General features: G+C 41.4%; 12 protein-coding genes and 1 long non-coding RNA gene across 18 annotated transcripts; 6 read left to right on the forward strand and 7 right to left on the reverse strand.

The window, feature by feature from the left end:
* Positions 1-2,212: 2,212 nt before the first annotated feature.
* LOC140302399 (regulator of G-protein signaling 9-binding protein) lies at positions 2,213-4,521 on the reverse strand. The gene has a single exon (XM_072381227.1). The coding sequence runs from the start codon at positions 3,890-3,892 to the stop codon at positions 3,152-3,154; it is 741 nt and encodes a 246-aa protein (XP_072237328.1). The 5' UTR covers positions 3,893-4,521; the 3' UTR covers positions 2,213-3,151.
* An 11,397-nt stretch (positions 4,522-15,918) lies between these two features.
* Positions 15,919-26,924, forward strand: zdhhc7 (zinc finger DHHC-type palmitoyltransferase 7). The gene is made up of 7 exons (XM_072380311.1): positions 15,919-16,068; positions 19,689-20,039; positions 21,500-21,624; positions 22,799-22,895; positions 23,518-23,599; positions 24,113-24,243; positions 24,362-26,924. The coding sequence occupies exons 2-7, from the start codon at positions 19,695-19,697 to the stop codon at positions 24,542-24,544; spliced, it is 963 nt and encodes a 320-aa protein (XP_072236412.1). The 5' UTR covers positions 15,919-16,068; positions 19,689-19,694; the 3' UTR covers positions 24,545-26,924.
* A 1,580-nt stretch (positions 26,925-28,504) lies between these two features.
* terfa (telomeric repeat binding factor a) lies at positions 28,505-35,777 on the forward strand. The gene is made up of 13 exons (XM_072380312.1): positions 28,505-28,692; positions 29,276-29,371; positions 29,841-29,971; positions 30,098-30,184; positions 30,805-30,945; positions 31,248-31,372; positions 31,554-32,075; positions 32,177-32,296; positions 33,694-33,816; positions 33,914-34,060; positions 34,199-34,281; positions 34,376-34,419; positions 35,517-35,777. The coding sequence occupies exons 1-13, from the start codon at positions 28,533-28,535 to the stop codon at positions 35,673-35,675; spliced, it is 1,938 nt and encodes a 645-aa protein (XP_072236413.1). The 5' UTR covers positions 28,505-28,532; the 3' UTR covers positions 35,676-35,777.
* An 822-nt stretch (positions 35,778-36,599) lies between these two features.
* nip7 (NIP7 nucleolar pre-rRNA processing protein) lies at positions 36,600-38,846 on the reverse strand. The gene is made up of 5 exons (XM_072380330.1): positions 38,619-38,846; positions 38,421-38,507; positions 38,199-38,337; positions 37,286-37,426; positions 36,600-36,721 (listed from the first exon to the last, which is right to left on the reverse strand). Exons 1-5 carry the CDS (start codon positions 38,672-38,674, stop codon positions 36,602-36,604), a joined length of 543 nt encoding a protein of 180 aa, XP_072236431.1. The 5' UTR covers positions 38,675-38,846; the 3' UTR covers positions 36,600-36,601.
* On the forward strand, positions 38,815-42,730 carry cdc42se2 (CDC42 small effector 2). Its single transcript, XM_072380331.1, has 5 exons — positions 38,815-38,894; positions 40,494-40,737; positions 41,374-41,475; positions 41,566-41,644; positions 42,680-42,730. Exons 2-4 carry the CDS (start codon positions 40,684-40,686, stop codon positions 41,638-41,640), a joined length of 231 nt encoding a protein of 76 aa, XP_072236432.1. The 5' UTR covers positions 38,815-38,894; positions 40,494-40,683; the 3' UTR covers positions 41,641-41,644; positions 42,680-42,730.
* A 4,421-nt stretch (positions 42,731-47,151) lies between these two features.
* LOC140301730 (uncharacterized) lies at positions 47,152-55,513 on the reverse strand. The gene is made up of 7 exons (XM_072380329.1): positions 55,280-55,513; positions 55,022-55,121; positions 50,504-50,680; positions 50,248-50,421; positions 50,097-50,149; positions 49,783-49,867; positions 47,152-47,665 (listed from the first exon to the last, which is right to left on the reverse strand). The coding sequence occupies exons 1-7, from the start codon at positions 55,367-55,369 to the stop codon at positions 47,547-47,549; spliced, it is 798 nt and encodes a 265-aa protein (XP_072236430.1). The 5' UTR covers positions 55,370-55,513; the 3' UTR covers positions 47,152-47,546.
* A 1,084-nt stretch (positions 55,514-56,597) lies between these two features.
* On the reverse strand, positions 56,598-62,499 carry LOC140302484 (uncharacterized). The gene is made up of 9 exons (XM_072381303.1): positions 62,390-62,499; positions 62,158-62,281; positions 61,900-62,048; positions 61,672-61,823; positions 61,378-61,540; positions 58,985-59,078; positions 58,790-58,862; positions 58,327-58,400; positions 56,598-58,240 (listed from the first exon to the last, which is right to left on the reverse strand). The coding sequence occupies exons 1-9, from the start codon at positions 62,442-62,444 to the stop codon at positions 57,280-57,282; spliced, it is 1,845 nt and encodes a 614-aa protein (XP_072237404.1). The 5' UTR covers positions 62,445-62,499; the 3' UTR covers positions 56,598-57,279.
* Positions 62,500-65,842: 3,343 nt separating this feature from the next.
* ddias (DNA damage-induced apoptosis suppressor) lies at positions 65,843-69,472 on the forward strand. The gene is made up of 5 exons (XM_072380313.1): positions 65,843-66,154; positions 66,251-66,412; positions 66,644-66,752; positions 67,097-67,410; positions 67,555-69,472. Exons 1-5 carry the CDS (start codon positions 66,033-66,035, stop codon positions 69,131-69,133), a joined length of 2,286 nt encoding a protein of 761 aa, XP_072236414.1. The 5' UTR covers positions 65,843-66,032; the 3' UTR covers positions 69,134-69,472.
* Positions 69,473-70,723: 1,251 nt separating this feature from the next.
* On the forward strand, positions 70,724-79,182 carry LOC140301720 (uncharacterized). Of its 2 annotated transcripts, none has more exons than XM_072380314.1 (3): positions 70,724-71,022; positions 76,331-76,470; positions 76,558-79,182. In XM_072380314.1, the coding sequence occupies exons 1-3, from the start codon at positions 70,912-70,914 to the stop codon at positions 78,989-78,991; spliced, it is 2,685 nt and encodes an 894-aa protein (XP_072236415.1). In that variant the 5' UTR covers positions 70,724-70,911; the 3' UTR covers positions 78,992-79,182. The 2 variants fall into 2 exon arrangements, with proteins under 2 accessions (XP_072236415.1, XP_072236416.1); XM_072380315.1 differs by lacking the exon at positions 70,724-71,022 and adding an exon at positions 74,288-74,877.
* Positions 79,183-80,637: 1,455 nt separating this feature from the next.
* LOC140301721 (uncharacterized) lies at positions 80,638-84,942 on the reverse strand. Of its 2 annotated transcripts, none has more exons than XM_072380317.1 (7): positions 84,834-84,942; positions 83,687-83,809; positions 83,473-83,589; positions 82,368-82,424; positions 81,908-82,036; positions 81,350-81,463; positions 80,638-81,220 (listed from the first exon to the last, which is right to left on the reverse strand). In XM_072380317.1, the coding sequence occupies exons 2-7, from the start codon at positions 83,807-83,809 to the stop codon at positions 81,173-81,175; spliced, it is 588 nt and encodes a 195-aa protein (XP_072236418.1). In that variant the 5' UTR covers positions 84,834-84,942; the 3' UTR covers positions 80,638-81,172. The 2 variants fall into 2 exon arrangements, with proteins under 2 accessions (XP_072236418.1, XP_072236417.1); XM_072380316.1 differs by having other exon boundaries at positions 81,887-82,036.
* A 929-nt stretch (positions 84,943-85,871) lies between these two features.
* Positions 85,872-106,134, reverse strand: lpin1a (lipin 1a). 4 transcript variants are annotated; one of them, XM_072380319.1, is made up of 24 exons: positions 105,942-106,134; positions 102,252-102,452; positions 101,656-101,751; positions 97,617-97,713; positions 97,301-97,526; positions 96,180-96,248; positions 95,958-96,050; positions 95,687-95,792; positions 94,847-95,084; positions 94,123-94,275; positions 93,912-94,005; positions 93,346-93,545; positions 93,031-93,124; positions 92,661-92,730; positions 91,197-91,283; positions 90,702-90,794; positions 90,454-90,518; positions 90,225-90,363; positions 89,664-89,812; positions 89,409-89,495; positions 88,977-89,129; positions 88,688-88,802; positions 88,377-88,480; positions 85,872-88,239 (listed from the first exon to the last, which is right to left on the reverse strand). In XM_072380319.1, the coding sequence occupies exons 2-24, from the start codon at positions 102,441-102,443 to the stop codon at positions 88,068-88,070; spliced, it is 2,892 nt and encodes a 963-aa protein (XP_072236420.1). In that variant the 5' UTR covers positions 102,444-102,452; positions 105,942-106,134; the 3' UTR covers positions 85,872-88,067. The 4 variants fall into 4 exon arrangements, with proteins under 4 accessions (XP_072236420.1, XP_072236419.1, XP_072236422.1 ...); XM_072380318.1 differs by having other exon boundaries at positions 95,687-95,795; XM_072380321.1 differs by lacking the exon at positions 91,197-91,283 and having other exon boundaries at positions 105,942-106,133.
* A 6,599-nt stretch (positions 106,135-112,733) lies between these two features.
* Positions 112,734-127,921, reverse strand: greb1 (growth regulating estrogen receptor binding 1). Its single transcript, XM_072380322.1, has 33 exons — positions 127,768-127,921; positions 127,511-127,618; positions 127,221-127,397; positions 126,921-127,103; positions 125,547-125,660; positions 125,144-125,266; positions 123,641-123,838; positions 123,404-123,526; positions 122,831-123,016; positions 122,474-122,610; positions 122,037-122,304; positions 121,798-121,926; positions 121,513-121,719; positions 121,218-121,415; positions 120,887-121,070; positions 120,575-120,758; positions 120,350-120,486; positions 119,878-120,229; positions 119,580-119,695; positions 119,245-119,450; positions 118,586-119,150; positions 118,093-118,249; positions 117,454-117,556; positions 117,072-117,227; positions 116,799-116,935; positions 116,532-116,693; positions 115,889-116,093; positions 115,631-115,793; positions 115,423-115,541; positions 114,782-115,014; positions 114,432-114,632; positions 114,130-114,268; positions 112,734-113,264 (listed from the first exon to the last, which is right to left on the reverse strand). Exons 1-33 carry the CDS (start codon positions 127,919-127,921, stop codon positions 113,101-113,103), a joined length of 5,988 nt encoding a protein of 1,995 aa, XP_072236423.1. The 3' UTR covers positions 112,734-113,100.
* Positions 113,231-114,226, forward strand: LOC140301725 (uncharacterized). The gene is made up of 3 exons (XR_011914927.1): positions 113,231-113,320; positions 113,692-113,876; positions 114,137-114,226. It is a non-coding gene; the product is annotated as an uncharacterized lncRNA (long non-coding RNA).
* Positions 127,922-140,526: the final 12,605 nt, after the last annotated feature.

Raw genomic sequence — 140,526 nt, forward strand, 5'->3', positions numbered from 1 at the left:
TACAGCGGCAATATCGAAGAAGTGCGCCGCTGCCACTGTGCAGTCTGACAATTAACCGTTGCCGCAGCTGGTGTGGTACTGTTGCAGAATGCTCTCGAGTGTTTTTGGCATCAAATTGCTTCCACAAGGAGTCAGACCAAAAGAGGGTAGCTGTAATTAAATTTGATCCTTTGGGATTACGACATGCAGGCTGCAGCTAAAGCTGACCAGACTTTAAATGCCAGAGGCGTGTTTAACTATTAGTGGAGAACCTCTCCAAGACGAATGAGGTGATTATTTACATCTAATAAGGGCTCATTTGACCAGACCTTTTGTTAGACTCCACGTCAAAGCACTAATTCAACAGATTTGTGTGTAAAATTATGTTAACAACTAGGAGTTGTTGGCCTTCATCCGTGCTGTGCATCACAACAGGCGGGTGGTGTTAAACCTTTTTGTTCCAAGGCCACTCTGCTCTGCTTCTGTCACACTTTACGACTTATTTTTAACATATTTGAAAGGTCACAATGTGAAGCATCTAATTTACCAGAATGTTTGAAAATATGAATCGGTTTTGTCATTCAGTCACAGGTAAATCATACCTGTTGCGACTGTTTTGGGGTTCACAGACACAAAATAAAGCAGAGTAAAACTGCAAATAAAACTGTAGTAGTAACAATTCAGGGTGAAAATCATGACACGTGTGCAGGCTGTTGTTTCGTGTAAGGGAGCCTTTACAGAGCAGGACTGTTATGGCGACGCGTTCATATCAAAATGTGCAAACCTAAAACTCCTAATCCAAACTATGTGCAAGTTTGGGCAAAGTAGAAAGGTCAGACGTAGCTTGTGAGAGCCTAGTGGGGTGAAAGGACTCCGGGCACATCCCAGTCCCCTCCCTGAGTCCTGCTCCAGCTCCAGCATTTCGCTTGGATTTTCTCCCTCTATGTTGTAGATATAAAAGTAGTGTTAATCTCGTCATCCAAATGTCCCCAAGCTGTCCGGTCAAAGGACTGTGATCACCACTCCTTGATCTTCAAAATAAAAGGAGCACTTTATCTCTTAACAACAGAAGGCTAAGGCCAAGGGGAAGATTTGGACCCATTGTGACCAGACTTCTGAAAAAGTTGAGAGAGGCAGGTTTTAATCCCATTATCTGTCATATGAGAGGCAGCATCAAACTGCCATCCACAAACACTCCCTTTTATAAGTGACTGCATTACCAATCTACTGTATGTACACAATAAATGGAGCAAGACGTCACAAAACTTGATCTTAAAGTCGCACGCGGCATTCGGACATCATGTAAATATGGGTGGCTATTGAAATATAGGCCATCACATGAGCTGCGTCCAAGGGAAATGCTCGTCAGAGTTCAGTGGTGAAACTGCAACGTACTGAGCTGTGGACCACGTGTGTGTGTGTTTGTCTGACTGAAAATGCTTTATAATGCCCACAAACCTGGCATCGAATGGATGGAAAGCAAGTCCAACTTCATATAAGGTATCTATAATCTTATATACGTATTTTTCAACCCTTTCTGAGGACCTGATAAAGGAAGGAGAAGAGGTGATCGGCTTTGTTTCTGTTTCTTCCTCTCCTGTCTTTTTTCATTAAATCAACTGCTTTGATAAGTAGGCTACCAACGACAGTCGCTCAGGTTGTTTGAACCATAATCATCCCTCGATAAAGTTAATCATTTGCTGTTTCGCCACGATCTTTGTCTTGAAGCATCTGTTTCTTATCTCATATCAAACAGTTCTGTATTTTTTTTTCTCTTTCAGCCCCCTTCTGTGCTCATGATGGCCCGGGACAAGTGTCCCACCCCCACCTGCCCTCACATTTGCTCCCATCCAAAAATATCTTCCAAAGACTCTTACACCTAATACTCTTAGGGAGCTAATGCACCTGTGTTACTCTTTAACACTATTTTAACACTGAGGTTGTTAAGCCTGAAAATAATCCCTTACTTGAAATACCTCTAAGTAAATCGGATGCATTCATCTCTGGCTGTGCAGTATTTACAAGCCGGGCCTGACTTTTCAATTTCATGATGCTAGATTTTTGTCGACGGCAAGTATGAATTCTTTTCACCGAAAGCCTTTCACATGTCACAAAGGAGACATTAACATGGCGCACGGTCGTCATTCTAGCAGCAACCGCAGAGCTGTCTTCGAACTGCAAGCACATTTTCAAGTGTTTCAAAGTTTTATTATAATAAATATACCTGTTTGTATGTACATTATCTGACACTTCAGCACAGACTGCGCGTACAAACCTTCTATTCACATGTTGCAACGTTTACATTCAATACTGTTTGCAAGAAAACCCTGAAAAAGGTACGAGAACAGGCTTACAGTGATCGGGTGCAGTACCAAAAGACTGTTAATGTCTCTTACAGTAGGTCCCAAAGGCTGTCGTGAAGCACATTGAGATTCGATGCAATGAAATATGAAGCAGGCCTACTACAGTCTGTCTGTACAGATTATTATGGTGCATTAAAACTGTGCTAGCGGGAGTGTAGAACAGTGCAGATTTGATCACATCCAACTAGTGTGGTGGTAAGAGCGAGGATTAACTGTACTGGCTCTTGCCGTTTATTAGTTTCCACGGGCCTCTACCACGGACCTAATTTCCAGAGAAGATGGTCCCCTGCTTCTTTGAACGCATCTTACTTTCCCGGATGGAAATCATACAATTTAAAGCATCAATCTGAAGAGCGTCAACGGGAATACTTAACCGCAGGCTAGATTTACGCTTGAGCTTTTCCTCTAATCCACTTGGATTACGTGTTGTTTATATCATCCTGATGGCCAGACACTGTCACGTAATTTTCGGACATTTTTTTTTCTCCTCGTCCAAAAATACATGACCTATCGCCATCTCAAAATACCTACTAGGCCCCCCTGTCCATTCTCTCCCAATCACTCACACACGGACATACATTGTCTAAACTGTTCTAGTAGGCTACATCTGATCAAGTGCAACTCCTCAACTCCGCCGAATACATTCACAAATCCGAGAGAGATTCGTAACTTTGCATGTCAGGTTTTTCACCGCTTCACGCAACTTCCCTCTCTTATGGAGCTGCCGGCTCTCTCCCACGGTGGTGCTCCCGTGGGCGAGCCGCGCGGTGTGTCCATCAGGGTGGGCTGTTTGTTTGGGGTCATACAGTTCAGGACATGTTGATAACTAAATATCCTAGAACCAGAGCAACTGCAATGATGGCAAAGAAGACAACCACTGCGCCGATCGACGTCGAACCACCTTCCCTGGTGCCTCCACCTTCATCATCTTTGGGCTCCTCTTCGCAGATGGAGATGACGCCCACGGAGGAATTTCCGACGCTCATGTTGGACTTGAGCTCGGCACCCGCTTCCTGCTTCGCCACGACGGCCCACGGCGCCACCTGCACTTTCATCTCCATCTCCTCCATCATCTGGCTCACCTGGGTGATCTCGCTCTGCAGGTCTTTGAGGTCCGCCGTGTCGATGTTGCTGTCCGCCTCATACTTCATGTTCTGCACGCTCATGGCGCGGGCAGCCACCGTGCTCGTGCTGCCGGTCATCCCCGTCTGAATGAGGTGTCTCGTGGGCACCTTGAGGGGGAACTCCTGCGCCATCTCCAGGGACCTTTTCATGTCCACTTCCAGGAGATCCATGCTGCTCGAGAACAGCACCCATAGGCGCTCGTACTCGGCGCGGTCGTCTTTGCTGATGGTTTTGTCTTTGAGCAGCGTGGTCAGTTTAGTCCTGTTGGCCACCGCCAGCTCCTGGGCCTTTTTGCGTGTCTTCTTCAGCTCCTCTCGCAGGTTCTGGGAGTCCGATGTGCTTCCAAGGGCGATGACCAGATGCCTGTAGCAGGCTGTGACTTTGTTCAAAGCGTCCAGCATTGTTTTGCATTCCTCTTTCCCCATGGCTGGTTAAAAAAAACAGATAGCTGTATTCCCGTTAGAAATAGTGAAACAACAAACAAAAGAAGGCTTGGAGAGAAATGGCGAGCTATTACTGGCGGTGCTGTTGTCACTATCCCCAGTTTAGTTTCCACGGGAGCACACCGCCCGTTGCACAAATCCACTCAACACACCAGTCAGAGAAAATTCCTCTCTATCCATGCTCCTTCCAAGCAGACAGAGAGCGGCTTAGAAACTAATGCTTTCGTCACCTAAATAGCACGAGGTTACCTTTGAGCTTCCCCAACAGCAGATCAAACGGCAGCTCCTCTCCTCTCCTGCAGGACGGAAACGAACTGATGTGAAACAATTCAGCCTCCGTTTTTTTATGAGACTGTGATCCCGACTCAGCTACAGGTGCTCCGACATCCGCCTCGCTGTTTGCTCGATGCCTTTAAGCTCAAAACGAGTCCATCAGTGTTGACAAATGACGCGCAGCTGGATGAAGAGGATTTTCATTCTGAGTTTAAAAAAAAAATAAAAATGAAAAAAGAGCGAGGGGGTTGCAAAGCGAAACGAGCCGTGGTGTTTTGGTTTGGTGCTGATTATATGCGTGGGGAGCTCTCCACTTCAGCACCCAGTCGATGATGTTTAAATACCAGTAAGCGCCTTCAGTGGTCACATGTGGGTATAATATAGAGGCAGGCAGGGAAACAAACCTGCTCCACCCCTATTGGTTCGATAACAAAGGCGTCTGCTTTAAATGCGCACTCTCATTGGCTGCTATGTAGCGGGCAGAGCTGCGATGTCCATCAGCAGGAGTCTCGAAACAAGCAGCACTCATCTCTCTGCAGTTATTTGCCATTTGTAATAAGCATTCCTGCATGTTGTCATCTAATTAAATACCACAGAAAAACTGAGCTGTATCTCATGTCTGATAAGGTTTCACAAAGTTGACGGGTTTAGGATACAGGTCTGCAGAATCAGCCTGCCAGCACATATTGTCATGCCAAGGAGGATGCCAAATGTTGCACACATTATTGGTTTGATGCTGTGTTGTTAAGTTGTCTCCTGCTGTGCTAGGAGGTGAGAGACAGATAAAGCTCTCTGGTGTTTGCCTGATTTGCTCTTTTTGCATTATTAAAGCGGATGGGGCCCAACAATCAGTATAAAGCTAATGGAGTGTAGCACAGTTGATGCATGAGGAAGCTAGAAGGAGGCTCACTGCTTGCTGTGAGATGACATCTGTTTTGGTATTTAGCTCTTTTTTCATTCCTAATAGAACAAAAGAAAAATACATTTTACCCTGTCAGTTTTATGCATTCTGTGAAATGTGATGCATATCGGTCATATTTGATGAATTATTTCATATCATATCAAGAGGCGCCCTGAAAAGGTCAGTCCATCACAGGGCCAACTACCATACACACAGTCAATCCAAGGGTGAATTTAGAATCAACGATTAACCTAACAAGCATGATTTTGGATGCTGGGGAGAAGCCGGAGTATCTGGAGAAAACTAATGCATGTACAGTGAGAACATACAAGGTTTAAACAGACAGATCCCAGCTAATATTTTTACCAGGATCCTTCTTGCAGCCCTCAGCAAGCTATACTCAATCCAAAAGATAAAATCGCAGTTTAAATCAATGAGACAAACAAGACCTCTGGTCTATATTCGGTCAATCCTGACTTCATAGCCTTTACGTAGAACTGCTAACAGAATAAAGGTAGAGGTATCTGTCTTGCTGATTTCCTATAATGAGATTGCTGATAAGCTGGTACGTTGCATTCAAGTGTTGAGGATGAGTCAGACACGCTGTAGTCTGATGGCTTTCAGAGCGAACACATAATGGAAAACTCGATTTTTGATTTCCCGTGCAGAGGCTCTCTATGGTGTGCTCCTGTTACAGAGACAAGTAACAAGTCTCACCAGAAGTTAGTAATATTTTTACACTTAATCTAGAAAAGACAAACCATTCCTGTAAATCTCACTATGTTTCCATTAACTTTTTTTCTGACATTTTGTGGCAGCAAAGGGATTTTGTTTGGTGGATGGGATTTGCTTCAATGCAAAAACATACGCAATAATTACGTTTATTCAGATTTTATTACAATGCCTTTGTGTTAGTCATAAAATAGAGGCTAAATTCTAAATCTACCTGCAATACTAAATAGTAATAAGGGGTCACATAGTCATACAATTGCCTGTTGCACAAAAAGTGAAATAAATGTGCTTGCAGAAATAATTCCATGAATAATCTAATCAGTTAACATCAGATAAACTGCAGTAGACTCTAAATAAGCAGCCTCAATTCTCAGTGAGATGCCCAGTTCAAAGGGGAGTGTTAGGTGTGAAGGGAAGTAACAGTTCATCACTTCACATGCAGTTAAACAGCCAAATGTAAATACCTCAGCAGCCTTTTTTTTAGTATTAATTACATTTTGAATTTGCAGTAGCTTCAGGAAATATTTAGACCCATTTTCCCCATCAGTCTGCAAATTAATAGATCATTTTTTGAAGTTATAGAACTTGAACTCTTGTATGTTACTCTACTCTATGTCTGCATGTACAGCTTTGTACAGAATCCTAGTATAATCTGCAGCCTTTGCTCACCTGGTTTTAGGCAGTTTATCCCATTTTCCCTGGCACTTTCTCAGGTTGGATGGAAGCCATGTGTGTACTGTACAGCAATCTGTCTAACGGAGTTATTAGGAGTTTAAGTCCAGTCTTTGGCAAGACCGTTCTATCAAGGATTTGTCCAGTATCATCTTGGCACTATTGTTAAGATTCCCCTGTAACAGGTTACTGTGCAGTTCCAATCACTTTCAGACTCTGCTAATGAGAAGCAATGTCTGACACAGCTCTGGTCAAAGAGTTTAGTCTCAGATGTTTTCTCTTTTTACTCATGCTCCCAGTATTTAATTCTCTATTTTATTCATATGCATTTCACTTGTCTAAGGTTTTACCAACGGCAGGTTCTACCATCTCAGCAGAAGACTTGATTGAACACCTAGAATGGGTGTGTCTCACTGCACCAATCATTCTCCCTTTTTTTAAAGAGGGACTATTCAATACTGACTGGTGGAAATGTGTTGGTTTGCTAGACAGCACCAGTGTCCAAGAATCCAAACAACTGCCTTTTTAAAAGCCTAGAATAAAAAATGGATGCATTAAATGTCCTCTGCTGAGAGCCACGGTTCAGTCTTATGACTATAAATAGGGCAATCCCTTGTCTGTAATATAAGCAAAGATAGAGAAATAAATTAAAAGAGAGGAAAGTAACTTTCTGATACCACAGAATTACACAAACTATAATCCAGATAAGCACATACCTAAAGGTTCTGGGATAAACAGTGTAATGCCCACTAATGTATATTTTAATGGAGGCTGTCACATCGCTTGCATGCACTTTCATCATATGGAGTCAATGTTTTTAGGTAGGAAAAGTAGCCTGCTGGCACTCACAAAACTTCATGTGGGATGTTACTCCAATACAATAACCCAATGCAATACCATTAGAGGGCTCGTAAACAGCCTTGTCAGCCATTTATGATAATCCAAGGAAAAAGCTCCTTCACTACCATCAAAGTTTACTGTCTAAAGTAAATAAGATCCACACAAGCAACATTTTGGTTTTGCATTTATTGTCCGCTGCTACTAAATCTATAAAATTATATTGATTTTATTGTTTAATAAAATACATCCGGATCAAGTCCAGTTATGGAGTGGAAAAGCCCCAGTCAGTCTTAATCAAGTTAGAAACTAATTTCTTTGTGCTGTAAAGCAGTAGCAACAACTAACCAGAGAGCAAATGTGCTGTCAAAATATTGTCTCCCAAAATCCATTAAAACACCTCTTACTTCACTCCTCCAGGTTGAACATCTGAGATATAAATGTCCACAATAGGATTAGCACTCTGTGCAGCCCTAATCTTACATGATCACCGAAAGCTGACTTAATGTGTTGTTACTCATGCAGAGAGGAATCCCTTAAAAGCCAAAGATCACTTGGGCAGACCTCAGATTTAGATTTGGAAGTCCCTTGCAGCTCATTTTAAGTGGTTTGGGAGGCCTGGGTTAGCACAGAGTCTGGTGGATGAGACCAGGGTTGTGGGCTGTTTGTGGGAGTATAAGGAAGATTCAGTCACTTAGAAAGTGAAAGGAAGGGGTGAGATGTGCAGAGAAAAAGGAAGTCTGTCTTTGTTGAATTATTGATAGACCTCATGCACTATGTGGCCTCCTACACGGCACAGCGTGCAGCAACGGGGTGAACCGTGACTCACGCCTCTGCCAAGGTCCAGGCTGTCGAATTAACTTTGACGTACACACCCACGTACACACACAGTTGTGATTGCATTGCAGAGGACACTATGTTGAGATATGCTGATTTCCTCAGTTTTAACCTTGGTTTAAATTTGGTTTTACTTTCACCTTAACCAAAGGTTTAAGTTAAAATGCAATGATTAACTCAGTGGAGGCTTACTTTTTGCCCCACCAAAGAAGGAGAAGTACCTGAAGTAGGACTGCACACAGATCTATGCCCTCTTAATCTGAGTAATGCAGGCACAGCCACACACACACAAAATAGAAGACTTCTCCTTTGTCCCTTTATGAAAAGGAAAGCTAAACTTACCTGAAAAGGCCTCATAGTCTATAAACTTTGCATTGATCACAGAAAATGTGATGCAGCTCTCAGCAAAGCACAGTAGGATGCATGTGGGTGTGGGTGAAAAACACTAAAGGCAGAATATGATCATAAAAATCCATGCTGTCATTCTGCCAGCATAATGTTCCATTATTTTTATTTTTTTCCATTATTTCTTATTTTTATTAAAACTGCATACTGAACTCCACAGGGATTATCTTTACTCTTGGAGTTTTTCACAGTTTCAAGAAGAAGATAGAATATGTTAATTAATGTTCTTAAGGGGCTCTCTGGCTTAGATTTTGGTGCTATTTGACAAAGCTAGGTCCGGATACTCCGTTCCGCTTCAACTCTACATGCTTAGCTGTAGAAATAACATACACACATCAGATTGCTATTCACCTTCTCATCCAAATCTCCATCAGATGGCAAGTCTGAGGCACATTTCCTTTGAAGCTTTTTAAGATCTAACTGTGAGGGGAAAAAAGAGTCTCGATCTCCTTCACCAGTACTTGAAATAAACTGGCTTCCATTAAAGCATGAATATCTCTCTTTTAAGTAGAGTGGAGTAAGCTTCTCTAATGCGCTACAGTACATAGGATGGCCTCCATGCCAAACTGAGATGAGCCACAAAGATCCATGACATCTGTCGGGTCAAGGCTTAGCTCTAATCCTATCACATCAAGGTAAACCACATGAGGTGAGCTTTGGGAAACCCTGGGGGTGTATGGCATGCGTGAAAAGTGATATATATCTGGTGAATAATGACACAGTAGGCTATGTTGCATGCCATTTTCTTTGTGTGCGGAGTTTTTGAATCGGCCTCATATTCATTTGTCATTTTCCACCTTATCCAGTTACATTGCATTTAAAAAAAAAGGAATCTCCTCGAAGCGAATAGTCTGCCAGTCCTGTGGGCTGTGTGTGAAGGAGGTACTTATTTGTTTATTGGTCCTTCTCTCTGAAGCCTTGATGTGATCCATTGTACTTGTGCCTTTTTGCAGAAAATAGAACATCGATGTGAATGGAGGGAACAAGGATATATATATATTACTGTCTTAACAATACTGAGCTGTTGTTGCTTACTTCTGTATAACACTTTTTTTTCTGCATGTGCAAGCAGCAAACATACACTCAAGGAGGGGTCATAGTCAGGAGCGCATAGAGTCTTTGCACTTGCCTGCTTTCCACTCGCACTTTTAGAAAACCCAGCAGATTGCCCTCAGAAAATCCTCACTAAAAGGCTTCTAGGTTTGATTTATGTGGGTGAGGCAATGCAGCAGAAGTAAGCCTGTGTGGTGTCAGAGGTCGTTCCATCTTGGTCAGTCTCCATATCACTGAGGATAACTCTCACTGTGGTCAGGACCTCCGCTCTTTCACTTTAGTTTGTGTGTCAGAAGGAGAGTTTGAGTACATTAATGTCCCTTAGATAGTTGAGAGATGGGTGTGTACAATAACCCTGATGAGATCAGTTGGGCGGGATGTGCATTAGCAGAATCTGAGTTTTAAAAGCGGCAGGTCACATAGAAGTCAGTGGCGCCTGCAAATGCATAAATATAGATTTATAAATGCAATGTATGTATGTAACTAACTAATACCCATCTGAATGGATTCACCCAAAAGGGTTGTCAAACTTAATTTAAGAACAGACAAATATAACATCACAATATTTCATGGGATCTTGTTTATGATTGCTTCGATCGACTTATTCCATGAAGTTTATTTAAAATCTGTGCAGACGAAAACTTTTCAGACACCTTTAGTTTTTCTACATTTAGATTCATCTTAATGGGGTTTTTTTCTCATCAGTTTACACACCTTACTACAAAATAACGAAGCAATGAGATTGTATTGTTTGTTTAATCTATTCGATAGATTGACATGTCAGGGGTCACTCATATGCTTCTACAACTCAGCTGCAGTCTTGTGCCTAATTGAATTCAAAGGATATTTATATACAGAAAAAATTAAAATCCTATTCTTTTTATTGATTTGCACCTTTACTTAGTCCAAAAAATTATTTTTAGAAAACGTCATTTCAAATTCGATGTCAGCAACAAACGCAAACATTTTGAAAGAGATATGTTTACCACACATTACATCAGTTTGCTATGCTTTTTAATAATTTGGGTACAGAACATACACACTGTTGCAGTTTTCATTCTCACTGAGTACAAGATTACAGCTGCAAAACATGATGTAATTGTATTGGTCTTATTCTCATCTTCATCAAGCGCTATACACTGGGAGACACATTTGGACTGTAGATTGGCCAGTCAAGCACACGTGCTGTGAAGCCACACTGCTGTAAGTCTTGCAGAATGAGGTCTGGCATTGGTCTGCTGAAATAATCACTTTCCTTCTGGGAAAAAAAACACAGTCACCTTGATGGTTGCAAATGTCTTTCCACACTTCCAATATACACTTCTGCATCCATTCGGACCTTCATGCAGATGCAAGTCATACATACCCTGAGGACCAATGAACCCCCATTACCATGGGCAGACGCTGTTTTTTGCATCATTTGCATTTAACAGCTTGGATGGTCTTTCTTCTCATTGGTCCGTAGAATCAGATGTTCATTTTTACCAAAAGTAGCTAAAACATGGACTCATCGGACCACAGAACACATATCCACTGCCTTTCTGTCCATCTGAGATGAGCTTCTGTGCAGAGAACTTGGCAGCGTTAGATATATGACTTCCCCCTACTGTAATACAGTTTGAGGTTACATATCTGGATACAGTGGTAGACTCTGTTAAATGAAAATGCTTTTCCAAGGTACTTCCAAGTCCATGTGACTGTAATTATGATGGTGGCATGTCTAATGTAGCAAAACCGAGGGGCTCAAAGGTCAGGTGGATCAAACAGTGTTTTTTACACGATTTCCCGAGACTCCCTGGATCTTTTCACAAAACTTTAATTATGTTGATGTTGTATGTTTTCCATTTAGAAATCTTTTTCCATAACTTTCTTATAATGCTCTCAGAGTTTGGCACTTAGTGATTAGCCATGACCCTTCCTTGCAAAGAAATACTAAACTTTTTGTGGATGCTTCTTTTATACCAATTCCTGACACCCTCATCTCTCAGTAATTAATTTGCTGATTTTGCTGAATCTTTCAGAACGGTGTTTCTTGTGTATAATATAAACTTTTCTGTTTTTTTTTTTTTTTTAGTTCTTCACAACTTTTGTCCCCCTCTGAGTCTGTTACAGGCATCAGATCGAAATTTGTTCATTTTTTCTCGACACGAGGATTGACCACCGAGAACACCTAAAATCCTTTCTCTGGACTTGTTTTTCATAAAGGCAGGTTCAAATGAATAAACAAATCCCAGATTTAAGTTTTTATTGCATTTCCAAACTTTTTGGGGGAATGAGGTTGTTACCTAAGGTCAGTCACAGATCTGGCAAAGCATCCAAAATTCTACTGCACTGAAACTACCCAAAGGGATGATAGCCTTCGTGATTATAAGCTGGAAGAAGTTTGAACCACCAACAGCTTTACTAGATTGGGTTGTGCAGCCAGAGTGAGTCATCAAAAACAACAGGTCTTCATGAGACAGGTAACCAAAACGCTAATAGTCCCTTTGAATGAGTTCCAAAATGTTTTTGTGGAAATGAGTAAACCTTACAGAGGGATAACCTTAAACACAGCCTTTCATGGTAGAGTAACCAGGCAGAAGCCTTTTTTATAACTAAGTTTCACAACAACTGACTGCAAGTTTGCCAAAAGGCACCCATATGATTCTCACATCATTAGAATTAAGATCCCTGCATCCTCAACAACATGTGTACATGAACCCACACAATGACATCTTATACCATCCTTACAGTAAAACATGGTAATGGCGGCATCATTTTGAGTTTTTTTTTTTCATGCAACAGATTCTGGCAGGATAATGAGTGTAGGGGGCATTATGGATGAAACAGAAAAGGTCTCACCCAAGGTTGTCCTATGGATAAAACACAGGACAACCTTGATTGAGACCTTTTCCATGCTCAAGATATGAGGCTGTGAACATGAAGTGCATCGCCAAGAAAACCCAGAGGTGACTTAAGCTAAACTCATTAAAAGTCCTGAAGTGACCCAGCCAGAGTCTGCATCAAAACCCTGAAGAGCTCAAAACGGCTTTGGATTGATTTTCTCCTGTTCGATCTGGTTGAACTGATTTGCCAGGCTAAACGAAAGAAACTGTGAAAAGAAAGATGTGCCAAGCTTGTAGGATCACTCCCAACAAAAACTTGAGGGTGTTTGGGAATACTAAATGTGATCATCCAGTATTTACGTTAAAGGTGTTTTTGCTCAGTCATTTTGCATTTTTGAGTGTTGATTGGTGAGGTAAAAAAAATCATCTGTTTTTGGATGAGTCTGAAGCACAGCAAAGTGTGCGAACCTTGAACTGGTCTGAAAATCCTCTGTGACTCTGTACTTGCATGTAGCATCCCATACCCATTATTTGCTGTCCCCATCAGTATTACATCCACTTTTCTTCTATTCATCCTTTTTTATTCCATCTGCCACAGCTAGATTGCCATCAGATAGCTGTGTTTAACTCAAAACACCAAAGATATTGATTTTTTCTTTCACTCTTTTGAGCTAGAAGTAGTCTTTCACAGTAAACACTGGCGTGACTGTACAGTGTCTCCATATAACACAATTGACCTCTGGAAAGGGAGGATGTGCAAGCACTGTGCAGGTGGAAAAAATGAGTTTGCATGGTTTAGTAAAGGAATAGTTAAGCATTTGAGGGAAAAAATGTTACAGCTCACGACTACGTGGCGAGGTTTAGTACAAAGAGAGGGATCAGGGGTGAACATCCAAACATGGCTTTGCCCAAAATGAACAAAATGTCCTCAGCAACATCTTTTAACATTATAAAAAGAGAAAAAATTAACAAATTCCTGTTGTGTTAAAAACACCAAGAAAAAAAAATCTTACTTTTTCATTCTACTGCATCTGTCACATTTCCAGAAAGTGGGAGTCCTTAGATGGGGCTTTGCTCTCAGGCAAATTTACAAAAAAGCATCAGCGACACTAACATTGGTTCAGAGTTGTGCTATCATGCCATGAGCTCCACTTTCTGTTCTTATTTTACTTGTGTTTTCTTTCTTTCTCTCTCGTTCTCTTTCTTTTTCTGTCATGCCCTCTGATGTAAGCCAAGCCCCACATCAGCTTTCTCACTTTTATTCCAGCAGCAACTCACACACACACAAGCGGACAAGCTGCAGTGACATCACACGCTCGCTCCGAACCACTCTGCTCTCCACTCTGCTTTGCTTCACTTCATTTCACTCCAAAAGCTTGCGTGTCAACAAAAGACAGTGGAGGGGACTGTACCAAAATAATAACGCACACTGAACCCAAGGCCCCCCTGTGGGAGATTTCATTTTTTACATGTGCACTTAGCATTCATTATTTAATCACATACAAGAGTCCTGCTCACGTCAAGAGTTTAATTTAAAAAAAGAAAAAAAAAACCTTCTTAACGGTATATAATGCCTTTTCTGGTAAATCCAGATGTTTTGGGGGATGTATATCAGATAAGGAGAGCCTTTGGGAGGATGCAGCACTCCGTTTATGAGCAGCCACTTTGGCTGCTCCTCTGGCCATCATTCAGATGCTCATCTAGCTGTAATGGAGAGAGAAGCAGCTCTGGAAATGGAAAGGGCTTCAGTCCCCAGATTCAGCCTTTAAGCTGCTTTAGAGGATTGCTGGGTATTTTTTCTCTCACCCCCTCTAAAACAAACAGCTGATACTGACTCTGAACCATAGCAGGGGAGGGCAAAAGCCCTGAGCTTTCACTGCGCAGCTGCAGACAGGGCAGGCAGCGGCCAAGCTGCTTTGTCTTGGCTTTATAATCTACTCTTGAGAGACACGTGATGGCAGAGACTGCTGCCCGACTGCTCCCTGCTGAGGGTGTTGGGGGCGGGGGGGGGCAATTGACCCTCGCCGACCACAACAGAGTCAGACCAACCTAAATGTTTCACCAAAATGTCAGACCATGTGTGTTTCTTCAGCTGCACTTGATGTGTTTCCTAACTATTGTGGCATCACTAACTGGACCAAAAATGCAATGAGCATTAAAGTTTTAGACTTCAGCAAGGTGCGACAGAAAAAGGTTTGTGTTTTGCTGAATTACTTATGCATGGATTTACTGTAGCTGAAGTTCAAGGGAACGATCATGGCAGCAACATCCTGAGAATTCAGTGAGTTTGTTTCAAGGGAGCGCGAGGGTTGCCAAAATACATCCTTAAACGAAATAAAAATGATCAAAAATGACCCAGTTTTCTTCCTCTGCTTGTCCTGATCTTGTAAGAGTTCAGGTGCAGCCTGATGTTAAAAAGTATCCATTCAGTATTCGCTGTGAAAAAATTGATTGTCAATGTGAAGCTTTACACAGTTGAAAAAATGAGAAAGGGGCAAAGGTTGACTGAAATGGTGAAAATAATGCATCCAGAAACCTTCAAATACGACATGCATTGGAAAAATGTTCTTCCCTCATAAAAAGTACATTTAGATATATTTATATGGTCCCTTGACATAATTCAGCTGAGATGAATTATTCACTGAAGGGGTTTATTCAGTTATTTAAAGGCACAAGTCTAATTGAATTTAATTCTCCTTTATAAAGTCTCAGTAGGCTACGTACAGTGGATTAGAAAACCATGTACACACAGGTCCCATTCATGCAGCACATCTATCTATCTATCTATCTATCTATCTATCTATCTATCTATCTATCTATCTATCTATCTATCTATCTATCTATCTATCTATCTATCTATCTATCTATCTATCTATCTATCTATCTATCTATCTATCTATCTATCTATCTATCTATCTATCTATCTATCTATCTATCTATCTATCTATCTATCTATCTATCTATCTATCTATCTGTATGTACGTGACTTCACATATGCAAATGTGGTCAGAAATAGTTCCCTTTAACAAACTATAGATTAGCTCTTTTTTATGCATTGTATTTAATAGGACAAAATAAGAGAGACAGAAACCGAGATACGAAGTGTAGTTGTTGTGTTCCTGTGCCTTCCAGTTGTGTCATAGTATCCCACATCACTTGTGTTTTGCATGTCTTGATAGTTTTTATTTGTCCGAAAAGGTTAGAGGAGTCTTAAAGATTGTTTTTAAACTTTATGGCTGTTCCCACTGAGCCCAGGACGCTCCTGGTTCCTCGGACTGGGCTCCTGGTGCCCAGTAGGCCCGTACAGACGTCCGTTTGTGATTTGGTCAACAGCACCTGCAAGTGGAGAACTCATATATTTCCGCTTTTGGAATATTATCATGGCTGTTGCCATGGGGTGGCGCTATCTAGCCAAATAAAGTTCCCCGGAGAGTCACGAAAGGTAGCGGACAAACCCGAAGTGAACCCCGGAAGCTTGGTCGTTACTGGTCGATGTCAGCCTGTTGTTAGAGCGATGTGTTCTGCCTGCCGATGCTCGGATGGGTTGCCATTAACTTTAATTTTAACAGGGCGTCAAATGTATTGACAAGGAGTTGCCAACGTAAGAAATCGGGAGCAACAAGGTATGTTATTCAGTTGTTACTCCTTAGACTCTGTGTACGCACCCGCAAACACTGCTAACATGCTAACCGTGTTAGCTTCTCTCAGTGGCTAGTTAGCAAGCGAGATTTAGCAGCCAGTTTGGTTGCAAGTGAAGTGTCAGGCTAGCAGCAAGCGGCAGTGCACAGTGCGCGTTGGTATTCAGTTTCTGTCACGACCTATAATTGCAACAGGGTCGAAAGACCCAAACTTATGCTTCCAGCTTGATGTTTCTCGCTAATGGCTCTCCCATAATGGCCAATCACACAGACTGCGGTTGCTATAAGTGGAAAGGGTGATTATATATGATTTGAAGAGCGCTCAAATCTCAGTCATCCCCCAGCCGATCTGATTATGCGATTCAGTCTTTTACTGGTCGAGTTAAATTATTCAAGACAATCAATAGACTGGCTTCAAGGTTATATAGTCTTGTTACTGTCGTCATTTTTTACTATTTTTAAAAACGAGAACAAGACAATCGGATGTCATTTTAATGTCTTGACAACACGGAATTCCTCTAAAACAACGATGACTCTGTTATCACAAGGCGATAAATGGCCATAATGATAGGTGTGTTTCCTGGGAGTAGTTGACAAATTTTAGATGCCACCCAGAGAGGGAAGACTCATTATACAAACGGTGGGGATTTTGAGTGGTTGTTGTTGTTCATGCACTCAGCTGTTCTTTGATTTGGTGAAACTCAACTAGACTCGACTCTGGTTATTCAACAGTTTTGCAATAGACTCTACTCCTGTAAAGGTTACGATAAGATAAGATAAACCTTTTAGTAGTCCCACTGCTGGGAAATATGATGTTAAGAGCATTTGTGAGGCTTTCTAACTCTGAGATTTACCCTGACACACTCATAAGCTTTGATAAAGACTCGCTAATAGAAGCTGTCAGTAGAAAGTAGAACAAGCAATAAGATCTGTCCGTGGAAGCGAGATTTGTTGCAAAGCTGAACGTTGGATCCGTTTCAGTCATTTTCAGGGAATCAACTGACAATCAGGTGTTTGAGTCTTAGTGTAAAACTGAGTGCTGAGTGCTGGTCCAGGAGGTACAAACCACAGTATGCGGTTGTGAAGTTGAAACTTATTACGTATGTTGCCTCTCAACTTGCTTCTTTTCTTTTGTGCAACAGGAAGGGTTGCATTCTTGTTACACTGTGGGCAATGAAATGGTACACCGGGAGACTCTTGATGAGCAGAGTCATGCTGATTAGTTTTTTCACATCACCATCATCATTATTATTATTAATATTATTGACCTTGGAAGGCAAATGTGATTTTGCTTTATCCAAATCACAAGAGAGTCCATCTTGACAGGCTCACCAGGCTGTTTGAGGCTGAGGCGAGTTGTGTGGGAGCAATCGGAGTCCTGTGATGTCAGCTAGAGGCGGGTTGTTGGCAATGGCTGCTCCTGAAGAGGTTTGCATTTACGCTTAGAGCATCAGTTACGTCAGAACCAGAGCGTCTTTCCCCGTCGAGTAACGAGCAAATAAGGCTCGTCTCTGTGGAAAAGATGTTTTTGCTCTTCTACTGACTGGCAAGGGTGGGATTTACCAAGCAGCTCCACTCAAGTAACGTGATGGATGCAAGACAATTTGTGATGGACAGACGGTTCATCCAATCGCCACCACAAACCATCTGGCATGTCAGTTGCTCATTCAGACTTTTCTGTGTAATGGTAGGAATGTAAGGCTTGGATTTTACTTGTTTTTTCAGGAGGAGTCGGACACTCAGCTGTCTTAAGACCTTTAGTGATTCAAAATTTCTCAGTAATGTTTGGATCTCAGCAAAACATTAAAGACACCTCAACTCCTGACATGTACCCGGCGGAGCGATACAGAAGGACGCCCTGGTGTATCCTCCGTGGAGGGAATGTGTGACATGTGGGGGGGGGTCGTCACACATTGATCCGACGTAGTGAATTTCGCTCATCTGACAGCAATCGTAGAAAACCGTGGTTGGTTGTTACGAAAAGAACAGGCAGGTGATATAAAAGCAAGGATATATGATTTTGTCTTATGACTGTTTCCTGGACCCCCCCCCCCACCCCTGTGTGTGCGTGCCTCTTCCTCACAGCCCCCATTGAAAAGTTGAAGGGACTAAGATGAAAGTAGATCGAGGAAAGGAGTCGAGGATGTACAAATTGGTCTGTCTTGCTGTGTTTCCAGTCTCTAAACATTGTTAGGTGGTGCTATTATGAGCAGGTGTCCTTTGTTTAGTTACCATCAGCAATATAAAACAAACTTCTCTACTAATTTGGAAAATAACATTTTAAGCATAAGAACCAAAAGCTAGACGAGAGAAGAGAAGATCCTCCGTATACCGAGTGGCTTATCTCTAAAACAAAAAGGAAAAAAAAAAAATGTCTTTCTTAAAACTAGATCAGGCTCGTGAAAGTCCAGGCCCCTCTCTGCCGTGCTGTATTATTTGTGCAGCATATGTTTGGCTAAGCCATTTTAAGTCACTATCAATTATGTTTTCCATGAAAACATACAGAACTGTGTCACCATCTGCTATAAGCGCATAAGCAACCAGATTTAGGTGCTGCTCTTGGATGACATGCAATATTTGATCAAAAGCAGGACCTTAACCTAGATGGTGCACGGACGACACAGAGCAGAAACATCTTCTTTTTTTTTTCGAATGTAACCAGCACCGTGACTGTTTGGCTTTACATGTGTGTCACCCTCTGAGACAGCCAGCTGGCATGAAATCCCTGTGCTCTGTGGGTCAAAACGGTATTTTGATAGAGATGTTTTCCAGCAGTCAGGGAGACATCTTTGCGGTTTTTGAGATGTCGGCACCGTAGGCTGTAAAACTCCTCTACAATTCCAAGTAGCACCCACTGTCATGGAAAGTTTTTGGATGCAAGCAGACGCAGACATGGTTTGGGCATTTAGTCAGCTAATCACTGACAGCTTAACCCTGCACAGCATCAGTAACCAGTAAGAATTACCACAGCTTGGGTCAACTCGTCACTCGGTAATGAGTAAACAATTCTGGTTGGTAAGGTCCACAGATGACTTAAACATGTGAGCTTTTAGAGACCTCATCTGTGGTATAGGTATAGGCTGATCAACGTTTTAGCTCTGACCTCATGCTAAATTTCAAAGTGGGTTTCTTTCTTTCTTTCTTCTTTTTTTTTTTTTACACCTAAGAAACCCCAAATGCCTTAGCCTATTGGTTTACATTGTCTGTGAATAACAATGGCACCAGATAACTGGGTCTACAGATTATTATTAGCCTGTATGTACCGCAGCTGCAGGATCAGTTTCCCAGAGGGACCGGGAGATATCCATTTATTTATGTTGAAGCTGCCGGACTTCGTCCCTCCAGCTGCTCCCCAACGTTCTCTCACGACCTTGGCGTGAAACGAGAAGGCTAAAACTCCAGTGACTCATGCCTCTTGCAATGACTCGGGCTCAAAGGGCGCTGAGCTTAAGGAGCCGAGTACAAGGTTGAGTCTCGTTGATCAAATTACGTACATTAAAGAAGTCAAATCATGCAAATGGCCACTGAATGTCATTTTTCAAATGTTTAAAATGAAGACGGTAGCCTTAAATCAGCCTTGCTCAAAATGTTTTGATTCTCCCCAGGGCACGATGCAGTCTTCAAACCACCGACTAAGAGATATGGAGCAGCACCACCCGCTGCTGTCGGCTGGTGCAGATGTGGAGGCGGGGAGCCTCGCAGCTGGAGTGATGGTTGGGGGTCCCCACTCGGGCCACACTTCCAGCAACCGTACACTGTGGTTTATTCAGGACAGCTGTGGCATGGTGTGTGCGACCATGACCTGGTTCCTGGTTCTGTACGCGGAGTTTGTGGTGAACTTTGTAATGCTTCTGCCCGCCAAGAGCTTCTGGTATTCGCTCCTGAACGGGGCCACCTTCAACTCGCTGGCTGTGCTTGCCCTGGCCTCGCACCTGCGCACCATGTTGACTGACCCGGTAAGGCGGTTTAACACTCTAGCGACAGCTCAACGGTCTGTAAAGATGAATTATGTAGAAAGCAACGTGAGAGTGGCGTTTTTGGGAGTTGAATACAAGCTATTGTTATTGTTCTGGCAGTCTGAATGGAAGAGTAAATGTTTTGACAGTGCACGCCACAGCGCGAGCAGAAAACCCTGCCCGCCTGACACATAGAGTCACTCGCTGATGTTCTCTGGGACACTGAGCTGAAGGATGGAGTGCCAGAGGATGCTTTGGGTGAAAGCTGCGCAGAGCCGCCCATTAAACTGAGTCTGAATATCTCGTTGGCTGTTAAATTCAACAGCTCCAGCTGAAAATTACTCGCAACTAAGTCGACATAATAACTGATGACGTCAACCTGATGACGGCGACACCACAAGCAGCAGACGGATGCCAACAGTAAACCGACTTCACTGCTGTCGACTGCCACTACTTGTGTTGCCGTAGGTTCGATAAATGTTTTTTAATTACCGTAAATATTAATTCCCCGGTGGTTGGAGACTGACACCCAAACAAAATTAAACAAAACAGAATGGAAATTAAAAACGATTTTAAAAAAAGATGCACTTCAGTATCATTTATTGCATAACTCTGTGTATAGTTATAAATTAACTTTCATCCTAATTCGTATTTCAGAACATTTGATGTATCTTATGCCATAAGAAAACAATAGATTGCCTTTTTAGGTCGAAGCTGTTCCCAGTGACAAAGAAGAGGCTGCTGAGGTTTAAAAGAGGGATATTATGCACCTGATCAATCAGCTTCGGCATATGCCATGTGATCAGTATCAGCAGATCCAGCTCACGCCAATCGGTGATCGGTCCCGAAAACCCTGACCGGAGCACGTCTTATTATCAGAATGTTTCCCAAATTGTAGTTGACGGGCGTTTCCCTCCACTGTCTGATGTGTCGCTCTTAGAAATTTTTCAAGCGACGGATCATTGCTCATTTAAGTGTTCAGTGAAATGGAGACTTTGCCACTGATACTTTGTGACTACACTAAATTTAGCCAATTCATGCTTCAAGAGGTCGTTGGCCAAAAACACTGTCAGCGGTGCCTTTGCAGCGATGACAGAATCTTACTTTGAGACGTCGGACGCCTGATGACAGCTCCACTGGTGCTTTCCTGCAGAACAGCCCAACCCTGAAGGAATGCTCCATTTTAAACTCCTACAGTAATACATGTAGAATTTTTGAGTGTGGTTTAAAGTTCCTAATTTTCTGGAATATGGCATTTTGCAACATAAAACTGTGTATAATCGTATGGGAGTATGAATAGTTTTTTTTTTTTTTTTTTCTTTACTTCTGATTGAACACTTTATATCCAAAAACACAGCAGGATGCCTCTCCCCCTTTGCCACGTGACACTAATATATGGACCTTTATATTTGATAGCAGTATTTTTTTATTTTTTTTCCCCTGTATTTCCTTGTCTTTAGGGTGCCGTTCCTAAGGGCAATGCAACCAAGGAGTACATGGAGAGCTTGCAACTGAAGCCCGGTGAGGTCATTTACAAGTGCCCAAAGTGCTGTAGCATCAAGCCTGAGAGGGCACACCACTGCAGGTCAGTCTTACGTCGTGTCTCCACCGCAGGCATGGCCTGAGCAGCGGCTCCAGTCTTCCCTCTGTGCCCTCACAGGATCTTTCCAGGCACAGAGTCAAGAGTAGATCGCTGCGCCAGCTTGAGCCCTACAAACACTGTTATGTGTGTAAAACACAGTAGACTTGTAGCATGTGTTCAGCTGCATCAGGAGAAGTGCATTTGCTCTGTTAAGATTGGCTTAACACAGACAACCTAAAATACACTGAAACTGTAATTTTTGTGGCCAGATAGCACTTACCGGGCGCTCACACCAAAAGCGTCTTGAGCGGCGCCGCCTCTGCTGCCAAAGAGGTCAAAGCGGCCGAAGCAGCGGGGCTTTCAAATAGCAGGCATATATAATAATCCATCTATACATCCGTTTCTCCTCCATGGCTGTCCTCTCGCTCTGCCCTTTTCCGCCTTCGGGAATCCAGATCGGCTGTGTCGCGCCGCTGCTCAGTTGCATAAAGTTGAGCCTCTCTCAACTTTCAAAGCTCATGAAGCTCACAAGACGCCGCTCACGACACCGGCCGCTCATCAACGCCAGTTAACATTGAAAATGAAAGGCAGCTCATGACGCTTTTGGTGTGAGCGCCCGGTTAGAATCACCAACATTCCAACTCACCCTAAAAAGGGCTAGAGGGGGTCATTTCTTTTCTTCTTTTCATTCTACGGCCAACAACCAACAAAACATGAAGGCAATTCGATCACTGAAAAATTAGTGGCTATTGTCAAAAATATGGAAATGGGGACACACTATTATGAAGAAGGAAACCTGGCCTTCTGCTTGTCGAGACTTGCCTCTTTTCTTCCCTCAGCACAGCAAAGTCGTCAGCCTCAAATCAATACGTGGAATTAGCTCAACTCATTCTCTTGTCTGTCGGTCGCTCCCACCACAGCTTGGTAGCGTTGCAAAAGCTGAGGCAAGGAAAGGGATTGCTGCGTCGTCTTTTCTGTGGGGAAAGAGCTACGCCGTCGCTGTTAAAGGTGGAAATGATCGGAAATACATTTCTCTCCTTTCATTTCGGGTCACAGACATGATAAAGAGGGTCGTGTTAGGAACAATGATGAGCTGGTATATAAATGATAACATTGACTTTGACATCTCTGCTGGTATTCAGTAAGTCATGCATTAACGCATCTCTCCTGCTTGCAGTATTTGTAAACGATGCATCAGAAAGATGGATCATCACTGTCCCTGGGTCAATAACTGTGTGGGAGAAAAGAATCAGAGATTCTTTGTTCTTTTTACTGTAAGTACACTGAAGCTGCTTTGAATGGATGTTTTGTTGAATTTAGCAAGAGGGTTTGACAGAAATTTGGAAACCTTTTTCAGGTCATTATAATGAGACAAAACAAAAACAACATTTTCCCAGGTTTTTAATAATTGTAGTTGCATTGTTTTATTTCCTTTCAAACAGCATTTTGTAATGTAGTGATTTAAAGCTGTGTAAATGTTCCGTCTTTTTGGCGTAGCAGCGCAGCAGGGACGGACCCACATTAAAATGTGCTCTCGAAGCCACCCGCCACTCTCATGATAGCATCGGCATTTTTCCGTGGCTTCACATGCTGGCTGGGATCTTTTTTTTTCTTTTTTTTAAAAAAATGAACCTGAGGCTGAGAAGTGCGAGGCCACTAAAACGTTTAGGTTGCTCCTTTTTCCGACTTAAAAAAGATGGAGAAGTAATCCAGGTCCAGAAAGGGTCTTTAATTAGCGGCTTACAGAGTGTGACTTCATACGTGTAATTCAGAATTCTGCATTAACGTTGGTATACTGGGATTACATTAGGATGGACTAGCTTCTTTTTCTTGGTTTATTGACTACGGGCGTTTCTTATTGTTCACCTCCCTGTTTTTGTTCTCTTCTTTCCGCAGATGTACATAGCCCTGATTTCTGCCCACGCCCTGGGCCTCAGTGCTATGCACTTCTTCACATGTATTAAAGTTCAGTGGAACGGTAAGACCCTGCGACATTTGAATTAAAAACACGGGTTTGAGGTCCTTCAGGAAAAGATCCAGATATTTGTTTAAGTGGTTGAAACTGCTCAGAAAAGCTGTGGGCGGACAGACGGAACAGAGTCTGTGAGAATAGCTGCTCCACTCACACCACTGTAGCAATGAGCCAGTAAATGAAGATACTATTTCACTCTTAGAGGTCATGCTTTTATTTAAGAATAAGCCTATTGTGAGTCATGGCATCATTTGCAGCAGTGAGCGCTGCTGTTTCAGTAAGGAGGGAAAAAAAGAGGGTTATTAACACAGTGAGCGATTATTAGCTGCCAGTTTATTACACTCTAAAACATGGGCACCCACCCTGGCTTTCAAACCCTAAAACTGAACAAATATGAAACATTTGGACCCCTTTTAACATGCGTTGATCATTTATTTATTGCGTTTGGAGTTATTTGTAGGTTTCAGTCAGTTGTTCGGTGTGACCTAACTCGACCTCATTTCTCCTCTCTGTGGTCAGAGTGCGGCACCTTCTCCCCTGGAGTGTCTGTGCTGCTGCTCATCTTCCTCTGTCTGGAAGCCATCCTGTTCCTCACCTTTACAGCTGTTATGTTTGGCACGCAGATCCACTCCATCTGCAACGACGAGACGGTGAGTGTCCACCGCACTCGCCAAGCTGCGTTTCTCTCAGCAAGTCGAATATAAAGGCTACTGAAATAACAAGCATTAGTAATATGTAACTATGTCACCTTGTGTGAATGCCTTGCAGGAGATTGAACGTCTTAAAAATGAAAAGCCAACATGGGAACGCCGCGTGAGGTGGGACGGAATGAGATCTGTTTTCGGGGGTCCGCCATCGCTGCTGTGGTGCAATCCGTTCACCGGCCTGCGTCTGCGGCGCCTGTTGGTGTTGACCCACGGTCGACGGGGCGGGTCGGAGTTTTCTGTCTGACAAACGCAACCAACCCAGGCAGATCACCAACACCTGGCTGTGTCTAAGGCAGGCTGTCTTTGGCTGGGGCTGAGATGGACCTCTTCTCCCGGAGGCTGTCCTTGTTGGGTGGGTGTCGGAGAGAGACCGGCCGGCTGCTCCGGTGGGACCCCAGCGCATCGCGACAAACACTGAAAGTTTGTATTCCAACGCTCACAAAGCAGACATAGACCCAACGTCTTTGGTGTTGTTTTTCCAAGAGTATCCCTCAACAACTGGAATTCTTTTTTTCTTTACATGAGTAGAGTTTTGGTTTGATTGTGTGTTTCTTGGTGAAGCATGTCATCTGTAACTCAAGTGAATCTTTTTTTTTTTTCCTGACCGTCCAAGAAGCTGTTGGAACACTGCTCATGCATCTCTAATTATGCGGCTGGATGAGGTGTTTTTTTTTTTTTTTTTTTTTTTTTTTGTGAGCTGAACACGCGAGATTCAAGAACAGTATTTGAATTTTCTGCAGAGGGCTCAGCAACGTATCTTTTATCATCCCTGGACCCAGACAAGAGGATCTAAGTGGGGAAAGGCTTGAAACTCCTCTGTTAGACCCAGACAATGGAATCAAGGACATGCACTACTTACCAAAAAACACTTGAGAAGAGCCCCAGATATGGAGCACAGTGGACATCGGAGATTGAGCTGTGCTGCCTTTATTTGCATGTACAACAGCCCAATCAGTCAGCATCTCAGCCTGGAAATGGGGCTTTTATCATCTTCAATTTATTGAACAGGCTACTGTGAACAAGAGCCTTATTCTTATTCATGAGAACTGAGTGGATTTTCTTACATTTTCATCCCCTTTATCATGTTTTTCCTTCCTTGAGCTGAAATTGTTGATTTTTTTGGATGACCGTTGGGTGGGGGGGGGAATCAATATTTCTTTTTTGTTTTAATATAACAGCTGCTGAAGTTCAATCACCAAGACCACTCCTCAAAAGCTGAACACATTAAGTCACTGGGATTCTTCTTCTTCTGTTATTCTGAGTCCTCATTTGGTTAAGAAAAGGAAAACGTTGTTTTGTATTCCTCGTCTGTGCTGCTTTCTACTCTGTGATGTTTTTAAAGCGATCGGTGACTGACAGACCACTGACATGCCTCCCTGTCTTTTCACAACACAGTCATTCAGAGTGAAGACCAAATGTTACTGAGGCTGATTCACACGTGTTTCTTTTCCTCCGTCTCAGAAACCGGTGGCTATTTCCATACGTAAAAGGATTCTGTTTACAAGGATATTTAGATGTGACTGCATAGCAGTTAAACCCCCCCGAAGTAAGCAACCTTCGACTGAGACGTGGTCACTTTGCATGCTCCTCGGTAACCACTGTTGAATCTTGAATAGGAGGATTTGGAAACACTAACACAGCTTTGTTTTGCAAAGTGTGAGCTCACATCGCACAGAGCCAAGCTCCTTCGTAAAGTCGGTTTGTAAAAGGCTGAGTTGCCAGGCTAATTATAAAAAGCTTTAAAATCGAACGGTCTCGGAGAGCTCAGCAGACGCTTGCGAGGCCTTTTCCTCCTTTCTTTCTTTCTTTCTTTCTTTTACACAACTTTCAGGCCTGTCACATCTACTGGCAGGGCAACAGCGAGCCCTTTCCTTGTGTCATTGGAGCACTTATCGAAGCCGTTGAAATCGTGGAGTCAAGTGCATCAACTTGAAATATATTGTGACTTTTTGCCATAATTAGGAAGATGCCCATCCTAATTTTATTCTACACAAGTAATGGCCTTGTTAGCACTGAACAGATGTGGCTTTTTGAATTCAAAGTTCTCGATTACTGTCAAATCTAGACTCTTTTTAAGTCTCATTTTCTGTCTCACTGGACGGTACACTGCTGTTTGTGCTTATCTGTGGCTCTAAGGGGAAGAAACCATCTCAACTGTTTACACAAAGTTATGAAATCCGATGCTCTACGGTTGTGGCGTTTTAGGAAACCTGCTGTTACTAGAATGTAAAACCAGTCTCTTCTCAGACCAGGGTTCAGAGCACTGAGCGCTAACTGATATCAGGGGATTTTTTTTCTTTTTTAGATTTTAATGCTGGCCTCTCATTTCTACGTTTATTCTGCTGGATTTTTCAAAAATCTGTATATCAACATTGTCATGCTTTCCTTTTGTTTAGCACAGTCTGTCCCGCAAAAAATCTTTATTCTAACGTGTTCAACAAAAAGTAGTGAAGTTGGTCGGACACGATTGGCTTGAAGGACGTCATGTTCACGGGTGCAACTGAAGGAGAGATCGTTTAAGATTGGAAAGAAAACAGAGAATGAGCATCCACACTGTACAAGATGTCAGTAGAATAGAAGCCAATCCCTTGAACCTGATATAGTTGTATTTGTATTAAATGGGGGGGAAAAAAACCCTTAATTACGAATTGACAAATGCTGTGATGACTGGTTATCGATGTTAGACGTTGACTGGTGTAATATGGACAAGCTTGTTTGATGTATTTGAATATAGGATAGTCCTGTTCCATGACCAACCTCGGATGCAGTAGTTTTTATGTCTTTAACTGAGATTCTGTTACAGGGTGTGTCGTTTTACAATCGTGCTCAGCAGATGAATCTGAATGACGATATTCAAAAGCATTAAACACAGGTCAGCGCATTTTCTCTTCTCTCTGCTGGAGGACTTAAAAGGATTCGGTTACCGTGATGAGATGAGCGTTGGAACATTTTTTCACACACAACGGTGTGTTCGTCTCCTCACACTCGCCTGCGGTTAAAGGGAGATTTACGCAGAATACCGGTAACGAGGAGGCTTTGCTGATGTATATTACAAGATGGATGCTCAATAACAGATTTATCATTAACACAAACCATGGAAAGGTTGGGAAAGATTTGGTTTCCTAATCTCCTGAGAGAATGTTTCTTTAAGAGAAGAAAAAGTCCCTCAGCTTTATAAATGAAATATAAAGGCTACTAAAATAACATATTATTGGAATGTTTTATTTGAGTTGTTTTTTTTTGTTTTTTTAAATTGTGTCGAATCTTATAATGTCTTATCAGTGTCATTCTTTTACATAATAAACTTGAATAAATTAAAGATATATTTTGTGGCCGACTTTCCGTCATGCACTGCTGCCTTTTGACTCTCGAGGGTTTTTCTTTTGGAGGGAAAACAGAAGATGTTGTGAGTTTCGTACGAATATTCAATGCAGTTCTTTTTGAAGCAAAGTGTCAGGGTGTTTGAAGGTGCCGCAGCTGTTGCTTTGACTGTACCGTAAAGTGAAATAAAGCAAACTGCTGTAGAGATTCAACATGGCAAGATCAATTTAAGAGGCCTTGTGATCTCTGTGCATAATGGACAAAAATGCACACTCAATACCTGAGGCTTCCTCAATACCTCTGTGACAACAAACAATACAGGAAGTCCTTCCTTCCCTGTGTAATGACTTGTTTATTTATTCTGAAACACTATGAATTCCCTTTTAGGTTTGATTAGAGTTTCACTCAGTTAAATTCTTCTAATCCAAAACAAAATACGTATTCTGGGATGACTATTTAGAATTCCAACAAAAGGAAAGCATCAGTCTGCTTAAACGAAACTGTGAACACGCTCAAAACCCATACGTTCAAATAAAAAGTTAAAAATAGAGCAACGTGGTAGATCTGTTGCGTTATGAATAAACCAAATTCAAACTCATGTAAAAGTTTGATACATTTTTAATGAAATCTGTTTAAACAAACATCCAAGACAATTGTAAAACACCAACAAAAAAAACTATACACTTTTATTGTAGAAGCAAGGCTTTAGCTCGTCCCGCATATATCCGTAGAAGGCTGAAGATGATAAAAGATGTCACTACTGTGACGAGTTGAAACTGTTTAGCTATGACTGCTTGTTGCGTCCTCCATCCTCAGCAGTTCACGGACCTCTCGGGGGAGGCGCTAGCGCACACTGAAGCGGGTTGTCGGACGCTAATAAAGTCAAAACAGAAAGAGGAGCGAGCGCGAAAATGGCGGCGAAAGTTACAGGCAGCAACGACGAAACTGAATGTTCGCAACATGAGCATGTTGTGAACCGCTGGCTCGTAGATTATTATTCTTTTCTGGCGCTGAACTTCTTCCAAAATGAACGGAACGACGACTTCTGCGCGGTCAGGAATATACTGGACAGTAAGTAACAGCCCTCCTCTGTGTTTATTGCTACTTGCCCGCTAAGCCGGGTTAGGCTTAGCTAGCTCTTAAACACTGTCGGAAATAACTTTGGCGTCACCAGACCAGACTAAGTGTTTACTGAGTTGAGGTTTTCTGTTTTCACTTGTGGGGCCAAATGAAACTGTGCTCAGTATCCGTGACGCGGACATCACAATCTTGAACGCGGCAGGTCGTTTTGTAATTCCGCTAAAAACAATGCAAAGTAGGAGGAACTTCTTGCTTTGTGCCAGAGGAACACACAAAGGTGGACGTCAGATCACGGGGAAATTAATGTAATTGTCGTTGTTTTTCGTCGTCTGGCAAAGTATATATTGTATAGAACCTTTACAATGCAATTTTATCAGCGGGACACACGACAGGATATGGACTTAAAAAGCCTGTCATCCATCAGCTGCGAGAATTTAGTTAGCGTCTTTATTTCTATACCGATGACCTTAGGCTGATAAGCAGCTATCACAAACGCAAGAATATGAAGCCAGTTATGGCCTTGAACTATGAAGCATACTTGTTGGCTGAATTGTCTGCTTTGTTTCTCCTTCAGGTGTTTTGGCACGTCCTTTGGAGTCCACCGATGACATGCCCATAAAGATTCGAGTATTGCAGTTTCTCTCGCGTATAAATGAGGGTGAAAAACTTGGTGAGATTAAACATGAGCATTCTTTCGTTATTACACATCTCGGTAACCTTTTTATAACACTATTCATTGATCTGCATCTTTTTTTCTGTTCTGATATGATTGAATTAAATAAGACAAGCCCTTCGTATAAATGCAGTTGTTGCCACCATAACCTATAACTATGACCTGAGTATCTCATTTTTCTTCTTTGCCTGTTAGAGGTGGCTAGAATGACCATAAAGAATCTTTGTACCTTTTCTTCACACCTTCCATACCTATAGATGAGAAGGGAAAAAAAGCTTGCATTGCATATATTCCATGTCTTGTGTGAAGAAATGACCGTGCATATTTAGCTTGTGTCACACAAGATCTTTTTAACACCAATCCTTTATTTATTTTTTTCTCCTGTAAATAATAAGTTACACGCATCTAATCTCGGTCACACTGTGACGACACAATACAGTGACCGTTGCTCTGCCTCTGCCTGCAGACCTGCTGTTTGAATCTGATCAGTCTTTATCTCCTCTGGAATCGGCCCTCGTGCTGCTGGAAAACATGAATGAGGAATTCAGAATTCCCCAGCAGGATTTTGAAAGTGCCTGCACATCGCTCAAAGAGATGGCGAGTCATCTTAACTGCATTACTTCGAAATCCTTTTGTAACACATGGGTTAATACTTTTTGTATTCTTTGACTTAAAAAAAAAAAAAAACTCTTAGCCAAACAAATGAATTCTGTCTCTCTTTAGATCGTGGTGACCTTTATCAAGAAGGGTGAATTTGATCAAGCAAAGGAGGTGTTAAACAAACACTTTCCCAAAGCAAAGGGCGGAAAGGTAAGTCGATCTCATCTGTACTGAGCCTGTCTTCTCTCCACGGCTGTTATCAAACAGATCCCGACCGTCTAAACTCTTGGTTAGACATGAGTAACAGTTAAAGTAATCAAGCAGATTAAATGTCATTTTGAGATGAAAACTATCATCGGTGCATCTTTAATTGTACAAAGATGTTGGCTCGCTGCTTGTCAGATGGCAGTGAAACTGACATGTAGCAGTTGGGTGGCTCTGAATTTCTGTCAGCTGAATGTCAAGCGACAACAGATGGTGAAGATTCTGTGTTCATTTGCCCACACAGTGATTGGTTCATTCTTCAGATGGTAGCCGCAGCTTCAGTTCTTCCGTTTTAAGATGATGCCTCCGCATCACAGAGAGCAAAAAAAAACCACCCTCATCGAGAAGACCTCCGATTGTAATTTGCAGTTGTCTTCTGTTACCAGTTATCAAATATGAAAAAAGAACCAAGCAAAATGAGCCATAAAACTACAGAGTATGCTAGTTTGTTATACAGTATATTAAAATGTTGACATATTTAAGAAGGTTTTACTTAATTTTGATCTTTGTTTGCATGTCATATATCTCATATTGCTGTTTTTTGTGTGTTTGCTTGTTCTGTGTAGAGAGCTGTTTTCATGGGTCTCATCTGTCGGAAGGGTAAAACACATGAGGTCATCAAGCAAATGAGCTTTCAGAGTTTCAAGGAGGAGATGCTAGCTTTTTGTCAGGGGCTATGCACTTTCAGCATTCCCTTTCTCTACAAGGTACATATTCTTATCGAGATAAAGAGTCTTTTTAGTTTTCTTTTTGTCGATCGGGGATTCAGAATGGAAGACTGTTGAATTGGAACATTTGGATAAGTGAAGTCGTTGCCATTCAAAGCTGATTCACACCACAAATGTTCAGATTAGATTTTTTTTTAAAAAGATGCTCTAGTATATAGTAACACTGATGAGTCATCATATGAAATTGAAACATTTTTTTAATGTAGCACTGTTGATAAAGGTGTGGTGAGTACAACTTTGTTTTCTTTGTGTGTTTTCTTTGTGTGTGTGGTGTGTAAAAGGCTGCCAAGACACTCGTCGATAAAAGACTTGTGGAGCAAGTTGACAAAACGGCTGAAATTGACGAGCAAGACGAGCCCGGTCTGTCCTCCACGCCACAAATGATCACGATCCAGTTTCGACCATGGTACGCTTTCTCTCCCCCTTAATTGAATTGGAAGAACCCAGTCGCTGCTGTTAAAGTAAAAAGTTGCCAGCGTAGAGCAGAGTATGATTGATGCATACAGTCAACACCCTTTGTTTCTGGCTTAAATACCCTGTTCAGCTTTTTATTTATTTATTTTTCTTGTTTCGATGTTACCTTTCAGTACACACTCAATAATCCAGAGGGCCAGACTGCAGGCGGCCTACAAAGCCCTCGCTGCAGGTTTAGATGAGAAAACATTTGCCGAGTTGGAGCAAGAAGTGGAGACAGAGGGCCAGAAAAGAGAGGACCTTTGCCCGCATCATTCATCTAATGGAAACGGGGACGCTAATCTGAACTCGGAGCAGGAAAAGTTATTTCAGAGGAACTCGTGCAGCCCCATGGAAGCTTCCCCCGCAGACCAGCCACCACAAACAGACGCTGGACCTCAAGCACAGGCACGTTCAGTCTCAAAGGCACTTTACACCGTGGCACGGCTGGTGGTGGAACCAGACAGTCAGCCAAGCTCGCAGTGCACGCCAGCTCCAGAGGAATTAGAGAGTGAGGTCGGAACAGAAAAGCCACCACAGACACTGGTTGTATCAAGTGAAAAAGGCTTCAAAGACGTGGAATGCCCAGTTGCAGACAGAGAAATTGCCACTCCCACACGAAAGCGTCCCAGACGAACTACCAGGACAGTCAGCAAGTAAGCATTAAGAAGAAAAAAAGAAGAAAAATAAATGGCCGCTGTTGGTAGACACTCTTACAGCACCTGCACACTGTTAAAGCTTTTTTTTTTTCATACAGAGCTTCAACTAGTGTGGCTGAGCTCTTCACAGACTTTGAGGAAGACTCTCCAGACCCTGTGACCAATGGGAAAATGCAGTGCGAAGACCTCGATGACCAATCGAACATATCACTCAGGAGGTAAGTTGAAACATACATCGCCACACATGCCTGGCTCATGTTAGGATAAAAAAAAATCTCCATTATGGACTCGCAGTTCTGATGAGTAGCTGGGTAAAAAGGACATAAAGCTTCACATCCACACTCTTGCATTGCACGTGTGTTAAAGAGCAATAATAATGATGTATTGAGTATTCCTATGCTTTAGTATTTAAAGTGTTACGGTGTAATTTTGGCTCTGGCATAGGAGCTGTGTCCTTGCTTTTATTGTCCTGAAACGCCCTCCAAAGGGCAACGGTTCAAACGGGATGTTCAGAGTGTGACGGGTCCTTAAGGATGCTGTGAGCTCTTATGAGGTAGCATTATCTGTAAATGTCCTCAAGGGAGGAGAAGGCAGCAAATGTGATGACTTCCTGGTGTGCTTTTCACTGCTGGGGAACAAAGCAGCGCTGCAGTAGCTCTGCACACGTAACATTTCTAGGAAATCACAAGCAGTTTGTCATATGGTTCGTTCTTTTTCAGTATTTTCAGAAAGTGCAGACGCTGCTGTTCCTCCTTTACCAGCACAGCAGTGTTGGTGACATCATCATCCACATGCACACACAAGACCCTTAAATCTGGGCCAGTCTGAATTGATGTGCAGGAGATGTGGATCAATCTTTGCCTTCCTCTAATCTACAATGAGCTTCAGTTTGTTCTGTGAACACCACACCAACAGCCTCTGTATCTCATCTCTATACACACTCATCTTCTCTGGAGATAACACCCTCCAGCATTGTGCCAGATGTTTAGCAGAGTGTAAAACAGCCCTAAGGAGAGCTGATGCTGAGACGGGGAAGGTGGGAGACTTCTCTGACTATCTGGGTGTGGTTTGACAGGAAGTGGGATCCAGTAGCAGATGCATTGCATAAAGGCAGGGATCATGGGGGTGGGACATTTTCTCTGACACCCCATCAGGTCTAGTTGCTTTCCACAAGCTCGCCCCACCCTCAGTGTGCACCCCACCTTATGTTCAGTCAAACAAACAATTGATTCAAGCTCTCTGGAGACAGAACAGTAACATGTGTTTACCCTCTCAACATTATCTTACCCTGGATTGACAACAAAGACCTTGTGTGGGTATTTTAGTTTGTCACTACCTGTCACTTGGGTCCTTTTTCTAATTCTTATCACGGCTGATGTGGATAATGCCGACTGGGCTTTTCAGGAGGATCGAAGCTTCCTTAGCGTCTGTTTTTAAAGGAAATGCATAAATATAAAGAAGCAAGTAGCACCCCATTCGCTATTTAATGGGAACCAATAGCCAGATGCAACTGGATCAGTGATGGAGAACGCCACAATCTGCCTGATGCAACTAAAGATGTTGAGCAAAAAAAGATCTGTGGTTTTTCAGGCTAATGACTTCAGTCTTATCGCAGAAACTCCAGCAAGACGACACAATCATCATCATCAGAGAGCGAAGAAGACACACAGCTCTCCTCTTCTTTCCAAACTCCCATGCAGAGGCCTCATAAATCACCGTCCAGCGGTCCCACCACAAAGCAAGTCCAACTACGATATCATTCATTTGATGGCATTATTTTGGTTGACGGTTTGGCGGATTAACACGAGACAATCTTTCACTTCCTGAATACGCAGCGTTTCAGTCGATTTAGAGGACATCTGTATCAGAGACACTTCATCGGACGGCTCACCCAAACGGTCCCTTCGTCACCCCGTTCCTCAGAAGAGCTCCACTCCTCACAAGGACTCCGCTCAAGGCGAGGATCCGTCCCATTCCAAATGGTTAGTAAAGGATAACACCAGCAGCTTTAGTTTGTTTGGACTGGCTTGCCTGTCGTGAACAAAGGCAAAAAAAAGGTGGTCAGCTCATCTTTTTTAAATGTAGAAAGCCAAGCAATGACAACTTTTTCATGTCCACAGGAAAATGCTGTACAACAACGCAAAGGAGAGTAAGTCCACATGGAGCGATGAGGAGTCGTATTTCGGCTCCAAGCGGAACACCGGTAATCAGTCCATTATCTGCTTCTGATCAATCCTGCGTTCATCTGGCTTTGAAAATACCGCTTGTGATGTCACTTTTTATTTTCTGTCTCAAAGGATCAAATGAGAGCACCGTGTCAAATTCAGGCCACAAGAAGAGGGTGAGCATAACACGGGAGCTGGCATTTCCACTATTCTGAAGTTAAGAAAATGGAAGAAAAAAGAAAGATGTTCACAAAGCTTTAAATTCTGGCAGATATTTTCAGTCTTTTTTTTAAAGCAACACCAGAGATACATTCACACGGTGTTCTGTGACAGCTTACCTGTACCATTAAGCCAGCTGTCCCTTGGCTGAGTTCACATTTAACAAAGATTGGTCGTCATTATATTGCTCAGATAAGTTGGCCCAGAGCAGGTTAACTTAAGGACATTGGACCAAACCCAGCAGAACAGCCACTCTGGTTACAGAACAGAGCTTCTTAGAGCGGCTCCATATTTTATTCGTGCATTTGTCTTTTTTTTGTTGTTTTTTTTTTTGGTTCCTGGTTCCATTCTCAAGATTTTACACTTTTACTTTAATCGCTGAAGCTCCGCAAAACCAGGCAACATTGCGTTGGCAATTTGTACATAAAACCCTTTTTATGAGGAAAACATTGAACCCAGTTAGCATTTTTAATGACAAATGACACTAGTTCAGTTACGGTCATTATTTCAGTTGATAATTACAGTCGTACAGACTCTGGTGTAATTGTGTAGTTATTTGTAATGAAAAGATGAGTTGATGTCAATATTTTTTGCAGCGGCTGCGTTAAAAGTGACTCGTCACCATCTCATTCATGTCTAAGTGTAAAGGCATCGATTTAACTGTCGTCATAGTCATTCAGAATCATTAAAAAAATATATTCATGTTGACTGATCTGAGTGTGAGTAATCATTCTCAGAGAGCTATTAAACATCCACTATAAAACCCAGTGAAAGTCCAGTGGCATCCACTTTGAATTCCAGTTGTTTTTTTAGTTATTATTTTGTAATATTTAACCACATCTTATGTGAACCTGGAAAACCCTGAGAGAGACCAAGCTGAATTTATTTTACAGAACTCAAAAGTTGAAACAGCTGACGAAAGCGCCACGCAGGCAAATTTCTAATTTTAAGTCTGCCGCATCAGCATGCAACCATACTGACTGAAAATAAAGCATTTATCGTCATTTCAGGGCAGCAAAAAGCTAAATAACCTCACATGCTTCTGTTGTTGCAGAGGTGGACTGACAGCGAGACACAAAAACTCCGAGACGGGGTCAAGAAGTTCGGAGAGGGCAACTGGAGTAAGATAAAGGCTTATTACTCCTTCAAAGATCGTACAAATGTCAACCTGAAAGATCGTTGGAGAACACTGAAGAAGGCGAACATGGTCTGAGCTTTTCTTTCTTCTTTCAAACCAGCACTTTTATTTTCGTTTTCTGGATTACTGTCATTTTAATTTTTTTTTTGTTTTCTGGATTACTGTCATTTTAATTTTCTGTTCAAATGTAATTTCTTACTAAAGATTGTTCACAGTTCATTAAATCCAGCATTTGTGGTTCAAAGATGAGTCGTCTCTCTTTTGTAATTAAAACAAAACAAAACAAAACAAAAAAAAAAAAATGCAACCGAAGGGATTTGATTATTCACTGCAGCCTTACATGAATGAAGAGAAGTGACACAGACCAGATGACGCGCTCAGAAACAACTCGGTACCAGTTAGGGGTGTATAATTGCAGATTGAGGAAATACTGTCCCGGCAACAGCTGCTCTGAGTGGATTTCCACAAAAGATACTGAGGAGGATTTTGGTAAAGAGAAGACAGACGGAACATGTTTCAATGTGTTGACGTCAACATTTCCAATGAACCTCGATAGGACTTCTCAAAGTCCTATCAAACGCCGGCACAACTGGTTTATAATCACTCCCAGCTGGTCGAGGACAAAGTTTCATCTCAAGCAGTTTAAAACTCAAACTACTCAAAGACAGATTTATTTGAAAAGTGACTCTTAACATGTGAACAACAGTTGGTTTGGAAGGGGGAGGAGGGGTATTAAGAGGCTCTACATATTGGAACAGTTGCAATATCCAGGTGATTTAAAAAGAAAAAAAAAAAACATTCAGTCTTGGGAAACAAGGATATGGTTTAAGTTGTAACAACGATGCATGTTCCCGTTGAAGAAGGTACTTTGCTCACACCACATCATGATAAAATAGTAGATGGTGAAGCTGAGCAGCTACAAACACCAGCTGGCCCGTGTGTGGACGTCCATTAATAAAAAAAAAAAAATAGAAAAACATTGACAGTCAAGGTGCTGGGTTTTAAGTTAATGTGTCTTCATTCCTAATGAACTCTCCGACGTCAGCCTGGTGGAACACAACAATAGACATGGGGTCCACTCGCCGGCACTCCTGGGTAGACTTGGCTGCCACTCCGAAACCCTGAGAATGAAGACAACTAGTTTACTGCCCCCTCCTTGATTAACAAAAGTCAAAACCTCCCTTTGTTAAACTGATTCCTCTACTTTTCTACAATATACGAATAATGCCTGAAGTGTGGAACCTATGGACAGATAGCTTTTCCTCTGATGAGACGTGTTTTTCCAGACTTTACAGCAGCTCCTTGGTCTGTTTGTGGGTCTTATTGCTCCAAGCACTGCACTTACTTACCTTAAAAAGCTCCAAAGCTAGTTTTGCTAAGCGTTTCGGGTTGTTAATTATTGGTTGCGAAGCCCCAACCACTCGGTTTAACTGCATTTTCTCGATACTGATCAGACCTTACATTTATTTGCACTGAACTGAATTCGGTTACATTCTTTAACAATCAATCAATAAATAAAGATGAAAAGCCATAAAAGCTACAATCCCTTAATCCTTCCTCAAATTGAATGTCAAATTTAAGCCATAGTCATCATACATCACCATTTTCAAATATCTCTGGTCTATAGTTTGTTTTGGAGTGCCAAACAATGAGAGCATCAGACTGAAAAAAAGAGAGAGACTTACCAAAGGAACATCAGCCATGGAGTAAACCACAAGCCCCTGATACTGCATTGTGTTCTCTGTGATTCTGCCAAGGCCAGATTTTAGCACGTGGTTCCCGTACAGGAAAGACTGCTCCGCTCCGGGTTTCACCCAAACCTTGAACTGAAGACAACAGGTTCAATTTATCCATACATGCACGACGACCGAGATGCTGGCTGAGATTAAAAGCTACAGTAAAGATGAGAGTGGAAGTCATATGTTTGAAGCTGGAACACAACAAGTGTCTGTCAGCAGATGTAAAGTTATGTTTTTTTCAGATAACCGGTGCTCAGTATTCTGGGTTACAATCAGCAAAGCTAAATCCAGCCTACAGAACTTAAATTTTGTTCCTATCAAAACACTCTTAAAAATAAGACCGTCATTACAGCAAACACCAAAGTAAAGGAACAGCTGCACCTCTCCTAAAGAGAAATGTGATGCCCTTCTTGATCTGCTTGCATACATTGTGCCTCTTGTATATGTTGTGTTACACTGACAGATACAGAATCACAGTCCACACATTGGATGATAATCCTGGAATGGTTTTATAAACTGCTCTATAACTGTCATAACTGCTGTATTATATATATATATATGTATTGTTCAAACAGGACAATTTGAATCCCCTCCTTCCATCAAGTGCATTAATTTGGAGAAAGGCATCTAGTTGGTCATCTCTAAACGTGACCTGCACATAAAGCCCCTTTGACTTACGAATCACCACTTTTCCTGAAAAGATTTGGAAAGATTTTGTGACAGATTGTGATAACAGGTTCTACTGGAGGGGGTTGTGGTCACTTTCATTCAACCTGTATTGCTTCTTTTTCTAAAACCTGTTACTCCAGCCTCCAACAGTAAGGGATAGGGAAGAGTGCAGAGATACGAGATACACCACCTTCGCATAGGGCGCCAGGAAATCCAGAGCTGTGATGTGCAGGCGAAACTTATTGGTCTTGGTAAACTTTCCAAAGCAGGTTCCCGCAGAGACGAGCTTGTCCCGGGAAAAGTTTGTGGCAAGCTTGAGAATTTTCTCACTGCGGATAGAAAACGACGCCGTGTCAGCTTCTGAACGCACAGGTGGCCACTCTGACACGAATGTATAATAATTCATAAATACCTCATGTAATACACCCGGTCATGGTGTAGTCTGAAGCAGTAAGTGCCATCAGGTCGGTCCACTAGAAGTTTGATGTTTTCTCCGATGCTTTGGCCAGGGGAAAAACATGGGTCACACACAAGCTAGCACGTATGCTAATACAATTTTCTGCAATTTCAGACTTTTCAGGCCAACAACAAGCCATTTAATCCCACTTACTATTTTGACAGCTTTTCAAACATCGTTTTCGTTTCCTCGTCAGTCAACGGCCGCATTTTTAGGATGTGAGGTAGTCTTTTAAAGCTGAAAAAAAGAATAGAATAGCGTATCTTGTGCTCGAAGTGTTGAAAACGTGGGTCAACACGGAAGCGCGTCACACTTTGAAACGGAAGTCGCTTTACGTAAACAGTGAGCGCAGTTCCTGGTTAATTTTTTTGGAGCATTCTTCAGCTTTCGGTCGATCGTACATTTCCCCGGCAAACCGGTCACCCTCTGGTAAGTTTATTTCCGTGAAATGATATTGAAGCACAGTAAAAACATTTACCTCACGACTGTTAAGCCATACGACAGGCCGTCCATTATAAATTTAGTTTTTGTGAAGGCCGGTTGTGTTAACTGCTCGAAAACGGTTTCAGTTAGCTTGGTTTGCTAGCTGTCAGTTGGGGAAAAAAAACCACAGACCTGCGGCAGCTAGCCATTGAACGCTAACTCGGGAGCTCACCCTGACAGCTACCGCCAGTCGCTGCATGCAACAACCCGCTGAAGGTAATCACTTTGAATTGAATTGTGAAATGATGAAATATCGTCGGTGCTTGTGCGAGTTCAGCTCGGACTCGTGTGACGAAATGAGCGTTTGCCGCAGCGGTGCGAAGTTACATAACGCTCATTTGTTTGTAAATACTAATTTCGGTCCTGTAATCTAAACTTGGGGTCCGCGTCGCCGATATTTTAAGAATTTAAGATGCTATTACTACCGACATCAAGCTCTTCTGCGCTTATTCTCTGCCAGCAGACAACATGAGTCCCCTGCACCGAGTGCACATTTTCACCTCAATGTCAGCGATGTGTGCTGTCAGTAGCACAAATTGGGGTGATCGACATAGTCAGCGAGTTTTTTTTTTCCCTTTAGCACAACATTTGATCCTCCTGTCTGACATGAGAAAATGGCCAGTGTTGCCACATCATTACCAAGTTGGACACAAAAGCAGTCATGTGTACCCAATTTCGTGGATTTGTGCCTTTTTATAATGCAGTTCCCTTCATGTTTTTGCTTGAGCTGAGGATAGCCATTAACGCCCATATGCTACAAATCCTTCTTATAGTGTTTTCCCTGTGCAAAAGGGCTCCTTTATTATTTTACTCTCATCATTTGTCTTTAACAGAGGACAAATGTCACCATACACAACCCTGTGCTGAATACGTTTAGATGATCTTGTGTGCAATCAACACTTATTTGGAAGTAGGAACAGCATATTCAGACATTTAGATGGACAGCACATTAGATTTTCTCTTCCTGGCCTTGTAGTGAGATAAGCCTCCAGACGATTTCAGCTCCAGGAGGTGGTTAATTAAAATGGATTTCCTACCAGTGCTGTAGTGCTAATAAAGGCACTCTGAGAACTCAAACGCATGCCGATTATTGACCCAAAGAGTCTACGGTTATATTACAATACTCTGTTGTGACACTAATCAGTTGGACAGCCTGTCTTTACACTGGGGGAACACCTAAGATCCCATATTTTGACACTGTATGTACTGACCTAATTTCTGTTATGTAAGACTTTTGCCGTACTGCAAGGTGTGTGATTATTTGCGCCCATATGTTGTAATTATCTTAAGTTTAAGTTTTTAGCCTCGCAGCCCTTTTAAAAAAAATTTGTACGAGGAAGTCAAAAAGTGTCACAGCAGTTAGCTGTGAAAGCGAAATGGCCCCAGAAAAGTGGGTCAGTCACATGAAAATGTGTTTGCGTCTACTTAGAGACTAAGAGAATAAAACAGAGGGGGATGACAGAAAATAGCAGTATTTATCATTGGAACTTCCAGCCTGTAGTTATTTTGTCTGTTTTTCACAACAGTTTTGGTGTGTATCGACAGGTGTGAGCTGCCTTGTTTCTGGAGAACAGTTCTAGTCCCAACGGTTTACCCCAGAGGAGCCAGCGGCCTGCCTGCCTGTCATCAGCTTCCGGTGGGTGTTTGTGACTGGTAACTCTGAACAGGAAGACAGGCGCAGAGAGACGTCTGAACTTTAAGAGGAAACTGTTGCGGCTTCTTCGTCTGCCTCAGAATGACTGAGTTCTGGGTTTGTTTCAGCTGCTGCATTGCAGAGCAGCCACAACCAGTGAGTATGAAAACGTATAGATCACTAATATCAAAAGGGCCGCACGATGTCAGGAGAAAAACAAGCGTGTAAGGGATTTTTGTTGGAGGGCACCAAAGTAGGAAATGAAAATGATAGAAAACAGAAAACTTTTCACATCAACTTTAACTCTGTACGGTTGGTTTCGGTGCTCTAAACGCCACCGAAAAACCTCTTCCTCTTCCAGTGCCGCTGTCTTCAGAGGGCAAATTTATCTGAGTCTGAGAGAAAATGTTCCCACATTATTGCTCGTATTTATCGACTGAACCGACTTACCTCTTCAGTCTGTTTCTCCATTTTAAGTCGTCACTCTTCTATCTCTTACTTATTTTTCTTAGCACATACAGAGCCTTCATGTCACTCAACAACAACAAACTGTTCTATAACCATTTCAAAGACTTTGTGGCTGAAAAAAGCACACATTTGTTATAGTTAAAAACAAAGTGTCAACCTGTCGCTTTGAGCTGCGCGACGCCGAAGAAGCAAAAAGATTTAGAAATGCGTAGGTTCTGTTTCAGCTGCTTACTTTTCCAACATCGCTGATCAATAATTTATGTATTGGATGTAAAAGAGTGACGAGACTAATGCTGGTCTAAATGTTTACGCCCCTGTTTTCAGAAACGGCGGCGGCGAATCGACCGCTCCATGATCGGGGAGCCGACGAACTTCGTTCACACCACACACGTAGGCTCGGGGGAAATGGGCCTGGGATTGGCATCAGTAGGTTTTCATCTGCTTTTCAGAATGTCCAACCAACAAAATGTGGCAAACGCGGATTTGCGGTCAGTTAACCTTTGCACCCTCTTGCAGGTGGACCTCGTTCAGGCCCAGATGAAATCTAAAGGGGGCTACGCACACGGAGGTTCTGAAGGCTCTCAGTTGTAACGAGGTGAGAAACTTTCTGATATCCCACAGTGGAACTGATATCCAGCCAAAGAGCTTTCACTGCTCCAAAAATCTTACACGACCAGTTTAGACCTGTGGCTATGCGCACGGCTTTTTATGACATGAAGTTTTCTACTTGAGGAAATCTTTGAATAGGCTTACTCGCATATTTAGCAAATAACTGGAGTGTGTGATCATGCGGCGTGTTTCCCGTAACAACACAGTTGCAGCATTCTTTGCGATCACTGATAAGCAACTTGTATCATTATACCAGTTCATTTTCAATGAAGGTTCATAGTTCATCAGTCTTTTACTGCCATGCAAATGTGATTTTAAAAAGTAACTCGTAACCACCGGCGTTGCATAAACCTCACCGTGTTACAGACTCTGGCCTCCAGCTTCCAACTGCTTGGTGACAGAGGAGGCCCTTTAAACTCGTTTACATTGAACGCCTACAATTGAAAGTCTTCCCCTTGACTCTGCCCACACTGTTTCAAAACAAAACGATGACAAATCATGCTTGCACACCACAGCGGGCTCGTCTTCTGCGGCTTTGAGAGGAAATTGGAGCAAACGCCATGCAGCACATATCTATACTGCATGTGGTCGCGTACTGGCAGAGTTCTCTCTCCGTATGAGACGATCGCCATGCTTTTCCTTCTGATAACACGTTTTTTTTCCGATTACCACCTCAGTCTCAGTCTTGTGACGACGACTAAGCTGTCAGTAAAATTGATATTATTTCTTTTATTCACACGCGACTGGCCTGATTATTTCTTTCTTTTGTCCTGTTAACGTTGCACCTTTCTTTGTTTTTAAACTCCCACTTGACGTTGCCATGGTCGCATTTTTAATTTCAGACTGATCCAGACAAACAATGTAAAACGGAAATCATTTGCAGAGGCCAGAGTCAGTATCCTGAAGCCTCTCTCTCTCTCTCTCTCCAGTCTCTAATTTGACCAAACAAGCTAAGATTTAGTGTAAGGAGTGTGTGATTCTGGCCCACATCCTAACATTTCTTCCACCCTTTCTCCCACAGCTCTTCGGCTTTGTGGAAACTACTGTTGTTGATATATGGAAGAATTTTCAAGGAGAAAAAAAAAACAAAGCAGTTCTGTCTATTATGGACCAAAAGACAAAACCACTGCTTTTCCATGATGTTGTATATATTTTTATTTTCCATTTCTTTCTTTTTTTTTTTTTTTTAATAAAAGCACTGCTATCCATTTGCTGCCATACTGTTGCACTGTAAAGAGTAACTGTTGAGAGTAGATAAGAGGGTTTAGAAAGCTCACAATCTCAGTCCGATGTATGCTTGTGTGTGTATGCGTGAGGAAAATGCTTTCAAAATGATTTGCCGCTGTAGCCCGTCGGATGCCTGTATTTATTATTTGATTTGTAAACGGACCTCATGGTGGCTGGGCCACGCTGGAGATTTGGAACGTTCAGTTTCCGTCTTTATTCTCAGAGGTTTTTCAGAGGACAGGTAGAGGTAGCAACGCAACAAACAAACAAACAAAAAAAAGTAAATAAATGTTCATTGTTTTAATCTGAGAAGCGCTCGGGATTCTCTTGAGCCGCTTTCAGGGTTTAAGTTTGCTGTTTTCTATTACACTTGAAATGAGTAGAGTACACTGGACCCTGTGTTGTACATTCACACCTGCTTTGGAGTTTCTCGTTGATTTCAACCAATTTATTTTTTTTGTTTTCTTTTATACTCATTTAGAATGAACGGTATAGAATTTTAATCAACTAAGAACTTCTTAATCTGCCTTCTGAAGTCACGTTCAGTCTTTGTTTTACACACGATTCAGAAGCTTTGTGCTGAAAGTACTGAGCTCAGCATCTTTTTTTCTTCTTCTTCTTCTTCTTCTTCTTCTTCTTCTTCTTCTTCCTTTCAAGGCTCGTACACCAACTGTAGACCAAGAGTTAAACTTGGAAGTAACAAAATCACAAGTGCAAACTCTTCCACCAATGTGGGTTGAATTTAATTCAGTTAGAGTTGGTGTGAGTGTTGTCCACACGCCTGGTTAGTCGTAACTGATTGTATCATTCGCGGGCACAAAGTTAGTTGTCGGTTGTTTGACTGGTAAACTTGACTTGAGTGGAGTCTTGAAGCTGATTCTCATTGGACATCATGCGAGCCCACCTTTGTAGCAGCTGTTGTGATGAAGACGCTTCAGTTTCAGATGACAGTTTCCAACATTTTGTCAACACGTAATGATAATGACCTTATCCTCTGCAGACGTCATCGTATTCTCATTTTGCCACTTTTTCCTGTTTGTGCAGAGAGTTTACCTTTTTTTTTTTTGCTTCCTTCAAACACAAAGAATTTTATGGACAAAACGAAATGAATGCAATTGTTACCGGTTTGTCACTTATGTCAATAGACAGACTGGAGCTGGTGTTAGTCTCGCCCCCCCTTCCCCCTTCAGTATTGTCTTGTGTTTGTTTCTAAACCATGATCCACTGAAAGTAAAAATCAGAGTGGTGAAAAGCCAGCAGACTTTAATCTCCTCACAGCTGATTGTTCGTCACCTTACATCCTATGACTATTTCAAGAACCATATGTGTTGAATGTATAAAGTGCGGCATGTTATTGTCAAACAGTCTATGGTACAAAAACGGTGAAATCTTCTGTGTTTGTACCGGGCGTCAGAAAATACTTTTTTTTTTTCTTTTTGATGGATCGTCACATCTGTAATTTAATTTACCGCCTTAACTTTTCTGCATTGCCCACATTCCTGGGTAGATTTTCAGAAATGAGGTTGGATCAGGTTACTTAAAATGGTGTCACATTGATCTGCTTCTTTTTCAGTGTCTCTGTTGTCATTCCTTTGTAAAAAAAAATAAATAAATTGAAAAAAAGATCCACTTATTTGTAAACCATTTCAGGTTTTATCTCCCCCCAGCTTTCAGCTCAATTCTGTAGTATGCAGTCATACTGGGAGTGCAATATATTGTATGACCAGCAGGCTGTGCTAGTGGACTGCTTGAATGTGACATAAACAAATAGTTTTGGGATATCTGTCATAGGACTTATTTTATGATGATACTGTAAATATGTCGATGTATAAGAGTGATGGATCCATGATTTCTATGTATTCAGATTCATATCTATTTTGCTTACTTTTCTGTCACGTATTACAGGGAGGGTGGAGTTGGCACAATGTTTTCTGTTTTTACTTTTCGATATAGTTCCCACTTTAAAGGGAAGTTCCTCTCTTTTTTTTTTTTTTCCTTCTCCATTTTCAAAGTAAATAAATGTTATCTATTGTCTGATCAAATGTGTCTGGGTTTTTTTTTGTGTGTGTGTGTTTTCACTTCGGAGGGAACGGGCCACGCCGATACACAAAATGCAACATTTCTTTTTTTTTTTTTTTTTTTTTTTTAACCACACGTTCACACTGCAGAAAAAAAGACTTAATTGTTCCAGCTTGAAGAGGTGGCCTTAGCCTCAGCCTGTGTAGAATTGTCAGCGTTTCAGTCCTCTGCTGTCTAAGGCATTCCAAGCTGAATCTTAGTGGTAATATGTTGATAAATGGGAAAGGAAACCAACAGCCTGCTGTAGCAAACCTACATATCATCAAAAAACACATATATAATGTAAAAAAAAAAATCTTTTTTTTGTTATAAATAAAGAAATCCAAAGTCGGATACGTTGGAAAAGGCGTGCTTCAATCCTCCTAAATTATTTAACCTAAAAAGTAACTAACCGTGGTTATTGTTAAACAATTGTAGGAAGTTAATAGCCTGCTTAGATTTTTTTACATGTGTTTCTATCAGCGCTCGAGGCCTGGATCTGACTGGATACCAACAGTTTGTCATGACTGCACCGGCCTGTCTGATCATTTGACTCATGGCTTATGTATGTGGCACACCTCTTTTTGTACACAGGTCTAGTTGATGCTCGACGGCAACAAGTGTTTTCCCAACTGTGGGCCAAAGATGTCTGTGTGCCTGTGCAAATGATTGTAATAAGTTCATTATAGTGTCCATGTGGAGGACGAGCATTCAAAACCGTTCGCATTTGATCAAATCACTGTGGTCAGGAGAAAGCTTCACCCCCACCCCATGGAGAATGTTTATGTCTCCAGGGGCCCACACACAAGGAAGTAGAAGGTATACACCCTTAAGGAAATTAATCATCATTCTCAGAAACAACATTCTACTCCACCACAATCGTTGGCCACATATCTAATGAGGACAACAAGGAGTACAGGGAATTCCCGCAGAACTTTGTGGACTGGTGCTAGTGGGACCGCCTCCAGATCTAAAAGGGGAAAAGTGGAGGTGGATTTCCGCAGGCGATTGTTCTGCCCCCTAACAGCAGGGAACGGACATCGATAAGTTATTTTTGATTAATTTGGGCATTAACTGGCACTCAAGTAGTTACTTTTGTAATACCCGGTGGAGCAATAGTTTCCACTAAAAAGCCATTGTAGAATTATTTGAAATCATGGATAAACAACAACGAACATTGTTAAACAAATGCCGACCCGATTGACACCAGCCAAACATGATGAAACTGTCTGGAATACCAATCACCCACCAAAACCTCGTGCTTTACGCAAAATACGTTTTATTTTAGCGTTTGTGTGTGAACTCAGAAGTGAAAACCACAACATGCTTTTATGAATAAAAACAAGTATGCATACTGTCAATGAAACTCACATTTGAAAGGACATTAGTGGTACTATTTGGAATTCCCTGGAGTGCAGCCAAACAAATGTATTTTCTAAAATACAGACTCAACGAACGACCCAAAAACATGTCTCCTCCTTTCATGAGCCTGAACGCTCTGATTGTCTTTTGTTTCTTCATTTTCTTTCTTTTTTTCTTGAATTGAAATCATCTGCTCCGTCACTGACACATGTGCGGCAACGCATTCCTCTTTAGGACTCTGGGGAGTGACAGTCGTCCCTTTGGTGCATTCATTTACAATGAAAATCAGAACTAGGAGCTCGGAACACTGTGACCCCAGAGTCGAGTACTCCCAGCGCATCCCAGCCTTACAAAAATGCAAAAAAGACACGCAATCGTGCATTAACAGGAGAAGCAGAAGAAATGATCTTGTAGGGGACTATGGTTGAATTCAATCTTATTGAGAAATTTGCGAAAAAACACAGCACAGCTATGAGCTTTCGTCTCGTGATGTTTCAAACTTCTGTACCAGTTTTACTTGTGAGGGACTCATCAACATCAAGAACGTGAATGAAAGAAAGACAAAACTGGAATTCTAATTCTTAGTTTATTCTAATTTCCATCATATATACAAATACAAAGAAATATATTCTAAATCAAATATATTTTAAAGGGATAGATAGGTAGTCTAAAATCACACACACACACAAAAACTATACTGCAGTTTCTCATCTAAAAAACTTTAAGCTTAATTCAAGGCACAATGGTGAAGGAATCACACGGATATGTTTATACTGTTTTATAGCTTAAGCCAGTTTTCTATGACTAAAGATAAAGAGAGATTTGACATCCGTTCAAACGTACATATCCTGCCTCTTTGTTACACACTTCATTAGAAATTAGCTTAACATTCAGAGAAGGTCAAAGAACAAGAGCAGGCGAAATGAGATCTTTTAACACCGCGAGCTGGGGTGAGAGCTTGGTGTCATTTTAGTGATTGATGCACCGAACCACAGTGAACACAAGTGATGACGACAGTGGCAAAGCTTGGCTTGGAACAAGATCTTCATCCCAGCATGCTCAGCAGAGAGGCTGACTGACTGACAGAGCAATAATCTCTGTCTCCCTCTGACTAGCTCTTGTTTCTGCCTTCCTGTGGTCAGCTCAGCAGAAAATCAAGTGAAGCAGCAGAGGGCTTTCTAGACAGCTTCATAGAAAACCAGCCTTGAATAAAATAAGTGGTAAACACAAACGGCGTACAGCTACAGCATCAGTGTTTGCTGATGTGTGGTCCAGTCAGAGAGTTCCTTGATGTAGTTTTGACCAAATACGTCACTGTGGTTGTCAGCGTGGGGCGGGTATGGGTTTTCATCACCAACATCTGAAGAGGACAAAACAACATTTAAACCACCGTGGAAGGCAGAATTAGATGTGAACATAGCAGTCCCTCAAGCATAAACCTCTTCTACTTTTTGGTGTTTTGCCAATTAATCAGATAATTATATAAATTGTTCTTATTCATTTCATGATTAGATTAGGCTTGGTCATCGGCCTAAAAAAAGCAATCTATCCACTTTCTATACCCGCTTAATCCAATTCAGGGTCGCGGTGGGTGGGGATGGAGCCTATCCGAGATGCCATCGAAAGATGCGATACACCAGGTTGCCAGTCAAACAACTAATTCCCACTCAGTTTAGAGTTTAAGGTCAGTTTAGAATCACCTATTAACCTAACATGAATGTTTTTGGACAATGGGAGGAAGCCCGACCTAGAGAGAACCCACACATACACAGAGAGAACACAGAAAGTCCCCGAACAAGAAACCCTCTTGCTGTGAGGCAGTGGTGATAACCACCACACCACTGCTGTACAAGCTGTACATACCAAAGTGAACTTGAACTTTCAAATAATATTTTGCAGCCATAAAACTGATTCAACGTCTATTAGAATCTGGAGTTGAAATTCCTAAAGCTAACCAAGTTGAACTATTTAAACCATATAGTATAGATATATTTCACGTATATAGTTGTTCACTCAAAAATGACTAACGACCTAGTGGAGCACATCAGACGTGGAGCACATCAGTCCAGCTCTGAAGTCTTTACACTGACTGCCTGTCCATCAGAGGATAGATTTTAAAGTTCTGATGCTGGTCTATAAAGCTCTGAATGGTCAAGGACCAAAATACATCAGTGACCTCCTGACCCACTATGAACCTTCCAGACCCCTCAGGTCATCTGGATCCGGTTTTTTATCAGTTCCCAGAGTCAAAACCAGACATGGAAAAGCTGCATTCAGCTTCTATGCTCCACATGTCTGGAACAAACTCCCAGAAAGCCTCAGATCAGCTGAAACACTCAGTGTATTTAAGTCCAGGTTGAAGACACATCTATTTTCAGCTGCATTTGAATAAGCTTGAGTTTCAAAACGGAATCATGTTATAACTATTGATTTTATCTTTCATATATATAATTTTTTCTGATTTTATCTATTGTTCTTATTTCCTTCTTTTGTTTAAATTTTAAATCATGCTTTTTATTTCTTCTGTTTTAATGTCTCTGTGAAGCACTTTGAATCACCTTGTTGTTGAATTGTGCTATACAAATAAACTTGCCTTGCCTTGCCTAGCGAAAGAACGTTGTTTTTTGCCTCTAAAATGAGGAATTGAATTGGTTTTCCTTGTAACATAATTTTTTTGTCAACTCACATTAGAACAAAAGAAAACAATGTGGAGAAAAGTGTTACTTCTTAGTTTTTGTGTATGTGCGTGTGTGTTCACATGACACAAAAATCTATACTGCTCTCACTCACATGCTTTTCGTATCATTTTACTTGAAATAGCAGCCCATCAAGACAATGTGTCAGCTCGCAGTCACTTAAAGTATTTCAAGACGGTCACTCTGCCCTAATAAAATGCTGATTTTATAACCACTGCATCATCTGACAAAAGATGTCCGTCTTTACACTGGCATGAAAATCACAGTGGCTCTGCTGTGCAAAACACATCATTTCATGGAAGATTTTGTGGTTTTGTTGACTTTTCCCTTGGTGTCTCTATGGAGGTATTGTTATGTCTCTATAAAAACTCATCATCCATGTCCAAATAAAAACAATTCAGTTAGCTATTACAAATGAAAATAAAGAAAATAAAACAGAACAAAAAAAAACAAAAACAAAACCAAATCCATACATAAAAATTAAGCACATGTACCACTATCTTATTTACTTTAACCTACATTTCCTTTTAGAATTTCTGTTTTTTTAGGTAGTCTAAACATATATATATATGTATATATATATATACATATATATATATATATATATATATGTGTGTGTGTGTGTGTAGTCAAACTATTAGTTTAGTAGTAGTGTCTGTGTGTTTGCCCTGTAATGGATCCAATCTGTGACCCAATCTGTGTCAGCCAGTTGTGATTGTTAGAAACGAACACAGTCAGTGGCAGTTCTGACACACAAACAACCAAAAATGCAGAGTCTTACATTGGCACTGGTCCCACACAGTTCTCCAACCTCGCTGTTCTCCTGTCTGGTTCCAGAGGTCAGTGCTGCCAAAATGGTCCATCAGCTACAGGAGACAAAATCGTGAGTCGGCCATTGAGGAAACAACAACAACGCCTGCAGAATCCTAAACAGAGCATCTCTAAGCAATAGGAGCGCGATCTCTGATCAGGTAAACTGAATATGGTGCAGATTCACTGCATAACTGCTGCTTTTCCATCTTGTTTGTAGGATTTGATTACTTTGGTTGCAAAAATAAGGTCAATTGCATTTAGTCAGGAAGTGAAAGGCAGTACCTTGAAGACAGCATCACTCTGTTCCTGGTCCTCTGGTTTGGATTCCCAGATCCCTGCACAACAAAGAATAACTGTTATCCGTCTGTAACTGGACAATTTTTTGTCCCCCTCATCCAGAAGAGTAACAAAGTTTAACTGCAACACATCTCACCGTGCCCTTGAATGCTGTTAAAGGTGTTCTGTGCACTAGTCTCCACCTTCTGTGGCGTGCCTGAAATGGTCCTCGTTGTTGCAGGTTGCCAGGTGTGCATGGTGAACGTATCGTCATGTGTACATTCTCCTAAACTGGTCTGTCTTTCTCTGGGTTTGTTTAGGAACTGCAGCCCTGATGGAGCAAAGAGCATGTGCGGTGTGTTGGAGAAGTTGTTTCCATCTGAAAGCGGTATTACATCTGCAGTGTTTCTTACCTCTGCGTCGGCGTCTTTGAGAGCTGGGCAGCATCCTGTAGACTCTGTAGGCATTGCTGCCTCTCTTCCTGCTGTGCTCCCTCAGCTCACAGACATCAGGCAGAGAATTCAAGGCGCAGCGGAAATTTGCTTTCCATGTTTTGGGATCTGGTTCGTCTTTTTCTGGACGATATCGCCCTGAAGTCAACAAACATAGGGACAAATCTTACTTTGTGAGGTTTCTCGGATCTGCAAACACAGGACTGGAGTGTGTCTAAGAATAGATTTTTAAAGGGAAAGAAATACCAAAATTAAATGCAGACATTTTTCTTGAGCCTATTGTACCATCGAGTTACTGAGATTGTTTTGGTATGAGTTGTCAAGTTGTGGAGAGATTGTGGAGTTTCTGCAGAGATAAGTGCAATTTTAATTTCCAGAAGTCCTTACATGGACATGGTTTTCTCTTTGTGACCGAAATCATCAAATGTAAAGTCTCACTCAGAATGTGTCAAAGCCACATTGGTCCAAATCTCAATACGATACTGTCTGACAAAAATTAAGATTACTACACTCCCTCAAAAACTGGTTTCACGCCTGTCTTTTAAAATGGTAGAATGCCCACATTTTCCATGACACAAAAGTGTCACGTATGCTCTAAAACGCAAAAAAAAAATGGCCTAGTGTATTTTAAAGACTCAAAAACATTGCATGCCTGCATTTTTCCTTTGGAAACTGCAACAAGTGTTCAGTTTGTGACATGCTAACATTTGAAATAACATGAGACAGTGATCACGGGACAACTACATGTTCGAAAACACAAGATTTGTAACCTAACTTTGAAAAAAGATGAGTAAAACATGAGTAAAAACACATGGGTTAAGCTTAGATATCAATAGCGGTTGTATGTTTATAGGGTTTACAACATGTCACCTTAACAGTGCCCTATACAAAACAACGTGCAATGTATAACGTAATTATCTCACAATTTCTTTGCCTTTATTGTGACACTGCTATGTTTTAGACATCTAGACAAGCATGCCTGTTACATATCAAATGTCACTGAGTATAAGAGCTGTTAGTTGTATGAAATATATCAAGAGTTAGTTGTATAACGATATATATAATTTCAGATATAAGCCCACTTTATCTCCACAAGATAACAATGCTGGTCTACAAGATGCTCCATGAAAGCAACATTCTTCAAGCATATTTTTTTCGAAGCAGAGCAAATAGATGAAGAACAGCGGAAAATGGATACAGCAGGAGCTGAGTTGAGACATTAGAAAAAAGCCATTATATCAGAGCGGAATGAATGATTAGTGATTTTATAACGCGGGCTAATATTACGGTTCAGCCTAAGAAGGTGTCATGTTTATGTCCATTCATACTGTGATGAGCAGGAGTCTACTGTCAAGCTGAGGAATGGTCCCAAACGACCCTCATTCCTGGTGAAGGTTTCTGAGGTTGGGTGACACCTTTTGAGGGTCCTTTTCCACGAAGAAACCATGGGGTAAAAATAAGTCCATGGGTGGAATTTCAGCCTCCAAGAGGGCCCAGGTTGGAAAGAAGTGTTTTTGAGACTACCCTAAACCTTTTGTGTGGGGTTTGAAATGCTTAACATTTCTGATTGATCAAGTGCCCCCAGCATTTTATTTCCACCTTTCTATCTCAGTAATCTCAGGTTTAATTTACACAAAAGCTCATAAAATTTCATAACCATCCCATCTCATCAAAATAACAGATTTGAAGTCAACTGAGCTGACAACCAATTATTTTTCTTTCTGTTGTGGACTGAGAAATAGCTGAGAAGACCCAGCACAGAACACATGCTGCAGATGATTAATGGAAAAGCACAAACGCCACAGTAATATAAAGCAGGAGCACACTTCCTGGTTTTACTGTAGGCTCAGCATTGCAGCAGCCACACTTGAGCGGCACTGATGGGGTAGAGGGACACTCTGAACCGAACCTCAGACTTCCGTCAAAGCGCAACACACCCAGAGCTAACATAATCTTTTAGCTCCTAGAAAAACAGGTCATCCTCGAAGCAGGCATTAGGCAAATACATCACCTTAAGATGAGTTAAGGGGAAAAAAAGCCTGATCTGCAAATGTGGCATCTCCATACGGGTATCTTCTGTTGAAGAGAATAACTCTCTATGGTGTGAACTTTGGGCTTTGTAACTCTGTAGATCTATCACATGCAGGAAAAGAAGTTAAGATAAACTGCAACAAGCATTGCCTCTGGAAGGAATACTAAAGGCACAAGTCATATTTCTGTTCTGAATCATTCTTGATTCTTGGCAAGCTGGAAACTCGTCTCCAGGCTCAAGCAGCATTAGAATTTCCATGCTTCAAATGAATACTTTTTTTCTGAATAAACACAAATTGTAATAAAACACAGCCCTGTCATGAAGATGTACACCCGCACCTTTAACAAAATCAAATTTTGAAGGACTAGAACCTTTTCTGCTGTGGTTTTCAATAAAATCACGGCCTTTCGTATCCACTGTGGTGTCCATTTGTGTTGGAAAATACTCAGATCCTCAACAGAAGTGTATATTCCCCCCTTTAAATGTTTAACATTACCACGGTGTGCTGCTACCTGAAAATATTGAATATCATCAGCTGGCAGACCATACACCATGAACCTTTCTGCCAAGAGAGTGCACCCTGCGTGTTGAGTCCTTTCTCATATTTAGCACTGCTGTAAGATTTGACTCAGCTAGTCCTGAGACCATAATTACAAACTTTAGTAATAAAACCACATCACTGGAGCTTTAAGATCCACTATGGATAATTTATATCAGGCAAGGGCCAACACGAAAAAAAAAGATGGATACTTGATACAACTTTGGGTTTTCTCTCCAATGGAAGAGCTTATAATGTTTTCTATGTCCTATTGTAATCGAGCAGTTTATTTGTAGAAGCTGCCCCTTTGAAACAGTATTCATTTTTACCTGCCAAGCTTCCAAATCTGTTTTTGTAGATCTTATGGGGAGCGTTAATGTTGTACTTTGACAGCAATACGATCACCCTGCACACAGCAAGTGAACTGGAGCTTTCCCATGATGTGATGCAGCTCTGCAGTCACAAACCATGACTTTCCCAAGGAAAAAGGGACAGAAAGGCGTACTGTGTTTTAGATTGAATGTGCACGTATGTGTGTATCATCATACACACATGCTTGTGAACATGCATTAAATCGTGTTTTCCTGAGGGCCCTCGAAACAGCAGAACTCACTTTCTCTGCATCTTGTGAAACATATTGATAATATTTGACTATCCATCCATCCATTTTCCCGCTTAATCGGTCTATGCCAGCGGTCATCGGGCGACAGGTCGCCAATCCATCACACAGAGACAAACAACCATGCAGGCTCATGCTCACCCCTAAGGAGGATTTTAGAGTCACCAATTAACCTATGTTTTTGGACAGTGGGAGGAAGCCAGAGTACCCGGAGAAAATCCACACATACACAGGGAGAACATGCAAACTCCACACAGAAAGGCTCCAGGGGATAAGACCTGGAACCCTGTCGCTGTGAGGCAACGGTGCTAACCACCACACCACCGTGCATCCCTATTTTATGGATGTAACTAACCTGAAAAAGAAAGTAATAAAAAATTATATAGCAGGTGACTGTAATGTTTTGATTCCTATGAAAGATAATTACTTTGACAGACGACAAACGTATTATACCTGTTTAGAGTTTGGCACTGAGTTTTTTGTATTATTCAATTGGCTTGGACTTGTTTTCTTTCATGTCGGTGTGCAGCTGCCATCAATTAACTGGAAAGGAGTTTAATGTAAGGAATGTGGTAGATCTAGAATGACTGAACTACAAAACCAGGATACCACTTGGTTGGAAATACATATGAAAAGGCAGTTAGGCAAAGCTCATCAGCAAAACACACTTTTGAACTCACTTGTATGAACTTTTTACCTGGAAGTGGAAATTCTACACTTTACCGAAGCTTAACTTTTAATATAATTTATTTTTAATAAATTAATACATTTAAAGCAGGCTTTTTTTTATCTTTGAAGATAATTTTGTAATTTTAACCTCTTTTGACACGCCTCTGATCAAATGTACAGGGACAGTGTGAAAGCATACTGTAAACACCGATGTCATATAAAAGTGGGAAACTTTCATTCATTACTGACACTCAACAGATAATAAAAACACACTCGCTCACTTGTGCACACTTACGATTAAAAAAACTTAGTGGTAGTAGACAGAACAGCTTTAACCATCTCTGAGCAATGATAAAACATTGTTCTGTCGGAAATATTATTTCTATATATTATTGGAATAACATGCTGTAAAATTAGATTGAGCTCCTTACATTTAGGGTTGTTTTATTACATGTTGTCCCCATCCCCATGCAGTCCTAAATGCACTGCTACTGTCACATATTGTAGGATCAGATTGATGGAATAAGTGCAATCATTGTAACAGGTGGAAAAAAAATCATCTGAATGGACAAGAGGACCCACCAGATGGAATAAAGCTCAAAGTTTGTACATGGCTCTTACCAGTATGCATAGCCCAACTCCGGAAGAGCGTAGCATCCCGGTCAATACTCCAGCCATGACGAGCGGCATGTTTCCACGGGATTTGGAAGATGCGGGCTGACTGTCAGATGAAATAAGATAAAAGAAACTTTTGTATGTCATACTGTTTCCAACAAACTTTCATTCTTTTCCTCTTATTTAAAGTTTCATTCACAAGACACAACATGAACTCAGGTGTGTAAGTGTAAGTGGGGATGAGGGTAAGTCGGAGGAGTCTACCTTGTCCAGCCAGTTGACCCCTGGATACCTCCCAGACTGAATCTGCTCCTCCAGCCACGGCCTCAGTCTCAGTCGGCCCGGTTGCTGCATGCTGCTGTCTGAGCTTCAGGTGTGCAGACAGGTGCTCAGTATGGAAGTGTCACCGCACGCACAGAAAAAAAATCCTATGAGCTCAGATTAAATCAGAAGTTACACCTGGACACCCTTCCTACTCAACATCATTCTTCCAATGAAAGAGCCTGCAGTCACGACAAACCTGCTCCTCCTCCTGAAACCTTTTTCAAAGCATTCGAAGGCTCCTCCTGTTACAGGGAGAAACAGAGTTCTGTGTTGTTATCTTCATGGCTGAGGCTGAAGTGGTTGTATCAGGGACCATGGGGATGAATGTCTGAATGTATGGATCTTGATGATATTGCTTGCATTTCCACATGCTGATTATTGGAAATAATAATGATAATGTGAAGTAACCACTTTAACCATGTCTTATAAAAAGAGATTTTAAAATTACACTTAATAAAAAGACTGAATATTAGTGTGCTGTATGTATTTTGGCCTGTATGTGAACAAAACCCAGTGCCAGAATAGTTTAGTTATGTGGTGCATGTGCACCCATTAGAAGACCAGATGAAAGTAGAATGAACTGATATGTGATCTGTGTGACACATGACACTGCTCAACGTGCTGCGACATCTTTCTTTGAATACAGGCGAGAATACTCTTGTCCCGTGGGGTGGGTTGTGATGCGTGGCGTGGTGGAGTTAGGACCCGGATGCAGAGATTTCCAAACAAAAACTTGATTTATTTCAAAAGTAAAACAACACAAAGTGCAGCCAGAATACAAAAAAGTACGTAACTCACCGAATATGTCATCACACCTATCTGTCTTCTTCATTTTAATGATACAAAGGCAATTTTATGAACTAATCCATTGTTTTGGTAAAACTAAAAAGTACTATATAGTTTGTAATTGGTATTCTTTGCATAGGTAGTAAAATCTTTACATATACCATATTCCAACATTTGAGTTTTTCTATTACGAAAGTCATTACTCATACACACACACACACACACACACATATATATATATATAGATATATATATATATATATATATATATATATGTGTGTGTGTGTGTGTATGAGTATGTGAAACATTGCTACTGTGCTAGTTTACACAGTTGAAAAACTACCCAAATTATGTCCTGTCCACATCCAGATTCATCTGAGAATCCATCGATTTAAGAATATTTTTGCTTTCCAGTGCATTCAAAGCAAATGGAAATTGTGTAATACAAAGGAAGACAACACAAACACACCTCAGCAATGTGATCATTTATTTACATTTTAACCATTTTCCTTAAATAAAACATATCCTAATGGCAAAACCTTTATTTTTCCACAGAATTGGAAAATTATCTTTCAGTCGTATAATTCAAGAGGCTTTACTTCTCTAACTGTGGTAAGTGAAATATGCTGGGTGAGGATGACACACACTTCTGTGGAAATGGCCCAACTGCTCCAGAGCACAGCAATGAGGAAGTAATTTCACAATCACAAACAGCACGGGATAAATAGCACCAGCTCTAAGAGACAACTGGTAGTTACGTCTTCTTTTCAGCAGCAGAAGTCACTTAGTTCAAATGTTTTTTCTGCCCTTTGTTAAATTAGCACAAATACCTTTAAGTGGATCTGTTCTTCTTATGGGCTTCTTGGTTTGAGTTGACTTTGGTTTTCATTTTTTTTTATACACCTCAAACTTAAACATGCAGTTCGAATAAGCAGTACAGAATTCAATAAGGCATACATACATATACAACCTAAATCTGTTGCAATAGCATTTTTTTCAAAAAGCTAACAAATAAAGCCATATGTTGCTAATATTAAACAGACAAATATATAGCATGGCATATCAAGCATGGATACAAACCTTGGGGTGACATCGTTTTGCTGCCGTTCAAAATTTCACGGATGAACCCTGAAACCACAGTAAGGGTCAGTAAACTACACACTATGATAACTGCTGTCTGTGACGATTGGCATCGAGTTGTCTGCAGATATCAAGTTCAGACAAGGTGTTTGGAGCCCAAGCTGACTGAGGCCCTGCTGGGCATCACTGCAGCCACTGCAACCTTGAAAAAAAGGGTTTAAGGAGCCTTGAGGGAACTTATTGAATGATTCCTCCTGATACTTGTCCCAGTCTTTCTTTTGATCACCACTTCCCTCCTCTGAACGCAATACATCTGGGGGCGCCATAAAACTTTCAATCGGCCGGTAGTCGTCTTCCACCACAAGGACGCGGTGCGACTCCGATGGCACACAGCCATAGCAGGGATTTTCACTTTCGCCAGTCAGCTTTGTCGAACCACTGAGCAGCTCACCGACTCTGGACTCGAGTTCAGATGTGGCAGATGTAGCGTTCCAACTGGAAAAGGAGGACGAGCTGGTGTCTTCGGAGTATGAAAACCCCTGAGGAGCTGCGCTGCACTGTTGATATGATAAGTCTATCGGCATGGCAGTTGAAAGATCTTGTCGTTCAGGAAACAGACAAGCTGGTACCTGTTGCTCAGGAACTCTCACAGCGCTGCCCGTGCTGGGATGGTATATAAGGTCACAAGGCACTCGAGTCTGCATTTGGACCTCAGACATGCCCGCCACCATCTGATCGATAGAGTTAGGAATAAGCAGGGAATAGCTCCAATTGACTGAGCAACTTGATCCAGAACTCGTTTTATCATTCCTGACAAAACTTCTGTTGAAGGGACTGGAGATAGCTGCGAGTTTGGCGGCTTGCAGAAATTCTGGGCTTATGCTGGGTAAGGCTTTGGAAGGATTGTCCAAAAAAGCAGCTAAAGTGTCGGGAGGCTGTATGTCAGCATAACTAAGATGTGAGGAGCCCGTGCTGATTCCACTGCTGTGCTGAAGGCTCCCACTGCCTTCAGTGTCTGTCCATGAGGATTTCAAGCTGAATACAGAGAAATGGTTACTTACACCAATATAATCACATACAATATATGAAATATGCTGTTATGACACCAATGCAGGACTTACATGTGTTTACTGTCATATGGGATTAGGGGCTTGATGAAGACAGTGGAGGGTGTGGGTTTCTCAGGCACTAACATCTGAAAAAAAGAAATGGTTTGGAATAGATAAACTGTAATGTCCCCAGCAGGCAATTTGGATCAAAACAGTAGTCAGCGTAAAAACACACGCAATCTGATCTTATACACAGGTCCAATGTTGTCGGCGTTAGTGCCAATCATTTCCTGAGAGATGAACAATTTCACAAAGCCTGTTTTTTGTTTTTTTTTGTCTAGCAAATTTATACTTTCTCCATTTTTTTTTTATTTTTTTTTTTAAAAGTCATAGCTTTATGGTGATTTTAATCTTCAATGAGCACCAGTTGTGTTTTAACAGAATGGTTTCCAGTGGTTTCCACATGGACACAACAGAGATGTTTCTATAAAGCATGCAACAGTTATTGCAACATCACATCTACAAGGTGTCTTACCTCTTCCTTGAGACGATTCACTTTGAGAACACTTGGATTTGAATAGTTGCACTTTGTCCACTTTGCTTGAAGACTAAAATCAAATGCACAAATATGTCAGCACAATACAAAAGTATTGAAAATACAACCCTGTGATGCACGCAGCACACTGACAGAGACTTGAGGCAAAGACTTTTTTTCATCTGCAAGACTTACCTCACATAGCAGCAATATATGGCAGTGCTGATGATGACTGCAGCAAAACTGAGGACAAATATGACAGCCAAGAACGGGGAGTTGATAGTGGGAGCTGTAGAGTACCGTGTAAGAAGTCAGTTTAAGAATCACTTTCTCTTCAGATAACACACGTTAGCATGCATGCACATGTGTGAACAAGCTCGTCTCGGTTTCTGTTCATCTTTTGTAAGAACTGCAGCTATTCTATAAAAGGCAATCATATGAGATCTTTTTTTTTTTTTTTTTTGGAGTAACCACATCTCATCACAGTTATTTTTATGTTAACTGTGACCAGGCCCACAAATATGTAAATTTTGTTTGTTCTCCAAAATATCATAGTCACTGCGGTAACTTGTGGTGACAGACAAAAGTAAAACTGTTTGTTGAGGTTAGAGATGTTAAGAGAAAGTCTGTGGGGAAGCATTTCATAAACACACCTATTGAAGTGTCCAGTATATAGTTATTTTTATATCCATCTCATCTTCATTACTCTCTGATTCCTGTGCATATTTCATATATATACATTTGTCATGCTGAGACATTAAGTAGCTTTCTTTAAAATGGCCGCAACCATTATCTTTTGTTTATTCACTTCAAATCCAACTCCTGCACAGATTTGACATAGTGCAGTTTCCTACGAAAAGCTCGGACCAGTTTTTCCTGCCATGCAAAGTCATATAATCCATGAAGAAACTGTCATTTTAGGACAAGCTGTTAATCAACTTTAAAACATAGAGAACAGACAAATTCTGAGTCCGATAAAGTAAGTAAAGGTCCAAAACACAAAGAGTGGCTTTGAATCATGGAAATGCAGCCTCTGTATGGTTTCTTTCTCAATTTTGGATGCCAAGAACTTTTTGGCAGGGAAAAGAAAATAATCCACAGGCACAAACACACACCCTCAGAACCCAAAAGATCCACTGAAGCCTCGTGTTAATGCCCCAGAGCGACACAACATTTGGCGGGTGCATCTAATGTCATAGCTGATCAGTGCGTTTCACGGTTTGGTAATTATGATTGCACATGTCAGTCTGGTGTGGTGCACTTCAACAACTGAAACAGCGATCACTGCCAGACAAAATCATGTACAACAGCTGATGTTTTGCAGACGGACACACGAGTCAAAGAGGTTTTCGTCTGCAGGCCTTACTTTACACAGCAGCCATGTATTGCACTGCTGATGATGACAGATTTCCAATTATGTTCCGTTCAGTCCTCGTACCTCACGGTTTTCAGAGGAATATTTTTTGTTTGTAAAGCCACTTATTGAAATAAAAATTCAAGTAAAAATAAATTAAATTAAAGAAGGCAAAATACATATATAATTTATTTACCCCAAAGGGAAATGATATTGTAGTAGTATTCTATTCAACAATCATTACAAGCTTTCATTATGAAGTTATTGCTGCTGGCAGGAAAGAACTCCTATATCATCTCTGTGTTACAGCAGAGCTGAAAAAGCATCAGAAATGGTCTTCGTTGAAGGGTGGCTGTCAAGACGCCATTCTCAAGGACGAGAAACAGGGAAAAAAGGCTGATTTATGTCAAATGACACAAGAACTGGGCTGAAAATCAACAGCAACAGGTCTGACGGGGTGATGAATGATATTTACTGCTTGTATATTCCACGAGTGCGGACTGAATTGGGGGGAAAAGCGTTCAGTTCGCCACCCCATTAACATGGAACAATCTCCAGGCTGAACTCATTTCCAAATGAACTGATAACAAAAATCAATTGAACGGTGCCTCTGCTTTTGACCATTTTTGCCACCACGACCCCCTTGCTCTTTGCACTTTGTTTTAACTTAAATTGTATCGTGGCTCCATTCATGTAATGTATTTGTATCTTATGGCTGTTTGTTGACAACGTGTGCTGCTGCCTTCTTGGCCAAGTTGCCCTTGAAAATGAGATCTCGATCTCAACTTGACTTTTACCTGGTTAAATAAAGGTTAAATAAATAAAGGACGTCATCTTGGTTCAAGTGAGGTAAGGTGGTAATACTCTGAACGAGTCCAATGGTATCATAACATTATGTGTTGCTGTTTTACGGAAGATTTTTTTTTAAAAAAGGGCTATCTAGACTACAGTATAAATAAATAACCATTTCACTCTTTGAGTTTGAGGGTTTGGAGGCTTCTGGATTTCACAGGGCCCATATAATACCCTGTTCTACAGTCTTTTGTGTGTGTGTTTGTGACTTCTTCATCTTCTTCTCCTTCTGAAAGATTTAGCCATTTTCCACTTTTCTCTTATTATTACGTTGTACATCCCTGAGCTCCAACATCTTTTTTGAGAGTTCTTGACATGACATGAGATGAAGCATACACTATAATAACAGGGGAAAAAAAAGAAGCTACAAGTCAGCACTTACAGGTGTTGAATTCCCACTCTTCGCTGCTGTCGCTGTACCTGGAATTCACCTCCGAGACGCTTCTTACTCTGACCATGTATGTGGTACTTGGCTTCAAGTGTTGACCGCTTATTTCAAAGTATTGCAGTCCATCAACTGTAGCTGGTGTGACAGGTTTCCACACCTGGTATGGAGAAATTTGCATTATGAAAAGCAGGGTTTTGGTAGTCGGAGATATCGGTCAACCTCACACAATCAAATGTTCAGAGGCTAACTATGACTATGTTATAAATATGTATGTGGCGCTGCTCCTACCAGCTCCTCCTTTCTCTTTTTTGTGTCTCTTTTCTCATAATGAGTCACTTCAGCAGTCAACGAAATACTGGAAGCCGTGTCTGTCCTCCACCTGACTTCGAAATTCCCATTCGATTCATTCACTGAGACGATTGTTGGAATTTTGGGCTTAACTGTGTGAAGACGGAAGAAAGAGAAGTGAGATGACTGTTTTAATTCTGCTGCGGACTTAAAGACAAGTCAACATACAGCTTTCTAAGACATCAAAGGTTTTCGACTGCAGGCTCTCCTTTCCTTTCCAGACGGTTGCGTTATGATTCTCCCCAAAGACGAGCTCAGTTTCCACAGAGATGCAACACTGTTGGGTGGTGCACTGCTGGAAAGTGCCCATCTTCGTCCTGCTCGTTACAAGACAGACAACATTAAATTGTGTATCTTTCAGCTTCTCAATGCAATTCGTTTTTTTTTTCTCGAAACATGGAAAAGGCCTAAATAAAAACAACTCACTTCGAAAGGTAGCTATCGACGAGAGTCAAGTTGTATTCAGAGCAGTTCTGAGCCGACAGCTGGCAAAACATAGTCTCATAGTCGTTGGTACAGTCCAAATGAAAGTCCGTTTCACTCTCAACTCCTGCGGGAAATATACATGAAACAAAAAAAGGGGGGTTTACTTTACGATTACTTTATAGATATGATTCTTTCATAAATAAGCAATCCAAAGACTGTCCATTGTACATACCGCCGATGGCTTGTGAGGTCACAAAATGTAGGAAAAGAAACACAAGAAAAGCCATTGTGCCCACCGACTCGAGACTGCCTGGAAAAATACACGTAGAGAATAACTTTCTCTCTATAACGTCACAATATTTGATTAATCACGTAGGGCGGACGGTTTCCTATAAGTAAAAAAAAAAAAACTCCCTAACTCCGCAGTGACCCAACAAATCCTGCTCGTTTCCCTCAGAAACAACAATCCGACTTGCAGTCGGCCATTTCTTGGAGGCAGGAACTTGTTCGCTGCCTTTTAAGTGTGTCTCACGCTCCTCCTGATATGGATGACAAGCTCTTACAAGGAAATATTGCACCATGATTATAGGGAAGTGAGTCCCAGCGATCCCCACCCCTCCCTTCCCTTCCCCTCCGTCAAAGTGCAGAGAATGAAGCTGTTGTCAGCGCTCACGGCACCGACGCTTACTCACGTAGGCAAACGCAGTTTTTTTTTAAATAAAATGAAAATACACCACCCCCCATATGATTGCTGAAACTTTTTTATTATTATTATTGTTTTGTCTGTATCTTTACTTAAAAACTTTTTGTAAAAAATGGTTGATATCATGTGCGACCAGGACTCATTGGAAGAGGAGCTCTTGTGTCTCGAATAAGAACAATAAGAAATAACAATATTAATGATAATGATATCAACACAAAACACGGACTATTTGTGATTTTTCCACATTCGATCTCTCTCAGTCTTTATTTACATAGTACCTTTTCAAGCCGAATGCAACTCAAGTGCTTCACAAAGCAAAAAATGCAAGAAAAAGAGGACACAAGCAAAGAAAATAAACAAAATATAAAGGAAATCAAGAGAATGAACGTCCCGATGAAAAACAATTAACAAGATAGAACAGTGAGATCACGGTTGTGGGTTTATTATCAGAAACCGTGGAGCGAGAGAGCCCAAAAGCAGACAGGCGCCAGGCGGATTGTACTCGAAGAAGTGAGTTATCTTTCAGAGAGGCCAAACATAAATCCCCAAAGTAAATACAAAATCATATTACAAACCAGGGGGGGAAGAAATAGGCAGGAAGACATAAAAAGCAGGAGAATATATACAGAGGGAGGATTACAGGGTGGACGGTAGGCGTGGCAATGAGCAAAGGACAGAACAGGATTACCAAAAATAAGCAGTGAATGGCTTTTCTCATGTTAAGAACATGATAGCAAAAAAAAAACATTCCTTTAATCATCATGAAAGCATTTGTCAGGGACCTGAGACAGCTGTGTTTGTAAATGAAATTCACAACTAGGCTGTATTGAACACAATGTTTGAAATTTTCCAAACTGTTTATTTTCATCCTGACAGTGCTCGTGTCAAACGTCTGTCCATCTTACTGTCTTTAAAACTTTTTTTTGTCAGATTTTATCTGACAGGACATGAACAAAGCTGTTGTGTAACATCCTCTAAATGGGACACACAATCCAACACTGAGCACTTATACTCATCCCTAAGACACTAACTGCAGAGAACAGTGTGACCTTTACTTATTCATTCATTTATTTATCTTACAATTATTTCAGTCTCAGAGAGATCTATAGCTCTTCCCAGGGTGGTCTCACTTTCACCTCCATATTTCTGTCCATTCTTCAACTCCACAGAAGACTGTTTCTGTGGCTAAAAAGTGTGTGACTGACAGCCAATCTTACACAGCAAATGGTTCATGTCAGGACATATCTGCTGGAAGTTTCCAAAACAGATCAGAAATTGAAAGTATTTTTCCCCCCTCCGAAGAGACCACACAAGATGTGCTGTGGCTAAGCATTCGAGGACAGCACATCTACATTCCCATGTCTGTAGTCAGCAAGTTGGTATCCATCATTACAGTGATTTAGTGAGCAGTGAGAGTTTGTGTTTGTTTCAAATCCAACACAAATGAGCCGCTGCCTTTGTTTTTGAGTTCATAAGAATAGATCCTGTTAACTAAATTACACAAGAACAATCCACACTGTCATGCTTTCAGTTGCAGAAGTGGTTCAGTTCATTAAAGATATGGCAGCGGGTACTGTGCTGACATTCAGTGACCTTTGCATGGATATAATCTGCACATATCCATTACTCAGTTTGGTGTGATAGTTCAACCATGCGATGTAGGCTATGTAATGCTGAATTGAACTCAAAGAAATTCATGCAATTTTGAACACAAACATTCTTAGTCTTGCTGTGAAAATGACTCAAATTATGTAATTTTGCTTCACCAAAAGAAGCAACTGTAAAATCCAGCACTATTATGATGAGCTATGCTAAGTTTTTATTTATTTCATGCTGCTGGCACTTTTTATTTTTTTTTATTTTTGAGATTTCTTCCGCTAAGAAGGCATGCAGGTGCCACATTAAGGAGAGAGAAACTTGTTTCATTTGTAGTCAAAATTGTTAATAATGATCTGAACTCAGCAGCAAAATGTACCCTTGGGTACAGCTTCCTGAATTCCCTGACTATCCACAATTTTCAATCTCCAGAAAAGAAATTGTTATAGAAATTGTGATATGTGGGGTCTCAAATATCAATGGAAGATTTTGTGGGGGACACTGATGATACAAGTATTCATGAGGCTACTCATATTAGAGTTTGTTTTTTTGCATGGGAGCTAAGCATGACTTATATGGTTGTAGTTCTTGAGGAGTCTCAAAGCAACAGTCGTAGATTGCTTGTCTTTAAAAATATCAAATGTCATGCAACAGCATGTTGCATGTTAGAAGACATGGGAAATGTGGGGTTGAACATAACGTTTCGGAACATAAGTTGTGAAATGTGCTAGTTGTGGAGAGGAACATATTGCTGATATCAATATACTGCAAGACCAGCAAGCGGTGAGAATGCAGCAGTATAGGGAGATGAATGGACGATAATTCTCACATCTTATATCATTCAGTGAGATGCTATTTGTTTAGCAGCAAGTGGGCGAGAAGAGAAGAAAAACAGGGGATTTGTGCACTAATTAGCTAAAGTAGCTAAAATTGCCTCTAAATTAGGTGATTGGAGGATGTGAAGTGTTTATTAGAGAAGAAACTCAGTATAAAAAGGTGAATGTGATAATAGAGCTTGAGTGTGTGGTGATAGAAAATGTCGAGCTTATGATATGTGGGACAGGTAATCAAGTTACGTAATGAAGGAATTTGAGGCAGGGTGCAATTTTTCTGACACTGTACATGTGGTATCCCACAGGTAGATTATATGTTTGATGTTTTAGGAGAATTTTTTGGAAAACCTGTTTGCATTGTGTTGGATCTCCAGTGTGCTTTCGATGGAATTTAGGCTTGAGCTGAAAAGTGCAGCTTCAGATTATCAGTGACAAAGACAAAATGTGTCCATTTTGCTCAAGATCAACAATGTAGTGACGCATCTTTGACTCTAGGAGGCAGCACTGCAGTTCGTCCTTCTTATGCTCCCGGCCGTAGAGGAAAGAAGAAGTAGAAGAAACGGTTTTCAACAGTCGCAGCACTTTCCCTGACAGAGAGTAGCATGTTGGCACTGAACCAAGTCAAATTCGAAAATGCTGTTTCTTTATTTTGTAACAGCTTTTGCTTCGGTTACATTTAGGTAACAAGAGCACACATGCATTTTGCGGGTGTCGGTTAGCCTGTTAGCTGCTCGGTTGACTAGATGTCTGTTCGGCGATATCTGGTGGACTGCGCTGTGTTGTCTCTGCAAGATGCCCGTGTGTTTTATCCGTGTTGTAAAGGCTGTTTCTCGAGGATCGACGCAGAAGAGCGGGACGCGACGAGGTGAAAACCCACCAAACGACTTGTTTGTTTCAGTTGTGGTTGGGAAGCAGGGGGTCCAGGCGGTGACTTCACTGCGTGTGCTGTGTTGCGTTTCAGATACAGATGCTCCAGGTGCGGTTACAGGTGTCTGAGGGACCAGGTTGCTTATAGATACCGCCTCTCGCTGAGAGTGACCCGGGACAGGCGCATATTTGGTGTGACAGTGTTTGGAAACAATTTGAACCCATTTTTCGGTGTTGACGCAAGTGAATTGCAGAGGTAAGTCCAACAACAGTGTAGATCCCTTCTTCATGGATTGAGATGAACCTGGAGCTTGTTCTTTAAATAGATATTTGAATATATTCTCAACCGTTCCCAGAGGACAACAAAAGCAGAAAGTGGTTGACAAATGATGTTTATAGAGCATCCTGTGAAACACCACATCAGTTCACAGCTCCTTAACTGTCTCCTCCCTCAATGAGCTTTGGATATTTGCTTGTAATTTTGTAGGTTTGTGGAAAACTTCAATGGATCCGTCAAACCATCAACAAGATTCACATTGTTGGTGAAGGCCGTGGAGGACTGTTTCATTGGTAGACATTTCATCTTTGGTTTTAAGGTATGGAACTTCTTATTGGGTGTTAAATATCTCGGGACATGGGGTCGGAGTCACCTTTAGTTTGATCTTGGATCGTGTTTTTTGTCACACCGTGGCTCTGTTGGGAACGGCGTAACAGACAGAAACCTGCTGTGTTGATCTACCAAGTGGTTATTAGCTTTTGCCTTTGATATTGATGCTCAAGTTTCCAAATGTGCAACAGAAAATTTCGACGAAGAAATGGTGTTTGATAATATAAAAAAAGAGCACTTGACGAATATTGAGTTGTCCACAGTGTCTCGGGATAAAATTGGTCTTCAGGATGTTTGATGTTAACCCACCCTTTTCTAATCTGTGTCCTTTAGTTGAGCAGAACAGAAACTGGACCTTGGTTGGAAGGACCTGCTTCGCATGGCTCCGGCAGCAGAGAAACAGCCCAGTTTGTTGCCAGTCAAATGATTCTTCCCATCGGCACGGGCCTGGCTGGCTGCACAGTGCTCAGTTACTATCAGAGTCTTCTACAGAAAGCTTCAGAAGATCAAGTTGGTTCTGCTGATCCTAGCAAAAACCCAAGATTTCCAGCACCAATCCTGCTGCTAATTCCAGATCATTCTCCAACCAGCAGCTATAATAATTCCACTCTGTGTGCCTCTGGTCTTATTTCCCATTCACTCCTAAGGTAATTAAATTCGTTTTTTTTTTACTGTCTGATCATTTTCTGGAAACTAGTTCCCGGTACGAAGGTTAGCGGCCAACCAGTACTTGTAGGTGAATGCTTGACTGTTGCGACATCACTCTATTATTGCTTTTATTTCCATCCCAGATCAGAAGACCAAGACTGCACCCTCACTCCCACCCCTCCATGGCAACAATCACTCGGACTGGTGACTTCATCAGCAGAGCAGGAGGAAGGCTGCAGTGCTCAGGATAGTGGAGATGAGAACAGCAGCGAGACAAACAACACAACACCACGTCCTGCAGCGAGAGGCTGCCTGGAGAGCCATGACGTCACAGAGGAGAGAACGCCACTTCTCCCTTTGGAGCGCAGTTTATATAATAGTCCATCATTTGCCGCATATCCAATCTCATCCATTGGCAAAGTTGTCAGAAGTGGCCTCGGTGACAACACTTGGTGTAGTCCTTCCCCGTCTGGCCCTAGAGGTTACAGCCTCGCGCTGAAAGAGTCGTCTACCAGACAGCACAGCGGGACATTGTTGTCGCACTCATTGGCTTGGGAAGATTTTCCTTTCTCCGAGAGTCTTACAGAATTTTTATGTGAAGCAAACGAGGTTGCGGGTGAAACGGTACCAAATCTGAGTGTGCACTGTTGTAAACAAACAGGAAAAACCCACCTGGAAATCCCCAAACCAGCAGGTGATTCGGCCTCTGCCGGTCAGAGGAATCTGCAGATAAAGGCGACGGAGAATGTCACTAAAACATCTGCACCAGGCAGGGGTGATGGAGGTGGTGGACATGATTTATCTGATCCAGTATGTAAAAATCCTGTTGAACGCTTGAACAGGTGTGAAGCGGAGGGGGGTGATCAGGAGGGGGACGAGGCTCGGCTTTCTTTTGGCAAAGAAGAGCAGCCGGAGGAGGACAGCTACAACTGTTCTGCTGACTTATTTAGTAGCTCACTCCTGATCAGTATGGACGCAGAGGCACTCAGCAAAGAAGCTGAAATCGTGAGGACAGCCACAGAAACTTGTGCCTACCCTTTCAAAACTGACAGGCAGCGCCCGATGAATGAAAACGCTAGCAGCACGCAGTTAACGCCACACAGACGGATGCAAAAAAGGAACAAATGCAACTGCGAAAACGACTTAATCCCACAAGATCAGAAAGATTTGGACTTTGTCCCGCCTTCTCAGTCCACGCCTGTTGTGAAAGTTCATGTTGTGACACAGTCGCATGCCACATGCAGCAGGACATCGCGCAGATGCAGCCACAGACCTAATGAAGAAAGAGGGTTCAGGAAACCACACAAGCGCCTAAAGCTGCAGAGAAGAACTTTAAACTTGGAGTCGGTTAGAAACTTCAGTTGTGAACATGAGTCCAGAGTTAGTGATGTGACTGACTGTGATTTTGAGGACGATGAAGGGATCGTCGCCCCTACTCCTGCTGGAAAAAGACAGCAGAGCATGTCAGAGTGTGTGCAGACTCATAACAGCAGCAGTGTAACGGGTTCGGCCTGGAAGTGGGGTCAGGCAGATGGAGTTGACTGTAAAAGACCTGTCTTCGGTCAAATGCTGACATCATCGCTCGGGAGTGTGACACAAACCAGAAGTAACGGCAGTCGGACAGTTTTCGAAGGGAGTCTTGATGTATCTAATGATTACATCTTCAATGATGAGAACCAGACATGTGATTGGTCTAGAGATCTGTTCTCTGACTCGATTTGATTGGATCTGTTGCGCGCTGACTTCAGGGCTTGATTTATTTAATGTTGGTGACCCGAGTTATGCTCAAGCTTTGGGAATAGTGGCGTATTAACATCAAACACTACAGATAGGAGAGGCTGCCTCACGCCCTTCTCTGCACTCATCTGACACTAATAAAACACAAGTCTGTCTTCCTCATTCACACGTTGTGTCTATTTGTGATCAAAGAGCTTCATAGTGTGAGATCTCTGTGGGAGAGAATCCTGCAGAAAGGCTTTAAAATCTTGTGAAAATAGCTGCTAAGGTACAACAAATACTTGTTAATTATGAAGGTTTTGAAATTAAACTCTCAACACTGAATGTTTGGATGTCTGAATACTTGCAGAGACATACTTTTCCCGCACACAGCACCCTGCTTTAAAGAGTCACTGTTTTTACTTGTCTTGTTCATTTGTACTGAAACTTTTTAACTTTAATGTAACTGAAGCCTTTTTTTTTTCAATCAAAATGTTCTCGAGAGCCAAAAATGATTGTCTCCATGTTGGTATAAATGCAAAGTCTCAGTCTACGCCGAGTCTGGAGGCAGACTGGCAGCAGATGGCCTCAATCAGTCGGTTTACATGATGAGATTAACTCAATTATAGCTATAGTTGGGTTATGCTCCTTATCTGAGCAAGGGTAATAATCCTTTGTTACATGGCGGTGAATGAATCGAATCACTGGCACAAAGCATGCAATACCACAGTAGATAAGTGGTGCTGTACCCATCTTAACTATCGCTAATAGAGCCACTTCCGGTTGACGTCTTCACCACCAACAACAACAAAACTAAGGCATTCGAGAAAGATGGCGAACAAAGAGCAAGATGAAGCTACGTCCCTCTACATTTGTGATGAGCTGGTTATGGCACAAACGCGATGCACAACGACACATTCTCGAACGCTCGATCCTATCCACTGTCGTCTCCAGGCAATTAAGTGGGCAATCCGATCGAGTTATCCCGGGGTCTTAATTCGATCGCAAGTAACCCGATCCCATTCGATTTCTTGTAGGATTACGCTTGTTACATGAGCTGAATAACTCAATCTTATTGTAATTTAGCCATTAATCCGATCCGATTGCCCGCATGTAACCGTGCTGAATGACTTCTGGAACCAGTGCATCCTGCACTGTGGTAGGAAAAATCTGCACGCTGATTGTAGCCAAACAAACTTGCACAACAAGAGGTGATTTAGATCAGCCTTGGTGGGTGGGGCTTTTTTTTCAGGAATTTGACCTCATACATATCATATTATTCCAATGGTAATTCAATGGCTTGTAGTAGTTTCAACATAGGAACAATACGGTGTGGGATAACCTTTGATATACCTTTTGGTATAACTTATATAACACTGTGTCTGCACAGAAATATCTGTGTGTTTAGATGGATATATGATTCCTCATCGGCTCCTCTGGCCACTACTAGAATAAAAGTATCAAAATAATAAGACATTTTATTGGTGTTAGAGGCAGAGGGAATAGTGGTTTGGATGAAGGGGCAGAATATGGAGCAAAGGTACATGGCTTGAATAGAATCTGGCACGTCTCATGTCCCCACAGTCTTCAACACTCTCCGGCCTGACATGAATCATGCTGCTCCCTGGCACTGCTTTTTTGGCAGCCGCTGTAGTTCTTAAGCAAACCTGCTGGTCCGGTGCCAATGTGTGTGGTTTTGTGGGTACATTTATGAAGAGATGAGTGTGGACAATGTCATGCCAAAGTGCTAAGAATATCAGCTATGACGACTACGGTCTGGACATATGAGTTCAAGATGGAGCAAGGTGAAGATGATGTTACATAGAGGTGTAAAAATGGAAACTGAACAGCAAGAACACTGCTGGAGCCTTGTACTGTATGTGTTGCACAAAGAGGTATGTAGTCAGATGGGTATGGCATGATTATGCGTGTGTTTTGTCATGAGTCAGGATTATTTTCTTTGAGTGTGGAACCAGAAGGGCATTTCAAACCAAGCATGTAAATTATCATCAGACTAGCAATGCTAATGAAAATGTTGTTATCTGACGTATCTCCTACTGATGAACAAACCTTGCACGGATAGCTTTAGTCCCTTAAGGATTAATACTATTGACTCTGATGGTCCCCTAGTTTTTTACCTTTGTGCAACAAAGTTGACAACTGGGCAATTGTCTTATCTATGTGGCCCAGAATGTAAGTCTTAACTCTTTCAAAGATCCCCTCATTTATTCCTATGACACTGTCTCCAGGTTTTTGTGGTAAGAGTTAAATGTCTGAATATCAACAAACGCATAAACTAATTCCTGGTTTTTATGGTAATTGTGTAGGGCCAGAAAAATATGTGGTTATGACTGCTGTTTCTCTACCATTAACAAAGAAAAATCTTACAAAAATATTGGTAAGTCTTCCGTGTCTGTACTCCAAAGAGAAAAATGATGAAGACTGTGGCAGATTGCGGGAAGGCTTTTTAAAAAGTGGCTCGCTTGATTCATCTCAATTTAGGTTTTCTAGAGTTTTTCTAAATGTTTTTTTTCTTTTTTTTTGCTTTCATCCCACAGTCATACTGTTCAGGTCAGCCAACACCTCATACTTGCCTGTATGTGGGAATGCGTAGGTTTCCTCTGGACTTTTCTAAGTAAAAAGTAGGCATTGGTTCGGAGTGGATTCAGGTGTCATCAATGTTACCCAATTTAACACAATCTTCTTGATGGTATAGATAATAGAGGGATGACGTATTGTATTGACTTTGACATCATAGCTTTGTTTTTCTTTTGGCAACTTTTTTCAGTCACTTTTGGCCGATATTGTAGCCCGGGGTCTTAATTCGATCGCAAGTAACCCGATCCAATTCGATTTCTTGTAGGATTAAGCTTGTTACATGAGCTGAATAACCCAATTTTTGTAATTGCTCCATATTTGGTGTGGGTCCTGACACTAATCACAAGTGTCCACATCAAAAATGCTGATGACTGTACATATCTTTTGTGCTATCAGGTTGTAGACTGTTGTAAACTCAGTTTTTCCGGTTGCATCTTAGCAGCAACAACACTAAACATAAAAAGAGTGCAAAGCAGTGACTTTAGTTAATTAACCTTTTAGGGGGACTCTGGAACCAGTAAGTTTTCAAATAGAGTTTTCAAATTGACTGTACTCTTTGATATTGACATAACCATTGTTAACTTCTTGTAATTAGACACTTAAACTGTGCGGCTTTAATGAGTGCAGTCCCAGAACGTGGCGTGTCTCCAAAAGCTGTAGCTGTATTTGTGACCACGGGAGACACTCTCTTCGGCATGAAACTGGTACAGTACGTGAGCTATGCCGCCACGTACCCAGTAAATGGAAACACTCGAGATCATTATGTATCAAGCTTCCATGCGGTACTCTGTGAGTGAGACCAGGTTATTCCGGTTCCTAGATCCTCACCCTGGCAGTTAAATATAGAATAGGATTTAAGACCAAACTCGTGGTCTGCAAGGCTCTCAATGGTCTTGGACAATAACACACAAGCTTGGAGGAAATCTTGGATATGCAGGTCAGGCCGTAGTGCCCAGAGTTCAGACGGCACATGGTGAAATGGCTTTTAGCCATCATGCTACCCACTACTGGAATCAGCTCCCCTTGTGACTAAAAACAGATCTTTTTGTATTTTTAGTTAATATGTTCACAATTTTTTTATAATCTAATTTAAACCTACCTATACTTAACTTGCGTAAACTTCTATTTTGTTCTCAACAATAGGATTAGCATTTCAATTATTTATTTCTAATAGATTTTTAAGTTTCTTCTTTCTTTATTATTCTTTTGCTGTTTCCACTTTTTGTCCACCCTTTGTGTGAAAGTCAACATATATCAATTTACCTCATTTTTCTGTATATTTGTGAGCAATATTTTTGCGTGAATTGTATCATATTTTTTCTAAATGATTGTACAGCAAAGAGCATAAAAGGTTAGCTGGAGTGGACGGATGATGCAACACTGTGCACCTTGACCATTAGAAAAATAGTCACAGTGCTATTTTTGATGAATTACTTTCTTTAAATAGCACTGTAACATCTTGTGCATACAATACTAAAACAATGCTAACCACGAGAAGAAGGAACACGCTGACCCTGGCAAGCAACCCTGAATTTGAAAGAGCTGGGATACCGTTTTGAATTTAGAATGAAAGGGAACTCTCTTTATTTAACTTAAACTGACAGACAAGCTATTAAAAAAAAACAAAAAAAAAACAGCAAAGATAAAGATGTGCTAATTTCCCCGGGTTTCTGTGCTAAAAGAGAGACTGGGGCCTGTGTATCACTGTGCTGCTTCATCTTTTATTTCAACAAAACTTTGTATGGTAACTATGGAGACCAGATCTCGTAGTTTTGAAAGTGGAACATGGGGCATATATTGGTTTGGGTATTATAAGGCAGAAGACCAGTATTACACTCTGGATAAAGCATTTTATCTGAATTTGATTGTACAGTAGAATTTATGTGATATACACACCTAAACTACTTGATACATATTTTGTTAGTGCATGCAATTTTGTTGCTTTGTGAGCAATTTATTATTGTTCCCACAAGGTTAATTTTAAATTGGCCACAATGTGATGTAGTGTATTGCAGTAGTATTTCCATTACACAGTTGTCGGGGAAAATGTCCCACTGCCCAGTGGATAGCAAGAGGTGTGGCTGTAACATTAGACTGCCGGAGAGATTAAAAGGCGTGACTGGCACATGGTTCGTAGGGTGGAGAAATGTCTTAATATGGAGTTGTCAACAAACCGTCAGCTGAGGGGAACCGGCCCCTGACGCCAGTGAAGCTTCACTCTGTAGAAATAAAGCAGATAGAAATGTTTATGTGAATGACACACTTCTTCTTCTTTGGTATCTGATGGTGTAACTTTAACAATGCAGAAGAAGACTGCAGAGGAGACTCAAGAGTTGAAAAATTACACTAATTAATGCTTTGATAACTGATACATTTTTCAAATGTTCCTATGTCATTAGTATTATTTCCTGTGTTTATATCATTTCCATTTGGGATGAATTAAGTATTTTTTTCATTTTTATTAGATTTCCATTTTACCTTTGTTTAATCAGGAGAAAAAGACCCTTAGAGATTTAAAATCTATTGCAAGAGTGCCCTGGACGATTAGAATAAATTACACAAAAGAACATTTACACGATACATACTTCACATTTTACAGGTAAACTGCTCCTGTAATTGTGGGTCAGGCATTCTCCCTGACACTCCACAGTTCAAGCTCACTCTTGACTTAATGCTGTTCTGTAACTGACCTCTGACCTCCCATAGCATGCACAAAAAGTCATGAGTATCATATCTGTGCGGTTTGCTGTTCTCTTCTAAGCAGTAATGGCAGCTGTTTTGATCCTCTGCGTATTTGTTTCCTTCAGAAAAATGACTTGCCCAATAGTCCCCTTGTGATACGAGTAGAAATGCCGGCTCTGTTTGCTACAGTTCTGTGGTCTTGTGTTGGTTCTCTGTGAGCTGGTGTCAGCCCCCACCCCCATAAGAGGCCATGGAGATTCTGACATCAGGGGGCAGCACTCCTTATAAGCACCTGACCCTCGACGTCATGCCTCGCACCCAATATGAAAAGCGTGTGATTGTTTTCCGAATGAGACGGTGTGCACAGATAGTAAACTGGGTTTATATATCCTCCATGGATGTTCTTTCCTTCATTTAACCGTGAGCAAGACTGTGGGTGTTTGCAGCTCCTCTCCACATATAACATGGAGGTAAGACTGTTTAATTTCTTATTAATTTGCATGTTCTGACACAGCCTGTGATGATCACAGGCTGTCACTTATAGTACGTGATACTACTGTAACTATAAAAAGGGTTACAGTTTGCTCTTTTCTTGATTTCTATTTCTCTTTAATGTTGATTATAGCTGATTGTGAATACATGTATACATCAGTTATACACTAATGGCATGAAATTATTTAGCTGATCTACTGAAGTAGTTCTGGAGAACAGTAAAATGAATGTCCCAGTGTGATTTAAACAATTTGTAGCAATAAAGAAATAATTTCATTAAGTACTGCAGTTCAGCTTTCAAAAGTTGTGACATTGCGAAAAATTAGGTCACATGAAAATAGATAAATGCTCGCTTTGTATCTGATGCCACCGTCATGTTTGACTGTGTAAGTTTTGGGGAAATGAGCAGAAGTTTTCAGAGAAAAATGTATCTTCAGCTTCATTTAAGATTTCAGCAATACAGGGCCTCTTTTTTTTAGTTAATTATTTTCTCTTATGTATTCCGCTGTACCTCCTCTAACAGATCTACACTGTAGGCACACCAGTTTAAAACGGCGACTCTTAACTACAGTGACATGCAGAATGTGGTTTGAGGCAGTGTTCTGGATCTTTATTTTTGTTTTTTGTTGGTACAATACAGTTTTGATTTGCATTTGTGAGTGCACAGACGGACTGTGTTAACTGACAGTGATAATTGACAGTGTTACCTTCTATTCAGTCTATTTTTAAAGCAGTACAACTTTGGGGCCTGAAGATGACAGCTATTCAGTTCTGGGATTCAGCCTCGTGTAGTGCTTTCCCCAGATTGTCTAAATCTTTTGCCTGTGTTTTTTATGCAATATAGTTGTACCGACTTCTTACTCATAAGATCTTTCACCCGTTGATGAACCTCTCCCAATATCTTTGACTTGCAAGGGGTTTTTGTTTTTCACCTTCCTCGGTAGCTCGGCTTTTTACAGGGCTTAAAACAAAGCTTTGCAATGTAAAGTCTAAACATCCTTTGAAGGTTTTCAGACACAAGATGCCAGGGTACTGAAGGCTGGTAGCCACAGTCAAAATGTCAAGAGCTTGTTCCCAACCTTTTCTATCCGAGCCAAGCACTTGTATTTTTGGATTGCTTTTAAATTTTTGCTTAAAAGAACAACAGCAATCGTGATGGAACACTCAGTCTTCATTCAGTGCAAAAAGTATAATCCAGTTTTTGAAGTCTTTATAAGCCTTTTTTTCTGTTTCCGTGCTATAGTGGAACCAAAGTCATAAACAGACAGAATCTTACAATAAAGGCACTTTGTTATTTGAAAAAGCTCCCTCAATTTAGAGGCATCTAGCTGTAACCTTTGAGTGTATGTTTACGCTCTAAAAGACCATACGATGACACTAGTACACTAAAGTGTTTTCATAGGAATGCTTCTGTTTGGTCATATCCTCCAGGTGGAAACTTGTGCTGTGGAAGGTTACCACCATGCAGCTTCACTGTTGGGATGTCTGAACTTTCAGCGAGAACGAGCTCAATACTGTGACTGTGTACTCCGCCAGAAACAGAGCTCAGGTCAGCTCTACCCTGCACACAGGTGAGGTTAAGAAAATGACTTCACCGCTGACAAAAACAGATGCTACATGTCCATATGATCAAATCATGTTGGTCTTTTCTTTCTTAGGTGTGTTCTGGCAGCTTCTAGTCCTGTGTTGGCATCTCTCCTGTCCTCTACTGGTGCCCTGGTGGAACTGCAGGATTCCTGTCTGTCTGACTCAGTATTAGCACCTCTTTTGGACTACATTTACACTGGGGCTTTGCCATACCCTCTCAACAGGGAGCAGTATCCCAGACTGCTCACTGCTGCCTGCCACCTGCAGATGAATGAACTGCAGGATACTCTGAGAGAAGCTTGGCGACAAACTGAGATAAATGCTGCTGATGATGCCAGTGCTTCAGATGGTGCTGCAATCCATCCATACAAAAATATTAATGATACTTATAAGAGTGATTTGAAGGCCTTCGGTGACCCTTCATCATCACCCAGTATGGATTATTTTGGGAGATTGGAAGACACAAGTAAACTGTGTTCAGCTCGAGTGGAAATGTTTGATAAAGCACAGATTAACTCAGTCAGCATGGATTCCAGTGTTACAGATGGAGAAACAGATATAAGTAAAAATGATGCAAAGCACTGTGGTAGAGCAGATGCAAGTTTACTTGAATACCATGATACAGTATATGGAAGTGACAACAGAAAAGTCACTTATTCGACTAAACGGAATTTGATGCAGAACATCCCTGGCACTGATGAATCTCCAGTGAATAAAGAAGTGCATGAGGATCAGTTCCATTCAGATGGTTTTATAAAACCAGTGGTCTGGCCGAGGAGCACAGAAGAAGAGCTGTTGATAACAAATGAGGACAGAGGGAGCTCATCTTCACTGCCAAATCCATGTTATGGGGCAGTACCTGTCATCTGTCACGGCAGTAGGGCTGCTGTCTGTCAACTGGCAGAAGTTTGCCCAGTGCCTCCTTACCACCCAGCATTCCAGTCGTCACTTAGCACAGCGCCTGACTCACATTCAGCCTGCACAGACGGCGACAACCCTTGTGAAGGTATTTCCTCTAAACACAAAAATCAATTTAGAGCACAAATTCGGGACTCTAATCAGAATGAAAAGCCCATTGTATGTACCAGTCATCATGAGTTGAATCTGGACTGCAGCAGCAGCCAGACAGATCAGTTTATGATCAGCAAAAACATTTTTACAGGCAAGGGTTTATCTCACATTACAGTCCATAATGAGCGGCTTGCTGATTGTGATTCATTTCAGACTAACACTAAACATCTCGCAGAGGATTTGGTGCCACATAATAAGGACTGGAGCATGGACAGTTTCCAGTCCAAACATCAACTCTTAAGTTGTTTTGAATACGACAATGTCTCCTTGGCAACTGCAAAAGAGGAGCAATCGCAGGACTGGAAATCTGCTGCTTCACTTCCCACTGAGGACTCAGACACAGGAAGTGACTCACAAAATGTGTGTTTCGACGTGGAAGCGAAAGAGAAACACAGTTCCTCTTTCCAGTGTCCTACTAAAATGGATATACAGGACAGCAACTGTAACTCCATTGAACCATCTTGCCAGCATGAGAATGATTCAAACACGAGACATACTGCTATGCAGCACAAAGAACAGAGAGTGGATTTGTGTGTTCCACTTTCCACCATACTAGAATCAGGTTTGGATAATGTCACTGAATGCATCACGTTTCTAAAACCTAAAAAGATCTCAGGCTCTAAAATCGTAGAGCCGTTGTTTCACTCAGATGAGTTGAGTGATGAGGACAAGGCTGGTTCCTTTGCCGTTCCAGGTCAGAGTCCCCCAAAGCGGCACTCTCCTACAGAGATTACAGATCAGGTTCTCCTCGTGGACACAAACCCTAAAGCAGCTGAGGAGAAAGGAGTTGGTCTTAGGAACAGAACCGAGAACGCGATCAAGATTCAGGATAAAGCACAAAGGTGTGAGGAACCATCTGTCACATGGACTGAGACGAAAAAAATCAGAAAAGGGGCTAAATTTGGCACTAAGACTTTTGATGAGAAAAAGTCTAATGAAAAGACAAATGTTCAGGAAAGAAAATTTGTAGGTAAAGACCGCAACAGGCGAGGAGCGCAGATTACCCCAAAAGCCAAGTTCATTGAGGTTTCCCACCCTAACAAGGGTGAGAACAAAATAAGCACCAGGCCAGTCTGTTCAACACAGAGTGTGCCAGACTCTGTTCAAGCCTCCATGCCATCCATTTTGTCTGTTTGCATACCTTCCAAGCTTTCAGCCGACATGCCAACAGAGAGGTCGGCTCATCTGTCATCTCCTTCTCATCAACCTTTCCAGTGCTCCCTGTGCGATCGTTCCTTTAGCCAGCGAGGCTCTCTGAACAGACATGTGCGGAGCCACCTTGGCGTACGGCCCTTCCCCTGTCCCCGGTGCCCTATGACCTTTTCACGGCAGTACCGTGTCACGGAGCACATGCGTGTTCATCAGCGCTGTGCTCTAGGGAATGACCTTCAAAAGCCCTCTGACTCTTCGATTAGTGACATTGAACATAATTGAAACTGGTTTAAAAGACAGTTTTAACAATGTAACATGGCATCTTGTTTGTGGATGCGACCCCTCAGAGTGATAAAACCATAGAGGAGTAATACATGACCCTTCCCTGAGATTTAAAGGATTTTTATTTAGCTTTCAGTTTGTTTATTTTCTTTATTTCTTTGGTTCAAGCTTCTATTTTCAGTGGAAATGTGTAGCAGAAAATTGCAGAACACCAGAGTTTTGAGTTTCTTGTGGAGCATAAAAAGGTTTCCTTTGAGAGTCTGTGTAGACCAGATAAATGCTTTTAGGTTATGTTTACTATAATCATGAATATTGGCAGCTGTTTTCAGTAGAAACGCTCTAAAATGTTTGGGAATGTACCTCTTGCCCCTTACACAAAGCAGGCAGAAGCAGCTAGTTCCCAGTTTGTGAACAGGTAGGACACTGAGCAGCTATAGAAACTAATATTTCTGTCCAGGAGTCTTTTAAGGCCAAAAAAAGCAGAAAATAACTGCACCCAGAGCCATGACTCCAAATGTGTGAGAGTGTTTGCCTTTTTTTACTGTATGTATGAGTTTAAAAAGTTCTTGCCTTATATATTGTTACATCTTGTTTACTGTTTATTTATTAAATCAGATTGCAACAAGGTGTATTTTTCTTTAATTCATAATTCCCTAAGGCATCTATCTGTCCTCTGACTGCAGACCCCCGAAGATGTGGTTTTCATGACTATATTTTGGTGTGCTTCAGTCCAGAGCATAGAAAGACAGATAACAAACTTTTTAAGAAACTCCTGAACCCTTTTTTTCTAAAGTGGGGAAATTTTGTGAGATTTTTTTGGGGGAGTGATACTGTTAGGAGGCATTTCTATGCCTTCTTGCTATAGGTCACCCATGGTAGTCCAACATCCCACTTATAGACTTCATGTTGGTTGGTTGTCATCAATCTGCAAATACACATCTCTTCTCATTTCAAACCATTTTTCACCCCAATTTTTGAATGTTAGCCTGATATCGATAGTTATTTTTTTTGTATTTACATTTTTTTTTAACTCCATTCCATTTGTTATTGTAGTATAAGTGTGTTCAATCAGTTCTACCTTACATTACAGATTACTCTGTACTGTCTTTTATTGAAAAAAATACTATACTATGACCTGTACATGAGGCCAGTACTTTGTGTCAATGTTTGTGCTGATGGTGTGCTGTGAAACATGAGCGAGTTATGTGAATACTCCATCTTGTTTATGCCAGAGTTCCTCTGGAAAGTTTATGTTACAGTTTACTGGTGATTGTTAAAGTTGTTAATATCAGATTTTCATTTTCTGAACCTCCCACTCTTTGTATTGAATAAAATAAAAAAAAAAATAAAAAAAAGAGGGCATCATTTTCACCTAAAATGTCTCAAACTTAACATGTTTTCGTTTAGTAACCCAGCATCTCTCCAGTAAATGTTAGTTAACCCTGAATAAATACCATAAATACGTGAACTGTCGGTGTTATCCAAAAGGTAAGTGATCAGATAGTAGCTTCAGTGACGTGGGTCTGCCTTTCAATTTGAATCGGTGCAAATATAGAGATGTGAGCAGCGATTCGGGTATGTGGAATGCAGGTAGTAAAACAGTCCATCTGGAGTCTTCAAAATGAAATGGAGTAGGCTGCAGCAGGTGAGATTTCAATTAATATCATTTTATTGACTTATAGCTGATCAATTCAACTGTTAGTAAATTATCTATAAACTCCTTATGTAACTACCTGTAAACAATCAGGAAAGAGTGTCTTATATAACTCTGTTTCCTATTTGCTTTATATAGAGAACTGGAAACCTTATCTCAGTTTGACTCCTCCTCCCTTGATTCTTTTGGCTGGTTCAGATGTAGCTCAAACATAATGTGCAAAAAGGTCAGCCAACACCAGACTGCACCTTGATAGTTAACTTTCTGTGCTAAAGGGAAAGTTCAGTGTTCTGTTGGTTCTTGTGGCAAAAGTCAAAAGAGGCAAGTGTCGCACTGACATAGTAGAGGAACTAAGTAATCCACACAAGACTGCACATCTGGCACCAACATGCTTGAGAGAAGTGGTTCATATTTAGAAATTTAGTATGCTTTGATCTCCAGCCAGGTGACATGCAAATGTCCGTGAATGCTTCATATTTCTTCTCTCTGCTCGACAAATCACACATCGGATCTTCCTCTGGCACTTGTTATTCAGCTGTTTTTTCAGTTGAGGTCGTGCTCATCACCACGATAGCCTAGAGGGAGGAAAAAGAATGCTTCAGTTAATTGGTCCACTTGTTGCAACTTTTTTTTTAAAGCTCAGCAAATATTGTGCAAGACCACCTTTCAGTGGAACATGCGCTGTCAGTGAAGAGTCGTTTTACCTGACTTCTTGTGGAGCGCAGGGCAGCCCCAGCAAGCGCTGACATTACAATGAAAATGATAGCACCAACACAGCTGTGGAACAAAATGACTGCCTCGATAGACACTCCCATAGCCTGAACAAACACAACCAGTATACACTCAAAAACTCATTCCAACATGCTTGATATTAGATTAATATTTTTAAATCATAGATAATAGTTATGACTCAAGGCAAAAAGTAAACTGGGTGGGAAATTGTTGTGCAATTTAATACATCCCATTGATTCTTTATCTAGTTGTTTTTGTAATTTAATCTGGATTCTAGTTTTTATTTGAACTGTTTTATTTCAAAGCACCACAAAGTCAACAGACATAAAAATGGCAGAAATAAGAACATTTTATTTCAAGTCAAGAGGCACGCTGTATTATATGAAGAATAATTTCTTAAAACAACCTAGAAAATGGGGTCTGGCTTCAGATTTGGATCCATTGTGTGAATGATCAACCAACAATCACAAAACAATAAATTGGCAGATTAAAAAAAAGACAATAATCACCTCAGCATATGAACTCCATACTATTTCAATGTCTGTTATGTTGTCGTCATAATGGTGGACCATGTGTCTGTGCATATTGGCCAGGACGTGGAGAAGTGTCCAAAATGCGAGCAGTATGGACATGATGCTCAGAGCTAAGGATATGGTTACCTGCACGTCGACACCAGCAGAGAGAGGACAGAAAACCAGGAAAGAAAAATGCTAATCGTACAGTATAGTGACAACATGGACAGTCTGGCAAATAAACAATTCAGTCAGCTAAGAAAGCCACCTAAATGAAGTAAATTGAGTATTTTCATGTTTCAGTGGCAAAAAAAACACAAACATAATGATGCAAATGATTATTTCAAGCTGATTATTCTTACATAAGACTATCTGTGTATGGATTCTTAACAAACAGTTTTATTTACAAGGCTGTCTTGGTTGCCTAATAGGGGGTTCTAGAAAAAACATTACCTCAGAATATAATGGTGGAACTTACTGTTTTCTTGGTGGGGTTTAGCTCTGTCAGAATATACAGAATTCCACTTATGATGAACTATGAGGGGACAAGGAAAAAAAACTGCCTCAGTCATAAGTTCATTAAATATTTTTGGTTTCAATAGAACTGCATTAGTAAAGCCAAACCACAACCAACAGCTGCCACTTAAATGTGTAAAACAGTTACAGTGCAAGGTAGTGGGTAATCACTACCACTGGGATATTCCAACTTTTGTTGCCTTGCAAGCTGGAATTAAAAAAAACTTTTTGTGGGGTTTGTTTCATTTGATCGACACGAGATGCCTACCACTCTGAAGTGTGCAAATTTATCATAATTGTCAAACAAACAAGAAATTAGATTAGATAAATTAGCGATTTGTAGAACCCCTTTTTGCTCTTCGGGTTTCAAGCCCCTGAGATTTATACCCATTCTTCAAGGTAAAACTGGTTGAGCTCCTTCAAGCCTTCGCCTGTATATGCCACCATCCGCCATTACATCAGTCCAAATGAAAAGATGTCCTTGAAGAATGAATCTGTCACCACCATGCTTTACTGTGGTGATAGTTTTCACAAGCTGATGAGAGCTCCTGGGTTTGCACCAAGCCTATTGTTTTCCTCTTTCGGAGTCTCGCAGACGTCTCAAAATGTGCTTTCCTGTTCTTTTCTTTAAGAAATAGCCATTCTTCCAAAAGCTCAGCTTTGTGGTGTGTACGGCATAAAGTGGTCCTATGGATACACACTCCAGTGTCAGCTGTGAAGCTTTGCAGCTCTTTCAGGGTTACCTTTGGCCCCTTTGGGAGTTATTCCATTAAGGCGGTTCCAGTGCTGCTACAGAGCCAGAGCCTATATTTAAGAAATATTTAAATATACAGACACTATTTTCAGTTTCTCATAATTAAGAACACCTTCAACCTCTTATTTTCGTTCACTGTCACCACTATTTGGAGAGTTTTGTGTAGGTTCATGGCAGAAAATGCAGTAAAAAGGGGTGTGAATACTTTTTTAAGACACTATGCTACTCGCCCTCCACCTGTTTCTAAATTAATGTTGACGGCCATAGATTGGCCGTTTATAAAATTGCTGCATCATCTCGACGAGCTACCAACCAATGTTCCCAGGATGAAGCCTGGCGGGACGGCAGCCCATGCGTGGGTAGAAGATTGCCCTATGGTGATAGCGATGGAAAAAATGACGAGGGATGCGCCCATGACCAGCACAACAGTCTAGGATGAATCAAAAAAACAAATTAGATTGAACCCTTCAGCTCTATTTTCTCCAAGCATTTGATCATTTGTGAATGGATGAGAGTGTGTGTCTCACGCCCATAATCTTGGGTTGACCCTTCAAGAAGCGGTGTAAAGGTTTGGTCCCTCCCACTGCAGCATCTTGAAGACTTCCATTATTCCCACTCAGTTCACCCGAAGGGTAGAGCTCAACAGACATCTGAAGGGCCATCACAGGGCGGAGGAAAATGGAACAAGATCATAAAAACAAGCATTTAGCTGCAACTATACGCTTAAATTAAATAACTCAATTTACTCAAAAGCTATCTTTAGTCTCAGCGAATTATGGCAGCAGGAAACAATGGTCGGCCCTACGATGTGTGACATCAGAACCATGTCTTTCACAACAAATTATGGCCTTATATTGAGTAGATACTTGTCATTCCACCAAAACAGCTCTGACTGATCAGTTTATGGACAAAAAGCTTGTCAAACAGTTTTAGGCGGGCCCACTTCTATTTCCATGGGACAGTGTTACTGTTTAAATAATGCCAAATGTGAAATTAACATCCATGTGAATGCCAATGCATAAAGTTCCCCAAGAGAACACTAAATTGGGACAAGTTGAGCAGTGCCACTTCACCTGGGGTATTGATGTTGTGGCTGATTGGTTTCAAATCAGAGCAATCATTGCTTTTTCATGCAGAGGTGCCTGTGCTTCCTCCTAAAACATGACAGGGATTTAGTTGTATTTATGTATTTATGATTGGCTGAACCAGCAAAAACAGTTCCCAAATGTAAAGCAGCTTCAACATAGCAGTAGTACTACAGCTTCCCTGAAGCTCGGACACATTTTTACATTGATATCATGTTTCTTTTTTCTTTTTTTTTTCTGTGCTAAACCGTCAAACACACACCTACTACCTTAAAAGTTACAATAACTCGTCCACCGCAGGCAAGTGAAGTAATCGCCTATCTACAAGTTTAACTCCAATATTTTGAGCAAAGTGACCTCAAGCATTAATCCCAGCCGGTCACAGAGATCATATACCAAACCTTTCCCATTAAGGAAAAGTCTGCTTTACCTCCGCTCCGCCGAAATTGCGAACATAAAGCAAGTGTGAAGTGCCAAGTATGTCAGCTGAGGCATTTACGAGATGGATGGGATAAAGCTGAGATGGAAACGCTAAGCGAACTAGCAACGGGGAGATAAGAGTCGTGAGTAGAAAGGAGAAAAGCCAGACCTTGTGAGGTTGTGTGGTCCGAGCTGCAGAATTGTGGCTGTTTTTTTGTTGTTTTTCACATCAGGCTCACATCTGGAGAGGCGTCACTGAGGTGGGCGGACTGTGGATTCTGGACACTGGCGCGACGGTCACATCAGCAAAGTTACATTTGGTCTCCTTTCTCGAATTCTAAAGGAATGTGATGTGGCCCTTGTGTTTTGACAGTGGCACCTTTGAAATATAAGGGTAAAAAATAAATAAAACATGCTTGACCAAGAACAGAAGCCTATGTCAAAGAAACGAACGAAAAGGTGGAAACTGTAAATCGCTCTTCCAACTCCAACTGTTCGATTCATTGCAGCTTAAACTAACTCGGGGACTACAGGCTGTCCGTTCATCGTCGAAGCAATGGCTATTTTATCTAAATAATAGAGCACTCATTCAAATGAGTGTTCTGACCCATTTGCAGAAGCAATATTTTTAAAAGAAGAATATAATCTTTAAGTGATCAAACCTTCCTTCACGCCAATGAAAACTGGGGAGAGGGAAGAACAAGGATGAGTGGTGTGTGTAAAACAAAGAGAGAGAGAGAAAGGGGGGGGGGGGGGGGGGGGTAAAAGGAATGTGATGAAACAGACAGTGTGAGTGGAGAGCAGGGAGAGACAATTTCCTGCCTTTCCAAAAGAGATACAGCTGGAGCTGTATATTCTATACACTATACTCTGGAGCTGATACATTCAAACATAAAGTGGCAACGTGAAACCCGGAAATGGATAAAATCGCAGAGGAATTACTCATTTGAAGAGGGCTTAAGTCTTTTGTTTTATTCAAATATGAAACAGATGTTGTTAGGTTTTTTTTTATAGAGTGAAAACTCTATGACCTCAGACTGTTATATAAAACAAATCTGAGGGAAAAAATGATGAGGATCTTACTGTGTGTTACTTTTGTTCAGCTGAGGTTCTGCCTGACTTAGGGAAGTCCAAGCCTGACCAACAAAAACAAAAAAAAAGTATGCTTGCTCAGAATTAAAAAAAGAAAGCAACACAAATTAAATAAAAAAAATCACCTTAAGAGTTTATTGAAAAGTGTTTATTTGACAGACTCAACTACATTATCAACTTTAGCTTGCACCACACACTGCCTGTTAGACTGCTACTTAGAGCCAAAAGAACAAGCTTTACATGGGAGAAAGCAAACTCGAAGTTAACATGGAGAAAGACTGAAACTAGTCAAGAGTTTTAACTCCTCTTTCACAGAAAGAATTAAGTGATAATCATCAAATGACATCAACAACCCCAGAAACCGACATTTTTGACACATAACCACTCAGCTAATCTTCACACCAGAAAGCTCGCACACCTTAATGTTACACATCCATGTGTCCTTTCAACTCTTCCACAGACATGTGGATGCAAATAGTGTTGTATTAAACAAAAGGTTAGTTTCCTTTTAGTGTTTAAACACTATATAGCTGAATATCAGTCACCATCAATCAGAGGGCTTGTTGACTGTATTCTGGCCTTTCTTATTACAGCGCAGACCGATACCATGTTTGTTGAAGAAAACTGACTTGACATAAGGAAAGAGGCGAATAATTCATTTCCATAAAATACTGCATGTAGAGCTATTGCTTTAGTGATCAAATAACAAAAAACGTCACATCTTAGGGGCAACACACAGCAAGTGGTTCAAAAAAGACATTTACAGTAATGCATTATATTGCTGCACATGCATTTGAATGAATGAGCACCAGTAACAAAGTATTTTAGACATCCAATCACAAGAGCATCAACAAGAATATCACTTCATATGGTCACAGACATTAACATTCTTGTTATTTACAATGTTTTCCCCCCCATGTACGTTATACAAACACACAGATGGCTTCCATGTCAAATAAATATGATACAGTAGATGTTATTTGATCAGTGGGTAAATAACAAGTTATAACATGAAAAAATATTGCAAAAAAAGATTCTCACAGCGTCTGACATAAGTCTCCATAACAGGGCAGTTAAGTGCTGTACATCATGGTGTACTGATCTGTGCTGTAAAAACATTAGAAAACTGAAACAAATCATCTTAGTCTTACATAAGCTTATGAAAAAATTTGCATTGATGAGCATTAGTTCTGAGCACGATGAATGATTTCCATATTACATACTCACACATTACGAAAGATAAATTATTTGCACATTTAAAAACGAAGACTGAGTTAATTTGCATTGTCCTGCATTTACATTGAACATAGTCTCTGAGAACTATAAAATGTGTCATGGCCACATGTTTCACAGTAGCACGGTCAAAAGACCACACATATTTAGCGGGACCTGAAGACAAGTTTGGCACAGAGGATGTCTGAATATACCATCTGTGCTTTTTATATATATATGTATATATATATATATATATATATATATATATATATATGTAAAGGTTTCTTTTATTTCTGTATCTTTCTATTTTTTGCATCACCTGGATGGTTTAATGTTATGCAAAGTGTGTGCTCTGCTGCATTCTGTTGCAAAGTGTCCATAGTACTGCAGCTCAGAAAACTGACATACATTTGCCTTGTGCAATTTAAACTAACAGAGTCTTATTTGTTGAGAATATTGGAGGTTATGGGTTAACTATTCTTTCCAAAAAAAGATCAACACTGATGAAGGAATCACGGCTGATATCAAGATATTGTGGTAAGTGTCGATGTTTGTTAGTCAGTGCACTCCTAAATATGTGATGCATGTTTGTTTGTGACCCTGTTTGAGTTTCAAAAGTCTGTATTAAGTTTTACGTCAGTCAAGAGGAACCATATGTTAGCTCACTCCAAAACATAATTTTACACTAGTCCTCCTTTCTCTAAAATTCCCTTTTTTGCTTTTTTTTTTAATTTTCAAAAAAAAAGCTTGATTTCCCCCCCATTATTTATGATTTATATTTTTTCGTTTGCAAGCGTGTTCTCCCTGCTGAATGAGAGCATGGTGATTTCATAAAGTGGGGTTTTTGTACAGACATTCACCTACTGTGAATCAGTAGTCACAATTACTTATTTAAAGTTTTAAAAGTTTTAGCTTAAAAGCTGCCTTCATTTTCTACGTTAGAAAAAAGCTTGGTGGCTGTACCCAACACAATAATTAACCAAAAATAATTGCCGGCTTCACACTGAATTACAAAACCATTGTCCTTGTGCCAAGAGGTGAGTCAGACAAAAGCTGGCCTTTATCAGTCTGCTTGTGAGATCAGATGTGGTTTTCCTCAGCTTGTTTCAAGAGGCTGCGGGGCTTCTTCTTCCTGATCGGTGCCATCAGGAAGCTGTTTATTCCAGTAACTGTCTTGGTCAAATCTTTCAGAGTGGGGGAAGTCCGATTCCTCATCTTGAACCAGGACTGGGAAGACATGGTCGACCATCTCGCACAGGCGCCCAAAGCTTTGAGAGACATACACAGACTTTTACGGCTAACTGTGCAGAGAGGAAACTCAGACACTCAAACATCAGTGTGCACAAGTGTTCCCTCTCAGGCTATTTTGAAGGAAATCCAAAAACAAACAGAGAGTGTTGCTTACGAGGAAATGTTGGTTTTGGCATGCTCCTGAATCAGCTCCCCCTTGGGATTTACAGTGAAAATCCTGTTCAGAGGAATTCCCACCTCTTTATAGGAATACACATCCTGAGATCACATACACAGAAGGAAGGGTGAAAAATACAAACAAAAAGAGCTGTAATAAAAAATCGCACTGGCATCATTATGGTAATCCAATTAGCATTTAGGAAAAAAGTACTTGACGCAAAACTGTCATAAAGAAGCATTAAAGCTTCTAGATGATGTAGTAGTCAAAAACTGTGTTCATGTGCGTGTTTGTTTAAATAATCTCACCGTCGCTCTGTTGCCAAAAGCGGCATAGAAAGGTTCAGTGTTTGGGTAGAAAAGGTGCTTGATGTCTGTGAGGCACTCGATCTTAAACTTCTCTGGTTTCTTTTCAATCACCTCCCTACACAAAACATAATATAACACACATTTTCAGCTCTCTGTTTTAGTTTGTTTGCTGTTCACTCAATCTACATCGTAAAACTTTGTAAATTCAAAAGAGACTGGAAAGAGTGCAGCTAAGTGACGCTCATTGTGTTGTTATAAGACAGTTTTGTACATGTTGTGTGTGTCTGACCTGTGAAAGGCAGAAAAAAGACTGCTGGGGCTGAGCAGCACCGGGCCCATCGGCAGCATGGTTCCCCTCTCATTGACCCAGTGCAGGTAGCCCCGGGTCATATCAGCCATGCCGATGGCCCTTGCTGAGCAGTACATGAACTTATATCCATTCCTTTAACAGAGAAATTCAATAATGTACTTAGCGACATTATATTCAAGTTGAAAACCCTCTCCAATTAGTTATTGTTTTTACGAGTTAAGTCAAGTGCATTTAATTAGCACATTTGAATGCCACAAAATTTAAAACAGTACGACACAAACAGAAATAAGAGCAATAAGGTAAAACAGGCAAACAATTAATCAAAAATAGCAGTCACCATCAACTATCTCCACTTTGGAAATGGCATACCAAAGCAAAACAGACAGTGAATTAGTATAAGGCAACACTCACAGGCTGACTCTGTGGTAGAGCCGTGCAATACCCTGGTGGGTCCAGTCTTTACCCAGAGTGGGGAGGATGTGGCCCAGTGTGTCAGACCTAAAGCGTAACACGAGACAGACAACATCCCAGAATGAATGCAAATGCTCTTGAGAGAGACTTTCACGCACATACATGGCCTTCAACAAGTGTGCAACCAAGACCCAAATATGCAGAGAGCCTGACATCTACTGGTAAAAAGCTGGAACTGAAGAGGCCGTCTCTTACCTGGTGATGGTTCCATCTATATCTGAGATAACTATCTTGTCATCCCAGCTCCAAAGATAGATTGTGCCATGACAACGACAAGTGCCCTGATACTGCGTGGTCACGCTGAACACGACCTCATTAGGACCTTCTTTCAGCTGCAAGCTGGCCTGTTAACATCCACAAACAAAATGCTCAGTAAGGCGCAGACTGATTCCACATAAGAATCACATATTGTAACACAGAGCTGTAACATAATGTGTGAGCTATTATTCATGCCCTAATGAAGCAAAATGTAGTTCATCATTTCAGAGAGGAGCACAGAAGAACACATTTCAGTATTTGTTTTTGTAGGGAGTAAGAATTCTTTTTTTTGTTAAGACACATCCCCATTCTTGAAACTGGGTTTTTAAAAAATGTATCTCTATAACACACCTCTGCTTCCCACATACAGAATGTGTACCCACAATTGTTAGATGTTACTTTGCCCCCAACCTTCACCGCAGAGAGTTAAAATGGAAAGAAAATCACTTTTATTCCACAGCAAGTGGAATGAAACCAGCTGTAAGAATAACACTTTACCAGCTGGTCCGAAGTGAGTCGGAGAGTCTTCTTATAACAGACACTGCCAGGGCTCATAAAGGGCTCTGACTGACAAGATCCCATCTTAAGACTGGATGATCTGTGGTCCTCATCACTTGAGGATGATTCATCCTTCATCCTGAAAAATCCAAGATATCCAGTTCGAATAAATGCAGTGATGTAAAGATGAAACAGCTTAATAAAGCACAGTTTGTAGGTCTTAAGTCACCTGTTAAGCGAGGACATGACGAGTGAGCTCTCCTCTGTGTCTCCTCCCGCCTCTGTCACCGGCTCCTGAAGTGAACAAATCAAATCTGGCTCAGTTAACAGAAGCATTATGTAGTGATGTTTAGGAGGTAGTATTAAAATTGTCCTCCAATCCTTTTATTTTCTTTAAAAGTCTAGATAATCCAGTACACTCAGTAAAGACTGAGGACAAACTAAAATTTCTAAGAATGTGTTTAGATGTGAACTGACCGACTTTGAGTCACTATTCCTGCTTCTCCATGAAAACCACCAACGTCCCCCCTTCTTTGGCATCTTCTCCTTCATGATGTTCTCCACTGATGCCTGAAGACAATGATTCACATACAACTCAAAACCAACGGGAAAAGAAAAAAAAACTCAAAACCAACAAGCACAAAAAGATCAACAACAGAAAAAGAACAAAATAATACAAACACCACATTTTAGTGAACTCCAACTGAGCCAGCGGAGAAAGACAGTTGGAGGCAAAACACACAGAGGCATGCAAACGAAAAGCACAAGGTGCAAGAGAGAAGCTTGCAAAGTGAAGCCACTGAAGATTATGGTTGGACACCTGTGGGGGATGAAAAACCTCATGTGGGACACACTACATGAAGAATGACAGAAACATACTGACAAATAGGGTCGCAGTGATGACAAAGAGCCAATCAGACAGGCAAACACATGCTGTGACCAACATTCAAGCAAAGCCAGAAAACACCATACAGGCTGGGAAGTGCTGGAGCCAAACAGACCAGGGAGGCAGTATGAGAAAAGGCCAAAAGCAGAAAACACATAACCCAAACACCAGCACTTCATAAAAAACAAATGTCAAATGGATGGTGAATGTTTAGAAAGGGGAAAAGTAAAAAAGGGGATAGAGACATGACATTATTCAAGTGTTAGGACAACAGACTTAATGCAACATTTCACTGTGATTTATAATAACAGTGCTAGCAGCCTTTTTTACTTGGGATAATATCAAAATATTCAGTCATTGAAGCTTCACATGCGGTAGCGTTAATTGCCATAATTTAGATCGTAAATATCGAATGTGAGAGCCAGACATTAGAGTGGGCTAAATTAAGCGAGCAGCCTTGGGTTGAATTTTCCTGAAACAATGAGGGGATGCTTACAAACAATAAGACTGAACCAAAGTGAAACATCGGATTCAGGGGGATCCACTGCAAAATGCTGGGAGTGCACGGGAGAGAACTGAAGCCAGGGATGCAAATAGAATAATACACCAAACACTTATTTTTAGTACTGCTTTAGACTTTAGACAGGCATATAATAGGTGTAAATGACACATACACATTCAAGAGGGGAGCTCAAAGAATGGAGAATATTAGTGGAACTTTTTACAGAGAAGATATACCTAAAAAATGCATTGTGATGAAAATAACTCAGTGTCACATAGTAGGAGGTGTAAAGTGCAGGTTTGTTGGGTGCAATCCAAAGATTTTGATATACCAGAACTGACCTCATATAGCAGGAAGATAGTAAAGAACCTTTTTTCCCCATTTCTACATTGTTTTAGGCTAAATTTGAAGGCATTTTCACTTTTCTTATTGAAGAACTTTCTATCTTATGACTTTGTAGTTTGTATCTCTGTTCTAACAGAAAACATCTTAATCTACTGCCTTAACAACAGCTGGAGTTACATTCAGATATGAGATACAAGTTATAAAAATCTATTCAAATAATGCTTTTATGTCACTTCACTAAGAAAAAAGCGATGGAAAAAGTGTTTTCTTTTTTAGATTTCAACTTTGGGCAATAATAACGTTGTAATCAATGTTGCCTAAACCAACTAGTGATGGCTAAGGTAGCCAAAGTGGGTTTACTTCCATTATTCTTTTTCAGCTCAGTGACTCAAAATCGTATTTTACCAAGTGATTATCAGGATATTAAAGGACAAATAAATCATGATGCACTGTTACAGATTAAACTACCCAACAGTACATAAATGACTATAACATGAAAATGATCAGAGTCTGCTTACACCGTAAATTATAGGTAATAACAGTCCATGAATATTAAACTGAGATATTCCATTCTTATGGACAGTAAACCTTTACTTACTGATCTCATAATCAGCACATTTTACTGATAATACCGCCTACTTTTAAATATGCAATTCAGGAAGGGAATGAGACTACTTATCGATCTGCACTGTGGTGGTCTTACCTGTGGCAGGGGTTTCTTGTAGACCTGCATGGCCAACATGACGGGAGCTGCAGTGCTCCAGTTGTAGTACCTGCAACAGATGACAGAGAACGCTACAGGCACGTCTAAACTCCTCAAACTCATTTCTGCAAAAGACAGCTCACATGTTTGACTCTTAACATGGAATCATTATGTTTCTACACAGGACATTTGAATGATCAGTTGGAAATTTGGGCAAATTTTCTGAGCTGCTATTTTAGATTGTTAATTGCAAGACCAGCCTGTCATTTTTCTTTCTTTAGTTTTATCAAGCAAGTAGAAAACTTTGTTCCTCAGGTTCTGGACGCAGTTATAATGTAGCCCCTTTGATAATGACTATAGCAGTACATACTTGTTCCCTATCTTCACCACCAGGTTAGGGTCATCAATGATAGTGGGGTTTTCCGAGAACTCTTGGTAGGAAACTGCCCTCTCCAAGAACTCCTCTGTGATATGAAACAGTAAAGGGAAGAACACACACACAGAGATGCTTTTATGAGATTTATTTTTCAAGTCAAATTCATTTATGCATAACACACATTTGTTTACCACATTAAAAAGTGGACAACTTTCTGGTCTTCTCCTTTGAAACATATAAATTATATTATGATTTCATGAAAAACTGTGCCAGTCTCAGTATCGTATAGTTGCACATTTCTTATCCTACCTCGCGTGATCTCCTTATTCTCAGTGAGTCCTCCACACAGAGAGATGGCGACGTGAGGCAGGTCACCTGTTTGGTCCAACAAACTGTCCACGCCACTGTCCATCCCACTACTGCCCACTGACTGTGGGGACTGGTTAGCGCTTCTCACACCCATCATCATCGTTTCTGAGTCTCCCCTCGTTGAGCTGCTGCCTCCGTCACTGAGAGCCGAGGGACACACACAGTCTCAGAGATGGTTCTCTAAAAATACTGTTTTAGTGCTTTTTAATGATGTCATGCTCCGAAAACCTCTGGCCTAAACTTTCTTGTTTGAAACTGTGGTAACTTAGAGTACCTAAAGAATCACAAATGCGCTTTTTACTTAAATAGAATGAAAAGTCAAATTTTCCTTACGCAATCCGTCAGAAAGTATCAGCGGTTCCACAAAACATGACCCAAAAGTCCATTTATCTTATAACAAACATTTTTCAGGAACTCCATTATGGCCACCAAAGGGTGAATTACTTTCTATGCATTAGGAGTGTGTATTTGCAGGATGGAATGCATAAACATGTTTGTTACTGCACCTCTTAGGGAAATAGAGAGCAGCAACTTCAGGCTCCAGATCTGTGATGTCATCCAGATATATGCCATCCGCACCCAGATGTTGGCTTCTCTTTTCTAGAGAACATGGCATGAAACTTCATCAGCAGCAGGAACAAAAGATGACACTGATGGATGAAGGGCGTTTGAACACAAGAATTCCTTTGAATTGTTTACAGACTAGACACACAGTACCTTTCTTCTTGGATGGTGAATCTGTCCTTCTGATTGGACTTCCTCTGTTCCTGCCTTCGTCCACATGATCAGGCAGAATTTTAGGACACACTGAACAAGCTGTTAAACCCTCCATCTCTGCGCACAATGGCCCGACACTCTCCACCTCTTTCCCTATAAGGATAAAATAGAAAAAATATAGCTGGGTGATCAGGACAAACTCCTGGATCAACGGGATGTACTGATGAAAAAGGTCAACTTTAGATGTTCCTCTAAAATGCTGCAGTTACGATAATCACTCTATTACAACTTGAATCAGCTGATTTATGGCTAAACTAGAGAAACATTAACCTGGCATCCTCTCGGATTAATTGAAAAGCAATGGTTGCAAAATGTGAACATGCACAAAGCTACCTCTGGAGGTCACTAGAGTTTTAAACAGAGGTGTGGAAAATATCTAAGATATTTACAGCTTGCAAACTGCTTCAGCTGTGGCTCAGTGGGCAGTAACCTGAAATGCCTCCAACCATGTGATACGTTTGAAAGGTTTAGTCCAACAGCAACATTTAGCAACAGTTTACAGGAGTAGCCCTGGGTTTATGATTTTTATAATTCTCTAATTCCTCTAAAGTTACAACAGCATTTTAAATGAAGCACGGCTCACTGAGCAGACATGTTGTTTTAGCTCCCTCTCTTGGCTGTCGCAATTATTTCAGTCCACTGTGGAGGTTAACTGCATAATTACCATGTTCTTCTCCAGATGTGTCCCCAGACTTGATAGTTAGTCCTTCCTGTGCTTTTCTTCTGTTTTCTTCAGTGTCCTTGACTCCTTCAAGAGCAGCGGTCTCACCTGGCTGTGGACAATAGAGGGTGAGGGAGGGAGGCCCCGTGTCACTGATGACTCTGAAGTGAGTGTTGGCAGTCACTGGGATGGAGACTGCTGCGGCAGAGTCTTGCTTCTTGTGGGAAGTGAGGAAGGATGGCTGTAGAAGACAGAGGGGTAGAAACTTTTCACACACTATTTGCTTTTTTTTGCTCTGAAGTATGATTCTATCAGGGCGTCCTTCCTTCACTCCTCTGTGTTACCTCATAGGTTCAGTATTTGACACGATGCATCTTGCTTGCTTAATTTGTACAAAAAATAAAGTGTGTATACTAAATTGTCCTGATGTAACATACTGAGAGTACAGCTGGTTGCCTGGCAACTGCTAATTACACTGTAAATTTTAAACAGTGTGCTATAGCGTTGATGGTAGGTGGATTTTGTTATCAATGCAGAGAGAGGGAAGGGAGCGATTTTGGGTTTCAGCTTAAATCTGAATAAAACATGTCAGTAAGCACACTGTATCTTATTCCATGTATATGTTTAATCTTACTTCGTGGTCCCCAGAGATCCCCCCCCCCCTGCACTGTGTATTGCATTGTGATCTGATCCATAACACATATCTTAAATGCAGGTGAGGCTTATAAAGGCTTCTGTACACGTCACAAACAATGTTGCAGATTTATCTGCTACCATCAGAGAGACTAAACCAATAGATAAAATAATATACACATTCCCATGTGATGGTACGTGTGTAGATACCTGGGCAGCCTGTGGCAGTTCCCCCCAGGTCCACAGCATCTCAGGGTTAGTCTGATTGGTCAGCTCTGAATCGCTCTTCGGTGTTGACGACCGCGAATCATCTGGACTGCTGGTGATAATCAGACAGTTGGTCAAGATCAGGTTTCAACTTATGTTGGTTTTACAAATAAAGAAGCTTTACTGTGCAACAAAAAACAGCATTTTTTTTATTATTCTCCTTTCTTAGTGCATTATGTTATTTATTCAGTGAGGGTGGAAATGAGGGCAATACCTAACAAGGGAAGAGAACTGAGAGGTCCTTTGAGGACAAGAGATGGACAGACCACAGGGTGGCGGGATGGAGAGAGTTTCCTTCATCGCATTACTACAGACATACAAAAGACAACAAGACAGAAACAGAAAAGGAGAAGGAAAGAGACGGTGAGTTATAAATAATCATGAACAAAATATGAGAACAGAATCAGTACAAACAAAGTTTGTGTCCAAATAGTACCTCTGTGAGTGAGTCCAGTTGGTGATAGGGTGAGTGTTGGCTGTGGATCCCTGATGGCTGTACACAGGTCTGCTCACAAACACACACATGCAGAAAGACATCAGTCACACACAGTATGCAAAAACTCAACATTTCACAACAGACAGCATATCACACAAATTTATCATCAGTCCTTAGAAAACCTTTGATGCTGTTTATTTAATCCCTCATTTTGAAAATCAAAGCACTCCTGTTCCCACACGTCTGAAGCCAGCTGTAAAAATGATACTCATCAAGTACAGTATTAAGCACGACATGAGGCAGACACACATTCTTTCACGTCTTTAAGGGATTCAGGAATTTTCCCGGCCCACCGTGTGGTCAGCTTCCAAAGAAAGGCTCTGAACCCCTGCAGTAAAGGCAGCTCTGTGAGCCATTATTTCAAACAGACAGAGAGCACTGTGGGAACAGGACAAATCTCTGGAGCGTGTCCAATAAACAGAGATGCTTTGCAAAGGGCCCCACACATAAACTCTGATGTGTCCAAACTCACAGTCTCACAGTTTAGAGCCCTTAATAGTTTACAAGTAAGTGTTTTTTTAAGACCAAGCGAAATTGCTCATTAGTTTTGCATGTTAACAGACTTTAGATAATAGCATAGAATAATAATGGCAGCTCATGTCATAATTTAGCAAGACCTTTCTATCTTCTTCTAAGGTACTGGAACTGACAATGCACAAGATGATTGCCAGAAGGAAATTGCTGATCTTTGTGTCTGATCAAGTGGTTGATACTGAGCTACAACACCTAAAATACATATAATCCAAACACAAATACCAGCCATCCTTAACAGAATGTCTTCAGTTTTTACCTGCTTTTGTATGTCTGTTTCTCTGGATCATGTGGCGCAAATGCAAATTCTTTTTTGTGCAGCTAGAACAACCAGTTACACTCATCGTGTATGACAGACATGAACACGTACACATTTTCTCTACTTAACACAGTCACAGTTGTTGCTGGCAACAGTTCTGCTGCCTCGCAAGCAACACTGTGACTGCTGACAAGGTTTGTTTTCCTCAGAAACAGTTAACGTTGACTGGTATATAACAACCTCTTTCTCACGTACGCACGCACTGACACACCTGCTGCTGTCTTTTTCCTCATCTGAGCTCAGGTCAATGGTGAACATGTCCTCATCCTCTGAGAACTCGTCCCCGCTCTCCTCTCTCCTTCCTCCAACTCCCCCTCCTGCTCCCAATCCCTCTGGCCTTGTCTTCTTCCTTCTCTTTCTCCTCTTCTTTGTTGTCCCTCCATCCCCGTTTTGCGGTCCCAGGCTCTGGACAGGAAGTGAAGGGCAAGGGACGGTGTCTGTGTGATAAGAGAGAGCAGCATAAATACAGTCCCAAAAGCACCAATCCAGCACTTCCTTTCTTTCTTTTTTAATTGATCTGAGTTTACCATGGTGATGAGAACTACCCCTGCCCAGCTGGGACTCCATTAACTCCTCCCCCACCGACCTGATGGGTGATGTTGCAAGGTAAGACGGAACCACTTCCTGTTGACAAGGGGACATGACATGATTGTATGAGGTCCTTAATATGATCAACAACCACGAATAACTTCTTAATCAGCTGAAATGAACAGCACTTGATTTGTCTTAAGTGGCCTGGGGTGTGTGGACACCTGGATGATTTATTTACACAAGTACAAAGCTCCTTCGGGCAGTTTCAGACAGCATATTTTCTATAAATTTAGCACACTGCGAGAATTTACGGATGCACCATCATCATTTTACATCCAGGCAACAAGAAGATACAAGAACAAACCAGTTTCCCTAAACGCTTCGCCTGCAGGCAGTTCAACAGCAGACACACACAAAAATAAGCTCACTAAATTCATGCATGCATGTTGCTGACAACCGACACAAAAGGCAGTGAAGTGAGCCAGAGGAGCAGAGCTAATGCCAATCAAGGCAGCTTGCGAAATGAAACAATGAACATGTTGACTTAACTTGTTTCAGCAGCTTACTTTCACATAACCACAAGGAACCAGATCATGTGTGGTGATGGATGACAGATGATTTAGAAATGTGACCATATTTCACTGGAATTTCCCACTGATTGAGAGTTACAGTTGTTGCAGATCAGTATTTGCGTTTAAGTTTGAACCAATAGTAGGAGAGCTGTTTAGAAGAACTGCTCGGATGAATGCTTGTCCCTTAGAGAAACAAACACACTCGCAGAGATTTCCTTTTGTTTACTGATGAGGCGTTAAATCAATCCCAGATCACTTTTAAGCGACACAAATGTTTTAAAATTGGATTTGTACGGGAACCAGGAAATGACTCTGAACTGTTAAAGTATAAAATAATATGCAGTAGAACACAAGATATTGTTCTATATATATAACCTAATATATCATCTTAGGTTAACTGTTAAATGATAAAATTTAGCTTAAACTTAGCTATGATTATGTGACCTCTATGTGGAAAGTGATTAAAGGGGTCATATTATGCTTCTATGGTTTTATTGCTTTCCATTACAAAGCCCACAGTAAACGCAGAAGTACTCATTCTCTCCCACAGATGCTGGCAGTCAATCTCTTTTCATCAGTTACGTATCAATAACGCCACATATCACGTTTGCAAAGTGCCAGGCTTGTAGATTATCTGGTACACCTCAATCTAAGAAAAATCAGTTGCCTCACACTCCGGTAGCTTTGACAACAGGGGATCAATAAGAGCAGGCTGGGCCGTAAACTGAGCATTTTAGAAACAAGGTGACAAGATTTGCAGCAGCACTGTACAATAGAAGAACATTTTTTTTTTTTTTTTTATCCCTATTTAAGTAGACCCACAAAATCAATTCATGGTCTTGTAAAAGATCATTGCATATATGATATTAAAGAGTGTAATAACGGTTGTGATATCTGTGCATAATATCAGGGTGATCCAAGGTGTTGTTTAATGGTGGAGTGAAAAAATCTGCAGAAACTCACACTGAATAAAACAGAAATGTTTTCCTTCGTGTTGTTTAGATCATTTATAATGTTCAATATGTAAGCTTCACTGTTTGTCCCAGAACAGAATGTGATCCTCCCATAAACCACAGGATTTTGTACAATCTGGGTTACCGGAAAAATCAAAGAAACTTGTGCTTCATGCGAATTTTGTTTTCTTCGACCAAGTAACAGAACAGCAGTATAGACTCTGTTTCCATACAGTGAAAAATACTACATCATGATATAACAGCCAACATTACTGAAAGGAGGACAGGAGGACAAACATTTCATACAGCAATTAAAATCTATAATGCCACATGGTTTTATGATGAGAAAAAACATTTAGGATAATTACACTTTTTTTTAAAATGGTTTTCACCTCAACGACACATCACCCACATCAAGATTACTTAGATGTTTCTAAGTTTGTTTCCCTTGGGCATGCAGAGCTTCTTGCTGCTATAGTATGAGGATAATAACATGTGCCCAACGGTTCACGTGGAGGATCTTCTGGTATTTGCCAATGCACAAGCCCAAACAAATCCTCAAGTTTAACTTTACACCCTGAGGTGTAGACAGAGGAAGCGCAGTCGGTTTGGTAGGAGCGGCACAGAGCACTGGGCTTAGTGCCAAATAGTGCTGTAAAAATGTTGCTGAGCTTTTCACATCAAAACCAATAAGATAATACCTTAGACCATCATTGCATGACAGAACAAAGACACCGATGAAGAATAAATAACATCTAACTGACAAATCTGTTAGTGTTTAATACTGTACTCGTTCATCTTAACTGGCAAACAGCCGGTGCCTTTTCAACGTGGTACATCTACTGACCAGTAGTTTTATCTTTCTGTCTTGATCCCCTTTTATAATATGTACAGTATGTCGCTCTGTCTGACCTCCAGTCTCTCCGGACTGGACACAGATGAGTGAGCACCATATTTCTGAGGGTAGTGTGCAGCACACACTACCAAGGGTGAATTGGGCAAAGTTATAAATAGGTCTCTGGTGGTTTTCCACTGTTATTTTACCCCTCTGTTATGGACTTAGGCATTATATTACTCTGGGAGATGCCATTCTAAAGAGCCATAATAGAACTTCTTGACTGACTGCTGGATAATTGCATCTTCTATTTGAATAACACATCAATGTAGGAAGATTTAGACCAATGCAATCCCTCAGATTAGGAAATTACAACAGATTATGACATATTCCTCTAAATACTTCTTTAGGGAACGCAGCCGGTTCTTTTCATTGCTCCCAGATGACACTGCAAATGCTGAGTTTGTTTACCACAGCAATGAAAAAACTCCCCCAAAACCCCTCTTCCAGCTTCCATGAATCCTTATCTATCACTTCACAGAATCAGTTTTCAAAACAAACTGAAATGTTCCCAGTTTAGTCTGTTTTCTTCTGTGCTGCAAATACCTCCACATAACATAATCTCCTCCTGACAATGAACATTAAGACTGATTAAGCTGGATTTTGTCAATTGTGTTACTCAAATGGCACATAAATCAAGTTGAATAGATAACGTCTGCTTAAGGTGCATGAGGCTAAACAGCAGCCATAGGCTGTGATATGAATTGGATGTTTTCCAACTATGATATCCAAACCCGATCTGTCCCTGCCAAGCCAGCACTCTGCTCACGTTTTCAGTGTCCTTGTCACAGGTCAGATGAGTGAGTGAGTGTCACAGCACGAGTGACACTGACTTTAATATGCAAACACATGGTTAATTCCATATATATTGCCATGCACATGATCAAAACAAGCAACATGTAAAAATACAGCTGAGTTAAAGAAATAATATGATTTACGTGTGCATAGTAGCATAATAAAAACTTTACAAACAGTTTGCTGTTTAACTGGTGTTTGTGGGTAAACCTGTCCGGCTGACTTGTGTCTGTTTATGCTATTTCCAGGAAACTAAAGTTATGCTGGTTGACAGGCCATCATATGATAACTAAAGCTCCACTTCTGTCTTGTTGTTCTGTTTATAGTCCATCTAAGAAAGCCCTCCAGCAGAATTTCATTGTCTACGTGTCACTTGACAATGAAATTCTGCTCTGATGTCCTTTCTGTCAGAATCTCTTTCTCCTCCTTATTGAAGCACATTTCATCAACATTTAAAGTATATATTCACTTCATATGAACACATAGATTTTTAGAATATAGTTCAATAGAATTATTAAAAACATTAATGGGAAAAAAGGAGAGTTAGATAGTCTTTTAGTGCCTGTCAGAAACTCAACTGCTCTCTGGGCTTGACTGGTAGAAAAAGATAGTGTTTTAAAAGTCTAAAAGACTATTAAAAGAACAGCAACATGTAGTTGTTGATTAATCAGTAAGTAGTAAAACCAGTGGGAGTTACAACAATAAAAAAGGACAAGAATCAGGCTGTGTAATTGCCATGTCTGTGAGTTACAGTATGTTCTATTCTATATTTGTGTGTGTTTATTGATGTGGAGTAATGAGTTGGTTGATCATTACTCACCAGCTTATTCTCTGTCTCTTTGACAAAAAAGGCCTCCCCGTTCTCTCCAAGCTTCATGTGCAAACTCACCGGCTCTCCATTAATCTCTATGTCCACCTGCAAGGCATAAAAAAAAGCTTCCTTTTATGGGCGTCATTAGCATTTTCTAAACAAGCTCCTTTTTGTCATTTTGTGTGGGAAAAAATGACTATTTTTGGAATTTTATAATTCATATTTCTGGTTTGGGGTAATTTTATATTCAATATAATGCAGTGCAGTAAGCAGAATATTATTATGTGTGTAATGTCTCACTAAGTTACTTACACAAGATATCACCATAATTTTAATGAATTAAATTCCTCATAAAAAGTGACAGGATGCTTTAAAGCGACTTAAACTGCAACTTTCCGAAGTAAAAAAAAAGAATACCTGAAATACCTAAATAAATAACAAATAATAATGTTTAAAAGAAGATCAGAATGCTGTTATCGTTCCTCAGAGAAAACATTCATGAGCAATGGACCCTGAGCTCTCAAATTACGTGGATGCACATTCACCACATGCAAAGAACAGAAGTAAGTGAAAGTGTTGGGGTAGAAAGCGCGCTGTGATCTCACCACTTTCTCACGGGATCGCAGTACACCCATCTTTCCGAAGCGGACGTGGAAGGGGGAGCACTGTAGGGTCCCATCGGGCTGCCGGACCACAATAACATCTATACATCCAGACAGCGTTGCGGGGTTGAGTCCTCTGTACAGCTCCTTGACCTGCACAAACACCTGGCCCGCCAGCTGACCCACATAGTTCATGGTCTGTAACTGGTGGCAGAAAAAGAAAGGCATATTTTTTACCTCTCACTTGCCCGATGAATAAGGCTTTATTCACATCTCAAGACTGTTATGAAAGATCGTAAAGTAAGGCCAAACTGTCATCCTGTCACATTAAGATAAGTTATCGATCCACTGGCTCAGTTGCTGCCCACACACGTCAGCCAGCTCACTCGGATGCTGAAACCACAGTTTCTTGTTCTTTCCTTTCGCTTGAGGTGCTGCTGAGTGTGGGGAATGTTTGGGGGTGTGACCGATGTCAGCGTAGGAAATCACTTTTGTTTTCCTTGAAAACAAAGCACTCAGATTTTTTTTCTTCCCGCTCAAAACCATGCTGAAAAACTCAGAATGGCTTTTCCCCTTTGTAGTGTAAATACAGTTCATCAGGGATGAGATCAATCTCGTGGGGCTTTGCAAGTCTCTCTAATCCACATCTTCAAATGCTTTTTTTTTTTTTGAGAATGCCAAAACATGGTCCCAGAGAGAGATACAGACAGGGAAATGCATTTGCAGGACTGGTTGGTGGCTCTACTGGAATGTCAGAAACAGAGAGAAATGAACAGCAAAGGAATATACAGCTCTTGCCTTGTTCTTGCCTTCTATTTTTGCTTCACTGTAGGTTAGAGAGTGTAAGCTGTATACATACAGCAGCTAATCACCCTATAGCCACGATACCTTATTTATAGGAGCAGTTGTGGGTATGACATCATGGAGGGTTTATAATAAAAATATATTTTTAGGGGGAGCTATACCTGTCACAATCATCACATAACTGCCTTATTTTAGTTATTGGATCTGACTGTATTTTTGCATCATCGCTCCCATTCCATTCACCTGTGTAAAAACAGCTGAATAAAATAAAACAGAAATAGCTCTGACAGTGTTTTCACCACTCAAACAATTAACTTCCAGTGTACGAGCAACTGCATTTCAATGAGGACTGACACTTATCTTAGTCATTTAGATCGAGTCAAACGTTGTTTTCAATCAGCATTTTTTTAGTTAACGAGAAATAAATGAAAAAAGAAAAAAACAAAACCTCGGGGCGGGCAGTTATTTGGATTGCATGAACAATGTCAAGGTAAAAAACACTAAAACAAACACAGTGACCTCTATCAGGCCACCCTGACAAGCTCATCCACATATCCAGACATCAGCTGATCTCAGATCTTTTCTCATCAATCAGCTGTTTCCTCCTTCTGCAGCCTAGGTAAGCTAAAGCACCTACCTTAACACCCACCAAGGGAGAAGATTGAGCTTTGCTTGACAGGCTAAAGCACCTTGGAAGGCAGTCTTGCTTCCTTCGCAAGATGCTTTGCAATCCACCTCCTTTGTATTTTCATTTATCTTTTTTTTCAATGCAGGTACACTCACTAAAACAGGACGATTAAATCCTTTCTCAGAGCCAGAAGTAGCATGTTTAACCTCAGCGCTCTGAGATTTACCACATATTCACAGAGGTGCAGTTACATCCAGAAACTATCGCTATGTCGCTGGGAACAAACCTGTAAGCTATGGGAACATGAAGAAGTGATATTACACTGCGTCTTGCAGGCTGTCATTTGGCTTGTTAAGGTGCTAGCAGCTACAGATAAAGGTAAAATCTTCAGCTGCTGTTCAGTTTCATAACCTCCACATGAAATCTTTTAGTCTGAAAACTTGTTCCCACTCTTGCAGCTCCAAACAAAGCATTCCTCATTTATAATTAGTGTGTATAACAGGCTTGAGTGTTCCCATCATTGTCATTTGGAGCCAGAGCCGGTAAATACCCATGACTACTGCAGAGTCATTTGACGCAGAACTGAATGCCAACTAAATACTGTCAATGGGTATTTCAACCACTGTAAAAAGGGCTTTATTCAGTGACATGTCTTTGCTGCTGCTGTCCCTGCATCAGATATACATACAAGTTATACAAATAAACCATATGAATAATTATTTATATAAACCGGAATTTTATGTCATGCTAATGGCATCAAGGTAATGTGGTGGATAGCACTGTCTCAGCATGAAGGCTTATGGTAGCTGTCATTGGTGATGTCCCTTAAAAAATCCACCTGCCACCTGCTTGTGCTGACTCAGGCAGTGCACCGTGCATGTGCACACACACACACGCGTTACACCGTGACCAGGGGACAGATGGCTCCTGTGTTTGCAAGCCATGTTAGAACACTCATGCTGACAAGTGTCACTGTTTAGTAATCTTTGCTGCTTTATTGGCCCAACACTATTCTGTTGCACATCAGAACCCCTGTCACCGCACTCTTGTTCTGACTAGACCACTGTAATAACAGAGCACATTGCAATACAGTTAAAAAACTAACTTACACTAAAACACTGGTTTTCCTGGACACTGTCATACATTAAAAAACACTATTGTGGTGAAATTGTTTACACTGCATAACTACTTACATGGCAAGATAGCACACGGGGATATATATTTAGTATTTACTTATCTGGGTAAATATCCCAGGCATGTCTTCTCGCTCAGGAAAGAGGAGTGGGATTGTTTGCAACTGATTACATAATTATTTAAACCCTATATCCTCCCGCTCACTTCCTTATCTATTAATTTCCTTTGTTTCAGTGACAACAACAGGGAAATGTGCTCATTTATCTACATACCAATGCGCTGATTTGACTGTCAACATCAGCCACGTGCACACAGACGTCTCCATTCACACAGGCACAAACACAGCCAAGGGCTTGCCCACTCTTCCAGGACATCGCTGTTTCGCAGCCAATCACAGTCCGTATTATGTAATAACCAATCACGGGACAACTCAGAGGGTCATTATGTGTCATTACATGGCGCGCTGTAAATTAATGAACTACCATTGAAATGCAAAATTTAAAATGTCTGCTGTTACGACTGAGAATTGTGGACAGAAGCTGCACTCCCACTGTGTAGCAGTAAAGTCCACATGGAAGGTACTTTATGAAAAGTTCGCCCCCACTTTCACCGTTACTACAGACCAATCAGCCAGGTGGCACAAAGGTCACGGAGAAGCAGCGGGATTTACAGATGTTGAAGAGAGGGTTTATCCAATCTATTTAAAATGCCAGGAGAATAAAGTCTGGAACTCCCAGGTTTACTGTTCATTAAACCACTTTAAAAGATACCGACAACATAAAATTACTTAAAGGCAATTGTAGCTCAACATGTGCAGTATATGTAAAAGCTAAAAGGCGCCCAATATAAAAAATAAAACAAGTTTCATGAACACGGGGTTCATGAATAGCTCGTAGGGTTATGCGTGGCCTGTGGTGACATGTAAACATCTGCACGCAGGGTGAGGCTCTGCAGTCCGCCGTCATTCAAACAGCCAACCATTAACACACGCACACCCACAGAACAAACAAAAAACTACTTAGCACCTTGGTTAGCTCTACAATATGTAAACGGGATTTAATAAAGCCTAAATCTCACGATTTGAATATGTGACAGCATGTTGCAAAGGCCATTCCGTCCTTGCTTACATTATTTATTGACGTCGCTCTTCTCTCCGGGACCTTTCCGCCATCCAATTTTTCCCAGCCAGCTTTTAGGCGTCCTCAAAGCTTGTAGTGTGCGTTATTCCCCAAATCAAACATCGCCCGTAACATTCAGCATCATGCAGCCTCCTTGATATATGATCTCGGGTCCTGTGCAGAGGGCTGCTTCTTAAACCGCACTTGAAATATTCCTCCCTCCACTACACAGCAGCGAGCAGGGACGGATCCGATTGGCTGAGCTGGCGCTGACGTCACACATTGTTTACAGAAAATTTCCCTCAAAATCACCTTAAAATCAATCACAGTGTGATTAATCTGTTTTTGTCCATACGTTTTTCTATTATTTACGTCACTGATGATTTTTCATACTCTTATGAAATAGAAAATTAATTTATTGACAGTTCATAAACGTCTATCGCAGCATGCTTAAAACACAAGGATATAGATATGTATATTCCGAGAATATTAATTGTTGGATGATTGAAACATTATGAGCTCCAGACCCTTCGTTAATAGCTTATAATCTAATTGATTCAACACCCGGATTTGGCTTTTAGTAATGGCTTATAACTGATCTAGTTAACATTAGCAAATAAACACGTTTAAGACTATTTGCTGCAACTTAGAAAGCCTTTACACAAGATTTCACATTTGATTCTCACATTTGTTAGATTATTGTATTTCTAATGTGTTTTAGCAGGTATGTGAAAGCAGATGCTCTGATATTTTATGCTATCTGTTTCCCTCCCCCCCTCAAAATCTGTAGGCACTCTCTCTCTTAGCTGCATTGCTCTGCCCTTAGCTTAAGGTACAGATATGATCAAGTATTATGAGATAACTGAGAAAGCAGACGAATATGATCGTTACACAAATGTGCCGTGGCAAGAACATGTAAATGCATGTATAAACGAATTCACTGCTGGTTTCACATACATCCAACTGAAATAGTAAAACAACACTTTAAAAGTAAATAATCACAGTAAGCAATGTTTCATACTGTTATATTGTCGTGTGCAGATTAAAGGCCCTTAAATGTACAAACACTGTTTGTCATGTCGCTGGCCTAAGGACTGGAGATCAGAGGTCACATGATGTTAAATGACATCACTAAACTCTTCAGCAAGGATGATTATTTATTGATGGCTTGTTTGCATCAATTAAAGCATAATATTCATATAATTTTTTATTTATTTCTAACTCACAATAGAGCACAGGAAGTGTCTTCATGTATAACACTCTGGGAAATCTCAAATTACACAGTACTGGCTAAATCATAAAATTACACATGCTGGACATGCTGTACATTTCTACTTGGGTATGTCTGAGGGAGGTACAACAGGATCGTGTTCCTGTTTTGAAGAAATGTAAGTCTAGTCTATGCCGCAGAGGAGACAAGAATAGCAATGACATTCAGGCAGCTTGAAGTCTAATTGTGTCTTTAGTTCAACTGTAAATCCGCTCTCCTTCTTACAAACTTGAGGCAGGCCAATGTTGATGTGTGCGTTTTTTTAGCATGTTTTCATAAGACCTAACAGAAAGTTGAGATAAAGTAGCACATATAGGAGGTGTAGCGCACTCTTTCTATCACAGTCTGACATTCTTTCTTAATAGACTCGTTTGAAAATTGTTTCTTCTTGTTCTGAGTTCAGTGTTCCCAGATTGCAACTTATTACAATTTAAGTAATAAGTTCCTGACACTCAGGTTATAAGAAGCTTATATAAAGGGCTGTTTACTGACTCCAGAGTCAAGTTTGAACACAGAGTTCCCATTTAGAGAAGCAAACACAAAAGTTTGTTTCCCCACGGAGTTTCACTTGGCAGGGTGTTCGTGGTGTTCATGGTGTTCGTTGTTGCTCAGTGTTTCTAAGAATTAGCTCACCAGAGTTGCACTCACATCTAACTGGTCCTGCTCCCGTTTTTTTTTTATTCTCGACCTCCTTAAAGAGTGACAGCAGATTATGCGTGTATGTCCGTGTGTGTACATTAAATTCAAGTCCCAGCACGTGATACAGTTAAATGACCCCATGGATCAAACTCTGCTGTCATTACACACATACTTTGCACTGACTAACTGCTAACTCTGGACCATGTGACTGTTCACTTTGGCCTCGTAGCCGATGGACACACACACACACACACACTCACACACAGACTATGAGCGCCAAGCAGAGGGAACAAGGAAACATGTGCTCGGTTTTCTAAGAACTGACTCATTTAACGGGGAGCAACAAGCAGCCAACTGGAGCAGGAGAGGGAGAGCAGAAAAGAGAAGGAGAGATTATGCATTTAGAAGAACAGACCAGACGAAGAATTTACTGAATGTTGCTGTTTGTGGATGGAGAGAGAAATTTGTAGAGGTGGGAGGTGGAAGTGAGAAGAACATGTTAATTCACTGCAGTTGGCAGGGAGTAAGGGGAAGGTTCTAACCAAGGCTTATTTACAGAGAAAACAAAATAATAATAACTTGAGTTTGGTCTGTCATAAATACATTCTCTTATCTATGAATTCTTTCACACTTTGAAATGGAGTTGAGACCTTATTTACAATTTAGCTGAGCAATAAAAAAAATGTAACATGCCAGCATATCAAAGCAATACTACCTGAAGAAGAAACTCGTTCTAAAATGTAAATCCATCAGATATGTTTCCATGGTCTAAAACGTTTTTCCAAAAAAAGATTCATTTGACTGATTTCTTCCTATTTTCAGTGTTTATGTTCAGCTAAGTCTGAAGTCTGAGCTTCACAACATATGTAGCTGTGTGTGAGATCTTAACAAAAAAACAAAAACAAAAAAGCAAGTAGTCTCTCACACATTGAATATTGTTACTGTACGAGTCCACCATCAGGAAAACTAGCTGGTGGTGGGATCATGGTTTGCAACTGTTACCATCTGGCCCAGGACGGCTTGCTAACAGTGTTGAAAGAGTTCATTCTGAATCGTACCTGCAAATTCTTTAAGAAAATGTCAGAACTTGTAATTGTGAACTAAATCTCAACAGAAAGTGGGACACACATCAAGACAACAACTCAAGCATTGAAGTTTTCCCACCACTGAACAGTTGAAAGATGAGTTACGTTACTCACACCACAGTCATCTCAACCTAGAACAACCGTAGAAGGACTTGAAGTGAGTCGTATATGTATGGAAACGCAGCAATTTCCCAGAGTTGAAACTGTTCTGGGTTTTAATGTGTCAAACATTCACAAATTTTTGCTTTTCTCACATCAAAATACTTGATGATTTTCCTCAATATATAAATGACCCCTTTGTGTGAGTTAATATATGTGTGCACTAACTGTTTTGCATGTTGCATTTGTAACTCTCTATGTTTACGGGCTATTTGTGTTTGTGCTATCTGATATGTTTTCCATCACTTCTGCTACATGCGCCTACTGAGACCTCGTGTGAGACACGTGAGAGAGGACGAAACAGGGTTTGCCGAGATGGGGGTTGCCTGATCTCTCCCGGTCCCTCTGAGGTCAACAATGCGTTCATCTCATCACCACAGAGATGGCGGGTGTCTGTTTGGGGGATGGGTTGGGTGAGCCAATCACAAAGCTGCCTGAGCCACACACCATAGCTGAGCTACTGAGTCCTTTAAAGGGTTTATAGAAAAATCCAAATTGTTTGGTTCATGATGGTTTAAACCACCAACCAGTGCCAACAAAAACAGCAACAACAACATTGTGGAACAAAGTTCTGCAGGACGATTTATGAGTGAAAGGATATTTGGTGTTGTTCACACATCCGTCATCCTACTTTGTGAAAATAACATTCTAACATGTCACTGCTGCTGAAATAGCTCAGTAATGGAGTTAATGAAAAGTAGATGTCAGTAACCTACTTTTCTAATGTTAGGTGTGTGTTACATCCCAAGGCATAGTAACACTATCAATGAGTATCAAGCTCCTATGTGTTCAGGCAATACTCTAAACCATTTGCCAACTTGAGAGTAAAATGTAGGTAAATGTAACACTATTCACATTAAACACCAAAGGGTCAAATTAACAATGTTCATTAAACATTAACTCCAGGGAGACATAATGTGAAATAGGAGGGGAAAACACAATGTTAGGGTTTCTGTGTTTTGTTTGATTCTTTTTTCCCGTTTGTGTTCTGAGTATTTCGGGTTATTGCTTTGAATTATAATTTATGTTCTCTTTGTTCCAGGTCCCCCTCATGGTTTGTCTTTGTTGTTATTCTTGTTTTCCCTCAATTCAGTACTGGTGTCCTGGTCTCAGTTAAGTTTCAAGTTTACCCAGCTCTGGCCTCAGCTCCACACTCACCTGTTGTAAATCAGTCTCAGCTGAGGTCACTTACTCATCAGCTCCTCACAGTGTTTACGTTGTCTCAGTTTTTTTTTTATCATCAACCACCTTGCTGTCTGCAAGTGGGTCCTCTTCTCTCCACCACCAAGCCGTAACATACAGAGGTTCTGCCTGAGTCCACAAAGCCACTCTTGTGTCACCAGCATGGTGTTGTTATGTAATGTTGGCTGTGGTGCAATAGGCCTTTAAATGTACCTGAGGGGACTTGGGGTTATACGAGGAGATATGAGCTAGAGATATATCAGGCACGTTTTCACTGCAAGGACATACAAAGGTTCACAAACTCTGTGCTGCAAAAACAGAACACACACTGCACAGCGTGTGTAAAGTACATGCAGTATATAAATATTTCTTCAAGCGTGGTGAGTCCATTTTCCTTTTAGTATTTGGTCCTCGGCAGACTTAGATTGTCACTCACTGCTAAACATCCTCATTAGGGTGAGGGTCTACCTCCCTCCAACTAACTTTGAGAGAGCGATTTATGCTTTCGTCACCTCCACATTTCACCATATTACACTCGCACTTGCGTCCCCTTTTACGAGCTCATAGTCTATTTCAAGATCCAGTTTCAAGATCCAAAATTGCATCACTTGTTTTCAGGACTCTAAATGATATGGCGTAACCCTATTTGTCTGAACTTTTGCAGCCTTACACTCTGACCAGAGCGCTGAGCTCCACACACAGAGGCGATGGAGCCTTTTCGGTGGTGGCCCCTGATCTGTGAAGCAGCTTCACTCTTCATGAGTTTAAAACAATGCTGAAAAGCCCATCCTTTTTTCCCCGCTTGCTTTTAGTTCTGTTCGAGCAGCATATCCTTGCTTTCATTGTGCAAGCAGAGTTTTGTTAAATCAGATTTATTTTACTCTTATTTTATTTGATGATTCATTGCTGATTTTAGTTGATATGTGTTGCTAATTTAGTGACTGTTGATCATATTTGTATTGGTGTAGTTATTAAATATGCTGTAGATACAGATATAGATACAGATAATACATTTTGGCTTGACTTGATTGGCTTACTTACTCGTTGACTGTTCGTAGTTTTAAGATTTTATTATCTTTTTTAAACCGCTTCCGGTAGAAATTCGTAGTACTTGATTCAACACAATAACAAAGAACATAAATCACTATTTTAGTTACCCAGGACCAGCTGTCAGGAGGGCTGTCGTCTTCACTGTCGCTGCTGAAGTCTTGCTCCTCCATGAGGGTCAGGGCTCCATTTTGGATGATTTACAAATGACAAACTGATGTTCAACTACTTCAGTGGAATACGGTTAAAAATCTTGATGCATGGAAGAAATCCTTTAGAATATGACAAGAAATGGTCATATTAAAAACTGCTTGAAAAGGAATAGTTCAGTCATTTAAGTTAATTGAAGCCTCAAAAAGACGTTTGACTGCTTCCCAATCAGCGTTCTCCAAAAGCTTTATTGTCTCAGTTTGATTAGATCTCTTCAACATGGTGCGAAAGCTCTTCTAGAAGATACATGTTGTGTTCTTAAGAGTCTTAAATCTGTGGGATCTGTTTTGAGAGAGCAGTTAGTGAGACATGGGCAAGACTTTTAGACTAAATTTATCAACAAGTGTCTCCTGGGAATGGAGTTCTTGGAGGAAATCTGAGAGGGTCCGGGGCTGCTGGACTCTCCTGCTGCTTCAGGTGCTGATCTGACGCTACATGATAATCGATCTATAAGTTGCTAGAAGTTGACTTTTTGTCTCTTTTTAAAATATAAAAAGCTGTAATTTTCTTTTTTTTCCCCCAGCGCAGGTCATCCTTGTGTCACACTCTTACTGTGCCAGAAACAAAAATAAGCCCAGTGATGAGCGTGCATCACACATAAACACCTCAGAAGTTCCACGTGAGGACAGACGGAGTAACTGAGAGCAGCAGCGTGGCCTCTTGTCGAAGGTCAAAGCTGATGTGGATATGAAGTGATATTTAATTAGGAGCTGAACTGTCACACAGCCTGACCGCTACTTCAGTTTCACATTCAAACACGAACACACATTAGTTTCAAAATGTCTTTACATTTATACACTTAGAGGCATACAAAACTGTACATAGTGAAAGCCTGGCGGAGAGAGCGGGTTTGTTTCTCTGACTGCCACGAATATCGCTGCGCAGCCCGCGGAGCATCCCTCACCGCTCGCCAATTCTCATTTTTATACACATCGAGAATAAGTAAGTATTTCTTTAAATGAAACAAATCTTGCAAAATATCATGCGAATCAGTTTTTCCATAAAAGCATACAATGACAAAACAGGCTTCCGCAAAATTTAGCCCACACAAACGATCATTGCACACAAATGATGGGGTTTTCCTTTTTTTCAAAGCTCCTCACGTTGCATTCACGTGCAAAGAAGTCAGAGCGCAGGACATTTGAAACAATTAAACCTGTAAACACATGGCAGGACACTGAAAAGCACGTCGGCAAGTTGAATTTTCCCCTCCGTTGACATCTGCGCTTACTGCATCAGTCGAGAAATGTACAGAACGATTCCTCTCTGCTTCCTTTTGTCATTCAAAGCTATGCAATCATGCTATGGATATTTCTAATTTAGGAGTTTTTAACATACGAGTGTTATATTCATGGAGTAGTACATAGTCTTTGTTAAATGTAAACAACACATCTTCTTTTACTTCTCACCTCCCAGTCCTATTTTGGGTGTGTGTGTAGTCATAGGTAGTAATCAATATCTCTGTCTACATGTCTATAGGTGAACTGTAATGCTACAAAAAACAACAAAACACTAGTGCATTTCTCCTCTTTTGTGAGCAAAGCCATATCAGTCCCATCGTGATCGCACGTTTCAGTCAGATATGTTTTCCGGTCAGGAAGAAAAGGGGTCGGTCTTCTTTGGCATTTGCAGTCTGGAATTCGTCACTGAGCCTGAACCTCCACTGTTCCTCGAGCTCCAGCCTGCCCACCGTTTGCCTTAATGAGCTGCGATCTGCACTGATGACACACAGGGTTGCACCTACAGGGAGGCAGAGAGATGGATGCTTAAACCATGACACGGAAATCCAAAGGACGGTAAGATACAATTACAACCAAAACATTGTAATCGTGACTCAGTGGTCCAAAAGTAGAGGCAGTTTTGATGCAGCTTATTGCTGGGCCAAATGCTTTGAGTGGTGTCAGCCTTTTAAGTCTTACTACCCGGGTTTCCATTCAACCGCAAAGCGAATCTAAATGTGCGAAAAATAAATGCGGATCAGACAGATTTCCACTGATTGGTTTGAAGGGAATAAGCTCGGCTGTGTAGTGGCAGTGTTGGGTTGTAATTCAGTGGAAGATGTAGCTGTTCTGAAAACAAACAACAACAACAAACCAAACAACAAATGACATGGACATTCACAGGAGGAAGAGCTCTTCTTCTTCTTACTGACCCTGATTATCTCTAGGAATATCTGGAATATCGTGTCGTATCAGGGAAGACACCAGTCAGCTACGGTCAACTGAATCAGACTGAAAACAGCTGGTGAGCCACTTCAGTTTAATCTTTGCCAGGAAAGAGGTGATTTGCAGTTTTTTTCTTATTCCCCAGAAGTGCTTCATCCTCTTCAAACCAAGCACAAACCACCTCAAAGTGAGCGTATGAACTTTTTTAATGAATTAGTGAATTCCTGCAACACTTTTTGCAGCTATATACACACAAATGCCTTTTAACCACTCAGTCACAACATGACCACATGATAAGAGCTTAAATGTGACATACAAGTCTTTTAGACATTAAGAATAAAGCCTTACATATCACAGAAATACTTTTTTTTTTTACCTTTTTATGGGTCACCTGTAACTGTGTAACATTTTTCTGTGCTGTCTTTGGTCTACTGCTGTACCTTTAAGGAAGGTGAACTTTTTGAGGAACCCAGAAGTCACAAAGGCGTCGGCAAAACAGAGAAGGAGGCCACTGAACAGCAACCCTGTGGTGCTGATGTTGACAGAATGAGGTCTGGAACTCACAAAACACACCGTCACCTGCGGGAGGCAAGTAGAATGCTGAAATGTAGGTGTATATGAACCCATGATTATGTTCAAAAGTTGATTATCTGCCGCAAACGTGGAGGCGATGCTTCCACAGGTCATCATCTCTTTGCCTGCATGGCCGTGTGTCTGTGCAGACGGACGGGCGTGACTGTACCTCAGGTCCCAGGTTGAGGTAACAGTCCACGGACAGAACAGGGTGTGAGTAGTTCTTAGTGCTGAGTGGAAACAGTTTCTGGCTGGTGTGCTGGAGGTATTTCTCCAGGAGGAGTTGAGCAGGTGTGGCCAAGAAAAGGTGCTTGCTGTCTGGGGCGCAGATGTATTGCGAGGGACCCACTGAGGTGGGAACATCTGTCATCTGGAGAAATGAAGTGTTTTGAGAAATTAAGAAAGGGGCTCATATTTCGAATCATTGACCGTGCGTATTTCCACTTTGTGTTTCTCCTCAGTAATTATTTTTTTCAAATGCAGCTTCTGTGCCATTTTGAATGCTTTTTCAGTCCCTACCTTGGTCTTGATGATAAACGTTCTGTATCCTCCTATGGCGATCTGCTTCTTCATGACGCTGAAGCTGTTGAACCTGCAGACAAGCAGGCCGGCACTGTGCAGCCTCAGGGTGAAGTCTACGTCATGGCAGGTGAAGCGGTTCTGGTCGTACTGCACATTCTGACTCCGGTCGACATTGAGAAGGAGGAAGTCATGCAGGTGACCTCTGGAGAAGGGCTCCCACTGTTTATTACCTGGTTCAAGAGAAGAAAAAAAAGAAGGAAATGCTTAAAACATCAATTTATGTGTCAGAGATGTTAGTTTGCTGTAATTTTATGAAGCAAAATTCTTCATTTCTGCACGTCATACTGATTAAAAAAGCATAAAAACTATTTTTATTATTATTTATTATTTTATTATATTTTTATTTTTATTTTTAAAAAAAGTCTTTTGATATTCTATCTGACCCAGCACAGTTCCTACAGGTAACTTGAAGGTAAAACTAAGGGCCATGAGGACAAACAAGCTGAAATCTAAGACAAATACCAAAAGTTTAGAAAATGTCTCTGTTTTTTGGTTAGATTTTCTTAATCAGAAAGGAAGTTGGAAGGATGTTAAATTGGAAGGATGTTAAATTGCACTCTGACTCTGTGGCTTCTGACCTGCGTGTCCTCGGCTGCTCCACTTCCTGATGCCACACAGACCGTATTGGGCGAGATCCGGACACGCCTCCATGTGCTGTAGGACGTGTTTCAGTGACACAGCTTGCTCCATGGGACCACTAAAAACAACAACAATTAAAGACGGACTTTTGTTAAACCCAGTTAAACCCTTCCTTTTAAATGATGCAACCGCTATCGTATCCGTCACCTCCGCCCATCGAGGTCCACTGCGTTCCACATAACGCAGGAGTCATCAGCCAGGATGATGAAGGGCCAGACATCACCTGCGGGGCCTCCGCCCTCCAAACGTCGACTGCGCTCCAGCTCCAAGTTATGATACGAAAGCTCTTTGATCAGGAAGTGAGCTGCGCCTGATTAAACATTTGGAGTTGGAAATTAAGATTTCAGATCTTTACATGTCACTTTTACTGATCCCTAAATACTTATCACTGTCATAGCAACAAACCTATTCCAGCTCCATTGAAGACGGTGGGCAGCACCAGCATGATGTGGTTGGGCCAGTACTTCTTGTAGACAGCCATCTCATACTCTTTAACCACCAGGATGTGGAGATGTGAGGCGCCATCCATCGCATGGTACAGATTAAACAGTCCATGCTCGTGATGACCTGTGGTCGGGGTGAAGATAGGACTCTTGATGCAGTCTGGGCTCTGTGAAAACACAACAAAATATCTTGCACGCGAAGTTCACTGATGTGAAAATAATAGTTTTAAAACACGGCATAGAAAGTTGATAAAAACAGACAAGATGGTTGCTGTCAGAAGATTTGTGGCTCATGCGAGTAAACAGGAATCTTCTGTGCACCTCCAGCTTCTGAGAGTCAGGAGAACTGCTGAGGTATAGACAGTAGGAGCTATAGTTATACTAATTGCACCACCTGGTGGAGCAACGAGGGAGTTGTGCTGTGGCGAACGGTGCCAATCATCACTTAAAGGCAGACTAAAATAAAAATAAAAAACCACCTGGGCCCTCATTAGCTGTGGTGGTGCTGATGTAAGATTATTTGGGAGGCGGATTCGTCAGGCCAGATAGAGTGACAACTCTGGGGAAACCTTGTAGAAAAGGTGGACATGCTCAAAAAAACATACCCATTCAGAAGTGAGAGGGAGCCGCATACTCTCCAACTGGCCACCTGGTTGGCTGAAGCTGAAGTAGTGCTCTTTTGACTTTGGGATGATGAAGTAGAGCTGGATGTCTTCTCCGAGAAGTAGATGGGTGAACGTGAAGGCATGCAGTGTTGACTCGTATATCTATATTGTGGTTGGAGATGGCTCACATTTACATTTCAGAAGCAGGCCGAGTGTCACTTCTCACACTGCTTGCAAATATGGTTTGTTTGCATGTACTGTGCTGACCTGGTATCTGGGGCTGAAACCCAAGTACTGATGGCACTGCTCACAGTGGTGATAGGTGTTGTAGGCTGCATACTTAGACAGCTTAATCCTAGATGTCCGCCTGCGCAGGTACACATCCTCCTGTCGCACAGGATTTCCTTGATGACACAACAAAAGAAAGAGGAGGCTCGATTACAGCTAAATAGCTTCCAGGGAAATGTCCTTATTTGCTCTGACAAGTACAAAACAGCTCTGGTGTTGGTATATCGTGTCTGTTTTTGTCAGTGTGCTTACCCTCAACACTTGGTTTGAATCCAGGGCAGTACACAACGCTGATGTCGTCATACTTGGCATCATGGATGATGTAGTCAAAGGGCATGGTCTTCATGATATCTGTGGCGGGCCAGCGAGCATTGGCTGGGTGGTACTGCACCCCTTCTGCCTGCACGTCTAAATACACAACGGATCCAAGTGTATGCATTTAATATGAGCTTACAGTGTTAGGAAAATACTGAAGATTATGAGAACACCTTATCAGGACACATCGTGTCAAATGCTACTGGTGCAATCACATGATGTTAAAAACACTTCAGAAAAATAATCTGAATATTGCTTTTACAAAAAAAGTCGCCCTGATTAACACGAAACAGCTAAGAACTGCAACAAATTTACTGACTGCAGTTGATGTCTTCCTCGTCGTAGATATCAACCTCCATAAGCCTGATCAGCATGCGAGACAGGATTCCCAGGAAGTGCAAGTATGCTCCCGTTTTACCCACCTGACCATGCGAAGAAAGACAAGGGGAAGATACGGCAGTGTTGAATTAATTAACAACCTTACTGTCAGCGTGTGATAAAAGAAAGCAATTAAGACTCCAAGGTTTCCATACTTTAAGCAGTTCTTAAAAAGATAAAGCTCTTCTGAATTTCAGAGGGAGCCACTGCGAAGATATCATCAACACTAATCATCTGGTTTGTCAACCCGACTGCTCTAATTCATGTGGTCTTGCAAGATTTCTGTAAGCTCAGCCTATTTGCAACCTTAAACATGTCATACTGTCAAATAGAATTGAAATCAAACCATTTTGTACAAGCTACAAATGACAAAGATACAGCTGCTCTACACACACATACAGAGGATGGCAATTTCCTCGCTGAGAGGGAATAAAAGCACAGATACGCTTTTCAAAGCGTCTCGGGAAGATAAATGTTTACAGGAAAGAAAAACAAAAGGTGAATGAATAAATTGCATTTCGAAGCCAAACGTGCACTTCAGTCTGATTAAACGACAGACAGACAGACAGACTGACGATACCTGCGGGGGTCCACTGAGCAGCAGCCTGCGGGGGTGGAAGTTGTCGCTTCGTCCTTCGGTGCGATTGCTGCTGTCCATGTGGTAGGATCGAGGGACCGTCCACTGACGGTAATAAAGTGACTGCTCTGTACATGTCATCATTTTACTCAGCAAAGGCCTGGACAAACAAAGGCACGGTTCATGTTAACATTTATAATAATGCTTTTGATTTCAGGGTTTTAGTTACACCACGAGGACACCTGTTCCCAGTTGTGAACACAGATCCTACAACAGCATTTCTTCTATAAGATCAGCTGGTAAACTTGAGCTAAGTAGCCTCATGCTTAAAGGTGAACCTCGACTACTCATAACTAATTTTACAAGGCTAATCTCCAACAGGCCCTGCCTCATGACTGGACTCCAGCTCCCTCATAACCCTATAAAAATAATCGATGGATAGTCTCTAATAATACACAAAGAAAGTTACTTTACTTTACTCTAAAAGTTAATTTACCTGAAGCTGCTTGCCCACGCAACTGATATGTGTGGCAAGAATGAAGAAAAGCGTGGAAGTCCGCTGCTGTCACTGGCTGTGATGATGTCATAGAGGGCACGAGGAAGGAGCACAGAAGGCGGGCGACTCACTCCTCGCACCCATGAGCAGCTCGGATGAGGAGAGGGGGTTCTCGGAGACGAGGAGCTCGATGATGTGGATTTGGAGGGAATTTGCGACTGGGACAGAGGCTGGAGCTGCGTGGGGGTTTGAGTGTGAGGTTGAGCATTAGGTTGGGACTGAATTTGACTCTGAGGCTGAGACTGCAGCTGCGAGGTCGTCTGGATCTGAGGATAACTTTGAACTACAGGTTGGTGTTGGGGAAGAGGTGAAGTTCGAGCATATGGATAAGGCTGAGATGAGGGCTGGGGCTGAAGCTGAGTCTGGGATTTTGAGGGAGACTGTATTGTGTCAGAGGTTCCTTTCGGGACATTTGGAGAAACGGCGCTTCGAGCTGAGGGGGGCTCTGCACCCCCACTTTCTGGGCACGATGGGGGCGGCTGGCTCGATGGCAGAGGAGAGTCTCCTGGAAATGAAGAGAAAAGACAAAAACATTTTTGTAAATAAATGACTAAATCGGCTCCGATCAATTGATCAGCTTCTTTCGAGTCTAATCTCACTGTTCTCCTGTCCCTCCTCTTCTTCGTTGTCAGTGCTGCTGAGTTTTTCCGCATCACTTTCAATCACGTCGCTTCCTGGGCCAGGGTTGTGTGGTGGTCGGGACTCTGCCTTCACTAGGTAAGCAGCCAGTCCCAGTTCTTGTTCAAGAGTGGTGCGGTGCAGGTAGGAGCAGTTTATCACCCGAAGGTCGCAATACTTCAGCGACCTGCAAGCAAAATCATTCCAGCTTTTAAACTCAGAGGGACATTATTTCACCTTCTCTTGTAAGAAACAATGTGGCTGCACTGTTTAATTAAGGGACTCGGGAAACGCTGTTCAAACTCAGTGTGTGCACCTGGGCAGTGATTCTCCCAGTGGCTCCGCCCCTGACAGGATCAGGATGCAGGGAAGGGCCTCCAGCTCTAAGTAGGTATGAGGAACCCACTCAGCATCCTGGATCTTCAACCAAGTCTGAAGAACATCCGCACCCACACACACACACATAAGAAAAAAAAAAAGGTACACACATGTAAGATAACCTATCCATAAAATCATTTCTTTACTTTTGGCATGTTTAATGTAAAACCTCATTAACTGTTAACGCAGAGAAGTGTTTCACCCTTCAACAGCTGCAAACCCAGCTACCGTCCCACCTTGATCTGATCAGTGAAAGTCCGTCCGATCGTCAGAGCTTGACTGGGATTCCCCAGGATGATTTCAAAATTCTCCTCCAGACCCAGCTGCTTCCTCACTGTGGACAGCCGTCGGTGGGCCCAGGCTGCCAGAGCCAAAGAGGGGATCCGCAGCAGCACCATGTGACCATGATGTGCGGGACACTGCTGAGCAGCTGTAAGCAGGGATTGAACAATTTCCATGGTCTCCACAGAGGTGTGCTTGTGGAGATTATGGGAGCTGCTGATTCTGCCAGACACAGCCATCAGAGCTACACAGTAGTGCTGGATCAAAACTATAGTTCGGATCACGGCACTGTGCAGTTTTGGAAACCTGGAAACAAGAAAAAGGATTATTGCATGGTCTTTTCTGCTGTGTTTTTGCACAATTCATAGCTCATTTTTAAGAGTTGAATGTTCCAGTGATTCGGCATGATGTACGAGGGTGTGGTACCTTTCTTCCAGGGTAGATGCCATGCTTTCAAAGGAGGAATCTGAACGCATCAGTGGAAGGCTGCTTCCTGAGCGAGTGGACTCTAAAAGCTCTGACACACCAAAATATCGCATCCTCTCGTGATAAAGGTCCACATCCTGCACACACATGCACCCACAGAGCCATTTCTACGTGTTGCATCAAAAAGACAACATCTGTCATAAATACTGTAGGGCTGAGGCATACATTACTGAATGCAGAAGGCCAGTGTATCTCGTTGTAGGGGCTGATACGAGTGCACTGTGTCTGGAGAGCAAAGGGGAACGAGGTGACATGGAGAATCAGGATGTTAGCCGCATCTTTCACCTGTCGCGAGTTTAACAGTTGATCCACCAGACCCAAACCACTGTCTGAGCGGCTGCAGGAGGAGCTGAGATAGAGAAGGACAGAGAAACACAGCCGATTGCTCTGGCTTTTGTTGTACCAGATCATCGTGCTGAAGGAGCAGTAGAATGCGAACACGGTAGTTGTTTACATTTTCATATATTTTGTGCAAACCTGCAAATGTCCCAGTGGGCGTGGTCATGAACCAGGATGTAGAGAGTGTAGGATTTCCTGTGTGCTTCCTGAAGGAGGTTGTCAATTCGAGCCTTAGCACTCTGGTCCATCTTGACCACATACCGTTCAGCGTCTTGTTGAGAGACACACTCCTGCTCTAAACCACCGAGCTCCCGAAGAACGCCTGAGACACACAACGCACCGGAGCGGTGCAGGTCCACTTTATAACACCTCAAGTACTGCACAGCACAAGCATTCAAACACTTCTCTATTACTGCACTTAAAGGTAAATGATAACTACGTTTGCTGAAAAATGGTTCAGGTGACTAACCAGAGCTCCAGAGTTGGAGGACAGTCTGTTGGTAGGCGACCTCCGAGGGCGGGACAAGGATGAGGAAGCTGATCCTGTCAAAGGAGCCGAGGTCCAGGTTCTGTGTACTGGAGTCAGCGATAGCGCAGACGTGGGAGAGCAGCTTTCTAGCCACTGCCAGCTGAATAGGACGAACCTCGTGCCATTCAACAGAATATTCTACAAACATACACAATCACAAAAAAAAAAATACCATGCAAGTGAGATTAAAACAAAAAGAGGATTCTTTGAAAGTTCATTCTGGAACTGAACTTACCTGAGCACTTGTCTTTGGGACTTGGAGCTGTTTCTTTGGGACTGGGTGCATCTTTTGAACCTTGCATGTGCAAATCTTTTGGACTCTGTGTTTCTTTGGGGCTTTGTGAATGTTTCCTCTCACCGGGGGATTCCTGGCTGCTGGATAGGGGAGATGCCTCGTTTGGGTCAACACTGGCACTGTCGAGAAGGGAATCCATATCACCATCTGAGAAACAGAAAGCCACTCAACACGTTAATGAATGAGAACTAAAACTAAAATCAGACAAAAGACAATCAGACTCACCTTGTCCGAGGGAATTGCAGTAGTGAATCAGTTCCTGGGCAACACCTGTGGAAAGCTGGAGGTTGATTTCTTTCAGTCCTTCACTAGGGGTAAACATACTCTCTGCTAAGGCACGACACTGGTGTTTACCTACAACACAGGCAAACAGATCCAATGAATTCAAATCAGTTCTATTACAAGTGAGTCTCCTGGACAACTTCATCGCAGCCTCACTTGACACAGGAGAATAAAGCTGTCACCTGTAACCACCACACAGGACTGTGTCTCCTGACCCGGTGAAGTCACAATGATGACCACATAGTTGGTGTTTTTAAGCCGCCCGTCCATCAACCTGCTAAATGTTTTCTGGAGGCCCTGAGCCAAAGATCTGACTTCTTCCCCGAAAACTACGACCCCCTCTCCACAGGACGATGCAGCCAGCTGAGCCAGCCAGGGAAGCTGGCTGGGGGTGAGGGGTTGTTGGCTCTGTGGAGGTAAAGAGAGATGCTGGGGGAGCCCAGGCAGGGTCTGGAGACAATAAAAAAAATTTAAGAATTTGGTCACTTATTCAGTTAGGCTCTTATCACCAGTGTCTTTTTTTGTATAATAAGCTGAATGAAGAGGATATCAATTAATGTCTCACTGTGCAAAATAGCTTGATGTCAAGTGAAACGCTTTTTTTAAAGTCATGTCTGACCTCAATGCCATAGTGCCTCCCTTGGGTTCCTGGTGTTTGAGCCTGCTGGAACTGTCTGATCTCACTCAGGTGGGACTCCCTCCATGATCTCATGAATATCTGTTCGAGGTCCTGAATCAGAGGAACCTGCTCAGACCCTGGAATAAAAGGTAAAACAATGACACAAAAACTCGCTGAGGTGGTGAACATGTTATTCTGTGTTAAGAGTTTTATTGAATGAGTTTAGCAATATATTTTTTTCCACATATACTTTACTGTCAGGACGAGTATGAAGCCATTTTTTTCTTTGTCTTAGATTTACATGAAAGCCACCACGCTGTACTACTGGAGGATTACAGAATTTTGGAGGATGCTGACCTAGCTGAACGAGGTAGTAAACGGTGAGCAGAATCTGCATCTCTGTGGAGAGTGGCTGGATAGGTGATGGTCCATAGTGCTGGTACACTCTGGGGAGGGTTTGTGAGCTCAGGTAACAACTCTGGAGCAGAGAGCTGACAAGCACTTCAGTCACATTGCCCGTCAGATGAGGAAGAGGTCCATGACCTGTGGAAATGAAAAGCACCGGAAATTGATAAGATTTTTGCTTGGTGCTGTGAAAGGCAGATTAATAAAGAAAGAAGAGTTGACAGCTGACACGTAGGATTGGGGAAGGGGGAGTGGAGGGGATGGAGAGACTAAGGAACCCCCACGGGCGTGGCGTGACCTCTGACCTGTGCGAAAAATCTGGCTGAAACTGCCATCTGTTGAGTTGTGACTAAAAAAACTCACCTGTTACATGCTTGAGAACTGTCAGTACTGACAGATGGGTGCAAAACGATTACCATACAAGAGTTAGTCACACTGATCCGTTTGACTTCAGCTGCGGGCCACACTTGTGTGTCTGTGGGGTTTCCTGAGAGTCTCTGATGACAGTATAAAAACAATTCTAACCTTTAAATATGACAGGCTGCAGTCTGCAGTGGTTTAGCAGCTGATCAGGCACCGTGACAGACAGCTCTGGGGGGGCGAGTGGGGTTGAGGACCCCTGTGATGAACTCTGCACAGATGCAGTCTCTGGACACACACATAAACAAGCAGAGAAAGAGACTTACATGAATTTACGCAACGAATCACAAGCGCACAAATATCTTGTCGTATTTTGAATAATCAAATAGTTTTTTCGTATACCTCTATTTAGCATTTCTCTTCCCTTGTTTGTACCTGATCTGGCTCCATTGGTGATGACAGAAGACACCGATAGCGTTGATAAGGCTAATGACGATGGTGGCGACTTCACAGCGCTCTCTGGCACACTGTTGGCAGATGATTCAGGCGACCAGCCCTTGTGCCTCTTTTTAGGGGGGCCGGCATTTGGGTGTGGCCCAGCTGGATAAAAGAAAATAAACAGATAAAAATCAGGAAGAAAAATAAACAAGACTGCGGGGTAGATTAGATTAGAACAAAACGGCATTAACTGTTTTTGGTTTCTTGTTTTTTCTTTAGCCGTTTTCTGCTTTTTTTCCCCCCCAACTACTCTGAGGTTGCTGCTCTTGCTTTACAGTACATCACAGACGCTTTTCTCATTCTAATACATCACAAATTAACACACACGCCAAAGAATGTTTTAGGAAGGGCCTCTGTGGATACAGTATTGCAAAAGAGCTGTATTTTAGTCATGCAGTTATTTGTCTTTCCCTCTCAAGTATCTGTTGAAATGCAGCAATAATGGAGACATATAAAGGGTCCACTTGTTAAAAGGGCAATGAAAAAAGCAACGCTGACAGGAAGGAAGCTTTTCATTCAGAGCGAAAGAAGGGGAAAAAAAAAAAAAAGATGAGACAGAGAGGGATTTTTACAACCCCGGTTTATAGAGGAGACAGACTGAGGGAGAGGGAGGGAGAAGGACAGACACAGACAGAAGAGAAAAGAGGAGTGGAAGTTTAGTGCCCCACGTGTTGCCAAATGAAAGCCGGGAAAACAAAGGGCAACCCCCCAACACACAATGTAGCTGGCTGGCTCCTGTGTAGCAGGAGTGTTATAACACCTACACTCACACACACACACACACACACACACACACACACACACACACACACACACACACACACACACACAGGTGTGAAGACATCAAGGGGAGGGCTTTAATGACAACAGACACAAGTTGATCATGTTTACATGCATACAAGGGACCAAATAACAGACGCTTTTGTAGTATATTACATAAGTAATCAGATTTCTGTGCAAACTAAGACAGCATTTTTGACCAGTAGTGGCATACTTAAATAAGTTATTGTCAAGAGTAACAAATTACGTCCTTGCAAGAAGATTAAAGGATAACAATGTCATGTGAGTGTGCTTAAATAAGATGCTTCATTTCCATCATTAATGCAAAGTTTGAACATGCAAAAGTGCCAAGACATTTGCAGAGCTATTTGCCTTCTTTGAGAGGGGTTTCTTATCCAATTTCTCACCTATTCCGAATAATGGCACAACACAAACTAATTGTCCACAGAGTCAGGAATTATTTCACTGCACATGCATCAGCATGCAGTTTATAGGTTGCGCCACGCATGGTTCAAAATGTTGCTCATTTGCATTAGCTTGTAACTCACAAATGTATGTCTGTCACACGTCATACGATAACCTTATGCTAACAAGGTGGAATGAAGGGCTGTGTGCAAAAATGTGTACCTGGAGCTGAGGGTCTCCCTGGCGCTGCCTGATTTAAAGGTGGCTGAGCTGTTGAAGGAACAGCATGGTTCCCATTTATCAGCGTGTGGGGAACATCAGCTGCTTGTGGCTCTGCATGTGACCCTGCGGTTTACACACAGAAAAGACAAAGATGAATTATTAACATAAACAAATGTGTGAACAAATAACAGAACGGCTTCTGTGATTAACAATTCATAGCCTCTCTCTCCACCAGTGCTTGTTTAAAATAAATGCGTTTTGACTCAATACAAATGTCTGAACTGACAATAATGCTATTCAGCGTCATGTTCAAACTACAGCTTTTGCCTGTCTGACACCACAGCTGTAACTCTCAAAGTTAAGAAGTGTGGCTGAATGTGTGTGTGTGTGTGTTTTCTGTGACCTGTGTGGCAGCCAGGGATGTGCGATGGTTGAGTCAATGCCAGGTTTGGTGGCTGTTCATCTGATGTCAGGTGGCCCTCTGGGAGAATGGACCTTATCTGTCTCATCCTACTATCTGAAACATGCGAGAGGAAGTAAATCATAAACCCCCGACAGCAGAGGAAGGAAACAAGGGAACGTAAACGACTGGTACCGAAAGAATTTTCCTGAAAGGAAAGGCCTGGGAAAATATATTTTTGCTTTGGCAGTAGGTAAGATAAGTCAACCAAATTGCCACCAACATGACCCTCATGCACAGGATTCAGCTTAGATCAGTCAGAGTCAGGAAAAAAGCTTAATCAGCCGGCAAAGCTTTTGTATATATTCCAGTTGCTCAATATCAACATGTTGGCTCGCTTTTAAAAGAGGATTTAGAGAAACAGGAATGTTTCTTTATGTTTTTTATCTGTTTCACACTGAACTCCTGAGCTTTCCCCTCCCAAACTACAGTTTTAACAGATAAAGAAGTAAGCAGAGATAATAGAAGGAAAAGATATCACATTCAGAAGACACGATATCTACAGAGTTAGTGTCCATTAGCACAGGCCTTTTCACCCGATGATAACCTTTCATACCACCGCAGCTGAATGTGTCACCTGCTGCCTGTGGCCTCTGCGCACACTCTGTAGTCTCACCTTTCACCTCTGCATGAGGCTGTGCAACCGGTCCATCGGGTCCCTCCCATACACTCATAGCTTTGCAATCAACACAAAGTCAGACTTTTAGACCCACTTTTGTGGGACAGTAAAGAAGCTAAAATGTTGCTTTATTCCAGTTAAAGCTATGGAAAAAAATGCAGGGGAAGCAGAGTTAGATTAACACCTGACTCTGCAAAAAAATGTAGTTTCTTTCACGTAGCGCAACTGTCAGTGTCGTCACCTAACAGACCGACCACTAGCTTGTAGCTCTTTTTACCTAAACACTAAACACAGTAAACAGCAACCACATAACAAAAGGCCACACTTTTATCCTTTAAAATATCAAAATGTTATTTTTCATTCTCTATCACTCAATTGTTGAGTTATCGGTGTGTCATGGAGAGGATATCACTGCTTTAGAGAAGTATTGCTGTCAATGGGCCTCCTTCCTTGCTTTCAGGAGTGCCTGAGAGGGCACATCTACACCCACAATTCATCAGTTGTCCACTTATTTTGCCAGTACAGTATTATCCTTATAAATGACCCAACTATAATCCACATCGATGCACTTAACAGCAGAAACGGATCAAAGATTCATAAGCGAGCTGAATGTCTGCATGACAAATTGGAATCTGATCACAGACTAACCAGGCGTATTGCTGTGAAATTCTCACAGAGGCAGCGACTCTGTGTCTTACCGTTTCCCCTCCAGCAGATGGGAGCCCCTTTGACCAGGATGCCCTGGTTGTTTCTGTACAGATGGTACTTCAAGTACTTCTGTTTCTTGGGCTGGGTGCTGAGCTTCAGGTTAATGTGGTTGGAGAACTCCGTGAAATAGCGGAAACCTTTTTCTCCACAGCCCATACAGTTTCCCGAGAAGCCTGGAAGAACATAGAGAAAGTAACAGTTCTGTCCATCCCCTAACTAACTGTGTGACATCACAAATGCATTGAGTTGCAAAAAAAAAAAAAATCTTTTTTTTAAGTCTCCTGCCGCACCGAGCAGGGCGTTGAGACCCCGTTCATCTGGCAGGAAGCGACGGTCCACGGCACAAACCAGCAGGTTGTCAGGGAGGGAGGGGGACTTTACTCCAACTAGCATGAGCCCAGGTGGAACATCCAAGGGATCTGATGCAATTGAGGACAAACGCAGGTCCTTACCGGCCTGACAAAAGCCTGTTAGGAAGACAAGACGTGGACAGGATATTTTCACAAAATATCATTGAATAATAACATTTGAATTCATTTTTAGATTTGTTACGATCACATATGTATGCATGTCTACATGCCATCTGTGGTGCAGCACCCCTCAGGTGGCAGTTTCATCTGGTAGGACGTCGGTGGGCTGTTCGACTCTGAGCCATCTTCATCATCTTCATCATCGTTCTCTGTACGGCCTGTTGGAAACATCCCATTTCGAGGGGTGAACAGCATGTTAAGAAAAGCTTTGGAGAGATATTCATGTTCAAGGCAAAGCGAGGGGAGGATGATGAAAGGATGGAATTACAATGTGGATTATAAAGCAATCTACATTTATGCAACTCACCATCTTGTGCCAATGTCTGCTCTGTCTCAAGATATAGCTGTGAGAAGACGGGTCGAGGCACGATGGTGTTCGACCTCAGCGACGCCTCGATGGAGTTATGGAGGACCTCCTCGAAGCGCGTGGTCCGCAGCTGGCCCGCGTAAGAGTTCCCCATTTGGCGTCCTGAAAAAACAAAGCAGCTACAAATTGGGCACTCATGAGATGTTTGGCTTGTCTTTTTCACCATGACCATTTACAAAAACTGAAAGTCATGCTTTGGTCTGTTCTGATACAGCAAATACTGATTTAGCGGTCTTTCCATTACCCACTATAAGTTTTAGCAGAAGTTTCAGGTTTAGTTCTTTGGAAGGAAATGACAAAAAAAACAAACTATCCTGTGGTGATTTCTAAGAAGGAAGTGGGAAGAAGAAGAAAAGCAAAACAAAACATGCTTTATGTCGAAACTCTCTGGTGGTAAAATGTCTTGCTTAAGTCATACAAACAGACATTCAATGGACAAAAATAAATCAAAAAGTAAAAATTAAACATCAAACTCAGCGGCCCCTCTGCTCAGACACACACACACACACACACACACTCAGATCCGCAAAGGCTTAAACTGTGGTTACTAGGAGATGGCATCTGTCCAAACAATGTCATCTAAAATCAGCTGCACTGACAGAGTCAGGACACCCTGACCTAGACACAACTCCCTCTCTCTGTTTTCCAACTCTCTCCTCAAGTGCATCACTCGGTTTCTCTCCCTCACTCGCTTCTCGGCCCCCGTTTAACAGATCAGATTTTACCCGTGTTTTTAAAACGCACACCAAAAAGTAACACAAAGTTTCACAAGAACTCAAACACTGTCAAAGAGGGAGACAACCAAATGTGTCGTAGAGGGAATGAACTGGTTCAGCGAGGAGGGAATCCGACAATGGATTCTTAAAGCTCCTTCTCCAGACCTTTGCCCATATGCTGGCAACAAACCTGGCAACATGAGACTTACTGGTCGGTCAGCAAGTTGAGGCTCAGCTTAAAGAAAATATGAAGGTATGTTGTTTAATGTCTTATGTTGATGCTTTAATTTACACATTCAGCTCTCCATCTTGTGGCAGCAAAAGCATTTCCACTTGCCATTTCACTCAGAAGATGGAAACAAGCACCTTCTCGTGGCCTGGCTCACCATCCTTTAGCAAACAGCATCTGACCAGAAGCCAATAGAGCATTGGAAATCCTTACTTGGAGTCTTTTAACAACAACAGTGAGTCTTATCAGTTGTGCTACACCAAGGTTATGTTGCACATCCAGCTGTGCGATGGACGATGAGAATGGCTTTTTAACTTATAATGTTTTTGTTTTAGTAAATGGGCTATTATTAAATCAGACCTTAGATATTAGAAGAACAGCATTAACCTAAAAAGAAAGCTTGTTTCTTTAATTAAAAATAGCTGCAGAAGCCCTGGAAAGTTTGTCGGACAAAATGTATCTCTTCTCAGGTCTGTATCATTTAAAGGATGGTGGGAAAAAAAAAAAAAAAAAGGACAATCTTTCTTTTTTCAGAAATATGGGTTTGTTCGGGTAACCTTTTAATGAAATGGCCCTGCTATATTTACCTACCATAACCAAAATTATAACTTATCTAACACAATTTCCATTACAGCTGTGAAGCTGATTTCTGTGACTCATCAGCTACAACATAGCCTGCAGTTGCATTGGTTCAGATGTTCGTCTCTCTGTGGCAAAATAGAGCTCTGGTGGTGATGTCAATGGGCCACGTGTTGCCAGATTTCTTTCAGCTTTACATTCTCCTTTACAAACTCAGGCTGGAGAAGAAAACACACCTTGCCAGCCACCTTCTGACTCTACACTTTCATATGTAAAGAAGGAGCGCCGATTTTTAGGGCCTTGCACCTTGTAGAGAGACACAAAGCCCTGTCATAACACAGCCGGCGCTGAGGGGAAGCAATCACACCTTCTGCCAAGAGAGCACACTGATCTTTTTTACAACCAGGGGAGAAAGGAGACAGGGAGGGAAATAGAAATAGGAAAGAGATGAAGCAGAACAGCATATTCCACTTTTTTTTTTCCTGGGATCTTAACCAAGAAGTCCTACACCTCTGATCAAATAACCACTTACTGGAGGTCGAAAACGAGCTCTCGAAATCTCCAAATGAGCCGTTACCGTGGAACATCGACTAAAATGTCACGCATCACAGCAGATGCTACAACGTGTGCGTCAGCCGCTGCGTTTTTAAAATCTGAGAGTTCAAAACACACACAGAGAACAAAAAAACCTCGCAGGGATAGGTAATAGTCAGTCCCAATACCCGTCTTTATCTTTAATCTCCAGGTGCACACGTACTTTTGCTATGTGATAGATTCTGCATTTATCTGCAAAGAATGCATTCCTGACCAAACCCAAGAGACCTGCAACACACAAAAGGAGGACAATCTGCAGAGATGACAGGAATAAGCCGTAAGTAAAACTTTTAAGGGAGCTTTGTTGATCTTTTCTCCTCCCAGCCACCCCCCCCCCTTTTTCCTCTCCTTGACATGGAAGTGGGAGATCCTTTCATCCCCCCCTCACTTCTTCTTGTCTTTCTACCCCTCTTTCACCCTAGGGAGAGAGACACTATTGTGGTGTTTTATGACCTCTTGAACCCCATTCCAATCACCCTCAGACACACACAACCTCACACACACACACACACACACACACAAACCTGCTGTTCGAATCTCTTAAAAGTATGAGCGACATGCAATCCACACACTATACTACAATCCAACACTTGCCTGCTAGGTATTTCAACAGGATTTAGACAAATATTTGTGGGAGATATAACTCATTGAACATGTAAAATTGGATATAATTGGCCTCAAATAACAAACAAAGGGAGATCTCTTAATAAATTTGATCAAATCAGCTGACTGCTACGCAATAATTTTATTTCCAGGTGTGCAATAAAACATTTATTTCAACCCTGAGTTCTTCCCACTGCAGTTCTATTCAGTCTTATATGTCCATTATGCTTGGCTCAACCGTGTGCAAACACACATATAATCTCTGTTTTGAGGGAATAGATAAATTAGTTTGAGGGATATCTCATGACTGCGAGGTCAAAGGTGAGTCCAGATAACAATGTTTAAGTAGGACTTTGATGTGGCCTATACTTCCCATACACATGCACAGTCTCACACAAACACATACGCAGGCACTCACACACGCTCTCCCGTGGTCTCCAGCTCAGCCCACACAAAAGGCTTGTCTTGAGAAGGGATGGAGGTGAAAGGTCAGCCTGGGAGAGGTCAGATAAGAACCCCAGGCTTTTTCTCTGTTAGCCGGACCCACATACCAGTCCCGCACAAAACCAAGCAGCATCCCTGCTATTCTCTTCCTTTATGTTCAGCTCGACACGCGTTGTCTCCACACTCACACGCGCAACCGTGACTGAGAAATAAATGCACGCACACAAATATGTCCGGGAAGATGCGTGCGATTAGGCTATCAGCAGAGAGAAACTGCTGAATGGAGATCCTGAATCTGTGTTTACGTGTTCACTTCCGGGTTTGGGATGTAGTATAGCTCACATTTCGGAAGGTAAAATAATGTCATGTTCACAAAAGTCTCGGACTTCGTGACTGTCTGTGGACATCTGCTTGTGTGCGAGTGAGCGTGCGTGTGTGCGTGTGTGAGAAAGAGATAAGATAATGAGGCAAAGGAATGTCGAGCAGTGTCAGCATCTATTCCAGCTCTGAAAAGGCAGATTTAAAGCAGGGAACGCTTCCAGTTGTGCAGATGTTCTGCGAGCGCGGAGCCACGGCTAAAAGCATACGCAAAGTGTTTGAAACACGGTAGTGGACCCTAAGATGGGAGCGTCACTGACCAGTGACCCGCAGCAAATGCTTTCATTCACAGTTTGCTCAACAGACACTGGATCGATGGCCAACCAGTCAGGCAACCTTTCAGCTGGACATTCAGCTACACATCCACACACTCAGCTTAGCATTACCTTCCAGCCATCTCACTGAATCTCCAGTCACTGAAAGCCTACACATCATTGTTTTCAATGATCTTTTCATCAAATCTGTACCATCTTTATAAATTCTGTTTCATTCAGGCATATTATAGTCCAAACTTTATATCTACAGTCTATTTATAACATTAAAAAACCGTCAGCTATAGTGAGACAATACCAGCAACACTATGTGCCCTCTGCGGTGTACGATATATTTCCACCTCGCTGTATGTTCAGCGTCTGCCTCTGCCTGTAACTTTGCTATCTCAACAATTGTCCTTGAGCAGTTTTTGTATCTTCTGGTCTCTCCCGCTTGCGTAACTCCTGGGACACTTGTATTGTCTACAGGCATGAGTATCTGGCTTGACGTTCACCTTCGTGTGTTTTAAATCATTTCAGCTGCAAGATGTCAGACAAACCTCAACAGGAACCGGAGTAAAAACACAGTCCCCCATCACGATGACTTACATTCAGCTGCGTTTGAGACATTCCTCATGTATTAAGCACAAGTTTTGGTGAGTTCAGATGTGAAACGCTAACGCACACAACTCTGAGTCGAAGTTTGCAAGAAGCAGCATCCACACTGTGTACACACAAGGGACTTTAATTTGCCTGCGCCTCAGCGTCTCCTTTCAAGTTTTAACTACTAACAGCAACAAGAAAATGAAGAAATAAATGACAGATAAAAAAGAAACGTATTTTGTTCCTAGAAGATTCCTGTAGGAATGGAAATTCAAACAAATAAGAAAAAAATAAACCCACCTGTTTTTATTTGTTTTAAAAGAAAGAAAGAAAGAAAGAAAGAAAGAAAGAAAGAAAGAAAGAAAGAAAGAAAGAAAGAAAGAAAGAAAGATGACAGCAGTTTTGCATACTTGGTTCACTCAGATGGGAACAGTTTTACTAAGAAACTGCAGAAAACTCATAAAAACAACAGGCTTATTTACGTTAAAACATAGCAGATCACGTGCAGTAAAAGCCAAGCATTGCTTATTACGTGTTTACAAGCTAACAAGGATTTTAGAGAGCTAAAAGGTTATTTCGAGGGGGACATTTTGAGGATAGCTGCGTTTGAAGGCACAGCCTCAATCTCCACATTACAGGGTAGAGGCACTAATCGAAAACCAGCAGTACAACTACCAAAAGTTTTACAGCAAAACAGAGTGATTTGTAAGCCAAACGGCACAGCTCCTCGGGTCATTTCCTATTTAAAACAACGTTAGCAGCGATTATTTCCTTTGTGTTAACAGCATCAGCAACAACTGAGCTGGCAGTGTGAGGGTCACCTTTCCATCAATCAGAAGTCAGGTCAGGTAATGCGCTCCTGCACACTGTGAAACCAAACAGGCACAGACTGGACGGACTTACCTCTGCTATGCAGCCGGAGAAGCCGAACAACTAGTTTTCACGGAAGGCGAGCAGGCGTGCTGACACCATATCACCGGCGCGAGACCTACACTGGAACTGTGTTGGGTGTCGCGCGTGTCATCACCTCTGATCCGCCGCGAGGTCCCTCCCCCATTCCACCACAACAATGGTACGGTCCGGGCGGCTCACTTCGTTTTACCACTTTGTGCTTGCTTTTGTTGAAAAAAAAAGAGAAGGGGCAAAAGTGTTTGGCCACTGATTAATTATGAAGACAATGTTACAGCACAACTGTGGAAATAAATGTTGATGTCAGTTCATACTTCAGACACCACCCCTGAGGAAAAGAAAAGAAAACTTCGAAATGAGTTAGTTTCTCAGTGGTCAAAGGTGTTGACATTTTAACGTTTTTCTTGTCTTCACATCTTTTTAGACTGTCGTGACAGATATATGACGTCAAAGAGCTAGAGCGGGAAACACTAATCAATTAATCAATTAATTGGTGAGGAGTCCATCAAAAATTTGCCTGATTGGCAACCAATCACCCTGATCTCTTTCTGCTTTTTAGAGGAGGGGATAGTATGTCGTTCCTTTAGATGTTTTATTTGCGTAAGCGTTGTACTTTGAGATGTAGGGTAATGCAATGCCATATGTATATTTTCTGCCGTCATTTGTGGATTAATTGACCAGGAAAGTAACCTTTTGTTGCAGTCTGTTAAGCCCAGTGAGAGAGAGAGGTCCGTCAAATTAGCATTTGTCCTCCTTTAGGCAAGTTCTGATCTCAAGCACAACGTCTGTGGAACTGAAACCGGTCATTTTACCGTGAAAAATCAAAACACCAAAGACTGGCAAAAACGGCAAAAAAAAATATATATATATATATATATATATATATGTATATATATAACTTCAAACGTTTTTAATGTCCAAGTTGAATGGACTGGTTTTTAATTAAACAAACCTCTGTTATGCTCATTCATCTAACATTTAATCTCCTCTTGGCCACGAGAAGGACACGTAAGGTTTGGATAAGACTTGAAGAATACTTGGATAAAACGTTAAAAATCAGCTACTTGAATAAACCTTTCAGTATAAGAGAACAGTATGTATATTATCACTGACGGATATCCCATCACTGACAAACACAGGCCAGTCATAGATTTCTTTCGCCCTCTACTGGACACAAAACTGACCGACAAGCTTCTCACCTTACGTGAAAAATACTGCATCTTATTCTGATCAGCTGCATTGACATGACTTTTCTTTTCAAATTAATTATTTTATTTTTATTTTTTTCCAATTTCGTTCCTCATGAAGCTATAATATCTATGCAAGCTCTGCCTGGTGAAATTCAACCACTGAGCTCACATCAGGCTGTGATGTTGAAAAGTTTAAGGTGGCACGTTGTGTGAAATGTAAATTGTCATAAAGTGGAATCATCCGTGACTCGTTTTAGCCCGATAATCAGTTAAAAGTAGTGTAAAATCAACATATTCAAGATTGAAATGAAAAAAACAACATGTTTAGTTTTTTTTTTTTTTAAAGAAAACTTCTTTCAACAACCATGTAGGCAGTTTGGAGTTGTGGGGATCAATCTGTTTTGAATAAGAAATATTTCTTTCTTTTTAGAAATATTCAAATAAATATATGCTCCAAATCCTGTTGGCAACTGTTTAGTAAATAGCAGATATATAATGAGAAAAAAACCCCACCACATTGTCTTTATATGAACAGTTATTGAGACCAATGTGACCCCAACTGTCCATGACTGATTCCGGTCAGTGCAGCTTATTGGTGTCAGTGTTTATGGACGTGCAACAGTAGAATTCATTCACAGGGATTTTTTTTGCTGAAAAAGTTTGAAATAAAGTTGTAAATCTGATAATCTTGTTGTAAAATGTCACCAAAATGAAGTTTCGCATTACCCAACCTGTAAAGTCTTAAGTTTCCCGTATTAAAACATTTTTCTGATGTTGCAGACATCAAATTCAACTTGGACATACATTTTCTATTTTCTTTAGCACAAGTTTCTTGTGTTTACCTTGACTTCTACAAAAAATATCAACTAAATGATTTTTTTTGTTTGTTTTTCATTCGTCTTGTTTACTATCTTAATTAACCACAGGTTTCAATTATCTTAAAATCAATCCATTGCACAGTGTCCAAAACTTTTAAGAAGTACCTCATCTCTATATGGAAAACCTGACGATGTAAAAACAAAAAACCTGATGTCATACAAAATCTTCCTTTGTTCCCAACAACATGGGCAGCATTATGAATATGTGACAATAGTACATCACACCCGGATGAGAGCACCCAACTCCGCAGCAGCGCAAATTTCTCATTCAGCACCTCCCCCTCTCAAAGGCAATCTGTCATGCTGATGGGACAAAGAGACTCCCCTCCGTCCTCCCTGTGTAAAATGTCCCTGTGGCTACAGCAGACCAATACACAGACATGAGAGTTCATCAGGGGGGTTGTTTTCCTTGTTTCATGGTGGTAGAAACATATGGAAGATAGCTAGTTTTATTTTCCCTTTAAATTACTGCAGACTGATATGTGCATGATGGCTAATATGGCTAACACTTCTTCTACTATAATGGTTTGGTGTGAGGAATTAAGAGTGAAAGTGGCAAATTTCAACTAACCTCGCAAGATTGAACGCAGAATACAGACTGAAATGACAGCAACAAAAGTAGTCAAGAGTATTTTCTTCATGAATGACATAAAGCAGAGGAAAACAAAGGTAAACGGAGACATTTGATAATAATTTGATAAAAAATACGATAATAATCTAGCCATGCAACAGTTGAGCAGAACTGAGAGCTATGTAGGATACCCACCTCTAAATCAAAGCCCACAACATGGTTCATCCAGTTGCAAAGTAAATTAGAAAAAAATTATTTACAATGAGACTTAAGTCATAAAATGCTATGCTTGTTTAAAAAAGGCATAAGCATTTTCTACTGTTGGCCTCTTCTTAGTTAGAGCTCATTTTTTGTCGTTGGAAATCTCATACTTCAAGCTTTCCTCTGCCCCAACTGGGCAGTGCCAATCTGTACAGTGGCACAACCATGCCACGCCAACACAACATCCCCTGATGGGAGAACAGGTGTTGGACAGGGTCCAGTGGAGCAGAGAGAAGCGGGCTGCCATGATATATCAGATGAACCGGCCAGCACCGACTACTCTGGCCCGGGGGAGGGGGGACTCGGCCATTTATTAAGGGTGTTTTTGTAGAGAGTGTGTGTGTGTAGGTTCTGTGAGGGCGGCGGCAGTATAATGATGAACCCCCACAACACTGATTGTAACCCAAACACTCAACGGGGAGCCAGGCTAATCTGGGAAATCCCTGAGCAAAAACTGCATATGCTTGCTTGAAGCATCAGAAGAGACAACGAAAACAGAACATCTAGTTGAGACGCTACTCAATTTATACATAGAGATTAAAAGACTACACTTTTTTTTTTGTGAAGACCTTTTCATCATTTTAATCAGATAAGAATAGATCAGCTCTTTAAATCAAAGCCAATTAAAAAACACATAGGGTTTTTTTTTTTACTAAATTTGCTATAAATAAACTCCCTATTATCCATCTCTGTTTCCTGACTCAGACCTCAAGAAACTGGTTTATAGGATGTTTGAGCTCAGTTTCTACAGCCTCTTTACTGCTAATTTTACAGCCAAAATGACACTAGGTATGATGATTTGTTAAGTTGCTATGGAGCCATATTGGTCTAGGCAAGGCTTGTAGTTCCTGTAATGGGTTGAATATAATATTTTATGTCCCGTTGCTATAGCCACAGTGCTTAACTTGTGAAGTAAAAATAGTCCGGCCCATTCATTTTAGTATAAATACTTCACTTCGCTTCAAGACACAGACAGAGCTGTATGTAAAGCATGTCTGTTTGAATGTGCCCTGGCAGAGGGAAAAGGTATTGCTACTTTACACATAATGACGGCCCAGGTCGTTTGGCTGAGAATAATGGTGGTTTCACTGTAAAGCATATCATTCTCATTAGGTTTTTTACACACTGGTCGTGCTTAACTGGAGATGCACTTGTCTGCATACACACACACACATACATACACACATACACAAACTTGCATGCTTGCACCCATATAGCGCGCCCACACACACATACCCATCTCCATCTCCAAAGTCATTAAAGCCCTCTGAAAAGAGGCCTCATTTGAGAGAAGCAATAAAATTTTTAATCATTTTATTACCAAAAGAGTATTTAACAAGTGGGTAATGAAACGCCAAAGGCAGGTTAGCTGAGTTTAACCTTCATAGAGGAAGCCATGTATCACATGCTGCCCCTAGGCATGGTGGGACAGAAATGTCATCCTCCATTATCCACCATACCTGAAGTGTGGCGTTGTGCGGCTGGCAGGCAGGCGTCTCGCTCTGCAAGGCGAGGCTGACGGCAAATTAGGGGGAATTCAATTAATGGACGTTTTTTACGCACCAGGGAGAGGGCACTACTGCACACACACACACACACACACACACGCACACATTAATGCATGATGCACACACTTTGTAACAAATGTAACACATACATACCTTAAAGCACATCCTACACACATCACACTGTGAGGGGCTGCTCGTGGGATCAGGAGAAACACATGTTCTTTCCTCAGTGAGCAGTCGTCGTCTTGCCTTAAAGTTTTAACTTTGTCCGTCTTCAATCTGCTGGTGGTGAGTCAATTCTGTTGAACCTGCTGTTGCCTGAATCTTTCTCCCTGATTTGATAGTATAGTTGGTCGCTCTGCTGCTTTCCCTCCCTGGGTCAATTAAGGAGAAAATGAGGCAGAGGGGGACACTCACAGTCTGCCACCATGAAAGAGCTCTACCTAACTACCTTCTTGCCAGTTGCTCATATAATATATCTTTAAATTACCCTGCAAAGTAAGAGCAAGTATAGCTGTGTGTGCATGTGACAGGGAGAGGGCACAGAAGGAAGGAAAAAAGGGAAGAGGTGCATCGTACAGGAGAAATTTAGAATAGTGGATTTTCAGAAAAGCAATCACTAAGTTTTTAAGGGAGGGAAAATACACCCACAACCTCTGTTAGCAGCAAATACTGGTTCATACATTACATCTCGCAATTTTTTTGACACACTGGAATAATTTATGGCTGATAACAAAAAAAACACTCGCTTTTCAATAACAAGCTTCTGTGGTACTTAGAGGGACTGGCCCCCAAAGTTAATTGAAAAGTGTCCTGGCTCTCATTTGCATAAGAAACACATTTAAAGGTGAAAAATTATAAATAAATATGTGGCCACCTGTGAAATATGGCTTTTGGCCTGCTGGTCATTTATAACTTTGCCTTTAATTATGTGACAGTCTGGGCTTCGGCAACTGTAATGAGAGGCTGGAGTGATGAAGAGGAGTGTGTGAGAGACAGAGGGCTATAGGTCATTTAGTGTATGAGCAGGCAAAACATACATGCACACGCTCGCAGATGGACATACATACACACGTGTAGAATGCTATTGTAAGGGTATGAACACACGTATAGAGCTGCACACGGATATACACACAAAAAAGTGAACAGACATCCACATGGTCAAATACACATGCTTGACTTATTATCACATTTTAAAGTTCTAAAAGTTACTTTTGAAATTAGTACTTTTCGATAGGCAGCAAGCTATTTGTGTACATTCAGCGCGCAACTGCTCCTCTGCTCTGTATTACTTTGACTAAACGTGGAGAAACAAGGATTAGATTGATTATAACTGTTCTGCTGCTTGAGTTTTACCACTAATGTGTTTAGACTATCAAAAAGAGACCATTTGATTCAAAGAGTTGCTTCAACATTTCCATTTGAGCCCTCCACTGCTAAAAAAGTTGTGTTCTTTGTTATATATTATTGATGTAACCCACAGTCAACATTGTGAAGATGAATTCACTGCAAACGTAAGCTGCTCTTGCCCGTACTTTGTAATTCAGTATAATGATTCACAACAAAGCATCACAAGGCATCAGTTTAAACTGTTATGCATAAGCAGTATCTGTGCCAATTTCCGACAACCAAGCTCTCTTAACCATGGCAGTTAAAGTGGCACACACACACTGGCTATGACAAAAGTCCGACTGAGCGAGATGTTACAGAACTTTAGACATATATACTTCAACATATGGGTTGCTGGATGTGCAGAGCTTGGCACTTCTGTTTCTGTCTCTCCTCCTCTCCTCCCCTCCTTCTCTTTTATGCATAAAGAAAACAGCTTGCATTGCCCTGCAGGTAATACCAGAGCACCGTGCCGCCTCGCACTGCTTTCATTTTCACCTTCACTCCTTGTCCCAGGTCACTTCCCGGCAGAGTTTGCTGTGCAGCAGCGGTGCTTGCAAGGGTGGTCTCTTTTGCTGCCTTTAACACCGCCCCCCTCCCCCGTCTTTCTTTTTTAAAACTCTTTCTCCATCTCCATGGAGAAAGGGAGGGAAGGGAGGAAAGAAGGAAAATAGGGAGGGAGGCTATAAGAATGCCCAGCCCAGCCCAGCCCAGTAAGTCCTATTATAAGCTGAAGAAGGCCATATTTCACCATTTCACCCTCCAGAAATATTACAAGATAGACAAGCAAGCAGGGGCTAATCCCTGGATGAAATTAGCAGTGGAGGGGTTAGCGGCAGGATGGAAGGATGATAGAAAGGGAGGTGGGGGGGTTGGGATGGGTAGCTGAGCCCAGCTAGAGGCAACTGGTCCAAAGGGATAATTACAAGATGCTCCTGGGGTCTGTCTGTGTGTCTGTCGGCTGTGCTGGGCTGGCCTTCATTTTTGATGGCTCTATTTTCAACAACGGGGACTAGTTCTCTCCCTTACAATATGTGTGTGCACATGTGTGTGTGTGTTGCCCTTTCTCTCCGTGTCTCCAGTGTTTTAGATACATAGTAAAAGCTATTAAAATTGAAATTGTTCTAGGGGCAGCGAGCGAATGAGGGAAAGAGGCGACACACTCAACCCCCAAGACAGACTGTTTAATAACGGCTGTACTGTACTGCGTGTGTGTGTGGGTGTGTGTGAGGTAAGCTTATGACCAAGCTGGAAGGCCTTGTGTGAATTTTATTTCAAGCTACACTTGCATTAGTTCCTGAAATCTAGATTTTAACACTACATTTGGAAAGTTTTTCCTTATTTAGAGAGTTATTTATGAACTTTTTTAATAAGACAAAGAATTAAACAACCATCAAAAATAGTTTTAGGACACTTAAATAAAAAAAAGATTAAAAAAACAAAAACATGCTGCTGATGTGTTCTAATAGTTCTATTTAGCAGTCTAATGCAGGAGTACCTGCACTTTTCCCTAACTTTGTTTTCTTAATAATTTGAATAGGTTAGAGCAGAAACAATAAAAGATCTGTTCTAATTTCCCTCTGCGAGCAGCAGAAG

Source organism: Leuresthes tenuis, unplaced genomic scaffold (genome assembly GCF_036924035.1).
Source record: "Leuresthes tenuis unplaced genomic scaffold, fLeuTen1.0.hap1 SCAF_2, whole genome shotgun sequence".
NCBI classification, from domain to species: domain Eukaryota; kingdom Metazoa; phylum Chordata; class Actinopteri; order Atheriniformes; family Atherinopsidae; genus Leuresthes; species Leuresthes tenuis.

Bases quoted from the DNA above. Each gene is read 5' to 3' on its own strand.
- LOC140302399 (XM_072381227.1), bottom strand. From the start codon at position 3,892: ATGGGGAAAGAGGAATGCAAAACAATGCTGGACGCTTTGAACAAAGTC.
- zdhhc7 (XM_072380311.1), top strand. From the start codon at position 19,695: ATGCAGTCTTCAAACCACCGACTAAGAGATATGGAGCAGCACCACCCG. The intron at 20,040-21,499 runs GTAAGGCGGTTT...CCTTGTCTTTAG, and splicing joins GCACCATGTTGACTGACCCG to GGTGCCGTTCCTAAGGGCAA. The intron at 21,625-22,798 runs GTCAGTCTTACG...TCCTGCTTGCAG, and splicing joins GAGAGGGCACACCACTGCAG to TATTTGTAAACGATGCATCA.
- terfa (XM_072380312.1), top strand. From the start codon at position 28,533: ATGGCGGCGAAAGTTACAGGCAGCAACGACGAAACTGAATGTTCGCAA. The intron at 28,693-29,275 runs GTAAGTAACAGC...TTTCTCCTTCAG, and splicing joins GGTCAGGAATATACTGGACA to GTGTTTTGGCACGTCCTTTG. The intron at 32,076-32,176 runs GTAAGCATTAAG...TTTTTCATACAG, and splicing joins ACTACCAGGACAGTCAGCAA to AGCTTCAACTAGTGTGGCTG.
- nip7 (XM_072380330.1), bottom strand. From the start codon at position 38,674: ATGCGGCCGTTGACTGACGAGGAAACGAAAACGATGTTTGAAAAGCTG. The intron at 38,338-38,420 runs GTATTTATGAAT...TTCTATCCGCAG, and splicing joins GACCGGGTGTATTACATGAG to TGAGAAAATTCTCAAGCTTG. The intron at 36,722-37,285 runs GTAAGTCTCTCT...CTTCATTCTCAG, and splicing joins CCATGGCTGATGTTCCTTTG to GGTTTCGGAGTGGCAGCCAA.
- cdc42se2 (XM_072380331.1), top strand. From the start codon at position 40,684: ATGACTGAGTTCTGGGTTTGTTTCAGCTGCTGCATTGCAGAGCAGCCA. The intron at 40,738-41,373 runs GTGAGTATGAAA...CCCTGTTTTCAG, and splicing joins TTGCAGAGCAGCCACAACCA to AAACGGCGGCGGCGAATCGA. The intron at 41,476-41,565 runs GTAGGTTTTCAT...ACCCTCTTGCAG, and splicing joins TGGGCCTGGGATTGGCATCA to GTGGACCTCGTTCAGGCCCA.
- LOC140301730 (XM_072380329.1), bottom strand. From the start codon at position 55,369: ATGCAGCAACCGGGCCGACTGAGACTGAGGCCGTGGCTGGAGGAGCAG. The intron at 55,122-55,279 runs GTAGACTCCTCC...TTCATCTGACAG, and splicing joins GGGTCAACTGGCTGGACAAG to TCAGCCCGCATCTTCCAAAT. The intron at 50,150-50,247 runs GTGAGATGTGTT...TTTGTTGTGCAG, and splicing joins TAACAGCATTCAAGGGCACG to GGATCTGGGAATCCAAACCA.
- LOC140302484 (XM_072381303.1), bottom strand. From the start codon at position 62,444: ATGGCTTTTCTTGTGTTTCTTTTCCTACATTTTGTGACCTCACAAGCC. The intron at 59,079-61,377 runs GTAAGTGCTGAC...GGTACTCTACAG, and splicing joins AGAGTGGGAATTCAACACCT to CTCCCACTATCAACTCCCCG. The intron at 58,863-58,984 runs GTAAGTCTTGCA...ATTTGATTTTAG, and splicing joins ATATATTGCTGCTATGTGAG to TCTTCAAGCAAAGTGGACAA.
- ddias (XM_072380313.1), top strand. From the start codon at position 66,033: ATGTCTGTTCGGCGATATCTGGTGGACTGCGCTGTGTTGTCTCTGCAA. The intron at 66,413-66,643 runs GTAAGTCCAACA...GTAATTTTGTAG, and splicing joins GACGCAAGTGAATTGCAGAG to GTTTGTGGAAAACTTCAATG. The intron at 66,753-67,096 runs GTATGGAACTTC...TGTGTCCTTTAG, and splicing joins ATTTCATCTTTGGTTTTAAG to TTGAGCAGAACAGAAACTGG.
- LOC140301720 (XM_072380314.1), top strand. From the start codon at position 70,912: ATGAGTTCAAGATGGAGCAAGGTGAAGATGATGTTACATAGAGGTGTA. The intron at 71,023-76,330 runs GTATGTAGTCAG...CATATCCTCCAG, and splicing joins TGTATGTGTTGCACAAAGAG to GTGGAAACTTGTGCTGTGGA. The intron at 76,471-76,557 runs GTGAGGTTAAGA...TTTCTTTCTTAG, and splicing joins CAGCTCTACCCTGCACACAG to GTGTGTTCTGGCAGCTTCTA.
- LOC140301721 (XM_072380316.1), bottom strand. From the start codon at position 83,809: ATGTCTGTTGAGCTCTACCCTTCGGGTGAACTGAGTGGGAATAATGGA. The intron at 82,425-83,472 runs GTTGGTAGCTCG...GTCCCCTCATAG, and splicing joins GCTTCATCCTGGGAACATTG to TTCATCATAAGTGGAATTCT. The intron at 82,037-82,367 runs GTAAGTTCCACC...GTCGACGTGCAG, and splicing joins TAAACCCCACCAAGAAAACA to GTAACCATATCCTTAGCTCT.
- lpin1a (XM_072380318.1), bottom strand. From the start codon at position 102,443: ATGAACTATGTGGGTCAGCTGGCGGGCCAGGTGTTTGTGCAGGTCAAG. The intron at 95,085-95,686 runs GTATCTACACAC...TGTCTTCTACAG, and splicing joins AACTGCCACAGGCTGCCCAG to CCATCCTTCCTCACTTCCCA. The intron at 90,519-90,701 runs GTCAGTTCACAT...TGTTCACTTCAG, and splicing joins GGAATAGTGACTCAAAGTCG to GAGCCGGTGACAGAGGCGGG.
- greb1 (XM_072380322.1), bottom strand. From the start codon at position 127,921: ATGGGGAACTCTTACGCGGGCCAGCTGCGGACCACGCGCTTCGAGGAG. The intron at 127,104-127,220 runs GTGCGGCAGGAG...ATGTTCTTCCAG, and splicing joins GGGTCTCAACGCCCTGCTCG to GCTTCTCGGGAAACTGTATG. The intron at 117,228-117,453 runs GTCAGTAAATTT...TTGTGTATTTAG, and splicing joins CGAGGAAGACATCAACTGCA to ACGTGCAGGCAGAAGGGGTG.